This window comes from Mytilus californianus, unplaced genomic scaffold (genome assembly GCF_021869535.1).
Source record: "Mytilus californianus isolate M0D057914Y unplaced genomic scaffold, xbMytCali1.0.p SCAF_8, whole genome shotgun sequence".
Lineage (NCBI taxonomy): Eukaryota > Metazoa > Mollusca > Bivalvia > Mytilida > Mytilidae > Mytilus > Mytilus californianus.
Genome location: NW_026262734.1, coordinates 88,134,074 through 88,278,252, shown reverse-complemented (window position 1 = coordinate 88,278,252; position 144,179 = coordinate 88,134,074). Strand labels below are relative to the sequence as shown.

Here is a 144,179-nt window from a genome sequence, read left to right as displayed (position 1 = left end):
GGGGGGGGGGGGGGCATTGCGAAATGACATACGACAAAGTTTCTCACTGATGTAGGACACACTCACGTTTAGGAAAATGAAAAGTTACAGGGTTAAACTTAATTTAAGTTTATTCAAATCTCAACCATCCCCCTTTTACCTTACAACATGAGAGAGGGGAAAAGTGGCACCTAAGATTTAATCCCGCCGACTCAATGTACGTACGGATTTAACCCAGTACCATAGAGGGCTTAACTCCCAACAGATGTAGATTGTATTAACTAAATCTGCGGGTTAGAATACAAATCTTGCTTTGCAAACTTAAATGTAAAAATTAGTTGATGAAAAAGGTATGATCTTACGGAAATATTTCATAGTTTTGCAAAATTTGTGTTTGTTATCAGGATAAAACCATGATAAAGACACATTTTATGATTGGGTCGTTGTTTAAAATTTTTTGGAACTATTTGATTTTAATCCGTGCAGATCGTAACTTCAAAAAATACGAAAAATGGCAAAAACCTTGCAAACGTATATAATACGTATATAAACAATCCAGACTTTTGTCAATACCTTCTCTGAGGAAATTTTGCAAATTGTGTACTATATGAGGGTTTCAAACCCTTTACATCGTATGTTAATCTCTGAAAGAAGTAGCTTGTTTTGTTTCGTTTTATGTCTGGAAAACATTTTTTGTTGTCTTTTGCTTATGATTTTTGTATTGTTGTGTTTTGCTATTGCTTTTAGAAAAAGGGGGGTGCCATGAAATATACTTTTTAATGATATACATCAGCTATAAAATGAGATAATATTTTCAATGTTTAGTAAATAGGTATCAACTTTTTGACACATTGAACATAGAATATGAATAAAAGAAGATGACGTATAGAACTCAGAATTCGGACCCGGTGACAAAAGAACATACATACAAGAAAGTAGTACGTTTTGAAAACAAAATAGTTCCTACGGATAGGTGTAAATATAAAACTATGTAGAATATATTTTAGTTATTAAGGTATCAAATGAAAGGCGAAGGACTGGTGATCCTTGTAGAACACACATTGATTGACAATTCTGAATAATACAATAATGTATGAATGAATTCTAAAATTGAGTGCATATTTTGCCTGTTTCTCAGATATGAAGTACCTGGTTTGGTGTATCCAAAAATTCGGTAACCAGTACGGTCTGATGTTTAAATAACGGTATATTGATCCCGCCCCCATACAATTTTTGGAAGTAAAATAAAATGACCTTGATAGGAATGAGGGCCAAGAAAGGAAATGTGCCTGTCCCACGTAAGGATCCTGTAATTCAGTGGTTGTCGTTTCTTGCTGTATATCATATTTGTTTTTCGTTCATTGTTTTGTACATCAATCAGGCCGTTAGTTTTCTTGTTTGAATTGGTTTGCATACGTCATTTCGAGACCTCTTATAGCTAACTATGCGGTATGGGGTTTGCTCATTGTTGAAGCTTGTACGGCGACCTATAGTTGTTAACTTGTATGTCAGTTAGTCTCTGGTGGAGAGTTGTCCCATTGGCAATCAGACCACATCTTATTATTATATACATATGTCTCTTAATCACGAAAAAACTTCCGCCAATGTTTCATAAAATTCTTTGACGGTATGACAAGGTTATGTATGTTAACCATTGCATTGCATTGCACACAGATATGAGGGTCTGGATGGGGTTTACAGAATAGAGAATAATGGGCGATACGTGCAGAATAAATGGCTAAAAATTAAAGAATAGAGTAAAATAGACAAAAAATTAAAGAATAAAGAATGAAGGGGTGTTGAACTAAAAATGAATAGAGAATATTGGGCTAAATTTATAAAGAATAGAGAAAAATAGCTGCATGAAAATATTAAAAAAAAAAAAAAAAAAACAGAATTAAAAGACCCCCATCTAGACCCTCAGACATGTCCTCATATACTATTTAAGGCGTTGCTTTTAGGCATCTTCTCTGAAGTACAGTAACTGATATTAGAGTGTATGACAGCATATCATTCAAAAGTAAACAAAACACCATGCAACCGCCATTACAAAACAGCAACAAGACGAACTACCATAATCAATTGGTAAACTAAGCCAAAAACGATGAAATAAATTATACTGTTGAGACAATTCTAAATAACAATTAATGTATGGCTTTGTAATCTGTAGTTTATATTTTCGTCACATGTGCCTTAGCTTTGTGATTGGATTAACTGGCATAATGGCTTTAATATGCGTGAAATATTTGCCACTAGACGTTAAGTAGAAAACATTCAAATCCAAATATTCAACACACTATATTTGATACAAAACAAAACTGGCAGTGCTATCAGATTTATATGATAATATATATTTTTTTTCAGCAATCTGGGCACACGGAAAATCAAGTGATGCACGGATAAAAAGAGATGTTCGGTATACGTCAATGAGACAGCAACCCAACTATAGAAACAACCGAAAGACATATATAGGAAGACGTGTAGTTTTCGACAAAAGACAAGTGTCCTAACATTATGTCTGATAAGTGCTATCAGATTTACATATATTTATTTTGTCAGCCAGCAGTGTACACGGAAAATTAAGTAATGCAGGAATAAAAGGAGATGTGAGGTAAACGTCAATGAGACAGCAACCAAACAAACAGAAATAACCACAAGCCACCAAGAGGGAGACGTGTAAAATCTTCAATAAAATACTGGTGTTCTAATATTATGTTTTATAAGTTCTATCATATGTATATTCATTTTTTTTCAGCCAGTAGTGTACAAGGAAAAATAAGTGTGAAATAGAAGGAGAATCAGATGTGGATTATACGTTAATGGAACAGCAGCCCGACGACAAAAAAAATAAACATCTTGCTGCACACATACAGTCTTCGACAAATAGACAGTTGACTCCATTTACACAATATGTCTAGCTCTTAATTGTCTCGATTCCATGAAATATATGTATCAATTCAACAGAAACAATCAAAGATCTGCTATTAACACGCAATTTTCTAAAAAAAATTAAGGGGGGGGGGGGGGGGGGCATTGCGAAATGACATACGACAAAGTTTCTCACTGATGTAGGACACACTCACGTTTAGGAAAATGAAAAGTTACAGGGTTAAACTTAATTTAAGTTTATTCAAATCTCAACCATCCCCCTTTTACCTTACAACATGAGAGAGGGGAAAAGTGGCACCTAAGATTTAATCCCGCCGACTCAATGTACGTACGGATTTAACCCAGTACCATAGAGGGCTTAACTCCCAACAGATGTAGATTGTATTAACTAAATCTGCGGGTTAGAATACAAATCTTGCTTTGCAAACTTAAATGTAAAAATTAGTTGATGAAAAAGGTATGATCTTACGGAAATATTTCATAGTTTTGCAAAATTTGTGTTTGTTATCAGGATAAAACCATGATAAAGACACATTTTATGATTGGGTCGTTGTTTAAAATTTTTTGGAACTATTTGATTTTAATCCGTGCAGATCGTAACTTCAAAAAATACGAAAAATGGCAAAAACCTTGCAAACGTATATAATACGTATATAAACAATCCAGACTTTTGTCAATACCTTCTCTGAGGAAATTTTGCAAATTGTGTACTATATGAGGGTTTCAAACCCTTTACATCGTATGTTAATCTCTGAAAGAAGTAGCTTGTTTTGTTTCGTTTTATGTCTGGAAAACATTTTTTGTTGTCTTTTGCTTATGATTTTTGTATTGTTGTGTTTTGCTATTGCTTTTAGAAAAAGGGGGTGCCATGAAATATACTTTTTAATGATATACATCAGCTATAAAATGAGATAATATTTTCAATGTTTAGTAAATAGGTATCAACTTTTTGACACATTGAACATAGAATATGAATAAAAGAAGATGACGTATAGAACTCAGAATTCGGACCCGGTGACAAAAGAACATACAAGAAAGTAGTACGTTTTGAAAACAAAATAGTTCCTACGGATAGGTGTAAATATAAAACTATGTAGAATATATTTTAGTTATTAAGGTATCAAATGAAAGGCGAAGGACTGGTGATCCTTGTAGAACACACATTGATTGACAATTCTGAATAATACAATAATGTATGAATGAATTCTAAAATTGAGTGCATATTTTGCCTGTTTCTCAGATATGAAGTACCTGGTTTGGTGTATCCAAAAATTCGGTAACCAGTACGGTCTGATGTTTAAATAACGGTATATTGATCCCGCCCCCATACAATTTTTGGAAGTAAAATAAAATGACCTTGATAGGAATGAGGGCCAAGAAAGGAAATGTGCCTGTCCCACGTAAGGATCCTGTAATTCAGTGGTTGTCGTTTCTTGCTGTATATCATATTTGTTTTTCGTTCATTGTTTTGTACATCAATCAGGCCGTTAGTTTTCTTGTTTGAATTGGTTTGCATACGTCATTTCGAGACCTCTTATAGCTAACTATGCGGTATGGGGTTTGCTCATTGTTGAAGCTTGTACGGCGACCTATAGTTGTTAACTTGTATGTCAGTTAGTCTCTGGTGGAGAGTTGTCCCATTGGCAATCAGACCACATCTTATTATTATATACATATGTCTCTTAATCACGAAAAAACTTCCGCCAATGTTTCATAAAATTCTTTGACGGTATGACAAGGTTATGTATGTTAACCATTGCATTGCATTGCACACAGATATGAGGGTCTGGATGGGGTTTACAGAATAGAGAATAATGGGCGATACGTGCAGAATAAATGGCTAAAAATTAAAGAATAGAGTAAAATAGACAAAAAATTAAAGAATAAAGAATGAAGGGGTGTTGAACTAAAAATGAATAGAGAATATTGGGCTAAATTTATAAAGAATAGAGAAAAATAGCTGCATGAAAATATTAAAAAAAAAAAAAAAAAAACAGAATTAAAAGACCCCCATCTAGACCCTCAGACATGTCCTCATATACTATTTAACGCGTTGCTTTTAGGCATCTTCTCTGAAGTACAGTAACTGATATTAGAGTGTATGACAGCATATCATTCAAAAGTAAACAAAACACCATGCAACCGCCATTACAAAACAGCAACAAGACGAACTACCATAATCAATTGGTAAACTAAGCCAAAAACGATGAAATAAATTATACTGTTGAGACAATTCTAAATAACAATTAATGTATGGCTTTGTAATCTGTAGTTTATATTTTCGTCACATGTGCCTTAGCTTTGTGATTGGATTAACTGGCATAATGGCTTTAATATGCGTGAAATATTTGCCACTAGACGTTAAGTAGAAAACATTCAAATCCAAATATTCAACACACTATATTTGATACAAAACAAAACTGGCAGTGCTATCAGATTTATATGATAATATATATTTTTTTTCAGCAATCTGGGCACACGGAAAATCAAGTGATGCACGGATAGAAAGAGATGTTCGGTATACGTCAATGAGACAGCAACCCAACTATAGAAACAACCGAAAGACATATATAGGAAGACGTGTAGTTTTCGACAAAAGACAAGTGTCCTAACATTATGTCTGATAAGTGCTATCAGATTTATATATATTTATTTTGTCAGCCAGCAGTGTACACGGAAAATTAAGTAATGCAGGAATAAAAGGAGATGTGAGGTAAACGTCAATGAGACAGCAACCAAACAAACAGAAATAACCACAAGCCACCTAGAGGGAGACGTGTAAAATCTTCAATAAAATACTGGTGTTCTTATATTATGTTTTATAAGTTCTATCATATGTATATTCATTTTTTTTCAGCCAGAAGTGTACACGGAAAAATAAGTGTGAAATAGAAGGAGAATCAGATGTGGATTATACGTCAATGGAACAGCAGCACGACGACAAAAAAAAATAAACATCTTGCTGCACACATACAGTCTTCGACAAATAGACAGTTGACCTCATTTACACAATATGTCTAGCTCTTAATTGTCTCGATTCCATGAAATATATGTATCAATTCAACAGAAACAATCAAAGATCTGCTATTAACACGCAATTTTCTAAAAAAAAAATAAGGGGGGGGGGGGGGGCATTGCGAAATGAAATACGACAAAGTTTCTCACTGATGTAGGACACACTCACGTTTAGGAAAATGAAAAGTTACAGGGTTAAACTTAATTTTAGTTTATTCAAATCTCAACCATCCCCCTTTTACCTTACAACATGAGAGAGGGGAAAAGTGGCACCTAAGATTTAATCCCGCCGACTCAATGTACGTACGGATTTAACCCAGTACCATAGAGGGCTTAACTCCCAACAGATGTAGATTGTATTAACTAAATCTGCGGGTTAGAATACAAATCTTGCTTTGCAAACTTAAATGTAAAAATTAGTTGATGAAAAAGGTATGATCTTACGGAAATATTTCATAGTTTTGCAAAATTTGTGTTTGTTATCAGGATAAAACCATGATAAAGACACATTTTATGATTGGGTCGTTGTTTAAAATTTTTTGGAACTATTTGATTTTAATCCGTGCAGATCGTAACTTCAAAAAATACGAAAAATGGCAAAAACCTTGCAAACGTATATAATACGTATATAAACAATCCAGACTTTTGTCAATACCTTCTCTGAGGAAATTTTGCAAATTGTGTACTATATGAGGGTTTCAAACCCTTTACATCGTATGTTAATCTCTGAAAGAAGTAGCTTGTTTTGTTTCGTTTTATGTCTGGAAAACATTTTTTGTTGTCTTTTGCTTATGATTTTTGTATTGTTGTGTTTTGCTATTGCTTTTAGAAAAAGGGGGTGCCATGAAATATACTTTTTAATGATATACATCAGCTATAAAATGAGATAATATTTTCAATGTTTAGTAAATAGGTATCAACTTTTTGACACATTGAACATAGAATATGAATAAAAGAAGATGACGTATAGAACTCAGAATTCGGACCCGGTGACAAAAGAACATACAAGAAAGTAGTACGTTTTGAAAACAAAATAGTTCCTACGGATAGGTGTAAATATAAAACTATGTAGAATATATTTTAGTTATTAAGGTATCAAATGAAAGGCGAAGGACTGGTGATCCTTGTAGAACACACATTGATTGACAATTCTGAATAATACAATAATGTATGAATGAATTCTAAAATTGAGTGCATATTTTGCCTGTTTCTCAGATATGAAGTACCTGGTTTGGTGTATCCAAAAATTCGGTAACCAGTACGGTCTGATGTTTAAATAACGGTATATTGATCCCGCCCCCATACAATTTTTGGAAGTAAAATAAAATGACCTTGATAGGAATGAGGGCCAAGAAAGGAAATGTGCCTGTCCCACGTAAGGATCCTGTAATTCAGTGGTTGTCGTTTCTTGCTGTATATCATATTTGTTTTTCGTTCATTGTTTTGTACATCAATCAGGCCGTTAGTTTTCTTGTTTGAATTGGTTTGCATACGTCATTTCGAGACCTCTTATAGCTAACTATGCGGTATGGGGTTTGCTCATTGTTGAAGCTTGTACGGCGACCTATAGTTGTTAACTTGTATGTCAGTTAGTCTCTGGTGGAGAGTTGTCCCATTGGCAATCAGACCACATCTTATTATTATATACATATGTCTCTTAATCACGAAAAAACTTCCGCCAATGTTTCATAAAATTCTTTGACGGTATGACAAGGTTATGTATGTTAACCATTGCATTGCATTGCACACAGATATGAGGGTCTGGATGGGGTTTACAGAATAGAGAATAATGGGCGATACGTGCAGAATAAATGGCTAAAAATTAAAGAATAGAGTAAAATAGACAAAAAATTAAAGAATAAAGAATGAAGGGGTGTTGAACTAAAAATGAATAGAGAATATTGGGCTAAATTTATAAAGAATAGAGAAAAATAGCTGCATGAAAATATTAAAAAAAAAAAAAAAAAAACAGAATTAAAAGACCCCCATCTAGACCCTCAGACATGTCCTCATATACTATTTAACGCGTTGCTTTTAGGCATCTTCTCTGAAGTACAGTAACTGATATTAGAGTGTATGACAGCATATCATTCAAAAGTAAACAAAACACCATGCAACCGCCATTACAAAACAGCAACAAGACGAACTACCATAATCAATTGGTAAACTAAGCCAAAAACGATGAAATAAATTATACTGTTGAGACAATTCTAAATAACAATTAATGTATGGCTTTGTAATCTGTAGTTTATATTTTCGTCACATGTGCCTTAGCTTTGTGATTGGATTAACTGGCATAATGGCTTTAATATGCGTGAAATATTTGCCACTAGACGTTAAGTAGAAAACATTCAAATCCAAATATTCAACACACTATATTTGATACAAAACAAAACTGGCAGTGCTATCAGATTTATATGATAATATATATTTTTTTTCAGCAATCTGGGCACACGGAAAATCAAGTGATGCACGGATAGAAAGAGATGTTCGGTATACGTCAATGAGACAGCAACCCAACTATAGAAACAACCGAAAGACATATATAGGAAGACGTGTAGTTTTCGACAAAAGACAAGTGTCCTAACATTATGTCTGATAAGTGCTATCAGATTTATATATATTTATTTTGTCAGCCAGCAGTGTACACGGAAAATTAAGTAATGCAGGAATAAAAGGAGATGTGAGGTAAACGTCAATGAGACAGCAACCAAACAAACAGAAATAACCACAAGCCACCTAGAGGGAGACGTGTAAAATCTTCAATAAAATACTGGTGTTCTTATATTATGTTTTATAAGTTCTATCATATGTATATTCATTTTTTTTCAGCCAGAAGTGTACACGGAAAAATAAGTGTGAAATAGAAGGAGAATCAGATGTGGATTATACGTCAATGGAACAGCAGCACGACGACAAAAAAAAATAAACATCTTGCTGCACACATACAGTCTTCGACAAATAGACAGTTGACCTCATTTACACAATATGTCTAGCTCTTAATTGTCTCGATTCCATGAAATATATGTATCAATTCAACAGAAACAATCAAAGATCTGCTATTAACACGCAATTTTCTAAAAAAAAAATAAGGGGGGGGGGGGGGGGCATTGCGAAATGAAATACGACAAAGTTTCTCACTGATGTAGGACACACTCACGTTTAGGAAAATGAAAAGTTACAGGGTTAAACTTAATTTTAGTTTATTCAAATCTCAACCATCCCCCTTTTACCTTACAACATGAGAGAGGGGAAAAGTGGCACCTAAGATTTAATCCCGCCGACTCAATGTACGTACGGATTTTACCCAGTACCATAGAGGGCTTAACTCCCAACAGAAGTAGATTGTATTAACTAAATCTGCGGGTTAGAATACAAATCTTGCTTTGCAAACTTAAATGTAAAAATTATTTGATGAAAAAGGTATGATATTACGGAAATATTTCATAGTTTTGCAAAATTTGTGTTTGTTATCAGGATAAAACCATGATAAAGACACATTTTATGATTGGGTCGTTGTTTAAAATTTTTTGGAACTATTTGATTTTAATCCGTGCAGATCGTAACTTCAAAAAATACGAAAAATGGCAAAAACCTTGCAAACGTATATAATACGTATATAAACAATCCAGACTTTTGTCAATACCTTCTCTGAGGAAATTTTGCAAATTGTGTACTATATAAGGGTTTCAAACCCTTTACATCGTAAGTTAACCTCTGAAAGAAGTAGCTTGTTTTGTTTTGTTTTATGTCTGGAAAACATTTTTTGTTGTCTTTTGCTTATGATTTTTGTATTGTTGTGTTTTGCTATTGCTTTTAGAAAAAGGGGGGTGCCATGAAATATACTTTTTAATGATATACATCAGCTATAAAATGAGATAATATTTTCAATGTTTAGTAAATAGGTATCAACTTTTTGACACATTGAACATAGAATATGAATAAAAGAAGATGACGTATAGAACTCAGAATTCGGACCCGGTGACAAAAGAACATACAAGAAAGTAGTACGTTTTGAAAACAAAATAGTTCCTACGGATAGGTGTAAATATAAAACTATGTAGAATATATTTTAGTTATTAAGGTATCAAATGAAAGGCGAAGGACTGGTGATCCTTGTAGAACACACATTGATTGACAATTCTGAATAATACAATAATGTATGAATGAATTCTAAAATTGAGTGCATATTTTGCCTGTTTCTCAGATATGAAGTACCTGGTTTGGTGTATCCAAAAATTCGGTAACCAGTACGGTCTGATGTTTAAATAACGGTATATTGATCCCGCCACCATACAATTTTTGGAAGTAAAATAAAATGACCTTGATAGGAATGAGGGCCCAGAAAGGAAATGTGCCTGTCCCACGTAAGGATCCTGTAATTCAGTGGTTGTCGTTTCTTGCTGTATATCATATTTGTTTTTCGTTCATTGTTTTGTACATCAATCAGGCCGTTAGTTTTCTTGTTTGAATTGGTTTGCATACGTCATTTCGAGACCTCTTATAGCTAACTATGCGGTATGGGGTTTGCTCATTGTTGAAGCTTGTTCGGCGACCTATAGTTGTTAACTTCTATGTCAGTTAGTCTCTGGTGGAGAGTTGTCCCATTGGCAATCAGACCACATCTTATTATTATATACATATGTCTCTTAATCACGAAAAAACTTCCGCCAATGTTTCATAAAATTCTTTGACGGTATGACAAGGTTATGTATGTTAACCATTGCATTGCATTGCACACAGATATGAGGGTCTGGATGGGGTTTACTGAATAGAGAATAATGGGCGATACGTGCAGAATAAATGGCTAAAAATTAAAGAATAGAGTAAAATAGACAAAAAATTAAAGAATAAAGAATGAAGGGGTGTTGAACTAAACATGAAAAGAGAATATTGGGCTAAATTTATAAAGAATAGAGAAAAATAGCTGCATGAAAATATTAAAAAAAAAAGAAAAAAAAACAGAATTAAAAGACCCCCATCTAGACCCTCAGACATGTCCTCATATACTATTTAAGGCGTTGCTGTTAGGCATCTTCTCTGAAGTACAGTAACTGATATTAGAGTGTATGACAGCATATCATTCAAAAGTAAACAAAACACCATGCAACCGCAATTACAAAACAGCAACAAGACGAACTACCATAATCAATTGGTAAACTAAGCCAAAAACGATGAAATAAATTATACTGTTGAGACAATTTCTAAATAACAATTAATGTATGGCTTTGTAATCTGTAGTTTATATTTTCGTCACATGTGCCTTAGCTTTGTGATTGGATTAACTGGCAAAATGGCTTTAATATGCGTGAAATATTTGCCACTAGACGTTAAGTAGAAAACATTCAAATCCAAATATTCAACACACTATATTTGATACAAAACAAAACTGGCAGTGCTATCAGATTTATATGATAATATATATTTTTTTTCAGCAATCTGGGCACACGGAAAATCAAGTGATGCACGGATAAAAAGAGATGTTCGATATACGTCAATGAGACAGCACCCCAACTATAGAAACAACCGAAAGACATATATAGGAAGACTTGTAGATTTCAACAAAAGACATGCAAGTGTCCTAACATTATGTCTGATAAGTGCTATCAGATTTATATATATTTATTTTGTCAGCCAGCAGTGTACACGGAAAATTAAGTAATGCAGGAATAAAAGGAGATGTGAGGTAAACGTCAATGAGACAGCAACCAAACAAACAGAAATAACCACAAGCCACCTAGAGGGAGACGTGTAAAATCTTCAATAAAATACTGGTGTTCTTATATTATGTTTTATAAGTTCTATCATATGTATATTCATTTTTTTTCAGCCAGAAGTGTACACGGAAAAATAAGTGTGAAATAGAAGGAGAATCAGATGTGGATTATACGTCAATGGAACAGCAGCACGACGACAAAAAAAAATAAACATCTTGCTGCACACATACAGTCTTCGACAAATAGACAGTTGACCTCATTTACACAATATGTCTAGCTCTTAATTGTCTCGATTCCATGAAATATATGTATCAATTCAACAGAAACAATCAAAGATCTGCTATTAACACGCAATTTTCTAAAAAAAAAATAAGGGGGGGGGGGGGGGCATTGCGAAATGAAATACGACAAAGTTTCTCACTGATGTAGGACACACTCACGTTTAGGAAAATGAAAAGTTACAGGGTTAAACTTAATTTTAGTTTATTCAAATCTCAACCATCCCCCTTTTACCTTACAACATGAGAGAGGGGAAAAGTGGCACCTAAGATTTAATCCCGCCGACTCAATGTACGTACGGATTTTACCCAGTACCATAGAGGGCTTAACTCCCAACAGAAGTAGATTGTATTAACTAAATCTGCGGGTTAGAATACAAATCTTGCTTTGCAAACTTAAATGTAAAAATTATTTGATGAAAAAGGTATGATATTACGGAAATATTTCATAGTTTTGCAAAATTTGTGTTTGTTATCAGGATAAAACCATGATAAAGACACATTTTATGATTGGGTCGTTGTTTAAAATTTTTTGGAACTATTTGATTTTAATCCGTGCAGATCGTAACTTCAAAAAATACGAAAAATGGCAAAAACCTTGCAAACGTATATAATACGTATATAAACAATCCAGACTTTTGTCAATACCTTCTCTGAGGAAATTTTGCAAATTGTGTACTATATAAGGGTTTCAAACCCTTTACATCGTAAGTTAACCTCTGAAAGAAGTAGCTTGTTTTGTTTCGTTTTATGTCTGGAAAACATTTTTTGTTGTCTTTTGCTTATGATTTTTGTATTGTTGTGTTTTGCTATTGCTTTTAGAAAAAGGGGGTGCCATGAAATATACTTTTTAATGATATACATCAGCTATAAAATGAGATAATATTTTCAATGTTTAGTAAATAGGTATCAACTTTTTGACACATTGAACATAGAATATGAATAAAAGAAGATGACGTATAGAACTCAGAATTCGGACCCGGTGACAAAAGAACATACAAGAAAGTAGTACGTTTTGAAAACAAAATAGTTCCTACGGATAGGTGTAAATATAAAACTATGTAGAATATATTTTAGTTATTAAGGTATCAAATGAAAGGCGAAGGACTGGTGATCCTTGTAGAACACACATTGATTGACAATTCTGAATAATACAATAATGTATGAATGAATTCTAAAATTGAGTGCATATTTTGCCTGTTTCTCAGATATGAAGTACCTGGTTTGGTGTATCCAAAAATTCGGTAACCAGTACGGTCTGATGTTTAAATAACGGTATATTGATCCCGCCACCATACAATTTTTGGAAGTAAAATAAAATGACCTTGATAGGAATGAGGGCCCAGAAAGGAAATGTGCCTGTCCCACGTAAGGATCCTGTAATTCAGTGGTTGTCGTTTCTTGCTGTATATCATATTTGTTTTTCGTTCATTGTTTTGTACATCAATCAGGCCGTTAGTTTTCTTGTTTGAATTGGTTTGCATACGTCATTTCGAGACCTCTTATAGCTAACTATGCGGTATGGGGTTTGCTCATTGTTGAAGCTTGTTCGGCGACCTATAGTTGTTAACTTCTATGTCAGTTAGTCTCTGGTGGAGAGTTGTCCCATTGGCAATCAGACCACATCTTATTATTATATACATATGTCTCTTAATCACGAAAAAACTTCCGCCAATGTTTCATAAAATTCTTTGACGGTATGACAAGGTTATGTATGTTAACCATTGCATTGCATTGCACACAGATATGAGGGTCTGGATGGGGTTTACTGAATAGAGAATAATGGGCGATACGTGCAGAATAAATGGCTAAAAATTAAAGAATAGAGTAAAATAGACAAAAAATTAAAGAATAAAGAATGAAGGGGTGTTGAACTAAACATGAAAAGAGAATATTGGGCTAAATTTATAAAGAATAGAGAAAAATAGCTGCATGAAAATATTAAAAAAAAAAGAAAAAAAAACAGAATTAAAAGACCCCCATCTAGACCCTCAGACATGTCCTCATATACTATTTAAGGCGTTGCTGTTAGGCATCTTCTCTGAAGTACAGTAACTGATATTAGAGTGTATGACAGCATATCATTCAAAAGTAAACAAAACACCATGCAACCGCAATTACAAAACAGCAACAAGACGAACTACCATAATCAATTGGTAAACTAAGCCAAAAACGATGAAATAAATTATACTGTTGAGACAATTTCTAAATAACAATTAATGTATGGCTTTGTAATCTGTAGTTTATATTTTCGTCACATGTGCCTTAGCTTTGTGATTGGATTAACTGGCAAAATGGCTTTAATATGCGTGAAATATTTGCCACTAGACGTTAAGTAGAAAACATTCAAATCCAAATATTCAACACACTATATTTGATACAAAACAAAACTGGCAGTGCTATCAGATTTATATGATAATATATATTTTTTTTCAGCAATCTGGGCACACGGAAAATCAAGTGATGCACGGATAAAAAGAGATGTTCGATATACGTCAATGAGACAGCACCCCAACTATAGAAACAACCGAAAGACATATATAGGAAGACTTGTAGATTTCAACAAAAGACATGCAAGTGTCCTAACATTATGTCTGATAAGTGCTATCAGATTTATATATATTTATTTTGTCAGCCAGCAGTGTACACGGAAAATTAAGTAATGCAGGAATAAAAGGAGATGTGAGGTAAACGTCAATGAGACAGCAACCAAACAAACAGAAATAACCACAAGCCACCTAGAGGGAGACGTGTAAAATCTTCAATAAAATACTGGTGTTCTAATATTATGTTTTATAAGTTCTATCATATGTATATTCATTTTTTTTCAGCCAGTAGTGTACACGGAAAAATAAGTGTGAAATAGAAGGAGAATCAGATGTGGATTATACGTCAATGGAACAGCAGCCCGACGACAAAAAAAAATAAACATCTTGCTGCATACATACAGTCTTCGACAAATAGACAGTTGACCTCATTTACACAATATGTCTAGCTCTTAATTGTCTCGATTCCATGAAATATATGTATCAATTCAACAGAAACAATCAAAGATCTGCTATTAACACGCAATTTTCTAAAAAAAATAAGGGGGGGGGGGGGGGGCATTGCGAAATGACATACGACAAAGTTTCTCACTGATGTAGGACACACTCACGTTTAGGAAAATGAAAAGTTACAGGGTTAAACTTAATTTTAGTTTATTCAAATCTCAACCATCCCCCTTTTACCTTACAACATGAGAGAAGGGAAAAGTGGCACCTAAGATTTAATCCCGCCGACTCAATGTACGTACGGATTTTACCCAGTACCATAGAGGGCTTAACTCCCAACAGAAGTAGATTGTATTAACTAAATCTGCGGGTTAGAATACAAATCTTGCTTTGCAAACTTAAATGTAAAAATTATTTGATGAAAAAGGTATGATATTACGGAAATATTTCATAGTTTTGCAAAATTTGTGTTTGTTATCAGGATAAAATCATGATAAAGACACATTTTATGATTGGGTCGTTGTTTAAAATTTTTTGGAACTATTTGATTTTAATCCGTGCAGATCGTAACTTCAAAAAATACGAAAAATGGCAAAAACCTTGCAAACGTATATAATACGTATATAAACAATCCAGACTTTTGTCAATACCTTCTCTGAGGAAATTTTGCAAATTGTGTACTATATAAGGGTTTCAAACCCTTTACATCGTATGTTAACCTCTGAAAGAAGTAGCTTGTTTTGTTTCGTTTTATGTCTGGAAAACATTTTTTGTTGTCTTTTGCTTATGATTTTTGTATTGTTGTGTTTTGCTATTGCTTTTAGAAAAAGGGGGTGCCATGAAATATACTTTTTAATGATATACATCAGCTATAAAATGAGATAATATTTTCAATGTTTAGTAAATAGGTATCAACTTTTTGACACATTGAACATAGAATATGAATAAAAGAAGATGACGTATAGAACTCAGAATTCGGACCCGGTGACAAAAGAACATAGAAGAAAGTAGTACGTTTTGAAAACAAAATAGTTCCTACGGATAGGTGTAAATATAAAACTATGTAGAATATATTTTAGTTATTAAGGTATCAAATGAAAGGCGAAGGACTGGTGATCCTTGTAGAACACACATTGATTGACAATTCTGAATAATACAATAATGTATGAATGAATTCTAAAATTGAGTGCATATTTTGCCTGTTTCTCAGATATGAAGTACCTGGTTTGGTGTATCCAAAAATTCGGTAACCAGCACGGTCTGATGTTTAAATAACGGTATATTGATCCCGCCCCCATACAATTTTTGGAAGTAAAATAAAATGACCTTGATAGGAATGAGGGCCAAGAAAGGAAATGTGCCTGTCCCACGTAAGGATCCTGTAATTCAGTGGTTGTCGTTTCTTGCTGTATATCATATTTGTTTTTCGTTCATTGTTTTGTACATCAATCAGGCCGTTAGTTTTCTTGTTTGAATTGGTTTGCATACGTCATTTCGAGACCTCTTATAGCTAACTATGCGGTATGGGGTTTGCTCATTGTTGAAGCTTGTTCGGCGACCTATAGTTGTTAACTTCTATGTCAGTTAGTCTCTGGTGGAGAGTTGTCCCATTGGCAATCAGACCACATCTTATTATTATATACATATGTCTCTTAATCACGAAAAAACTTCCGCCAATGTTTCATAAAATTCTTTGACGGTATGACAAGGTTATGTATGTTAACCATTGCATTGCATTGCACACAGATATGAGGGTCTGGATGGGGTTTACTGAATAGAGAATAATGGGCGATACGTGCAGAATAAATGGCTAAAAATTAAAGAATAGAGTAAAATAGACAAAAAATTAAAGAATAAAGAATGAAGGGGTGTTGAACTAAACATGAAAAGAGAATATTGGGCTAAATTTATAAAGAATAGAGAAAAATAGCTGCATGAAAATATTAAAAAAAAAAGAAAAAAAAACAGAATTAAAAGACCCCCATCTAGACCCTCAGACATGTCCTCATATACTATTTAAGGCGTTGCTGTTAGGCATCTTCTCTGAAGTACAGTAACTGATATTAGAGTGTATGACAGCATATCATTCAAAAGTAAACAAAACACCATGCAACCGCAATTACAAAACAGCAACAAGACGAACTACCATAATCAATTGGTAAACTAAGCCAAAAACGATGAAATAAATTATACTGTTGAGACAATTTCTAAATAACAATTAATGTATGGCTTTGTAATCTGTAGTTTATATTTTCGTCACATGTGCCTTAGCTTTGTGATTGGATTAACTGGCAAAATGGCTTTAATATGCGTGAAATATTTGCCACTAGACGTTAAGTAGAAAACATTCAAATCCAAATATTCAACACACTATATTTGATACAAAACAAAACTGGCAGTGCTATCAGATTTATATGATAATATATATTTTTTTTCAGCAATCTGGGCACACGGAAAATCAAGTGATGCACGGATAAAAAGAGATGTTCGATATACGTCAATGAGACAGCACCCCAACTATAGAAACAACCGAAAGACATATATAGGAAGACTTGTAGATTTCAACAAAAGACATGCAAGTGTCCTAACATTATGTCTGATAAGTGCTATCAGATTTATATATATTTATTTTGTCAGCCAGCAGTGTACACGGAAAATTAAGTAATGCAGGAATAAAAGGAGATGTGAGGTAAACGTCAATGAGACAGCAACCAAACAAACAGAAATAACCACAAGCCACCTAGAGGGAGACGTGTAAAATCTTCAATAAAATACTGGTGTTCTAATATTATGTTTTATAAGTTCTATCATATGTATATTCATTTTTTTTCAGCCAGTAGTGTACACGGAAAAATAAGTGTGAAATAGAAGGAGAATCAGATGTGGATTATACGTCAATGGAACAGCAGCCCGACGACAAAAAAAAATAAACATCTTGCTGCATACATACAGTCTTCGACAAATAGACAGTTGACCTTATTTACACAATATGTCTAGCTCTTAATTGTCTCGATTCCATGAAATATATGTATCAATTCAACAGAAACAATCAAAGATCTGCTATTAACACGCAATTTTCTAAAAAAAATAAGGGGGGGGGGGGCATTGCGAAATGACATACGACAAAGTTTCTCACTGATGTAGGACACACTCACGTTTAGGAAAATGAAAAGTTACAGGGTTAAACTTAATTTAAGTTTATTCAAATCTCAACCATCCCCCTTTTACCTTACAACATGAGAGAAGGGAAAAGTGGCACCTAAGATTTAATCCCGCCGACTCAATGTACGTACGGATTTTACCCAGTACCATAGAGGGCTTAACTCCCAACAGAAGTAGATTGTATTAACTAAATCTGCGGGTTAGAATACAAATCTTGCTTTGCAAACTTAAATGTAAAAATTATTTGATGAAAAAGGTATGATATTACGGAAATATTTCATAGTTTTGCAAAATTTGTGTTTGTTATCAGGATAAAATCATGATAAAGACACATTTTATGATTGGGTCGTTGTTTAAAATTTTTTGGAACTATTTGATTTTAATCCGTGCAGATCGTAACTTCAAAAAATACGAAAAATGGCAAAAACCTTGCAAACGTATATAATACGTATATAAACAATCCAGACTTTTGTCAATACCTTCTCTGAGGAAATTTTGCAAATTGTGTACTATATAAGGGTTTCAAACCCTTTACATCGTATGTTAACCTCTGAAAGAAGTAGCTTGTTTTGTTTCGTTTTATGTCTGGAAAACATTTTTTGTTGTCTTTTGCTTATGATTTTTGTATTGTTGTGTTTTGCTATTGCTTTTAGAAAAAGGGGGGTGCCATGAAATATACTTTTTAATGATATACATCAGCTATAAAATGAGATAATATTTTCAATGTTTAGTAAATAGGTATCAACTTTTTGACACATTGAACATAGAATATGAATAAAAGAAGATGACGTATAGAACTCAGAATTCGGACCCGGTGACAAAAGAACATAGAAGAAAGTAGTACGTTTTGAAAACAAAATAGTTCCTACGGATAGGTGTAAATATAAAACTATGTAGAATATATTTTAGTTATTAAGGTATCAAATGAAAGGCGAAGGACTGGTGATCCTTGTAGAACACACATTGATTGACAATTCTGAATAATACAATAATGTATGAATGAATTCTAAAATTGAGTGCATATTTTGCCTGTTTCTCAGATATGAAGTACCTGGTTTGGTGTATCCAAAAATTCGGTAACCAGCACGGTCTGATGTTTAAATAACGGTATATTGATCCCGCCCCCATACAATTTTTGGAAGTAAAATAAAATGACCTTGATAGGAATGAGGGCCAAGAAAGGAAATGTGCCTGTCCCACGTAAGGATCCTGTAATTCAGTGGTTGTCGTTTCTTGCTGTATATCATATTTGTTTTTCGTTCATTGTTTTGTACATCAATCAGGCCGTTAGTTTTCTTGTTTGAATTGGTTTGCATACGTCATTTCGAGACCTCTTATAGCTAACTATGCGGTATGGGGTTTGCTCATTGTTGAAGCTTGTTCGGCGACCTATAGTTGTTAACTTCTATGTCAGTTAGTCTCTGGTGGAGAGTTGTCCCATTGGCAATCAGACCACATCTTATTATTATATACATATGTCTCTTAATCACGAAAAAACTTCCGCCAATGTTTCATAAAATTCTTTGACGGTATGACAAGGTTATGTATGTTAACCATTGCATTGCATTGCACACAGATATGAGGGTCTGGATGGGGTTTACTGAATAGAGAATAATGGGCGATACGTGCAGAATAAATGGCTAAAAATTAAAGAATAGAGTAAAATAGACAAAAAATTAAAGAATAAAGAATGAAGGGGTGTTGAACTAAACATGAAAAGAGAATATTGGGCTAAATTTATAAAGAATAGAGAAAAATAGCTGCATGAAAATATTAAAAAAAAAAGAAAAAAAAACAGAATTAAAAGACCCCCATCTAGACCCTCAGACATGTCCTCATATACTATTTAAGGCGTTGCTGTTAGGCATCTTCTCTGAAGTACAGTAACTGATATTAGAGTGTATGACAGCATATCATTCAAAAGTAAACAAAACACCATGCAACCGCAATTACAAAACAGCAACAAGACGAACTACCATAATCAATTGGTAAACTAAGCCAAAAACGATGAAATAAATTATACTGTTGAGACAATTTCTAAATAACAATTAATGTATGGCTTTGTAATCTGTAGTTTATATTTTCGTCACATGTGCCTTAGCTTTGTGATTGGATTAACTGGCAAAATGGCTTTAATATGCGTGAAATATTTGCCACTAGACGTTAAGTAGAAAACATTCAAATCCAAATATTCAACACACTATATTTGATACAAAACAAAACTGGCAGTGCTATCAGATTTATATGATAATATATATTTTTTTTCAGCAATCTGGGCACACGGAAAATCAAGTGATGCACGGATAAAAAGAGATGTTCGATATACGTCAATGAGACAGCACCCCAACTATAGAAACAACCGAAAGACATATATAGGAAGACTTGTAGATTTCAACAAAAGACATGCAAGTGTCCTAACATTATGTCTGATAAGTGCTATCAGATTTATATATATTTATTTTGTCAGCCAGCAGTGTACACGGAAAATTAAGTAATGCAGGAATAAAAGGAGATGTGAGGTAAACGTCAATGAGACAGCAACCAAACAAACAGAAATAACCACAAGCCACCTAGAGGGAGACGTGTAAAATCTTCAATAAAATACTGGTGTTCTAATATTATGTTTTATAAGTTCTATCATATGTATATTCATTTTTTTTCAGCCAGTAGTGTACACGGAAAAATAAGTGTGAAATAGAAGGAGAATCAGATGTGGATTATACGTCAATGGAACAGCAGCCCGACGACAAAAAAAAATAAACATCTTGCTGCATACATACAGTCTTCGACAAATAGACAGTTGACCTCATTTACACAATATGTCTAGCTCTTAATTGTCTCGATTCCATGAAATATATGTATCAATTCAACAGAAACAATCAAAGATCTGCTATTAACACGCAATTTTCTAAAAAAAATAAGGGGGGGGGGGGGGGGGGCATTGCGAAATGACATACGACAAAGTTTCTCACTGATGTAGGACACACTCACGTTTAGGAAAATGAAAAGTTACAGGGTTAAACTTAATTTTAGTTTATTCAAATCTCAACCATCCCCCTTTTACCTTACAACATGAGAGAAGGGAAAAGTGGCACCTAAGATTTAATCCCGCCGACTCAATGTACGTACGGATTTTACCCAGTACCATAGAGGGCTTAACTCCCAACAGAAGTAGATTGTATTAACTAAATCTGCGGGTTAGAATACAAATCTTGCTTTGCAAACTTAAATGTAAAAATTATTTGATGAAAAAGGTATGATATTACGGAAATATTTCATAGTTTTGCAAAATTTGTGTTTGTTATCAGGATAAAATCATGATAAAGACACATTTTATGATTGGGTCGTTGTTTAAAATTTTTTGGAACTATTTGATTTTAATCCGTGCAGATCGTAACTTCAAAAAATACGAAAAATGGCAAAAACCTTGCAAACGTATATAGTACGTATATAAACAATCCAGACTTTTGTCAATACCTTCTCTGAGGAAATTTTGCAAATTGTGTACTATATAAGGGTTTCAAACCCTTTACATCGTATGTTAACCTCTGAAAGAAGTAGCTTGTTTTGTTTCGTTTTATGTCTGGAAAACATTTTTTGTTGTCTTTTGCTTATGATTTTTGTATTGTTGTGTTTTGCTATTGCTTTTAGAAAAAGGGGGGTGCCATGAAATATACTTTTTAATGATATACATCAGCTATAAAATGAGATAATATTTTCAATGTTTAGTAAATAGGTATCAACTTTTTGACACATTGAACATAGAATATGAATAAAAGAAGATGACGTATAGAACTCAGAATTCGGACCCGGTGACAAAAGAACATACAAGAAAGTAGTACGTTTTGAAAACAAAATAGTTCCTACGGATAGGTGTAAATATAAAACTATGTAGAATATATTTTAGTTATTAAGGTATCAAATGAAAGGCGAAGGACTGGTGATCCTTGTAGAACACACATTGATTGACAATTCTGAATAATACAATAATGTATGAATGAATTCTAAAATTGAGTGCATATTTTGCCTGTTTCTCAGATATGAAGTACCTGGTTTGGTGTATCCAAAAATTCGGTAACCAGCACGGTCTGATGTTTAAATAACGGTATATTGATCCCGCCCCCATACAATTTTTGGAAGTAAAATAAAATGACCTTGATAGGAATGAGGGCCAAGAAAGGAAATGTGCCTGTCCCACGTAAGGATCCTGTAATTCAGTGGTTGTCGTTTCTTGCTGTATATCATATTTGTTTTTCGTTCATTGTTTTGTACATCAATCAGGCCGTTAGTTTTCTTGTTTGAATTGGTTTGCATACGTCATTTCGAGACCTCTTATAGCTAACTATGCGGTATGGGGTATGCTCATTGTTGAAGCTTGTTCGACGACCTATAGTTGTTAACTTCTATGTCAGTTAGTCTCTGGTGGAGAGTTGTCCCATTGGCAATCAGACCACATCTTATTATTATATACATATGTCTCTTAATCACGAAAAAACTTCCGCCAATGTTTCATAAAATTCTTTGACGGTATGACAAGGTTATGTATGTTAACCATTGCATTGCATTGCACACAGATATGAGGGTCTGGATGGGGTTTACAGAATAGAGAATAATGGGCGATACGTGCAGAATAAATGGCTAAAAATTAAAGAATAGAGTAAAATAGACAAAAAATTAAAGAATAAAGAATGAAGGGGTGTTGAACTAAAAATGAATAGAGAATATTGGGCTAAATTTATAAAGAATAGAGAAAAATAGCTGCATGAAAATATTAAAAAAAAAAAAAAAAAAAAAACAGAATTAAAAGACCCCCATCTAGACCCTCAGACATGTCCTCATATACTATTTAAGGCGTTGCTGTTAGGCATCTTCTCTGAAGTACAGTAACTGATATTAGAGTGTATGACAGCATATCATTCAAAAGTAAACAAAACACCATGCAACCGCCATTACAAAACAGCAACAAGACGAACTACAATAATCAATTGGTAAACTAAGCCAAAAACGATGAAATAAATTATACTGTTGAGACAATTCTAAATAACAATTAATGTATGGCTTTGTAATCTGTAGTTTATATTTTCGTCACATGTGCCTTAGCTTTGTGATTGGATTAACTGGCATAATGGCTTTAATATGCGTGAAATATTTGCCACTAGACGTTAAGTAGAAAACATTCAAATCCAAATATTCAACACACTATATTTGATACAAAACAAAACTGGCAGTGCTATCAGATTTATATGATAATATATATTTTTTTTCAGCAATCTGGGCACACGGAAAATCAAGTGATGCACGGATAAAAAGAGATGTTCGGTATACGTCCATGAGACAGCAACCCAACTATAGAAACAACCGAAAGACATATATAGGAAGACGTGTAGTTTTCGACAAAAGACAAGTGTCCTAACATTATGTCTGATAAGTGCTATCAGATTTATATATATTTATTTTGTCAGCCAGCAGTGTACACGGAAAATTAAGTAATGCAGGAATAAAAGGAGATGTGAGGTAAACGTCAATGAGACAGCAACCAAACAAACAGAAATAACCACAAGCCACCTAGAGGGAGACGTGTAAAATCTTCAATAAAATACTGGTGTTCTAATATTATGTTTTATAAGTTCTATCATATGTATATTCATTTTTTTTCAGCCAGTAGTGTACACGGAAAAATAAGTGTGAAATAGAAGGAGAATCAGATGTGGATTATACGTCAATGGAACAGCAGCCCGACGACAAAAAAAAATAAACATCTTGCTGCATACATACAGTCTTCGACAAATAGACAGTTGACCTCATTTACACAATATGTCTAGCTCTTAATTGTCTCGATTCCATGAAATATATGTATCAATTCAACAGAAACAATCAAAGATCTGCTATTAACACGCAATTTTCTAAAAAAAATAAGGGGGGGGGGGGGGGCATTGCGAAATGACATACGACAAAGTTTCTCACTGATGTAGGACACACTCACGTTTAGGAAAATGAAAAGTTACAGGGTTAAACTTAATTTTAGTTTATTCAAATCTCAACCATCCCCCTTTTACCTTACAACATGAGAGAGGGGAAAAGTGGCACCTAAGATTTAATCCCGCCGACTCAATGTACGTACGGATTTTACCCAGTACCATAGAGGGCTTAACTCCCAACAGAAGTAGATTGTATTAACTAAATCTGCGGGTTAGAATACAAATCTTGCTTTGCAAACTTAAATGTAAAAATTATTTGATGAAAAAGGTATGATATTACGGAAATATTTCATAGTTTTGCAAAATTTGTGTTTGTTATCAGGATAAAACCATGATAAAGACACATTTAATGATTGGGTCGTTGTTTAAAATTTTTTGGAACTATTTGATTTTAATCCGTGCAGATCGTAACTTCAAAAAATACGAAAAATGGCAAAAACCTTGCAAACGTATATAATACGTATATAAACAATCCAGACTTTTGTCAATACCTTCTCTGAGAAGAAATTTTGCAAATTGTGTACAATATAAGGGTTTCAAACCCTTTACATCGTATGTTAACCTCTGAAAGAAGTAACTAATTAACTTTCGTTTTTATGTCTGGAAAACATTTTTTGTTTTGTCTTTTGCTTATACTTTTTGTATTGTTGTGTTTTTCTATTGCTTTTAGAAAAAGGGGGGTGCCATGAAATATACTTTTTAATGATAAACATCAGCTATAAAATGAGATGATATTTTCAATGTTTAGTAAATAAGTATCAGCTTTTTGACACATAAAACATAGAATATGAATAAAAGAAGGTGATGTATAGAACTCAGAATTCGGACCCGGTGACAAAAGAGCATACAAGAAAGTAGTACGTTTTGAAAACAAAATAGTTCTTACGGATAGGTGTAAATATAAAACTATGTAGAATATATTTTAGTTATTAAGGTATCAAATGAAAGGCGAAGGACTGGTGATCCTTGTAGAACACACATTTACTGACAATTCTGAATAGTACAAAAATGTATGAATGAATTCTAAAATTGAGTGCATATGTTGCCTGTTTCTCAGATATGAAGTACCTGGTTTGGTGTATCCAAAAATTCGGTAACCAGTACGGTCTGATGTTTAAATAACGGTATATTGATCCCGCCCCCATACAATTTTTGGAAGTAAAATAAAATGACCTGGATAGGAATGAGGGCCAAGAAAAGGTGGTGTGCCTGTCCCACGTAAGGATCCTGTAATTCAGTGGTTTTCGTTTCTTGCTGTATATCATATTTGTTTTTCGTTCATTGTTTTGTACATAAATCAGGCCGTTAGTTTTCTTGTTTGAATTGGTTTGCATACGTCATTTCGAGACCTCTTATAGCTAACTATGCGGTATGGGGTTTGCTCATTGATGAAGCTTGTACGGCGACGTATAGTTGTTAATTTCTATGTCACTTAATCTCTGGTGGAGAGTTGTCCCATTGGCAATCAGACCACATCTTCTTATTATTATATATATGTCAATTAATCACGAAAAAACTTCCGCCAATGTTTCATAAAATTCTTTGTCGGTATGACAAGGTTATGTATGTTAACCATTGCATTGCATTGCACACCGAGATGGGGTTTACATAATAGAGAATAATGGGCGAAACGTGCAGAATAAATAAAAACATAATCCACTTATATGTATCAGACAACAATGCATGGTTGCCAACAATGTTCAAAATAAGCGTCCTAATGAATAACATATTATTCAGAACTAAACATTATTAATTAAGTGTGCGAAACGATTATTTAGTATTAAGGTGAAAAACTATTTTAGATAACAGTGGTACGTGGTGTATGAAGGTGCTTCTCAATTTGATGAATAATGCTCATTTCCCGTCTATAGTTAAGGCCTTTATACATTTACATATCCATAATTTTTGCTAAACTTTATTTTTAGCACCATGTAACAAATGCAGAAGGAGATGCCCAGGCGGACAGAGAATCCGAGATTGCACACCTGAAGACGGTTCAAATGTGGTTTGTGACTGCGTACCAGGTAAGCGTATATTTATGGGGTTCATTCACACGTAATCACAAGCCTTAACTAGAACAGTGACACCGAATTGAAACAAGCAAACAAGTAATGTAATTTATGTCCGATGCAAATTCGAATTTGAAAAGGGAGCACGAGAAACTGCTACCAAATCCAAGGAAGGCAGCAGGCGCGCATATATTCCACTCCACATCTATGGTAATGGTCTCCATCCGTCCGTTTGACTGAAACACATCAATTCTCAAAGACAGTTTGACATAACCCGTTCATACTATGGAGGATCATATGTCGTCATATTCTCTTAATCGTCATATATCGTCCGTTTTGTTTGACAATTACATGGGAGCAATAGGACTTTAACGAAATTCCTCTTAGTCTATCTTACAAAAAAGGTTCCAATGCTATGTAGGATTATTTGCTGTTTTATGTAATTGATCATATTGTACCGTCATTTTGATTCGACCATTTTTACAGGAGTTTTGGGACTTTGACTATCTTTTGGAGTAATGTGACAATAACATCTGTGAACGTAATTCCTCTGCAAGCATTTTACAGAAAGCTTTCTTGAATACTCGATGCTTAGGTTTGCCATCGTGTGTAGTTTCTATAAAGTACCACTATTTTAATTCGACCATTTGTACGGGAGTTATGTAACTATGACCATTTATTAAAGTATCGTAACAACAACCCTTTGTGAAAGCAACTGCTATCTTTGACTTTCTAACAGAAATCTCTTATGCTTGGTAAAGTATACAGTATAATTTATATTGAAGTGAATTTGAGCATTATATTCAGCTGCCATTGTACCATAAAAGACGTATTTTATTCAAAATAAATATATATAGCTTTATTTAGGTGTTTCAGATATGATGCTTTGTTGGTTGATGCTTTCTTAAAAGGTTTGATGTTTCATGTTTTTCCAATTCTGAATCAGAATTCCAGTTCAAAATGTTGTGCAATTTCAGGATTTACTTGATTGGCCCCGATTATTGCCATATTAAATAAAACATGTTCTTATTACAGATTATGTAGACAGAAGTATTACAAACACAATAACAAGGCCCAGGAAGATCCAGATCAATACCTTTCTCTAATTATAGATGGAATGGATCAAGCTAAGACAAATTTGCCAAGATTCCATAACATTACAAAGGTAATTTTAATTGCTTTATGAAAGAAGAAACTATGGTATGAAACAGCTAACTACCAGACACCAAATGATATAGTAGCAACTTTAAAGTAACAGTACAGTCTTCAACAATGAGCAAACCCATTACTCATAGAAAGCTACTATAGCCTTGCATCACCAAATGACTTTTATTATGTAGACAATTCATGTGATCATACCAATTTCTATACAAATAATAAATAATAGTAGTTATTGGTGGAATTTGAATATGCTGTGATCTTTTTCAACTACATGCCAAATATTATGGATTTCAACTACAGGCTTACTCAATGCACAAAGATGTGATAGTTTGAATCCAGTACATTCTTGATTAGGTAGAGGTAGTTTACCACAATATTGTCAAATGATCTTGTAACTAAGTTCACATGTTTATAATGATATGAACTTTAAATAAAAAATTTAATAAGGTAAATGAAAGTGCAAGTGGTGCATGGTGTCTTGTGGTCTCATATTTTTAATTTGATTATTTTTCTTAAATTCTTTAATTCAATTTAGTAATTTTATTTTAGGCAGATTGCAAGCTATCTAAGATGCATCACCATCTTACGGGAGTATTATGCCATTCTGGTGTTCTTCATCCCTATGCCTTCACCTGGACAGACCAATTTGCACCTGATTCAGATGTGACTATAAACTGCTTCATGAGAGTGCTGGATGACATATCAAAGGTAGGTGTCAATGATAATTCACTTATATTGAGATATGACCAAGGGTTGTGACCTTTGAAGTCCATTAATTGATTTTTAGCTCACCTTACCCTAAGGTCAAGTGAAATATTCTCACCACTTTCTGTCTGTGTTTAAACGTTTACAAAATTTTCTCTGAAACTATAAAGCCAAAATGGAACCAAACTTGGCAACAATTATCACTATGGTACTTACGTTTAAAATTCTCAGTTTGAAATTTTTGTAAAATTAACTTTTTGTTCCAAATTTCATTGTCTACTGAACCTGGAAAGGATTGTGTGTCAGGGCATAGTATGTTGTTTTGTTGACATATATTTTGGTTTTGTCTGCGGCTGCTCCAAAAGTAGCATAAAGTGTCATATAGGTATTACTATCAGACATTGGCATAAACTCTTTTGTTAAAACCTATATATTTCAGAATGTTTAAGGCCTAGAGGCTGTTAACTTTGTATACAGTTACTAATATGAAGTTTCGTAACAGTTCTTATGAATTTTTACTGCTTGAAAAAAATTTAGATTCTTTCATGCTAATTTATATGTGATATTTATTTGGTGTATGGAATGGAATGGTTGTTAAGTGAACATATTGGTCTGGTAGATTTCATCTGACCTTATTTTAGTATACTTCATAAAATGAACTCTCAAAACAAGTATGTTATAGCAAAAAAACAGTTCTGAAAAATTATTTTTTTACTAATAAAACTTTATTTTGTTTTTTTCAGAAAAGAAATCGCTCTCTGCCACCCACATTGTATGTGCAAGCTGATAACTGTGCTAAAGACAATAAGAATAACTATGTCCTCATGTTTCTGTGCCAACTTGTGAAAGCAAAGATATTTAAAAAGGTAGTTCTACAATAATTTATCAAAATCATTATTCAATTCTTCAAATCCTTTTTTAGCTCACCTGGCCCAGGAGGCCAAGTGAGCTTTTCTCATCACTTGGCGTCCGTCGTCCGTCATTGTCGTCGTCCGTCGTTGTTAGCTTTTACAAAAATCTTTTCCTCTGAAACCACTGGGCCAAATTTTACCAAACTTGGCCACAATCATCATTAGGGTATTAAGTTTAAAAAATGTGTCCAATGACCCAGCCAACCGACCAAGATGTCCGCCATGGCTAAAAATAGAACATAGGGGTAAAGTGTAGATTTTGGCCTATATCTCTGGAACCAAAGCATTTAGAGTACATCTGACATAGGGTAAACTGATTATCAGGTCAAGATCTATCTGCCCTGAAATTTGCAGACAAATCTGACAACCTGTTGTTGGGTTGCTGCCCCTGAATTGGTAATTATAAGGAAATTTTGCGTTTTTTGGTTATTATCTTGAATATTATTATAGATAGAGATAAACTGTAAACAGCAATAATGTTCTGCAAAGTAAGATCTACAAATAAGTCATCTTGACCAAAATTGTCAGTGGACCCCTTTAGGAGTTATTGCACTTTATAGTCAATTTTTATCAATTTTTCGTAAATTTTTGTAATCTTTTACAAAAATCTTCTTCTCTGAAACTACTGAGACAAATTTAACCATACTTGGCCATAATCATTATTAGGGTATCTTGTTTAAAAAATTTGTCCGAAGACCCCGCCTTCCAACCATCATGGCGGACATGGTTAAAAATAGAACATATGAGTAAAATGCAGTTTTTTGTTTATATCTCTGAAACTAAAGCATTTAGAGCAAATCTGACAGGTGACAAAAATGTTCATCAGATTTAGATTTATCTGCCCTGAAATTTTCAGACGAATCCGACAACCCGTTGTTGGGTTGCTGCCCCTGAGTTAGTAATTTTACAGAAATTTTGCAGTTTTTTGTTATTATCTTAGATATCATTATAATATCTAATATCTAATATTATTAATTATGATTTTAACCTTATTTTACATGATTTCCAAAGCATCAGTAAATACAGGTGAGCGACACAGGCTCTTGAGAGCCTCTAGTTTTTAAGGCTATGAGATTCTTAAAATGGAAAATTCAATGAAAATGTTGAATAAAAGCTAGTCATTCCAAAAAAAAAAGGGAATTTTGTGACAACCCTCACTGGTCCATGGCTGATAATACTAATAATTCACTAGTAAAACAAGACAGTTACAAGTCAAATACCTAAAAAACTTAAAAATATAATAATTGTATCATTCTCCATTAAAAGCAATTAGCTAACTAATATGGTATTGATCTGTGTAACATTAAATTATTGATTATAACCCATTTTCATTCAAAGCAGAAAGGTATAAAGTGGTATGGGAGTCAAATTAAAAATGATAGAATTTGTTCACTTTGCCAAAACGTAGTATATATTGTGATATGTTCCAAAATATGATAAAATGTCATAGGTCACCGAGCATTTTCTCAAGCTACAGGTTGTGACAAAGTAACACATTTTGTATGGATTATACAGGAAAAAACATCATTATGTGATTAGAAGCTAAACTTAAGGATAGAATTGTAAAATAGAATACAAGAAGATAGCTTTTAGAATATCAAAAGAAAAGAAAGGCCACTGTACATTTTTTCCAGCTAATTTTTCTAACTACTTGCCTTTCGGGCAAGTGACCATGAAAAATACTTGTCCAAAAATGAATTATACCTGCTTTATATGAAATTTTTAAACGCTATATATTTGTTGACCATGTCGTGCAGCTGATCATGTCAACCCTGTAAATATATGTTTATCTGACTAAGTGGTCTGTTGGTATCCTGCTGTATTGGATCTGTATTAAATTCATCATGATTATGCAGCAATGCTACACAATTTTAATCTCCCCTGATTATTAAAGTTACGATTAAAAACAACAAACATGGAAATCAAAATATAAATAACTTTGAACTGTTTTATAATACAATGTGTAAATTCGTTTTTTTCTTTGTACAATAGGTTAAATTGAGCTTTCTTATGGTTGGACACACGCATGAGGATATTGACCAAATGTTCAGCAGAATCAGCTCCAAATTAAATAGAACAAATGCACAAACTTTGCCAAAGTTGCACCAGGCAATACAAGAAAGCTTCCAGCCTAAACCAACTGTAGAGCACCTGCACAGCCTTTGGCATTTTAAAGGACAGTACCAAGGTTTACTAAAACTCACTGGGATTAAGTGTCCACATGTTTTTAAATTCAAACTTGGACCAGATGATCAAGTCCATGCGTCCATCAAAGATTGGCCTCTCAGTGAAGAGGAATACAGGACTATTGTTGTGCCTCATATTCCAGGTAAGAAATTGTTTTTACTATTTAGCATATAAAAAGAAGCAATTGGGTTTTAAGGTAGTTAATAAAAACTAATCAAAGATATGGGAGGTTTTACCTATTACAAATTATCAAAGTCCTTAACTACACTTACACTTTTTTATTTTTGAAAGAAGACAGCTTTATTTATGGTAATAACGGATTCAACATATCATATACAAGACACTTTTGATAAATTATACAAATCATAATAAAATTCAAGATTTTTAAAGGCAGATAATTCTCAAAATATAAAAAAAGAAGATGTGGTATGACTGCAAATGAGACAACTCTCCACAAGAGACCAAATGACACAAAAATTAACAACTATAGGTCTCCGTAAAGCATTCAAGAATGAGCAAAGCGGCATATACAGCTATAAAAGGCCCTGAAATGACAAATGTAAAACAATTCAAACACGAAAACAAATATGTAACACATCAACATGATCAACAAACAACAACCACTGAATTACAGGCTCCTGACTTAGACAAGCACATACATACAGAATGTCGCAAGGTTAAACATTTTACCAGAATCCCAACCCTCCTCTAACCTGGGACAGTGGTGTAACAGTACAACATAAGAACGAACTATAAAAATCAGTTGAAAAAAGCTTAACTCATCAGATGGATACAAATAGAAATACATATAACAAACACACAGAGTGGAAGTGGCAAGGTACTCTTATATCCCAACAACAAAAAGGTGATAAGTACAGATCTGAGAGAAGTGAATGATCATGATGGTGTCCATTATTTAACTGACCTGGCTTGAAAGTCCATGAGAGCTTTGACCAACACTCATCATTGTTGTCCATCAGTGTTAACTTAAAAAAAAAAAAAATTCTTTATAATTACATTACCAATTAATGCTAAACTTTATTTGAATGATTCTTAGGGTATATTTAAAGTTTTTGTTTTGCCAAAAAAATGACCTCCATGGCTAAAATTAAACCTAAGGGGCAATATGCAGATTATAGCTTATATTTTCAAATCTAAAGCATATATGATACAATTTGACATAGGGTAAAAGTATTCTCTACATCAATTAGAAATTTACATATATTAAAATTTTTATTGGAAAAACTAAATCCATGAAACAATATAAACTTAATTTTATTTCAGATTTTCCAAATATTCTTGACGTTATAGAGCCAAGGAGAGAAAAAGTTCTCCCTATATTGAGATCACTGCAGCAGGACATTCCAAAATATCAATCAGCTGGCCGTCTTGCTGAAGATGATGCTCTTTGGTGGACAAGATATCTAGAAAGAATTGAATTGAATGAAAGAAGAGTACCTTTAATTCCTCTGCCTAGTGTTCTACCTAAATTCCGTGAAGATGTCAGAGCAAGGCCATCAATCATAGACAGGTCCCTGAGGGATGCTATAAATCAGCAAATTTTGAAATTACAGCATGTGTCAGTATTAACACTGAGTCGTCAAAGAATATCTTTGTAGACATTGAATATATGCTTTCTCATGACATTTTAACACTGAATGTTAAAGTCTATTTCAACAAATTAGGCCAAGATGAAATATATGTGTGTTTCCTATTACATGTTACATGCCCAAAATGACATTTAGTAGGTAGTAAGGAAAAAACATTTTATTTATAAGAATTATTTTCTTAGTCTAGAATATAATGGTAAATAACCAAATGGCAATTTATGTCATCTACATCTATTAAATAAAGGACTCAATATTAATCCTATTCGAACAAGTAATCATGAATGCATTTAAATATATAAAATACAACATCTGTATGCATTTTTATTCTGGTCAGTTCAAAACTTTTTGCGGTATTAAGTGGAGCTAAATTTCATTAACTTGGGGGAGGGGGAGTAGTCTGTGTATGCAGTTGTAAAAGCATTGGCACATCTCATTTCCATGGAGACTATTTGGCCCTACCCCTCAGACATGGTCTATTGAATTTGAAACTTTTGTTTAGTTTACATGTATTAGTTGGTGATTAGGTCAGTTCAAGGAGAACCATTAGTGGCAGGCCAATGTTAACTATTTTTTGCAGTTGTAAAAGCATTGGCACATCTCATTTCCATGGAGACTATTTGGCACTACCCCTTCAGTCATGGTCTATTGACTTTTAAATTTTTGCATAGTTTAAATGTAATAGTTTGTGATTAGATCGGTTAAAGATGAACTGCTAATGTTGAATCAATGATATTTGGTATGTAAATTTATTGGCATTTGCAAGTATTGTTTCTATGGAGATTATATAGCTCCACCCCCTCATCATTCTTACTTGACTGAACTTTTACTTAATTTACAAGTTAATGTTTGTGTTTAGATTTGTTTAAAGGGAACAAAGTATGATAAGTCAATGGTATTTGATATGCAGTTGTATTGGCATATCTCATTTCCATGGAGATGGGGTAGCCAATTACCTTCAGTCATGGTTCATCGACTTTGAATATATGCATAACTTACATGTTAAAGTATTGCTATTTTAATTTCAATATTTTCATTTTTAAAATTACAAAAAGGTGAGAAATATCTCTGTGATAACAGTTTATTTAAATCTACACTCAGTTTTTCTGGATGAAATTGTGTCAATGAAAAATATGTACTAATATAATAAGAGCATGACATTTTCAGAGATTGTCTTTAATACCATTATTGATGCTTATTTAATTTAATTAGAAGTTATATTTATTAAGTGTATATATTAATGTGACTGTTATGTCTAGGTATTGTTCATACTTTATATGATTTCAATTTTGATGCGTACAATATGTTTTGTAGACATCTAAAACTGTGAAGGCCAGATTTAAGAACCAACGATGAAACATTTAACAGAGCATTTAAAATGCTGAAGCAGCTTAGATTTGGGCAAAAGAGATTTTTGGTGGAATATTGAAATATCTGCTTTTACATTGGTTTAATTGTTAAAAAGAAATTTGACTGCATTTCGATTTTAACGATACAAGATTTATAGTAGAAGAGGTGCATTTTGTAATCTTGTAAGTTCATTTAAACATCCTCTAGCAGGTAGTTGTGACCAAATTTTATTGTAATGATTGATGTTGTTAATCATGAAGTTGTGTCAGACCAATTTGATATTCTGTAGACATGTTCATTTTAATTCTTTTCCAAAATTATCTGTCAACCCGATTGCATGACTTATTAGATCAGGACAGCGAGACCCATGGACAATTTCCTTTTTTCTGTTAGAACAAATTATTCAAAACACTAATAATAATATAGCTTCTATTAAATGTTAACTTTGCATGTAAACATATTATTTAATAATAATTGAGGATGAATTGCTGTATGCATTTTATTGTTGTGTACATACATGATATATATATTATATATATATGTGTATTTAATTATTAATAGTGTTATTCTAATATATGTATAAATATTTATTGAATTGTTTAAGTTTTAATCCGGATATTTTATATGGTTTTGCCATTTTCATGCAATCCGCCACTTTAATCGGTACTTATTAACAGTTAATAGTTACTTTTTAATTGTGGTTAATAATGTTTTTCTTTTGTTATCTTGATGCTGTGACTTATTTATTTTCGTTGGTTCCAATTTTAGTGAAAATAGGAAAAAAAGACAGTTCATGGGATATGGAATTTCTAAATTACTGTTTCAAAAAGTGTATGATGCATATTTTGTTAAGAGAAATTATACATGTTATATAACAAATTGAAAGTAAGAATCAAAATCTCAGCTTTGTTGTCATACCTTTGACGTAGGCTACTAGTTATTTGCATGTTTGTATGTTCTGCATTTACTATGTTCATTTTAAATTAATAGAACTGTTCAACAAGAATCCACAGTACATTGATTCAGTTTTTTGTTTATATTGGTTTGTTTTTTACTGTATATTCATGTTGAAAGTCTTAATTGATTATTATTTAATACAACAAGATATATATGTAGTAATATGGTTGTAAAATTGAGTCACAGGATCAACCAAAATTCAAAAACTCTAGTAGCTACAGAGGTTGCTCTTATGTTAACTTTTTATTTATATACAGTCATGAATAAATATTTCTAGCTGAATGTGTGCATTTTTATTCACAAGTTACATGCCAATATTGAAACCAATGTCCGTAAAAAAATGAGCTTAAAATATACTTCAATGCAATATATGATATATATGAATTTTCTTGGAGGTTTTTAAAACAAAGAATCTTTTTTTTCCTCAGAGGAAATTTAAAGAAAAACAGTGATTTTTAATTTCTTCAGTGTAAATTAACATATACATCATTTCCTTTGAGGAAATTAGGTGGCCCCAAATTTCCTCAGTGAAAATTTTCAATAATGAAATTTCCTTAAGGGAAATTTGTAATCTTGCAATTTCCTCAAGGGAAATTTGGAATCATTAAATTTCCTTGAGGGAAAATGTTTATTAAAAATTTCCTCAAAGGAAAATGAAGTTCATAGAATTTCCTCACAGGAAATATAATTTCCTCTAAGGAAAAAGAATTTCCTCTAAGGAAAAATTTATGCAGCAAATTCCCTAAGGGAAATCTTTTTCCTCTGAGGAAAAACAAATTTCCCTTGAGGAAAAATCTCTGACAGTTGTTCACCTCCTGTTTGAGGAGTACCTGAATCGCACACAAGCTTAACTACACATGCGTAAAAAAAACATCTGGGTGACAGTCGTGTTAAAACAACCATAAATGGTATATAGTATATTCAAACCGTCTTTTCGTTGCAAAATTATACGTTTGAATGTCTATGTCTTTGAATTTAATATATTTTAAGCACCATGTAAGCAATGCAGATTAGGATGCCCAGCTGGACAGAGAATACGGGATTGTATACCTAAGACGACCTAAATACTGTGGTTTGTGACTGCGTACCAGGTAAGCGTATACTCATTGGGTTCATTCACACTCGGTCATATACCTAAAACTTTTGACTTTATCAAAAACCTGTATACTATATACTGTATGTACTGTCAACGACAACAACTTTTGTTGTTGACGTCATTGTAAATACCTCATAGTCAAAATTTTACTACTAAAACATCTTTTCTATTGGCGTCTTCGTTAGTTTTATTTGTATATTTGTTTGAATTTTGAAATCAGTTATGGTGTATGTCTGTGATGTTTGTTAACACAGTTTTGGCTGCTGGATCCCAATTATTGTCACATCAACCTTTCATGTATGTTTAGGTTGCTCGCCCAATTGTGTCAATATAACGGACCTATAAACAACTGTCATAAGTTGGAGGTTTAGCTAGTTATAAAACCATGCTTTATCCACCATTTTCAGGAAAATGGCAGTTGTTTTTCACTTGTTCCGTTGATTGATAGCATATGATTTTGTCTTTTTTTATGAACTTCTTCTTTTTGAATTTGCCTTGAAGTTCAGTATTTTTGTTATTCTTTTTTCAAGCATTAACACCGGATTGAAAAAAAAAACCATACTAGTAACGTTATATTTGTCCCCATGTGCGTTCGATTGTGGAGAATGAGCATGAGAAATGGCTACCACATCCCAGAAAGTCAGCAGGTGCGTAAATTACCCTCTGCTTGACTTGTCGTAGTGTATATGGAAATGGTCTCCATCTATCCATCCGTAGATTAAACTACATCAATTATTATACATAGTTTGACATAAAGCTTTCATACTAAGTAGAATTAATTGTCGGCATATTTTTTTAATCGTCCGTTTTAATATACAATTTTGACGGGAATTATGGGAGTTTGACTAATTCGTAGACAATTGAGTTTGAACCGACCGCCAAACGATCCAATATTTTGTTTGAAAAGTTCCTGAATCGTATCAAAGCTTAACTACACATCCTTAAAACTGAATAATTGACTTTTTTCTCCATATTTTTCGAACAATTTCATACAAGATGATTTTAAATATGCATTTTGTAAGAAATGAGTGACCAGGATATATATAAATTGATCATTGTGAAAAGTCAATTTTTGTGGACGTTGCATTCGACGTTTATGGAAATTTTAATTGCTTTCACTGGATACTTCATCTATTGATATATAATGTGACCGTTTGATGTACTTTTACCTTAATTTAGCTATGTTGAAAGAGGTGCTTTTAGAGGTATGCTAAAATTTAGAAATGTTTAGTCTCTAAGAAAACCTAAAAGACTGCCGTCGTATTTTGAGTAAGATAGACCCAACTTTGTCATTTCTGGGCCTTTTATATCTGACTATGCGGTATGGGCTTTACTCATTGTTGAAGGCCATAAGGTGACCTATAGTTGTTAATTTCTGTGTCATTTGGTCTCTTGTGGAGAGTTGTCTCATTAGCAATCATACCACATCTTCTTATTTTTATACAACTAGGGTACAAGGTGCAATTCGGTTACTGTTTCGTTCGTAATGTTATAATTCCTAAGTTGTTTTCAAAGTTTCGATTTATTTTCTATTTCAGTTGAAGGCAAAAGAAACAATTTGTTCGAACGAGTTAAGGTTTAAAATCTATGTTATATATTTTGTTGAATTATACCAATTCACACTAGATTCATGTATAATGCAGATTTCACCAAATCAATTTGGTTAAAGAAGATAGGGGATGAATATTCAAAGAACAATGTCTTAATGAGGCATTTTGTTAAAGCGGGTAGGGGAATTTGATCTGCAAATTATGGTTTTATAAAAAAGTTGATACTTTTCCCCCCAATTTGTTCCAAAAGTATACCCTTTGTAAAGGTCAGTATTGAATTGACTTGTGTTGTAATCGGTTTACGATATCGTCCGCAACTCAAGAGAGTTTAACAGAAAGAAAAAATACACAAAAGTTGCCATGAAAATCATTGCCAAAAACGAGAACCTACGAAAAGCGAAAAACCCCAGACTAAATAACACTCAATACAACTAAATACTAAGCAACAACAAGGAAACCAAAAACTGAGAGTACATTGGAAGGGTTAGCAGATACTACGAGCTTGTGACACTCGTCGTGTTCAAGGCGACAAAACGAATCTCTCAAGTTACTAAAAGCAGACAAAGCAGACAACAAACGACCGATATGTAAAAAAGGAAAAAGAACGAATGCATGCAACGAAGCACTTAAACACGTTCAAAGACAACTGGTTCCATTTTTTTAAATCTAATTGTTTAATTTTCAACATGCAGGCTTTTGCTAGCAATTTAAATACGCATAGACATATTAGTTTAGAAATATTCTGTTATTATAAAACAAAATGACATTTTTTCAAACACCCCTGGTCGTAAAGGCCAAGAAAAGCAGCGCTGTCAACAAAACTGCAAGTAACTTGATGTAATGACTTATATTTTACAAATAAATATCTCAAATGTAGTGACATTTTAATTTCAAATATATTACATCATAAATATATTTGTTAAAATATCTTTCACCACCTGGGTGACAGTTATGGTAAAACAACTATAAATGGTTTAAATCAAGATTTAAACTGAAACTGACTTTGTAAATCAATATATTATCAGCACCATGTAAACAATGCAGAAAAGCATGCCCAGCCGGACAGAAACTACCCGATTGTCCACGAACAGAGTGCGTATGCATACCTGTACGTGTTAAAACCCTTTTTTGCTAATTAATTTCCAGTTATTGGTTTTCTTGGATGCATGCATATCAGGAGAAACTTATTCTGTCTACGCGCATAGTCTCGCTCCTTTTCGATTTCATGCAATGCCCTCAGATTCTGTTTGTTACTTTATTTGTCTGTTCCTAATCGATTTATGAGATTTGAACATTGGTAAACCACTGTCGCCCCTTTTTTGTCTTTATCATGATTTCCTTGGTTTTGGTTACTTCTGACATAGAATCTTATGATCTGAGGGTTACTTATTGTAATAAAATTTAAGTCAATCATTTGAAAGCTTTACGGACATTATGATTCAGTTGACCGTTATTATGGAATATAAGTGTCGCAGCTGATCACGTATATTTTCTTCTTGTCGTAGCTACCGTCCTGTATCTTCTATCAATTGTGCCTGGACCGAATTTAACTATCACTGAATTTCAACTGGTCATAAGAACCAGATTCGTAGCTCCGGAGTTCATCCCAGTTGTTGCCGGTTTTTGTTTTTTCATCATAACATACTTGATAATCAAACGCATTGCAGGAGAAAGTCAGAAAGAGTAGTCGATCGCTGTTTCACTGGCGGGACCTGTATTTTTCATATTCCTTACAACAAATAAAATTCAATAAAACAGATATTGCAGAATTTATAAAGGTTACATTTACAACGGACAATAAATGTGATATGTGATGAGTTTACCACCTGTCGTAGAACACTTTGTATGCTGCATGTGAGCACACCCGTTAGTTTTATATGTCGCTTTAGTTAGATAGAAGAAGATGTGGTATGAGTGCCCATGAGACAACTCTCCATCCAAGTCAAAATTTATAAAAGTAAACCATTATAGGTCACGGGCCTTGGCTCACACCGAACAGCAAGCTATAAAGGGCCCCAAAAATTACTAGTCTAAAACCACTCAAACGGGACAAACCAACGATCTAATCTATATAAAAAACAAGAAACGAGAAACACTTATGAACCACACCAACAAACGACAACTACTGAACATCAGATGTATATACAATATGCAGGTGATGTTGGTATATTGCTGCTAAGGTGAGGGGGATTTAATATTTCAAAGTTTAGATATGTTTATACGGATAAGAACTGTATGACACAGCAGCAATATCGAAATTAAAAAAATAAGACGTATAAAGGTCACCATAAGATATTCATTGATATAAAAATCTCTATTATCTTACTTAAGAAATTGGAAGTCCGCGTGAATTTCAAGCATTCTTATTTCGGAATTTTTTTTAAATGACTTTTTTTATATTCACAGGCAATATTTAAGATGACTCATTTGATCATAAATGTGTGAGCACTTTCATTTTGGCCATACTGAAATAAATTTACGTCAAGGGAACTTTGCAATCTTGAATGTACTGCTTATCTAAACATTGTGGAATAGTATCTGTGGTCGGAAGTAAGTTCTGAAAATTGCAGACGAGATAAAAAGCTTTTTGTTCGTTTACAGGCATAGATGTGGTACTGTTTGGACGGTCCTATTACATTACTTTCCAGTAATATATCAAATAGCAGAAATCGAATACTTTAAGAATTTTTGAGATACAAAATAAAGTCTGGATATGAAACATGTGTCATGATGTTTTTTTTAAATTTAAATAAAATATTCCAATATTCCAACTATCTATACTACATCTGTAAACATTTGATTTGTTTAAGTGTACTTTTCCAAATACGAATTGAATGCTTATTTTTCTTTCCTATATAAAAAAATAAGGCTTCTGTTATAATAAATGTTAATCAGATAATTCAAATTTAATCGGTATGCTGGATTTTCTCATTGACAACATATTTGTTGGATAAGAGATATTTTCTAGCAAGTAGTCGACAATCCTATTGAAGCCAATTGTGCGCCTCTCCTGTCCGACCTTTTCTTATTGTCATATGTGTTAGAATTCCTTCTAACACTTTCCATTCTATTATAAGTTCCCATTCTCCTTAATAAGAGGTTTGAAAAAAAAACACAAACTGTGGAATTATCCGATTCCCTGCGTACCATATTTTGTGGATTTAGGAAAAAAAAATTTTCGTGCATATTTTATTTCTTGGTTTTACAAATGTGTGCAATCAAGCCAGGATAAAATTTAAACATTTTATTTGGTGGTTCACCTGTACACACGAATCCCACGAACATTGGTATCTAACAAAAAAAATATCATTCCACAGTATACAGCTTCCTCCACCTCATCATATACCTCGAATATGACTACAGCGGTCATTTCAGTACCAGCACAAACGAAATAATTTCAATTTTAACTTATACATTTTATTTGCACCTAAGCAGCAATATTCCAGTTTTATCTGCATATAGAGTATACCGTTCTCAACCTACAGGGTATTCAAGAGCTTGCAGCTGCAACACAAACTTGTCAAAATGTCATCGGCGTATGAGCAAAACATTAATGAGCTAGGATTTTGAAACAAAATGTTTCGTCCTCTTTTTCTTAAAATGTAATTGGAAAGTACCAAGACCTAATAGATATTCAGATATATTTCATATATAATATAGAAAGGGTTTGAGTTATAGATTCTAGGACGTAGTGTATTAATTTATTATACAGTTTTCCCTCGATGTGTCACTACCTTTTATGTTATTTTAGTCGTATGACTCTTGACGTGGCTCAGTATTCGTGTGTCCATCTTTTGGCGTTCTAGATACGGGTAGGTCCAAAGATATGATTCTGACGCACTAGTTGTTTGGTGTTTTGTTTTCATTTCGTATGTTTATATTTTACCTAATTTGTACTTTATCCTGAAAGTGTATATTTCATTATATTTTACTATATATATGTACTGTCCACTAGAAACACTTTTTTGCTAGTGTCTTTTAATATTAATTTGAATGTTTGTTTTAAGTCAGTTGTGTTCTTTGTCTGTGAAGTATTTTTAAACGGGTTAGCTGCTGGACCCCAATTATTGTCACGTAAGCCATTTATGTTTATGAGCGGTTGTGTAGGCTTGTTCATACAAGTTTTCTTAATATAACGGAATTAAATATGTATATGACAGTTGTTTTTATTTCGTCTTGTTGGTTGAAATAGTCTATCATCTGATTTTGTCAGGTTTTATTGATCTCCCTTTTTAAATTTAACTTGGATTTCGGTATTTTTTGTTAATACTTTTATACTTTTTCATATATGCAAATATATCGATTGTGTCCTATTCCCTACAACTATCTTGACATTTGTATTGAGAACTGATTTCACTCCAAAGATATTAATTTGATATTTTGTATTTTGATATTTTTATGAGGTTTAGCATAACAAGATTAAGATCCGAAATTTGTTCCGGTTTGATGATTTTGTGCAAAGTTACTGTTCTTGGACTAAGATAATTCACGCAATTAATCAGTTTTCAACATTTATTCGTCATACCTAAAGAACTCGCAAGTCGAAAAAAAACTGACAACGTCATGGCTATACAAGAAAAAAACAAACAGACAAACAAAACAGTACACAAAACACAACATAGAAAAATAAAGACCGAGCAAAAAGAACCCTACCAAAAACTGAAGGTGATCTTAGGTGCTTCAGAGGGTAAACAGATCCTGCTCCACATGTGACACCTGTCGTGTTACTCCTATAAAATAAGTTGATAAGTTATATTGAGTGAACAGACATCACGCAATAGCGGATTGGTTAATTGACCCTTATCTAACCCTAATACATCACCAAATTCTAGACCATCATCTTGTTAAATTTGTTTTCCTGATATTTGACTGAATGTGAAATTTTGAAATTGAAACAAGTTTTTCATGACAAAGGACAAGAAAGACTTTTACCGGTGTAAACAACACAAACATTTAAAAACTAGAAAGCACAAAGGATAACACTTATAACTAAAGCAAGAACAACACGAACCACTCCGAAACACAACTAGGGGGATCTTATAGGTGCTCCGGAAGGACAACCAAATCCTGATTCACGTGTGACACCCGTCGTGTTGCTCATATAAGTACAAACCCTGTGATATTGATTCGATATTTGTAATATAGTTTAACCATGACAAGTTATAGATCAAGTTCGAATTTTCTTCCAGTCAGAAGATTTTCTGTCGATCTGTCTATTAAAGTTGTTATCCTTTAGTGAAACTTTATTCACAAGAAAAAATTTTGTATAGTTTGGTACATGTATAAACAAATTTTCAGCTCCATTTCAATCTATTCTGAATATATATTGATATGATTCATTTAACAACAGCATTGTCATACTGATGAAGGATATATGTTATCCCAAATATTTATAATTCCTAGATTTATTGTTTCCTTTGTATATTGGTGTTGTTTTGTACACTTTTTAGATGTATATTTACGATGTAGGTATCATATTGTCCCTATTCTCGTCTGTCCATCCATATGTCCATGTATATGTTTATAAACTTTATAAAAAGCAACACTCCTACATGGCTTAGTTTGTTTTGGTGAAACGTCACAATTGTTAAACGCATCTTATAATGGAGATGTAATGAATAGATTTCATTTAAGATAAATAAGTTAAAAAGTCAGCAATTCAAACTAATATACTAAGATATTTAAGCTATTCAGAAGTCGGATTTAAGCTAGAATTTTTATACCAAGAATGGACATAACATTTTAGAAATTTTATTCGTATTACATGTACAAAGCATGTTTCTTGGTTTACCTTCATTTGGGTACACTCGAACCACAAAATATGAAAGTAAAGGATTTATAAGTGCTTGAATACATAGGAGGCTTTATGATTAAAAGAATAAAAAAATTCAACCCGACTTCAACTTTGCCTGAGGGAGTTTGAACCTTAGACTTTTCATTATTAAAGTACAAATGTATACCGACAGAAAATTAAAAAAAAAACTTAATATAATGAGTAAAATGTAGCTGCATAAAAGAGGCAGAAGATACCAAGGGAACATTACAAACAAATAGGTCGAGAAGAAGCAATGTCATGGCAATAAACGAGACACTACAAAGAAAACAAAAGAATGAGAAACACGAACCAAATAGACAGGTCGTCTTATGTGTACAATTGAACTCTTTTAACTTTCTCTTTTCATAAATTGATTTTTTGTTTATATGTTTACACAATTTTTTTTATGGTTGATCTTATATAATTGAAAAGTCTTTTATTCATATCAAAGTTTATATGAAATCAAATACTAAATGATAGGTATAAAAACAATTTTTTTCCGGTTTATTTAAATCGAAAGTTTTGACCCCCAAATTCCAAACAAAAGCATGATGCCCCCGTGTATTATGTCCATTAAATGTTTTCACAGTTTTAAGAATAGTATCTAGTATTGACTACAATCAATGTTTAACGAAGAATTACTAAAACAGCTGTCTGTTTGCAGGTAATTTGGGCAACTGTATGAATTTTTATTATTTGCTATTAAATTAGCATTCAGCGGAATTGTAGTAAATTAATGACGTTAAAACTTTCTTAGCACTATTCAAAGAGTTTTATTTAATTTTGTACGATAAATCGTTGAATCATAACGTAATATTTTGGCATTTACTCGTTTTTGTTAAGGAACTGTTTATTCAAACACGTCATACAGATTCCAAAGTGCGTTTGATACTTATAAAATTTTTTACATAATTTCATGCACTATTTTATTATTCAAATGATAGAATATGCAATTATGCTGACATCTTGAAAAACAAAATAAAAAATTGTCCCTCCTTGACCTTTAATTTTGATTTAACGGAAACACACCGTACGAATTTTTAACAATCATGACAATCGGGCAAAACAGAAAGAACAAATAATAGGCTATTGCATGATATAGTATATAGCCGTGAATGCATAAAAAAATTTATTTTATGGTTAACGTCACTCCACTATTGTATACAAACCTTACGAAAGTAAAGCTTTATTTAGAAAAATTACGCCATCGTCTCCTGTTGCCATATCAAAATTCCTACTTTCACTTTTGGAATATTTTCCACACGCGGTACGAGCATGATACGGACTTCAGAGTACAGATAATGTAATCACTTAAACTCGTTATTAAAAATTTCGAAAGCCAAAAAAGCTTAAACAAGAAAGGATATGAAAACCAAAATGAGCTTTAAACATAATTGTACCAACCAATTTGAAACAATATAGTTACAGTTTTTTTAATACAATTATATATTTATATACTTAAAACTGTCGATCGTTAAAGATGCTAGTACAAAAGTACTATCTACTGGGCGGATGCACTGAGACGTATTGTGTTTCGATTTAAAAACAAAAAGTGGACACTTATAAAGGATAGTTCTTAACAATAAAATAGAAAATAATACAAACCATTATCAGTAAAGTATTGGGATAAAATTGATCTTGTTGTGACATCTGTTACCCACAAATAAAAGGTAAACATAGATGTAACAATATATGTATGATAACGAATATCATATATTGATTATAGTAAATTTATTAGAGCCATTCTTTGGCCTCGGATAATCCTTCCAAAACTATTGTAGCTATTCTAATGAATAGAGATATATTCAGTTGAGGAAGGTCAACGATTTTCCGTATAAGAAGTAGCAAAATATCATTTTGGATTCAACCATTGCTCATATCTTAATACCAATGATAAGATCACAAATTGAGGTAATTTAGGCAAAGTGTATGAAATGCAAATTCATGAAATACGTACAAATCGAAACTACAAATACTATTATCTGACAGACTAATGTCTTGTGAACACCCACATGTTGTTATTGAATTGGTTTAACATACTGACTGTAATTCAAATTCAAGGGAGCATCATCGTTATCATATCTTTCCTTCTTCATCAATTCCATTATTTCAATTAGCGTCCCTATGGAGTGCAACTAGCAACCAAAGGAATTTCAATAGAAAGTGTATATTAGTACAATCATGAAGTCAACCTATATTTGACCCTCGGAACAAAGGGAACAAGCACACACATGACAGTATGTTTTTAAGAAAATCAATCACAAATCTTGTGATATATTGTAAACTCTCGAATACATAAAGTTTTAATTTTTATTCAGATGAATGAAACTAAATTTTTCCTTAATTTCTCATTTAAACAGTAGGACTCGATTTCAAATATTTGTCTTGACAGATGCAGAGCAACTAACCCTTATACCACACATACACAAAAGGAATTCAAATTAAGGCGACAGTAATGAACCGATGTTCAAATCTCGTAAATCGATTAGAAATTGACAAATCAAGGCCACACAAAACTGAGGAAATCCCATAAACTCAAAAGGGAACGAGACCGGGTGCGTCGACAGAGTAAACATCTCGTGCTCTTGGATCTTAAACTAGCTAGAGATCACGACCGAAACGGAAGTTAACATCAATATCGTACAAGTTTTGATTCGTTTTAACAACTGGAAGACTCAATATCGGAGGAAATTGATTCCAGAACTTAAACACATGCGACGATTATTGCTTTCTTAATGAATTCTCAGCCCAGCAACAGTGACATCGATGTGTAAACAAAATCAAAATCAAACATTACAGGTGAGCAACTAAAGTATACAGTCATGTCAAAGACTAACAAACATCCTAGAAATATAAGTCGATAATAAAAAAAAAAATACCCATAATTTTGTGTGACAATTGTTCTAATGTTTGAGAATAAGTGAATCTTATTGTTCAAGAAAATGCAGTCCACCTGTATTATTCTTGCTTTTCATACGTATAATTCTGTACAGTTTTGATATATATCGTGATGCGCCCCCTGATTGTCAAAATATTTTTTTTTGGTATTAAACAGTGAGAACGTCAGGTAATTTATGACAGTATTTGATGGATTTAATTTGTAGATATTACTCCTGAAGCCATGATCTTCCATGCAAAATTGTAGTGTCTTCGATAATTAACGGAGAATTGCGTTCAAATCGGTGCTGGGAGCCGTATTGAATTGCAGCAAGGGTGAGAGCTTTTGCATGTTTGAACAATTTTGGAAGTCTCACTGTGACTTTGAGATAAACTACAGTAACACAAACGGCCTTTGCTTTTAATGATTTCGTGTACGCGTATTGATTTTGTGTACTTAATGATACACGCTATATTTTTATCGGTAGTTATATTAAGTATCTGCTAGCTCTTCTGGAACACCTAAGATCTCCCCCGGTTTTTAGTTGTATTAGGTTCGTGTAGTTCAGTCTTTTGTTTTCGATGTTGTGTTATATATACTCGTGTTTGTCTTTTGTTTGTTTTTCGTTTTGTTTTTACTATGGCATTGTGAAAGAAAAACAAAGGATATGGTGTATCCATCCATGACACAAAATCAGTAAAAGCACAGCAGAGTTCGTTTTCGACGATGGGTTTGAATAAGTCCTTTTTTCAAACAAATGCATGTCCGATCACATACTACGCTATTGACTTATCTCTGAGGAATCTAGCTAACCGTGTTTATATATCCCAAACACAGTGCTTAGATTTAGTATTGCAGGATGAAATACAACTGTACAAGAACATATGTAAACATACAGTTTTGAATATCTGTTAGGGAATTTCCAATGTCTATCCAAATGTAAGTGAAATTGAAATTATAAATTTCCGCAGGAGAAAGGTGCGTGGTATAAACACTTAATAAGTTTTAAGGTTGTATGCTTTCTTCGATTTTTTTTATATCCAAATGAGAAAAAAGGTATATGATAAAACGTAAGAATATGAACATTTATTTGATATAACCTATTTTCCGAATGATGTCGTTAAACATCAGCAATCACATATTTTTCTAAACAAAAGTTTGTTTACATATTGAAGACTAGACTACAGTTTTACTGAATTTCAAAAAATAATTAGTAGCAATGTAAAAAATTAAGGTATATTAACTTCATACCGCCATCTTGGATTGTAAAATAGCAGCAGTTACAACCGGTCTAGTTCTTTGCTTAAATGTGCAAATTTTGAGACAGATTGGCTAGTATGTGTTTACTGTCAACTTGGCCACTTAAGGGGAGATAACTTAATTTTTTTTTTTAAAGAATGATAAAAAAATATTCAATTTGTACTTGTAGCAAGAAAACATGGTCGGTGAGACCGTTTTTTCCTTTTATTTTCTTTAAGCATATTTAAAATAAAATATCTTTTCATATTTAATTCCAAAATTCTATCTCATTGATTTCTTTTTGTTAACAAAAACGTGTTTTTTAATGAACAATCCTTGCAAATTTTGCCAATTTGTCACCACTTGTAGCTTGAAAAATAGCACAGTGACCCATACTGTTTTATGTTTTTGAAAAAAGTATGGAACAATCTACATTTAGCCAAGTTTAAGAAAATTCTATCTGAGGAAATATATACGAATGATCCATCTTAAGTAAAATATGTTTTCTTAATTTATTGTTTATATAAAATCCTGCATTATTGTATTATTGTAATAGCAGTATCGTCGTTGTATATAGGAATTCTATGTTATTCAATATACTAAAACCACTCTTTTTCATTTCCCGTGTGATTTTTACTTTTTTGTTTATATATCTACATAGAAAAAATTCTATTACTATGTAAGTAAAGCAACAGTTTATGAAAATGTATTCAAAGTGGGCTGTTATTGTTTTTCATCTAATGTGTCTAATAGTGTGTCTGGTTACTCAACGTCATTTGAGCAACCCCAAAGGACAGTTTGTCGCAGTTATTTTGGTGAGTGGATTATTAGATGTTGATGTGGTTCGTGTTTCTATATTTTATGATTTATCAAATGGTCTGTACAATTTTTCAGTGAATTGATTTTAGCAAAATATTTTCGTTCGATTTTAGAGGATATTCATCCTTGCCAGGGTCTTTATTCGTTGACCTGAGTGTTCGTGTCTTTCATCTCTTTACAGATACAACAACTTATATATTGGCCATCTGGTACAGTCAAACACGTTTAAAGACAATGTGACTCAGTAATTTTCGAGATTATTTTCTTTGTTATTAATATCTCATCTAATTTATATTTTGTTCCTACTATCTTCAAGTGACAACTGACTTTGATATTACATTACAAGCGTGGCATTTATAGCTTTGTCGTTATTTATATATGGTATTTAATTATTATTCCGTATAAAAAGCACAACACGACAGTTTATATCCAGATTTAGAAAAGTCAGCATGTCGTATTTACTGTATTTTTCAAGTGGGCTATTCTTTTTTTCATTTCATGTGTTAAGTAATGTATCTGGTTGCTCGATGTCATTCGAGCATCCTCAACGGAAATTTTGTCGAAGTTATTTTGGTAAGTTTGTACCAAAGTATACATGTAAGAGACAAATAAATTTCCCAAATTTAAATACAAAGAATCGCTCGAATTATTCTATATAACAGTAAATCTTGTTCATCCTTAGATTTTTCCGTAGACATATATATATATATATATATATATATATAATTCCATCTTCATGCCTTATATATCATGTACTGTATTACGAAGCTAGATTGAAACTGACGAGGAAAGGTAACACCCGGCCACCGAAAGCTTTATTTTTGTGAAGCCTAGGTGGTCGTGTGATCTAGCGCGTCGGATACAGTGCAGGCGATTTGGTGTCACGATATCTCAGTAGCATGAGTTCGAATCCCGGCGAGGGAAGAACAAAAAATTTGCGAAAGCAAATTTACAGATCTAACATTCTTGGGCTGATGTTTAGACGAGTTGTATATACAGAATATACAGAGCCATGCATCACCATCACTGCTGGTGATCCGATGGATAAATCTGTTATAGAGTTGTCACTTGTTCAGACGTACTTATAAATATAATTATTTCTGTGACTTTATCTTGCATCAATTTGTAGGATCCTTTACAATAGATATTTCAGCTGATCTGTAACAATTCCATCTTCACGCCTTATATATCATGTACTGTATTACGACGCTAGATTAAAACTGACGAGAAAAGATAACACCCGGCCACCGAAAGCGTTTTATATGTGAAGCCTAGGTGGTCGTGTGGTCTAGCGCGACGGATACAGGGCAGGCGATTTGGTGTCACGATATCTCAGGAGCATGAGTTCAAATCCCGGCGAGGGAAGAACAAAATATTTGCGAAAGCAAATTTACAGAACTAACATTGTTGGGCTGATGTTTAGACGAGTTGTATATATATATATATATATATGTTATCGAGTTTTCAAGAACAGAATTATTCATATGACTATTTTGGTAAGGTTATAAAGAGTTGATCAATTTTCGTTCATAGAAAAAATATACTTAAAATTAAATTGCCTTAGATTTAATTTGATTGTCTCAAGCACATTACTATTACGCGATTAAACTTTATGATGACGCAATCGAAAAAAAAATGAATCGAGAGAAATGAATAAGATATGTGTATGAAAATGATGCAATAATGAAGCGTTTAGAGTAAGAAATATATTCAACGTTCAAAATAAGTATTAATTTTAAAAATCCGTTTGTCGATGTTTTAAAAGTTAAATTTATGTTGAAAGAACTGGAAAACTAACATTTTCTGTAAAATGAATTATGTCAAAATTCGCAGTTGTTATACTAACTCTTCTATAGTTTCAAAAAGTAAATATGTACCACCGGGGAAAGAAAATGCAATGGTATGTAAATACCTTCGTTTTTACAATTAAACTAATGTCAAAACACAGACCAATAAAATAGTAAGTTCGAAAAACCTGTACACATGACATATGATATTTTCATATTATACATAAAGTTAAACATTTTATAAGATAAGTAGTAGTGTATTCTAAGAAAAGATGGCAATATCAATCATAACACAGGTAGTTATTGACTAATTACTGAGAACCTAAGCGAAAATTAGTGTATTGTAACAAACTTTGTTATCTTTCTGAAATGAAGAATTTATCCTTATTGTTATAACTAATTTATTCGTCTTTCAATTAAAAATCTCACGATAACTCGACAACTCAATTAATATTCAAAAAAGCACAAAATCAATCGATGTATTTTTTTCTTTCATTTCGGATATATCATTTTACAATCTTATCTAGTATAAATGTTGTTAGTAGACATCTTTGGGAAACCATCAATGGCAAGATAACGTCTCCAAAGTGTTAACTGAAAAATAAGAATATGTCGATTTCTTTACCTCTTCCATCGGGCTTTAAACACATTCTAAAGAGTGACATCCGTTTGACTGTGCTGAATAAATAAAAACGCAGCCACGTGCGGCCATAATAACGACCTAAAATTCAATGTCTCGTGAAGTGACAGTTTCATGCTTTCAGGACGTTACAAATCATGCAACCACTTTTAATGTGTACTCATTTGGCCTGTTTATTTTAGAATATACCTTTGAACTGATCAGCATGTTCCATTTGGAATTCTTCAAAGTGTTCATTGCATTGACAATTTTACCCATTACTTTAGTAAAACTTGTTAAACTATTCGTTCTCAAACGTAAAATTGTGTGTATATATATATATATATATTTATTTTTTTCAGTAATACGTGGGACGGTTAAAAGTGTCATTAAAATAAAAGGACCACCTGAAGATGAGGGAGCTGATAATCTTGCTGTGTATAAATATAGTATACTTATCACCAGCAAAATGAAGGTAAAATAGCAAAATATATGTGTTGACTTATTACAATATTTGGCCATAATTCGCCGTTTCAGGATCTGATGGACTTTCATTGTTCATACATCAAATGAAAAATAACGTCACGTCATTGGTTGGATTAAAGGTTTATAATCACTTAATTTTTGAGGTACGCTTTTTGAAATAGTACTCTGAATGCATCAGACTCTATTCCTTGTTCATCTGTCGATTCTTTATTTTTGTTTTCTATATCGTTCAAGAATTTTTGTGAAATACATTTGAATAAGATCAGTAATCAATTACCAATTCAGAAATATAGATATATAATTTAAAAACACCAATGAATTGAAATAACGAGTTAGTATTTACCACTTTTACCTTATGAAATTACAAAACATACAAACAATGATACACACATAATACAAAAGAATATGTTCGGCCACTGTCAATTACAATACACCTGTATATGCACGTTGATTGTTGACTTTGCATCTGTCCAAAAGGTACATGTATAAGTTATCAATAATTGTCAAACTATTTATACATGTTATAGGAGAAGTTTCGATAAAGCCTTGTTATGGTCCCTATTTTCTAGCTTAAACTTCATATTTATCAACCAATATTACAATAAAACATAGCTAAAACAATGGCTAAATCAGTGAAAAAAATGATTTTACAAAAATACCAAATTTCAAGGTTAATTATAAAAGGGTAGTCCATAAAACTTGACAAATGTTAGACCAGATCAACAAACTGTCAAATTACTGTCAACTGTTATATTGTTGACAAGTGCCATAATCAATGACTTGGTACGGGAATTTTACGACGAAAATGGTTGGTTAAACATAGTTTTATATTTAACTTAACTTCCCATTTGTATAACAGTTGTTTGTAGTTACGTTATATTGGCAATAATAGGGATCCACCTGCTAAAACTGTGTAAACATACATCAGAGACATAACACACTACTGAATAAAAAAAAAATCATCAAACATTCGCTGAAGTCCGCCTCCGGATGCGGGATTTTCTTGTCTCTTTGACGTTCCCTTTCTCAATTCTACACAAATCTAACAAAGGCGCCTGCAAAAACGTGTGTATTTGTGATATAAGATTCATTAACTAAAACGTTATATGTCTACTCATTAGGGTTAAAAATCACAAATTTTTATTTTTCTCGAAAAATCATTTAAAAACAGATCAATTTACATTTGTTTTTAAGACATGAAACTTAGAGTACATGCGCGAACAAAAGTACCTTTTTACATGAGGTTTGTTATAATTTGCATATCTGCCATGAATAGGAACAATTTGCATAAAATTATCTGATTTGATTAAATACAATTTGAATACCTTACTTGAATATTTAGCTCGCCGAAGCATGTGCTACATGTTTCCTAGGCCTTTATTTGGTTGAAATTAAGACGATTTTGTACATTTTCACCATAACTCTATTTTTGGGTCTACATGTAGTTTGTTAGTGAATATCAAAGTTTTATAAGAAAAGTTGAACAAACATAGTTCGTTTTCACTTTTTGCATGTCTTAACATAAACTTTAAACATTTTTTTTAAATCTTGAAACAATTTAATATTCGAGGCCAATTACCTAACTTACTTCTTTTTAATGTCTACTTTTTTTTCACATCTTAGTCAGATTGAAAACGACTTCACAAATTGAGTAAACACTTGTCTAATTTTGAAAAAATGTAGAACGCCCTCTTTTTGTCATTTGTGCCATTGTGTATTTTGATTACGGTCTCATAGACGAATACCCTTCATCTCTTTTACAACTCAACTTTATATAATTATAAGGTATCAACTTTCAAGAGTATTTTGTATCGCAGGGACCTTTCAAGATGAGGGCAGGCAGAGAGGTAATAGTTGAGACATCAGGGAATAGCGCCCTCTGTTCCCTCGGCCTCACTATTGGAGAAGAATATGTCTTATCAGGTATTTGGATAGATATAGATATTATAACAAAATTAGAATTATACAAGGATTAAACATGTCACTTCTTAAGTTTAAAAAGGTTGAAAATATGTCTATGAAGAAACAAAATCATAACTCGAAAATAGATAAACAATATTCCCCTCTCACTTTCCTTTTCCACTATTGACAACTGGTGTGGTGTGCATTGATGGAAAAACATAGGTCAATAGTTGCTTTCTATTCTGTCACAATGTAGGAAAAGAACAAATGTTAACATTGTTTCGTAAAGCTTTTATATCAGATTACTTTTTTGAATTATTAATATATTCTTGTTGAATTAATTTAAGCAAATTGTCTATTGTATTTTCTAAAGAAAAGAATAAAAGGCTTTTTGACGGACGTGTATGTCCGATACGAGAAAACATGAAAGAATCAAATAAACGATGTTACAAAAATACATTGCTTCTCATTTCAACGCGTCATCAATATCAACGAAGTTATCGTTATTTCTTAATTCAGTACCATATGTTTAAAAAACACGTGATGTCATCTTAATTCTTGTTTCTAGTAGGCATACACTAATGTTCAATTAACAAATCAATTCAATTTCATATCCATGCTTTTAACGAGTATATTGAGGCAACTTACGAACCAAAGGCAGCTTAAGTCTGTGTTTAAAATTTCAGATCAACAAAAATCAAGTCGTTATTTTGTGTTCAATGACATTTCCTGACATATAACTATGAGAGAGAAACATTTCTAGTAACATCCTACCCGTTAGATTGTCAAATCACAGTCCAGAACATATCAGTATCATATAAATAAAGGGATATGTAATACGATTCTTAATGCTACAACGATCTATAAGGGACTAACTGACATGGATGTGTACACATGTAAAATAAACCTTACGCCTTCAAAAATGAGCAAAATCTATTGCAGGTAGAAAGCTATAAAGGTCCCATCATGACAAAATGTGACGAAAAAAAACCAACCCAAAAATCGGTCTGATCTGATTTATGTGAAAGCAATTAACAAAAACAAAATAAGACAGACAGTTACCAAAGGCAACTACTAAATAACCGCCTCCTTGCAAAGGAACAGACACCCTAAGAATGCAATTGGGTAAAAACTGGTGATGGCAAGCATCCAACCCGTCCCCGTAACTTGGAACAGTTGTGTTACGGCACAAAATAAACACAAACTACAAACTGTATATTTAGCAGTTTCAAAAGTGATAAGTATATGCATGTACATGTATCTATGTGTATGTGTTTTTCTTTTTTTTTTTCTTTTTGCATAATTGTTATGTATTACGTTGACCGCTTGATACGTTTATTGTCAAACTGCTCGTATATATCCACAATTTATTTGTATGTGTTTAACATGTTTAATGTTGCATCCTGTCTCGGCGATCGCGTGTTCTTGCCTCGTTTGCAGGAAACCATGTGTAATATTCATCACTGAGTCACAATAAATGCCTAAAATGGCGTTTCCTGCCTCTCTAATATGGATGAAGCTATATAGAGTACAGAAAAAGGTTGATCAATTCTGATATACATAATGTATAAGTAGGGTGATAAGCTTTCTTCCGGACTGTAACCTTGTAAGAGAAGACACCACTTAGCATTTCAGCTTATAGTAATTGATATATTCATATGTCATTAACAACATAATTAAGAGACTATACATTATTATAGTATAGTTAGTTGAGAGCTACCATCAGTAAATCTATCAAATTTTTTAATTAGGAGTGAAAACTATATCTGGAAGATTTCGAAGCCTTTCATCAGATATTGTTTATAATGTCAAGGACCTTGCGACAATGCCATTGATTCGGGACTACTTATTAGGGACTGGTAGAAATACATATAAAAGAAACTGTAATCGTGGATGCACGGTGAGTAAAAGATTCAAATTCAATTCTCTAATTCATAGTGTCACTCTTGGCTAGTTTATTAACTGATTTTGATTGACAAAATGATGGAGTAAGATTGCTTTTTCCACCAATACAAAAACTGGTCGTCGCGATACACCCGATGGTGTTGAAAGTGGCGTTAAACACCAATACTATATCAATTGATATCACCTACGGATTTTTGGGTGTTCTAGTTTTTCAGGCTTAAGGTTTCTATGTTGTGTTTTGTAGACTCTTATTTGTCTTTTCGTCGTTATTCATTTTTTGCCATGCAGTTAATTAGTTTGAATTACCTTTGGTATATTTCCCCTCACCTTTACTCTGGGGATTGTTAGTATTTATGGATGATTTTTATTTGGAATAATAATTGCTATTGCAATTTTCTCTTTTTTTAATGGACAGATAAGTCATCAATCAGAAATTCCAAAATGTTCCTCTTGCATATGAATAATGTTTTTTACATAATGGCGAAATATGGGCAAACAAAATAATAATAAATAATAGAAAAAAATTGGCTTCTGAGTATAAAGAATAAATAAGAATGCAACCATATATACCGAAATTGGCCAAATAAAATGAATATAAATATAAATGAAGACCATATCCCTGGTTCTTATATAAAAAAATAAATGAATGCTAGCCTTAGGTATATCGAGTAACACCTTTAAACTGAAACTTGGTATGTCTTATATATTTTCAGGATATTAGCGCCAAATCTAGTTACTGCAAGACGCCAGATATGAATGGTCGATTATCGATCGTTGCTATACAATGCTTCTCAAACAATGCAATATGTAGAAGAAGACATCGTCGATGCAATTGGTACAATGCAGACAGCTGTAAACTTAGTGCCCCGGCAGTTCCTTAAACAATTCAACATTAATTGAATACACTTCAAATTAAAACAAGACCTATACTTTTAGAATAATTCTGCTTATTGGAAAACAACTTATATCACGAGTAAACGTTTTTCAATTGATTCAATCTGGTATAGTTTGATCTCGGTACGGCTTAATATGATTATTAATGTAATAGTGACACTCGTCACTCAAGAATCTAACAAGAATTTCAAAATGAAATTATCTTGAACAATTTTTCGGTCGCCATCATATATTGTTTAATCAATATAAAATTGCAAAATCATAATAGAGATATTCAAACTCTACTATATTTTTCGGATGTACATTTATGCCATTATGGCATTAAATGTATTATCCGTTTGTGAACGTTGAAATCGTATATTAGGTGATGCATACATTATTGTGAAAGTACCTTTGGTTGATTGATACACAGTCATGCAAATCAGAATTAAATCATTGCTGTATTTTGCTTCACTTGCAAGTAGTAAATAAATGCCATAACTAGTATTAAATATTTATTTTCTGAATGAACTTGGCACTTATACATGTTACAGTAGCTTCTCCATTGCATTAATTTATGTTTAAGAATAATTGAACATATTTTATGGTGGCCATACACTCCATAAAGTAGTCAAGTATCTAAACATTCTTGGCTTCGAATTTTTCGGGTTTAAGCATTCCTGAAAAGCACATCGGACAAATGAATATAATGGTGTAATTTGAATTTAATTCTTAATTATACATATGCAAGTAATTAAAGAGAAACAGTGGGAAATATTACAAAAAATTGATTTATATTGAGAAGGCTATTTTCGTACTATAAAGGAGGGGATGCTAGTGGGAAGTCTTCTCCTTCCTACTTTCACTAGCCTCATATCTAAATACCCTAGGCCCTGATCACTTATGGTTCATGCGTTACATTTATTTATCATATATCTAGTACCTGATGCTCAGTCTTTAGTTTTCTATGTTGTTTTTGAATGTTCCTTTGGTATCTTTCGCCTCTCTTTTGTTACTGCGATTTTGAATATTTGAGAAAACTCCAGACATGAATCGCATACCTTATATCACACCTCCCGTATCGCATACCCTGTATCGCACCCCTTTTGGAACATCTCCATACTGTTTCCGGAACTCCTCAGTTGTTATCCGCTTGAAATTTTAGCAAACGACAATGTCGAACATGTTAAACCTCGTGCAACCGGAAGGACACATGTGTCCAGATATTTATTGTATGCAATCACATGTTGATTACCGCATCTCTTTCAAATAAACGACCAAAGATTGTATAGTGTAATTTTTTTCTTCAACAGGTCTGCAATGTAACGTAATCAGGGAATGACTTCATATATCATATAACGTCAAAGTTTAGCGCTATAAAACCAGGTTCAATCCACCATTTTCTACATTTGAAAATGCCTGTACCAAGTCAGGAATATGACAGTTGTTGTCCATTCGTTTGATGTGTTTTGTCATTTGATTTTGCCATGTGATTAGGGACTTTCTGATGGAATTTTCCTCGGAGTTCAGTATTTTTGTGATTTTACTTTTGACATATGACGTCCTGTTGCCGTATTTCCTGTCATGTGATGTGAAATGTAGCCACATTAAAGTAGCGTCAGAAAGCTGGTTAAGCTGCAGTCCGTCGACAGTGGAAATGGGAGAAATACAGAAATTCACTTCAACCATTCCCGAAATTTGTTGACATCGGAATTCGTTTTCCTGACTGTGTTTGCATGATTTAAATCAATGAACAAAAACACTGATCATCTCAGAGTGAGAAAACAGTTGTTTTCTTCCATTTTCGCTGTCCTTGGACTAGGGCTTAACATGGACGAATCATAGACACTTCGACATCGAGACAAATCGGCGTCCGTGAAAGATATTTCGGCACTGAAAAAAGACAGTTCGGTATCAAGACAAATTGGCACTTCATAAATCTACGTTTTATATTTCACTGTTCAGCTTTCAGACCTTATTTTCAACAATTAATTATGTCCTCACAGTGGCCTGATACTGATGTAGGTTTTCTCAGTTTAATACCGGTACATTTTTTTATATTTGGACATTTTGTGTTTTTTTTTAAAGTCATTCAAAGCAACTTTCTTGTGATATAAAATCATTTATGGCCTTTATGGAGTACATTATGAATTCATAATCAATGTTAATTTTAATTGTTATTTGAAGAAGTAGGTGTTGATAGGGGATCCCTTTGTCAGATAAGTTTCACCATGCAAGCAAAAATTTGTATATTAATGTATACTGGTGAATTTTATCTACAGTGATATTCATGGATCTTTATGTAAATAACAAAATACATGTAACACAAGTTTTTCAATATATTTTAACCAACAATGCAATTCAAATAATAAAAAAAAAAAACAGTAAACAGACACCAACAGCACTAGATGAACCTAAATAACTTATTAGAAGCACTCATAAATTTGATGAATTGTATTACTTGTTTACATTCAATTTGGCGTTTTGGTGGTGGACCATACACACTGGCACATTCGTTGTAGGTGTAAGAATGTTTTAAGCAGAGATGGTGCTGTTTCATTAATGGTCCCAGTATGCAACATGAATAGTCGGCCTTGGTCTGCCTACTGCGTGATGTCGAATCCATATTGAGTGCTATGTCAATCCTCAACCAAAATAATTTTCGGAAGGAGACTTCAATATGGAAAACTAAAGTCCTCTGTTTAAACATATGACAAAGAGATTAATACATGAACACATTCGTATCACATGCTCGACCCATAACTGATTTTGGTTTCTCGGGTTGATACAGCATGTGATAAGGAATTTAACATGTGTTATTCTCTATATATCATTTATGTCAAAAACAAAAGGTTAAATAACTCTCATATGGAGTCTCAATTTAGCTTCGATAAAAATAGAAAAGATCATTCTAGGATATAACGAGAAATTAGGAAATAAATTTGTCACTTTCGTTGACGGTTGCAAAGAAGGTGTGCACACAAAATAAACAGTTTAAGGAGATATAGCTCTGAGCGGGGTCAAATTTAAAAACGCATGAACTGTACGACAACATATACCAAAACGTCTAAGCGACATAATGATAAACAAAAATTAACACAAGAAACAAATTTTGCGAAACAAAAATATAATCAGAACAAAATTTAAAGGTCTATTCTGAAAATTTGAAAATACCTAACTAATGTTCAAATTGTTAAGGAAATAGACTCTATTGAAGCTTTTGCGGTTACCAAAAATGCCATCATATGCAAAAACATGAAAAAGGGATAATTTTTCTACTCTAGGTTTAGATATCACATTAGGACGATTTTCGTCAATATTAGGTATAAAATAATTTGCCATAATTAAGAGAGGGTATATAAAAAGTTGGAAAAGGAATATACAAGCTCAATACAACACACATATTATTGTTTCGAAGTTAAGCTGCTTTACCTTTTTTAGTCATGTAGAAATGTCAAAAAGCATTTGCTCTTAAAACGTTATCATATACGTTACCTGCATTTTGAAGCATATGTTGATTTGCATGATATCCGAGATTCTTCGACTCATGGTTTAAGATTGTGTCCTTTTGTAGCCTCTCCCTTGTTACTCAAAGGAGAATAACCGATGTGTTCAAAATTCAGTGAGTTTATGAAATCACAATAGAACTTAAAAACTCAGATGCATTGTATTTACATTCATATACACACATATATGTATAATCAAATGTGTGTGTTTTGTAGCAGTCATCTTGTCCCTATGCCCTGTTATCTTTTTTGCTTTTATTCATAAGTTCAGATATATTTCTATAAACTTTATAAAAAGGAAAACTCATCTTACATCGCTTGGTATATTTTGTTGAAACTTCACAAAAATTAACTGCATCTGAAGACGTTAATACATAGATTATATTTAAGATACATAAGTTGATAGTCAGCAATTCAAACTAATATACTAACATAACACAGTTATTCAGAAGTCTGGTTATAACTAGAAGTTTTGCAAATTCCTAGAATTTTTATACCAAGTTAAAGAAAAATAACACTTAGGCAATTTGGTTCGGCCTTCATCTACGTTCAACAAGAACGCTTGTACCATAAAATATGAAATACAAAGATGTATAGTACATGCTTGGATACGGGGAGAGCTTTATGACAAAAATTATAAAAGATCCACCGACGTCATCTTTGACTGAGGTAGGTGGGACCTAAATATTTTCATAATTTAAAAATATACCTATTGAAAATTTAAGAAAACTTAAAATATATAATTAAATGTATATATACTACGATGCAAACTAAGGAATGAGAAACACAAACCATACCATAATCTAGGGGGTGATCTCAGATGCTCCAGAAGGGTAAGCAGATCCTGTTCCACTAATAGAACCATGTTGCTAATGGAAAGTAGACATTTAATAAGTGGCATTCGTTCATGTCACAATCGAGGACAAGAGGACGGCATATTATGCATGTAATGGTTACGACTACATGACAATAATTTGTTGCTTGAAAATTACGTACAGGTTAGTTACCATAACTTTGATAGGTTTTTCTGTCGTTGACGATATATGATAAAATGAACAACAATAAACAATGTGCGATGAAGTTGACGCAACTGAGTAAACAGGTTTTCTAACTTGTACAATTGAATTCTTTCAAGTTCCACTTTCATAAATTGATTTGTTATTTATTTGTTTACACATTTGTTATTTCTTTTTTTTGGGGGGGAATGATTTCTATAATTAAAAATACCTTTAATCATATCAATGTTTATACAGAATAAAAATAAGATAATAGGAAAACAGTTTTTCTTCCTGGCTTGCAATTACAATGCATATTGAAATATCAAAGTCTTACATGTATTATAGCTAAAATATCTAAATTTAATGCAAATTCTAGAAATTTTAAACCAAATTAATACAAATAACACTTTAGCAATTTGGTTCGTACTACATGTACAAAGCGCGTTCCTTGATCTGAACCATGAAATATGAGGCAAGTGATGTATAAGTGCTTAAATACGTAGGGAGCTTGATGATTAAAAGAATAAAAATACAACACGATGTCAACTTTGCCTGAGGGAGGTGGGACCTTAGTCTTTTTCATAATTAAAATATACCTACAAAACATTTAAGAAAAAACTTATTATATGGAATGAAAGTAAATAAAACTGTATGAAAGAGGCGGAAGATATCAAGGGGACAACACACAAATGTCGAGAAGAAACTACGTCATGGCAAAAAAGAAATCGCTGCAAGGGAAACTAAAGAATGTGAAAAACGAGCTACACCATAAACAGAGGGTGATCTAAGGTGCTCCGGAAGGGTAAGCATATACAGCTCCTTTAGTGGCACCTTTCATGTTGCTAATTGTAAGTAGACATTTTATGAATGTCATTCGGCATGTTCAGTGATGTCCCAATTGAGGACAAGAAGACGCAATATTATGGTAAACACCGCATGTCAATAGTCCGTTGTTTGAAAATTAGTAACAGTTTAGTTCTTATAACTTTAATATACATTTATATAGTTAACAATGCATGATGAAGTTGAGGCATCCAAGAGTACAGGTTTTCCAATTTGTATTATCGAATTCTTTTCATAAATTATTTTTTGTTAGTTTTTATACATTTTTTTTGGCTGATTTTATATAATGAAAAAGTCCTGAATCATATGAATGTTTATATGAAATTGCAAATCAAATAATCAGAAACCGTTTTTCTGTCCGGCTTGTTGCTACTATGTCTATGTAAATTGACCCCTAAATTCCCACCAAAAGCATGATGCCCACGTGTATTATTTTCTTTAAATGTTCCCATATTTCTAAGAATTTTGAATATTGACTACAAACAATGTTTTTACGTAGAACTACTAAAAAGCTTTCTATTTGCAGGTAATTCGGGCAACTATATGAGTTGTAATCATTTGCTATTAAATTAGCATTAAGCTGAATTGTAGTAACTTAATGACGTCAAAAACTTTCATATCACTAAACGACGGGTTCTATTTAATTTTATACGGTAAATAATTTAATCAAGAAATGTTTAGATGTTCACTTATTTTTATCAAAGTACTGTTTATTCAAATACGTCATAAATAATTTAAAGTGCGTTTGATACTTTTAAAACATTTTATTTATTTTTATGCATTATCTTATTAATCAAATGACATAATATGCATAAATGCTGACATCTAGAAAAAAAAAGAAATTGACCTTTATTGAACTTTGATTATTGAAGGAAATGCAACGTATGAATTTATCTCAGCCGGGAAAAACAGAAAGTAGAAAGATAAAAAATAAAATTGTATGGTTAATGTCACTCCACTATTATATAAGTACCTCACGAAATTAAAGCTTTATTTAAAAAATACGCCAACGCCTCTGCCACCACACACTATTCCTATTTTCACTTTTGCAACATTTGTCACATGCGATATCGCATGTTACCAAATGCAGAGTGTAGATCATGAAACCACTTAAGGTCGTTATCAAAAATTCCGATTGCCCAAAAAATGTAACAAGAAAGAATATCAAAACCAAAATGAGCCGTTAGATTGGGGGTCCTAAATAGTTTAACCCAATATAGTTACAGCCTTTGTTTCATACAATTACATTTATAAACTTAAAACTGTCGATCATTAAAAATGCCAGTACAAAGATATTAGATACTGGGTGGATGCACAGAGACGTATTTCGTTTCGATTAAAAAAACAATGTGAGGACACTTATAAAGGATAGTTCTTAACAATAGATAGACAATATTGATATCAATTATCATTAAAGAATTGGGATAAAATTGATCTTGCTATCTGTTACCCACAATCAAAAGCTAAACATTGACTTAACGATATATGATAAAGAATATCATATATTGATTATAGTCAATTTATTAAAGCCATTCTTTGGCCCCGCATATTAAAAAAAAAACTACATTCCTTCAAAACTTTTTTAGTTGTTGTAATTATGAATAGAGATATACAATGTATTCTGGACATTTCAGTTGAGGAAGGAGTAGCAAGATATCCTTTTGGATTCAACATTTTTCAGTTTATTTTCGACTTTGGTATCTTTCGCCTCTCTTTTGCTCATATCTTAAAACCAATGATAATATCACAAATTGGTCGTCCATATGGAGTGCAACTATCAACCAACGGAATTTCAACAGAAAGTGTATCTTAGTACAATCATAAAGTCAACCTATATTTGACCCTCGGAATAATTGGAACAATAAAACAACTGACATATATCAAGTGATGTATTGTAAACTCTCGAATATATAAGGTTTTGATTTTAATTCAGATAATCTAGAACAATTTTTTTCCATAATATCTCATTGAAACAGTGGGACTCGATTTCAGATATTTGACTACAGCATTGACAGATGTAGAGCAACAAACCCTTATACCATACACGTACGCACGCACACACACAAAATGAATTCAAATTAAGGCGACGCTAATATACCGATGTTCAAATCTCGTTAGAAAATCGACAAATCAAGGCCACACAAAAACTGAGGGAATCCCATGAACCCAAAAGATAGTTAGAGGAGGGGATAAGGCATCTGCGCAATGCTAGGGTGTGTTGTCGTAGAAGTGTGAAGTGAAAAATACAGGTTCCAGCTCCGCTCGGGAAGGAAGTAAATAATCAGATCTACTCTAACACTGTTTAGTTGATTTTCTAGGCACATTATATATATATATATATAATTAAGTGCGTATGGTTTACGACGATGTAGGGATCATCTTGCCCCTATGCCCTTCTGCCTTTCTTCTGTCCATCCATTAGACCTGTTATATGTCAATAAACTTTATAAAAAAACCATTCTCCTCCAACATCGATTGGTACATATTGGTGAAACTTCACAATTATTAACTGCATCTTATCAAGAAGATGTTAATGCATATTAAACTTTTTTAAGTTAAATAGTCAAAAGTTGAAACTAATATACTTAAACATTTAAGCTATTCAGAAATCTGATTATAACTAGAATGTATATGATTTCCTAGAATTTTTTAACCAAATTAATGAAAATAACACTTTAGCAACATGTCCTTAGCGCTTTCCTTGATTTATCTTCAATAGGAACGCTCCAACTATAAAATCTGAACACAAATGATGTATAAGTGCTTCAATACGTGTGGAGTTTTAAAGAGTATATATTTCTACCGACTTCTGAGGGAGGTGGGAACTTAGTCCTGTTGGTCTTTTCATGATTTAAAAGTATCAGAAATTTACGATAAACTTAAGATATATAACATGTATAATAAAAGTAAACATAACTGCACAAAAGAGGCAAAAAATAACAGATACCAAGAGGACATTCAAAACAAATAAGTCGAGAAAAAACATCGTCATGTCAAATGACGAAACACTACAACGGAAACTAAAGAATGAGCAACACGAACGATAAACTGGGGTGATCTCAGGTGCGCCGGGATCCGGAAAGGTAAGCCGAACCTGCTACACTAGTGGCACCTATCATGTTTCTAGTGTTGTAAGTAGATATTTGATAAGTGTCATTCGTTAATGTCACAATCGATGAAACGAGGACGTGATATTATGATTACAATGCCATGTCAATACGCTATTGCTGGAAAATTACGTACAGTTTAGTTATGATAACTTTAGCATTCTACTCTATCATTAATGAATTTATACATTATTAATAAAATGAATAATACTCGATAAAATTGAAGCAACCAAGTAGACAGCTTTTCTAACTTGTACAAAAGTCTTTTAATCATATCAATGTATATATGAAATTACAAATTACAAAATGTAGATAATAGGAAAACAACTTTTCTTTCCGGCCTGCATTTACAATGCATATTGAAATATGAAAGTTTCGACACCTATATTCCCTCAAAAGCATTGATTCTCGCGTATGTTATTTCCTTTAAAAGTTTTCACATTTTTTTAGAATTTTGTTTCTTCAATCTAGTATTGACTTCAAACAATGTTTTAACGTAGAACTACTTATTACTTGCAGGTACTTCGGTTAAATGTATGAGTTGTTATAATTTGCTTTTAAATAAGCATTACGCGGAATTTTGATCAAGGTACTATTTATTCACACACGTTATGAATATTTCAAATGCGTTTTCCGCATTTGCATGCATTATTATATTATGAAAATGACAGAATATGCATTAAGCATGTTAATGCTGTTATCTTGAAAAAGAATAAGAAATTGTCCTTCCTTGAACTTTGATCTTGATAGGCAGAAATGAACCAATCATGTCCAAGGTGTACCCAGTTGTCGATATCGTCGATATCGGCAATGTCAACACGATATCGAATCGATATCGACGTTTGCTTTAAACATCCATATCACGCCAAGACATACCCAGATGTCGATATCTTCGATATCGACAATGTCAACACGATATCGATTCTATATCGATTTTTACTTAAGACATCCATGACAAACCAAGACATATCAGATTTCGACATGTCGAAGGTAGGGTAACAGTCGTTTTTATAAACACTGATATGTCGGATGTTACAATGGACATTGCAAAGGAGTTTACAGAAAACCTAACTAGTTTGGAGTAAAACTTGAGGAGTAAAGGGACGCTAAGGAGAATAAGGAAAATATTTTGTGCCCTTCAAAGAAACAGAAAACAGTTTACATTGATAGTTTAGAGGGGTAGAGATCTAAAAACAAACATTATTATTTGTACATTGAATTTGTATTTATATCTTAATCATTATATATGTTCAAAAAATATGAATACTTGACACGAAATAAAACTATTTGATTAAAAAACAGAAAATGTAAATCTGTTACTAAATAGATTATTTAATCCATTATGAAAAAAAAATTTCAGAAAAGAAATGTTATTGAAAAAAATAAAGGACAATTCTTTTAATAATAATAGGCCTAAATATCAATAATATCTTAATGAGTATACTGTTGGTTTTCGTAGTCAACTTCTTAAGCGGAATGTGTTATTACCTTTAAGCCATGCTATCACAATGAATAAGCACTAGTTGTTTCAGCTTTATAGTTTGATATTGAAAGATCAAATTCGAGGTGGTAGAATTTTTGTCTTTAACGTACATATAAGTAAGCGAGTTAAGAGCAACTGTAATTCTACATATGTATTTATTGGCAAGACGCTTGCAAAAAATGGATACAAATGAAACAAGTTAAGAGATAGGAAACACGTTTTAGATAAATAAAAAGAACAAATTTAAAAGGAAGTTTCAAATGCTGATTTTGCGAGATGAACTAGGCAAAATTTACACTTGCATAAAATGTTTGCAAAGTAAGCATATTAAGAGGAAACATATGAACAAAGCGAAACAAAAATTCTTATTTTGAATCAATATTGTTGAAATGGACACTTGTTTGAAATGCATACAAATTTCTGAATCAAAACAACACATTACAACGGAAAATGTAAATGTCGATGTCGAATCGATATCGTCGATATCGACGATATCGACTCTACTTTAAGATGAATACAGCATAAAATCTATTCTAAGTAAAGAATGGATGCTACACATTACAAGGAAAATTCAAATGTTGATATCAAATCGATATCGTCGATATCGACAACATCGACAACATAATCAAAGGAATAATTCGACATTTGTTTGAAATGTATTTAAAGAACAGAATTAATGCTTCACATAAAGAGGGGAATTTTAAATGTCGATATCGTCGATATCGACATTAGTTTAAGATGTATACAACGTAGAATATTCAAAGCAACAAATGACGAGGGAAATTGGAATGTCGATATCGCGTCTATATCGTCGATATCGTTAATATCGACACCTATAGATGAGCCAGGAAAACTAACTGTTATTCATGAAGTAGATAAATGGGGATTTATAGTAGTTACCTGAACATCGATATCGATATGATATCGTCGATATCGTAGATATCCACACAAACAGATTGAACCAGGGCAACTGATGAAGTAGATGAATGTGGTATATAGTGATTAAGTTAATATCGATATCGATTTGATATCGTCGATATCGTAACTACATCGTGTCTTGGACATACCTCAAATGAACCGTACGAATGTTTCAAAACTAGAAAAAACAGAAAGTATAAGTAATAATCTTCCGTATTATATATATAAAAAAGCCGTGTGTTAGGTGGATGCATAAAAAATGAAATTTTATGGTTGATGTCACTTCACTATTGTATACGTAGAGTACAAAATTAAAGCTGTATATTAAAAAATTACGCCACCGACGCTGTCGCCGAATCACCATTCCCACTTTTCACTTTTACAATATGTGTCACATGCGGGATACTCATGATGCCGATTTCAAAGTGCAGAATATATAATCACTTATTATTAGTTAGTTGCCGAAAACCATTAACAAGAAAGAATATCAAATTAAACCAAATGATTCTAAAACATGACCGTACCACGCAATTTAACCCAATATAATTAATAAAATAATTATTAATACAATAATAAGTTTAAACATAAAACTGCCGATCCTAAAAATATGCCAGTACAAACATACTAGCTAATGGGCGGATGCACTGAGTCGTATTTCCCTGTGATTTGTAAAGCATGTAGAAACTTATAAAGTACAGTTCTTAACAAAAAATAGAGAATAATAAAAATAATTATTGTTAAAATACTGGGTTTAAATTGATCTTGCTGTAACATCTGTTATCCAGAAACAAAAGATAAACATTGATTTAACCCTATGTTGAGGACATAATAATATCTTGTGATTATTTACAATTTCTAACAGCCTGCATATTGAAATAAAATAAGAAAAATCAAAAAGTCTTTCAAAACGTTTTTAGTTATTCTAATAAAGGAATAGGGATGTTATCTGAACAGTTAAGGAAAGAAATGTATGTAATGTCACAAAGGTTATTTTTTATTATAGTGTTTGGTGGAAATTTTCAATGTACAGATCGATAGTTTTATTTAAACGAGAGGGTGTTTTCAGCTGCAACCTCATCGAAAGGCCAAGAGACGTCCTCGAATTTGAAAGATCATTGATTGACTGTTTATCGCTATTTTGCCTATGACGTTTTTGATGTTTATTTAGTTTCTAGCTATAATTTTCTATCTCAAGCGAGTAACATGATATGAAAAATTATCACAAAAAGGAGTAAAGGAAAAATACACAAAATATTAATCATTGTTAATAAAGAGGACATTTTCGTATAATAAGACAATCCTTTTGGTTTCATCACTTGCTCAAATAATAATACAAATCACAAAATCACAAATTGAGGCAATTTAGGCGAAGTGTAAAGTTTTGCATGAAATACAGGATTTTCAATCCCGAATGCAACTTCATAAATCAATTCAAAACTCTACATACTAGAATCTGACAAACAAACCGTGTGATCATCTAAAGGGTGTTACTTAATAGATTAAAAATACCTTTTTAAATCTGATTCAAGGGGTCAATAACGAAGTCTTATCATGCCTTCTTGTTCAGTAATTCCAACATTATAATTGTTGAACATATCGTCAAAAGGAATTTCCATTGAAAGTATATCTTATTAAAATTATAAGTTCAAACTATATTTGATTCTCTAAACACTGGAAACAAACACAAACATGGACAGCTATTTTCATAAATCTTGGCATTGATGTTAAAACTCCGAACACATTTTCAACTAGACATTTGACATCAAATTGTTCCTTAACTACTCACCTTCTATATATTTGCATTTCTTAACAGTGGGACTCGATTTCAAATATTTTAGGACAATATCAACAGATGAAGTGCAACAAATCCTTAAACCACACACACAAAATGAATCCAAATTAAGGCGACAGTAGTTTACCGATGTTCAAATCTCGTTAATCGATTAAAAAGTTACATATCAGAGGACACTCAAACTGGAGGATTCCCATTAACTCCAAAGGGAACGAGACCAAGTTCGTCGATAGGTTAAACATCTCATGCTTGAGAACTAAAACACATGCGACTACTATTGGATTCAGAATGAATTCTCAGCCCACAAACAGAAGCATCGACGTGTAAACAAAAACAAAAACAAAACTTACAGGAGAGCAAAAGTATACAGTCATGTCAAAGACTAACACAAATCCTAGAAATATAAGTCGAAAATAATAAAAAAAATACCCACAATTGTGTGTGTGACAATTGTTCTAATGTTTGCGAGTAATTGAATCTTATTTTTGCAAGAAAAATGCAGTCCACCCGTATTACTCTTTCTAGTCATACGTACATTTTTGTACAGGTTTCTAATATGTATCGCTATGCACCCTTGATTGTCAAAATGTTAATTTGTTTGGTATTTAACAGTGAGGATGTGAGGCAATTTATGACAGTATTTGTTGGATCTAAATTGTTGATATTACTTTGATCGTCAATGTAAAATTGTAGTGTCTTCGATAATTAATGCTATCATTTTATCGCTAGTAATGTTAAATATATGTTTACTCTTCTAGAGCACCCGGATCATCCCCGGTTTTTGGTTATGTAAGGTTCGTGTTGTTCAGTCATTGTTTTTCTATGTTGTTTGTCTTTTGTTCGTTTTCCGTTTTTTTCAAAGGCATTGTGAGCTCGTTTTCGACTTACGAGTTTGAATAACGCTGTAGTATTTTACCTCAATTTTTACTGCAGATGAATTTTCTATAATCAGAATGTTTACAATATTTGTATATGAATAAAAATACAATTAGAATGCAGTTAGTCTGCAATATTAAACATATGCGATCTGACCTTATGTGATATCATATCCTTTATAATCAGCACTTGAGTTCTTATCGCCGAGATACTGCCTCGGTGGTCTCGTGGTAGCGTGTTCGCCTCGAGTGCGGGAGGTCGTAGGTTCGAACCCCGGCCGGTTCAAACCAAAGAATTTAAAATTGGTTTTTGTATCTTCTCCTCTAAGCACGCGGCATTAAGGAGTAAGAGAAAAGACTGGTCGGCTCGGAGTCAGAATAATGTGTCCGGGTAAGGTGGCATGTCTTCCTGTGGACTGTTACCTTGTGAACTAGCACATTAAAAATCCGGCTAAGCGTGTCGGTCTAGTAAAAAGCAAGGTTACTATTCATGTTACATTATCATGTTCTTGTCCTGAATATGCATATTAATTTGCCGCTGGACGTTAAGCAGCCATCCATCATCATCATCATCATCTTATCGCCGAGAAATCAAGATAAACATATCGATTTTTGCTATATCTGAATCTTAGTGCTAAGTGTTGGTATTGCAGGAAAACTACAAGTGCACAAGAACAGACAAGAACAACGACATCGCTTTGAATAACTGTTTGCGACTTTCCAATGTCAATCCTATGAAGGTGAAATTCGCAAAAGAAATTTTCGGAGAAGGGTATTCATACGGAAACGAAATATTTTTTTCGCGTATGAGAATGGATATCTCAATCTCGTGACAACAATATGTTTCGAATAACTCTAATTTGCTGTTGTTTCTCAACGAATGTAAAATAAGCGCGAAATACGGACACGTTTATTTCTGGGAAGCGCGATATAACTTATCTAAATAGATAAAGGAAACAAGTGTAAAGTCACTTTTTGTCAGCTGATTAATTTCAATTTATCTTATTCGTCTGATTTTAGTGGATATATTTATTACTTTTGGTGTCTTTATTCGCTTATGTAAAAATTAATTTGTGAGTGTTGGCGTCATTCCTTACCGTAGAGATACAACAAATTATAGTTGGCAATCTGGTAAAAAATCAATGAGCATCGGCCTTTTTCCGAGATTTTTTCCCTTACTTTTTATATTCAATTTAATTTTTTCTTTTTTTCTACCTTCAGGTTACAGCTGATTTTGAAATAACATTACAATTTTTGCATAAGTAACTTTGTCGTTATATATCAGTAGTGTACAATCGGGTTGCACAGAAGTCACAAAAAGCCAAAAATCACACAGAAGAATGTAACAAAAACCACAAAAAGAAACAACATATAACGATTTAACAACAAACCACAAAGACCGATGTAATAGTAAATCACAAACAGGAACTACATAGAATGATGTCACGACAATCAGCAAATAGGGACCACCTGGAATGATGTAATAACAATAACACTTAATCAAAATCAAAACCAAATACAAGTATCACATATTCTACATGATAAACGTTATATGTATGTAAGTGTCAAATCTATGTGAAGCCTTAAATCTGTGTGCTTGTTATCCACTCCATGTCCTATGCCAAACTGCGTCATATCATTTACTTTGAGGAATAAGCTAACCATGTTAATCTATCCAAGCTTTAGCTTTAGTATTGCTGAATAAGAGACAGTTGTTCCTTAGCAATATAAAAACAAACATCGTTTTGAATATCTGTTAGCCAATTTGCAATATCTATCCCAATGTTAGTGAAACTGGAAAGATGAATTTCCAGAGGAGAATGGTGCATGATATAAATCTGAATACGTTTTGTGATAGCATGGTTTCTTCATGTATTAAAATATGAAAGAGTTTGAACATTTATTTGATACTACTTATTTACAAAAGAGTGACATTAGGCATCAACAATCAGTTAATTTCAAACAAAAGTGTGTTTACCTATTGAAGACTAGACAATAGTTTATGTGAAGTTTAAAGAATAAACAAAATGTTTCGTTGATAAAATATATATTCTATACAATGGATTTACAACCACAGCTTAAGGATTTGTATTACGTCTAGTACCTCTGATTATGTCGATATCCCAATAGCATGAGTTCGAATCCTGGCGAGGGAAGAACAAAAATTTGCTTCCGTAAATTTGCAGATTTAACATTATTGTGCTGATATTTAGAGTAATTGTGTATGTATATATATATATATATATATATATATATATATATATATATATAAATGACTGAATAATAGCCAACGATAAATCTTACGGGGCGATGAATCATATAATTATGATACAGTACACTACAAAATATAATATATAACAAGTCTAAAAGGGTACAACATCACCAAAAAATAATAATAAAATGAACAAATGTTAAATATTTCGGATAACAGATATCCTTCATCAGTATGATCACGATGTAAAATGAATCATATCAATCTAGTCTGATTGTAAAACTATAAGAATCTTGAAACTTATACAATAAAACAGTCAAAACTGAACATCATAGAGACGCTTGTACAATTCTAAAATTTTTAAACATGACGTAGGTTATGTAGCTATTTACAACAAAGACTGCAAAGATATGCTTCAAATGAAAATAGTAATGTGCGATATGAACTGGTACAGCTCTAAAATTTCAAAGGTGACGACAGTTAAGATGTAACAACAACGATTGCGTGGAAATACATTCCCAATAAACAGCACTGACCGATCCAAGCTAGTATAATATTTCAAATTTGTCAACGGTAGAGTAATTAAAACAGAGGCTGCGTATTTAAACATCCCAAATAGATAGCAGTTTGATAATGATTAAAAAAATAATAATAAATTTTGACTAAGGTTAAATAATTGAACATGACTGCGTACTTATACATCCCTCCCAAATGAATAGAACCCTGTAATTTAAACTGGTATTATTAAAAAATTCCTTAAAACTGTAAGAGTCCAGTACGGAAGCCTGAGTTACTGGAAACAAGTGATGGTAGGAAAATGAGTGATAGAAGTGAAAATGAGTGACTTATTCTCTGTTTTTTCATTGGTGCCCTCTGGGGAAACTGTCCTTAGCTTTCTAATCCAAAACCTTTCCCGAGCGAGTCTGTCGGCCCTTGACCAACCCTCGTTGTGGTCTATGATTGTGATGGTTAGGTTTTTGAGATCAGCTTTGGAGTGCCCATTGATCTCAAATGACGACTTATGAGGTCGGGCTTGCAGGTGTAGTCACTTCGATGGCCATTCATGCGTTTGTTGAATGGCTGTTCTGTCTCGCCAACGTTAACATTTGTTCATTTTATTATTATTTTTTGGTGATGCTGTACCCTTTTAGACTTGTTATATATATAAATATATATATTAATTGAATTTAATAAATGCCGATTTCCTTTGTATTGTGATCATTCTGCTCTTTGGTCGGGTTGTTGTCTCTTTGACACATTCCCCGTTTCCATTTTCAATTCTATACATGTAGATATAATTATATTAGTAGCAATATAAAAGTTTAAGTAAATTAGTTTTCTTCATTTATTATTTATATAAAGTCATGTTTAATTGTAATAACGGTATTGCCATTGTAAATATGTATTAAATGAAAATTAATATACTAAAAACAATCTTTTTGTTTTATTGACCTTGCGTATTTTGTTTGTTGATATATCTACATGTAAGGCAATCCATTATTAGAAATATAAAGCAACAGCATCAGATAGTTAAATTTATATTTAACATTTATTATACAATATTTTAACCATTTGTTGTTGTTGTGACAGTTGTTTTGTATGTAAAGTTTTTGAAAAACCATTAGATACGAAGTTTTTTGTTAATGATGTGGTTCATGTCACACAATTTTTTAATATGTACATCCTTCCAGTAAGATCCTGTTGGTTACTTTTCATACCTAATTCCAGACGGTATATGTTTATGAGGATTCTTGTTACATCATTCAATGTAGTCTTTTTTGTAGTTTGTTACAGTATTTGATGTGTTTTGTGGTTTCTGAACAAATCCATTTGGCCTTCCTATATCATATATATATATATATATATATGGTATTCAATTATTTCAACACTACGAATTATTTCATCCACAGTAAGAAAACTCAAAATGTCGTATTTAAAGTTTTTGTCAAGTGGACTGTTATTTTTTTCATTTTATGTTTTCAATAGTGTGTTTGGTTGCTCACCGTCTTTCGAGCATCCTCAAAGGAAATTTTGTAAAAGTTATTTTGGTAAGTGGACTATTAGATGTTTATGTAGTTCGTGTGTCTATATCTTTTGGTTCATCAAATGTTCTAAAGATTTTTTAAACATGTTAAATGAAGCTGAAAATATACATAATGTATTGATAAAGGGGAACGATGTAAACAAAAAAAATTCAATGAATAAATTATAGTAAATCATTTTCGTTTAATTTAAGACTATATTCATCATTGTCACTGTTTTGATTCGTTGATGGAACAATTAAAATCTAGTGTTCCTGTCTTTCATCTCTTTAAAGATAAAACAACCTATATTTTGGCCATATGGTACTTCTAATTATGTTTAAACACAATGTACTTTTTACCGAGATAATTTTCTTTGTTATTAATATTTTATCTAAATCATTTTTTTTATTGCTATTTTCAAGTGACAGCTGACGTTGAAATTACAATACAGGCTTGGCATTTATTGCTTTGTCGTTATTTATCTATAATATTCAATTTTTATTCTGTATGCATAGCACAATGCACTGCAGTGACCATCCACAGTTAGAAAAGTCAGCATGTCACATTTACTGTTTTGGTCAAGTGGTCTCCTCCTTTTATTCATTTCATGTGTTAAATAGCGTGTCTGGTTGCTCACCCTCTTTAGGGCATCCTCAAAAGAAATATTATCGCAGTTTTTTTTATAAGTTTGCACAGTATGCATATTAAAGACACAATCAATTTGCCTAAATTGGAATATAATGAGGAGCCTCAAATGATTCTATTTTAGAGTAAATCTTGTAGCTTCTTAAACATGTTTTACTATGTATACATTTTTTTTTTTCTAATTTTCATGTTTTTTTCACATTTTCTGATCGGTGTGAGAAAAATATTTCTCATCTCTAGAGATAACTGTGTTCATGGCAAATGATTGGTCGAATTTTAATTATGACGTCAAATTTCTAAGCAGTTAAATTTTAATTATTTAAAAAGCTCGGCAAGCCTAGCGCTTTAAATATTTAATTTAACTGTCTCGAGTGGAGAAATATCGTAACACACTTGATGTATAGGTGGAATCTATATATTTATTTATTCAACAGCAATATTATAAATCCAACAATTTTGTTAAGTATATACAAATTATAGTAATTGTCGTTAAAAGCACAGATCAACTTTAAAATGAAATTGCCTTAGAATTAATATGATTGTTTAACGCATTATATTCGAACGAGTTAAACATAATGATTACGTAATTAATAAATGATTAACCGAGAGAAAGAAATAATATATGAAAATGCTGCATAATATGTAACACTATGCAGTGCTTCAAAGAACTTTGAAGTATTAAGTATAATTTTTGATAATAATGGACAGTTATTTTTATCATAACCAGTAAAGGTAAATCGTGGAATATATTATTGTTGTAATTATACAGTGTGACTAAGTAATTACATATAAGTTAATATCATTGACAAGTGGTCATCGTGTTGTGGTCAGTCCATTGAGTACATAGTTTTGTATTTAATTAAAAATTAAGTATTTGTTTAAAACTGTTTGTCTGTGTTTCAAAATTGCAATTTATGCTTAAATGAATAGATAAACCTAAATTGTCTGCTAAAGGAAATTCAATAAAGAACATGCATTATGGATGGATGGAGAGTTGTCTCATTGACACTCATACCACATCTTCTTATTTATATTCATATGTAAATATATCCTGTTTTGCAATTAACTGAATATCAATAACAGGCCAAGAAAATATTAAGTTCGAAATACTTGCACACTAACCATATAATATTTCAATATCTTCCTAAAAATATAATAACATTTTATAACATAAGCACTAGCATATAAAGAAAAGTTGACGAACATTTGTACGACAACATTTATTATAACACTAGTAATTAATAAATAATTATTGAGAACCTCATGGAAGATTAATTTGTTTTCACTAAATGTGTTATCCCTCTTGAAATTAAGAAATTATTTCAAAATTTCGCAGGTAGTTTAATACTGTTCTACGGTAAATTGGCTATTTATTCATATAAAAATCATTAGAATTTGAAATTTTTTTGAATTTTTCTCAAGAATCTTACCCAGAACTAATTTTGGTCATCCCTTATATCATCCATGTGTTATTTTTATTATTTTCATACTTGAATGTGTTAATAAAACTTGAAAGAATCACGGCGAATGCGAATGTTATGAAGGAAAAAAAGAGGGGACTCTAAGGTTAACCGCCATATACTTTGTAAGAGCTTTCGTAATCTCATGTTCATTTCCATATGTGACGACTGTAAATAAAATTTACTTAATATGTACTCTCTTAACTTCAGTTATCATAGGGTTTTTACGACTTTAAGATGACGAACGGCAATAAAGTCTTTCTTAAACAAAATGTTTCTCCTGATAAGAAAATAACACATTTAACCACCCCTAGTGAATGGAAGTATGAAGCCCATTCTATCAAATTCTGCATGTTTCATGAGAAATATTAATCTGCTCACACCTGATAAAGTCTTTGACAATTTTTTTTTCAAAAACATTTTTCAATAGTTCACTGAAATTAGTATGGATCAGAAAACTGTCACATGTATATATGGATCTTTCTAGAAACAATATCTGCTTTAAGCTAGAATTTTTCTATGTTCATTTGTTAAACATGCATCATTCATTCATTGCAGTCTCTTCAGTATAAAACATATGAAATCAATGAATTTGAAAACAAGTACATTGGTCCAGGATTAAAACCAGCAAAAAATTTAATGCTAGGTAAATAAGTACATATTTTCTATTGTTATAGAAAAAATTTAAAATAAGAGATTTCCTAAAAGAGGTGAAACTATTTGTTTATTTAATAAAGCGCATGTGAAAGCATTTACTTATTGAGTTCATTATGAGTAATTATTAATTATTAAATACATAATGTCTATTTCAAAAGTTTCATAAAAACAAAGGCCGTAAATTGACCTATAATTGTTTACTTTCTACACATTGTGACCTGGATGGATAGTTGTCTCATTGGCACTCATACCACATCCTCTTATCTATATATGATAATTTTTCATTCATTTCAAAATAGTTTTCTCATACTTAATATCAAAAGCATTGTTCATGTCACAAATATCATCCTGTTGATTTTCATATGTTATTGTTCTTCTAGAAAATTCTTTATCCCTTAGTTTTTCTTTTAATTCACAGGTAACATGCCAAGAATAATCTTATAAATATATACCAGTAAGCACATGCAGTTACCAGCCTGCCAAATCATGATGTTTGAATTATATTTCTCACTCATTTCACTTTGTATGTATAGATCCAAAATTATCTCAATAACTGGCATCTGATGAGTAATGATGTGAACATTTCCTTTTATGTGTTGATCTTACAAGAAAGAAATGCACAGTCCTATCCTCTGATTTAATATTTTCATTTCTTTGTCTTCAATGTTCCAGAGTCAAATTGAACATGTAATTCTTCCTTTTTTTTTTGTCATACTGAAAGTCGATTCATTCCAATGCAAAGTTCACATGTGACATGGCATGGATTATTTCATATTCAGCACTGTTATAGTTTTGTTATATGACCTCGCACTTTTATCTTTAAAACATTCCTTTCACTTTCTTTTCATGCATAGATCTAAAATCATCTCAATATATGGTTATAAAAGGTCTGACAATTTCCTTGTGTGTGTGTTGATCTTCAAATGAAACAAGTGCTTATTCTTTTTCTCTGATTACTTTTTCCAATTTCACCATTGCTTCCAAGTCGTCTTAATACTGAAAAAAATAATGTAAAACATTTAGTGGCAATTTAAAAGTTATTGGTATTCATGTTATGATACAAATAGAAAACTTCAGTTTAAATTTTGTAATCCTAAATCATTATGGTATTAAAGTTATCTTGAGAAAAGTTCTGCATTGATTTAAAATGAACTTTTAATTTGTGAGGTTTCTGTAATACTACAATAAAAGTTTAACTACAGCTTACTTTAACTGATATTTACCCATCACAATGATCTACCAATTTGTTATTAATTATGACGTTATCAATATTGACTGAATGTAACTCAATACATCTGACACATGAGGGTCTGGATGGTGTTTACAGAAAATGTGCAGAATAAATGCCTAGAAAATTAAAGAATAAAAAAGGACGAATAAGAAAAGAGAATAATTGGGTGTTAAAATATAAAGAATAGGGGAATAATGGGCAAAATAGATAAAGAATAGAAAAACTGTATAAATAAAAAGAATAAAGAAATGAAGAACCCCCATCAAGACTCATACATTATAATATTAATGCTTACATTGTGTAGGCCTCTTGTTTGATATTATAGAAACTACATGTCTTTACCTAAGGCATTGAAATGCCTTTTATGTTGTGCATGGTGTAAATTACTTGCAACAGAAGTTACCATAATTACTGAATGGTTTCAAACTAAATTTTATACACCCCAGATTGTAAATAAACAAAAATATGTAAATTATTTCAAGTTTTGCATCGACTTCAGATACAAATTTTTATAGTTAATCAATATAACAAATAAACATTAATCTAATGACTATAAACATAAACAATGATAAAAGTAGAAAAAAATGAATAAAGAAAAAAAATTAAATGTACACAAAAAGGGATGATTTAAAATGATAGAATGATGCGGGCATGGTGCTCTGACTTTTAACAAATTCCACTCCTTACACTGCATTGTTGATCATGGGCCATATTTAATATTCTTGGACCCGCATTTGTGCATGGCAGGTCAGTCTGCAAAATGTCGACATAAAGTTACTTAGTCAATGGTCAATGAAGATAGAATTGTTTATAAGCGAGTAAAATAGTGTTGACTTGCATAAATTATTCATAGGAAGTTTGTCTATACAGACTGCCCTAGTCATGTTGACAGCAAAAAGTGTAACAAGCCCCCTTTTTAGGTAAACAATGCAGCTTTATCTACATTCATACTCAATCGAGACTCAATCATCAATTAAATGAATATTGTTGAACCTCGGCAGTTGAAGGCTAAAATAATTCAAAAACAAACATACCTCAAAATATAAGCACCGTCCTGCTATATGATCGTGTTTTTGATGGACGGTTGACACTGACTTCTATCATAACAAGGTGCCCGATCAGCTGTTGGTGACAAGCTCACACTTGACGTCAAAGAAACGTTCTAGCCAATCACGTGTCGCATAGTTTAGCAAATGACGTCAGATTTAGATTTCGATGCAATCATCGAAAATCAGTGCCTATTTTTTTAAAAGTGCATTAACCTGCCTGCGTTATCATTATTATCATTCATTGCAATAGTAATGGTCATATTATAATAATTGTTTCAAGTGGTACAGGAAAGCAACTTTATTTTGTGAAATTAAACATTGTTGAAGATGGTCATGAATTGCATTAAAAATTCATGTATTTGTGTTTTACTTCTTCCCAGATAATGCGCATATATGGTTTATATTGACATGAACTAAAAAGTCGAATTAAAAACTATTTCATATGACGTGTCGACATGTACCTTTATTCTTATAAGAACAACAGCTACTAGTTTTAGGGTGTAGGACGGCATGATTGCATAAAAGCAGGTTATGAAAGTACAACAATCTTCATTAAGTAACAGCGAGTATTCTTTGATGCTGGAATGTGATTACGTGGTTAAATAAATGTATGGAACTATTGAAACGTTAACAAATGTTGGAAAAAAAAAATATCAAGAGCAAACAAATAAAACAGATACCTCCTGAAGGAAGAGTGTCATGTTTCTGTACATTAAACACATCATGCAACCACTCTTCAACTTGTCCGTATTTGGCCTGTTTCATATCTTCTCCTTTCCATCCTACACTCCATTGCCATTGGCAGTTTAAATTCCAACCCTTCATTACGTCAACTTTTTTGTCTAGAAAGGTCTATTTGATTGGTTGATATTTTTTTTTCTCTTCCCGAAAATGCATAAAGTTCATAACACAAACAACAATCTATCAATCGAGATAACATTGATGATAATCCTTGAGGATTATTGAAAAAAATATAATAAAATACTTACCTTATTGGATCAATTTAATCCGCTCGGACATACTTTTGTTTCGTATTGTCTTAAATAAGATATAAAATAGACTCATCCGATACTAAAAGCCCCGATACCGTTTCTGCATAGGACGTCTATTTGGCCATGTGGGTGCTATAAATACACACCTCCGTCCAAATGAGTACAGAGATAAATAAACACAACCCACTAGTGATACGAACTTTAAACCAATTGTACGAATGAAGATCAGTCTGAGGAGTATTTTCAGAATAAATAGTATGCTTATTTATTTTAGAATATACCTTGGAAAAAAAAAAAATAACAAACATACCGAACTCCAAGTAAAATCAAAAACGCAAAGTTTTTTTTATCAAAAGGCAAAATAAAAACCTCAAACAGACGAATGGAAAACAACTGTCACATTCCTAACTTGGTACAGGCATTTCCTAATGTAGAAAACGGTGGATTAAACCTAGTTTAATATCTAGCTAAACGTCTCACTTGTATGATTGTCATACAGAACTCCATTATATTGACAACAATGTGTGAGCAAACTGATCAGAATATTCCATTAGCAAGTATTCATAGTATTTGTCAATTTTACCTATTACTTAAGTAAACATAATATAAAATAGCGTGGTCTTGGGCTGTTTTCTGCCTTTTGGTCGTGTTGTTGTCTCTTTGACACATTCCCCGTTTCCATTTTCTCTTATATTTAACTATCCTTTTTTAATCATGAAATTGTGTGTAAACACACAGAAAAGTAATTTATCTTCATGTAGATAATGTATTTATTTTTTTTCAGTTATACGTGGGACGGTAAAAAGTGTCATTAAAATAGATGGACCACCTGAAGATGTTAATGATAATCTTGCTGTGTATAAATATAGTGTACTTATCAATAGGAAAATCAAGGTAAACTAGCAAGGAATATGTGATGACTTGTCCCATTATTTGTGTACAGTTTGCCGTTTCAGAATCAGATGGACTATGTTTATTTTCATTATTCGTACCCAAAATGAAAAATAACGTCGCGTCATTGGTTGAATATCAATGGTTTAAACGTTTCTAACCAATCAAAATGTTTCGGTGTACGCCATTGTACTATTGTGCTAGGGTCAATGTTTTACTCATGTCTTTCATTGTTGCTTATGTATTTTTCCTATAGAGTGTCTATATGCAATTTTGTTTTTCTTTGTTGAAATAGTTATATGCTTTTATGGTGATTCAGATTATAACACTATGTTGACGGCTGTACCCTAATTTTTTACATTTTTACCTATTATCTCTGTTTGTTTTGCTCACACATTGTTGTCTATATTATGGAATTGTATGCGACTGTCATACAAGTGAGAGGTTTAGCTAGTTATCAAACCAGGTTTAATCCAACATTTTCTACATAAGGAAATGCCTGTACTAAGTCAGGAATATGACAGTTGTCTTCGGTTCGTCTGATGTTCTGAGCTTTTAATTTTGCCATTTTATAAAGGACTTTCTGTTTTGAATTTTCCTTGGAGTTCAGTATTTTTGTTATTTTACTCTTTTCGTCAAGGTCCTATTATGGCCCATATTTATAGATAAAACTGGAAAATACTATTCAATGACCAATATCACAATGAACCATAGCAAAAAAAAAACAATGACTAAAAAGGCAAAACAAAATGTACTGACAAAAATAACAAGGTTATTAAAAAAGGGGAGTCCGCATAACTAAAAAACAAACAAATGACTATTCCAACAAACGAACAAAAACAACTGTAATATACTTGACTTGGTACAGGCATTTTTCGAAAAAAAAATGGTGGTTTAAAACTGGTATAATAGCTTGCTTATCCTCCCATTTGTATGACAATTGTTTATGGTAATGTTATATTTACGAAATTGGAAAATGAAGCGAAACAGACATAATTGGTTAGTGGGACAATAGAGATTCAGCAGTCATAATGTGTAAACATACATAACAGACATACGGCACAACTGGCTAAGCAATTCAAACAAACATACAATTAAACCTAGCAAAGACGCCAAACACATTTTTTTGTGTAGTTTATTCTACATAGAGTATGTCAAATGAATAGGAGAAAACCACCACCGAAAACAGTTTTTATAGTTGATAGTACATACAATATTGTAAAACATAATAAGTATTTTTGTTGAAAATGTATGTACGTAGGACTTGAAACACAGAGACCATGCACCGACAAAAAAGAAATTTTAACATTATGTTCGTTATAACAATTTGCATATCGGACTTGAATATACAAATAAGGAGATGTGGTATGACTGCCAATGAGAAAATTATCCTCCAGAGTTAAAATAAAGTGTATGCAAGCAATAATAAGCCACCGTAAGGCTGTCAACACTGAGAAAAACCTATAACGTATAGTCGATATAAAAAGGCCTTTCCAGGAAAAATGTTAAACACTATATACGAGAAAACTAACGGCCTTATTGCATGTATTTATAACAAAACAATTTATAAAAAAAATACATATTTGACAGACAAGAACCAACAATAACTACTGAACCACAGGCTTTTGACTAGGGACAGGCACATACAGAATTTGGTTAGGTTGAACATGTTGAACAATTGTGAATATTAAGTTTGTCGAAGCCTGCGCTCTATGTTTCGTTTGCCTACATTTGATTGAAATCAAAACGATTTTGTCATTTTCACCAAAATCTCTATTTTGTGGCCTAGTTGACTTATGAATGTCAACACTTTATAAGAAAAATGGAACAAAAATAGTTCTGTTTTTTTTTCACTTTTTTGTGTATTTTGATTAACTTGACGCATTTTCATCTCGAAACGATTAATGTTTGGGGCCAAATATTGGTATAACTTAACTAAACTTTTAAAATGCTCACGAGTTATTCACATCTTGTTTAAATTTAAACATGCTCAGACTTCACATATCGAATAGACACTTTTCTATTGCTGAGGAATGTAGAACGCCATTTATATATCTTTGTGTAATTTGTGTCATAGTGAATTTTGGTTGCGGTCTTATTGACGTATATCTTTCATCTTTTTATTTATAAATAGTTACATATAGTTATAAGGTATTATCATTCAAGAGTATTTGACATTACAGGGACCTGACCAGATAAAGACAGGCAAAGAGGTTACAGTTGAGACATCAGGGAATGGCGGACTCTGTTTCATTAGCCTGACTATTGGAGAAGAATATGTCTTATCAGGTACATCTAGTTTGGAGAGACATCACTAACATTGCATACTTAGAAACCCAGAAGTACTGCAATATCACCCTTTTAAAGTTCAAAATCGAAGACAAAATGCATATAGGGAAATAAAAAACATAAGTCAACAAAATGCCTATCCCCCAAAAAAGAAAAAAAAAAACAGACGAAAACAAAACACTGTTCGGGGAACAGGAAGACAAACAAATTGGTCGATAAATGAAACCAAAGACTGTAACCGATAAAAGAATCAAAAAGCATTGGAAAAAAATACCTTTCTTACAACTAAAGCAGAAAAAAAAAAATAACAGGGCGGACAGTTAGCAACGGCAACCACTGAATAACAGCCTCCATACACGGAACAACCACATTTAGAAGGTAATGAGGTTCAAGAAGCAGGTAAGCGTCAAACCCATCCCTTTAACCTGGGACACTGATGTTATAGCACCAAATATACATAAAACTGCTCGGATGACCCAATAATTTTGTTTGTATGTGTTTAATGTTGCATCCCATCTCGTCGATCTCGTGTAAGTGTTCTTGCCTTATGTGCAGAAGACCATGGTTTATACTCATCACTGAGTTACACCAAATGCTTAAATAAGACATTCCATGGTCTCTTCTATGGATCTAGCTTTGTAGAGTACATTACCAACCATGTTCAGTTCTGAGTCTGCATAATGTGTTCTAAGTAGGTTGATATGTCTTCCTCCGGACTGTTACCTTTGAAGCAAACACACTACTCAGTATTTCAATTGATTGCAATTGGTATCCTGTAAATTCAGAATTCATTGCATGCATTTATTTTTGCGATTTTTGAACAATGGATAGAAATGCGTGATTTCTTATTGTGATGGCAGGAAAATCCGAATACAGATTTATGTATTAAATATTAGAATGCGAGTTCTTATTGTTGAAATACTCACCTAGTCGCATTTTTAAATATCTAGCAAATTTACAGTATGCAGATCTCATTTACAACTTTTAATTAATAGAATTTATCAAATTTACAAACGTTTGTTAAGTAGCTATTACTCAATGAATCTAACTATGTTTTTTTTTCAAATTAGGACCGAAAACTGGAGCTGGTGGATTTCGAAGCCTTTCGTCAGATATTGTTTACAAGGTCAAAGACCTTTCGACAATGCCATTGATTCGAGATTATTTGTTAGGGACTGGTAAAAACACATACAAAACTAACTGTGATCGTGGATGTACGGTAAGTATAAGATTTAAGATTAATATTCCAATTTAAAGTACCGTTCGTGGCAATTTTACTACCCCGATCTTAATTATATATGGTTGCCAGTTTACCTGCAGACAGTTAGTGGTTCTCTCCAAGAACTCAAGTTTTTTCTTGATACACCCAATGGTACAGAAAGTGGCGTTACATACCACATTCAAAGACGTTAATATTGCCATTCCAAAGCCCCTGAGATCAACCTCGGATTTTGATGTGGTTTGTGTTACTCAGGCTTTAAGCGTCCATGTTGTTTTTAGTAGACTGTTGTGACTTTTATTGGAATGGTACTGTCAGTTTGTTTTCGACTTAAAAGTTTGAATTTCCTTTGGTATGTTCCTCTTAGATTATGCACTGGGGCTTATTTGTATTCAGTGATGATTTTTTTTCTCGCTTGATATTAGCATGTTTATTTTTTTTTTAATTGGCGGACCATTACTAAATCGGAAATACATAGCGCTCCCTTTACTTTTCAGTGAATGAATGGTGTTTACAAAATAGAAAAAATATGGACAAACAAATAAAGAGTAAAGAATAGAACATAATTGACAGCTACAGTATGAAAAGAGCACAATTTGCGAACATATACCGAAATTAACTAACAAATACAGAATATATATACGAAATCCTCCAACCTTTTTAAGAGCATTTTACAATATGATTCAATTCGCTACTTTTAGTTATATTGAGGAACACCCTTTAACTTTAACTTGATATGTTTTGTTTGTTTTCAGGATATCAGCGCAAAATCTAGTTACTGCAAGACGCCAGATCTGAATGGTCCATTATCGTTCGCTGCTATAAAATGCTTTTCGAACAATGCAATCTGTAAAAAGGGAAAACGTAACTGCAGTTGGTACAATGCAGACAGTTGTAAACTTAGTGCCCCAGTTCCTTAAACAATTAAATGATAATTGAATTAACGTTTTCAAACTCGCGTTATCTAATGATTGTTTAAAGACTTTGCAAGCAAATCAATTAAATGCTTTTGTTTTGTAGACAACTATACTATAAATAGTTACATTATAAAGTATAATTTTATTTCACTTCAAATTAGACTTAAATTTAAGTTTAACATAATTTTGTTTAATGGAAAACAAATTACATTTCGAGTAAACGTTTTTCAATTGATTTGATTAGCTGGAGCCAGATCTTAATATGGTTATTACTGTAACAGTGACACTCGTCACACAAGAACTATTCAAACAAGGTTTTGAGAGAGAAAACAAATTAGCGACACACTTTTCAATTGTCATTATAAATTTGTCAATCAATATAAAATGTCAGTCTCACAACATGGCACATGTGGAAATTAAAACTGTGCCATATATTTTCGGGAATATTCCTTTATGTAAATCTGACATTAAATGTATATTATGTTTGTGAATGTTCTGTTTTTAAAAATTTCTACTACATGCGACTTTGAAATTGTTATTGTCAAACAACCTTTGTTTGAAACATGGTTATACAAATCTGAATGAATCATTGCTAAATTTCGCTACACGTGCAAGAAGTAAATAAATGCCATGCCAACTATTTATTTCGTTTGGATTTGGAACTTTGAGATGCTCTTCCTGACATCAATTTATTTGTAATAATAATTCAATATTTTTCATGATGGCTATACAGCCCTACATGAATCAAATATGTAAACATTCTTGACCTCTAAATTTTCAGGTTTGGGCGTTCCTGATAAGTTTTATCCATGAAAGCAACTCGGACAAACCAATAATATAGTGTTATTTGCATTTAAATCAAAATACTACATATGCGATATTTCAAAACAGTGGGGAAATGGAAACAAAGGTAAAGATATAGATGGCTAAATGACAGAGCAAATGAAAAAAAAAACGTTAAGGACATGGAAATAAAAAATTACGTTTGTCAGACATATTCGAATTCATTGTTTATCTATATTGACCAAGCGTTATACAATCAATGACTTTAAACGTATGCTATCGATTTCTACGCGTGCGCAGCGGTATAATCTACAGCTTCATAAAACTCTGGAAGCCATTATATCTAACGTTTTGCAACACAAAAAGACCTCAATTCGACAGTTTTATCTTTTTTGAAAAAATTAACCAAAGAAATTTTAAGGTATGTTTTTTTTAGAATGACACATATCTTACTTTAAAGACTTAAAATTTTTCTGGTTTCCTACTGTATCTTATCCTTTGAAATCTGATTATCTACAAACAGTAGTTGCATCAATGTAGGATACCGATTGCAGTGCAGAAACTACGTGTTTCTTAAATATTATTATCAAGTACACATGAAGTATGTATACCTCAAAAGTTTAAGTCATATATTTAGTTTTTTTTTAAATAAAGAAAGGACAGCTTTAACAACAGAAGAAAGAGAAAATGAGAATTTAGCAAATATACTAAACATGTTGAAAAAGCGTCGGTTGATCTTAAAATAAATGTTACTACAGAATAAAAAGCTGGAGACATTTTGCAACACAAATTCCAGCAGACGAACATATGTACATGATGTAGTTGTATTACTATTTAATTCGTACCAATTCAGATGATAAATCAAGGGATCTTTGGGCACACTTAGTTTGTATGAGGCCTTCCAAAAAAAGGTAGTTACAAATTTTTGTTGTTAATGCGCGCGCAATTCCTAACCTAACGTGGAAGAGAACTGTAACAGTATAACATAAGAACAAAATATACAAATCAGCTGGAAAAGGACTTTTGAACAGCGGTATACTACTGTTAACTTTATTTATCCTACAGATCGACAATAAAGCACAAAAAAATAGATAACAGATAAACTATAGACACAACTTATCGATCCTAGAAATTTAACCGTTATGAAAGCCAGTTCAAATATAACTACAACAAACAAATAGATTATGTCCCCGTGACTAAAATTAAAAACAAATCAATACCAGCAATACAAATTGCATGTATATATGTAGAGACACCATGTAGAACAGAATTATATCTTCTCACATCGATGTTTAACATTTATAGCTGTATTTTATTCATAACTGAAAAGAAAACAACGACAATTGTTATATATATATTAGTAAGTTAGAAAAATTCAAGACTAGAAATACATTAGCATGACTGATCAAATAGCATTGAGAAGTAGTTGAGTATGGTTTAAACCTTTGTATGAGTTAGGTTGAGACAATGAAAATATGTTGCAAACAGGTCGAGTTCAGGTGAAACATAGGTCGAGTAAGGCAGAGAATGGGTCAAGTTGAGGTAACGGTAGATGACCAATGTTCGGATCTGATTATTCAATTGAGAAGACAAATGAAGGTAACAAACACAAACTTGGAATCGCATTAAGAAAAAGGAACGAGACTGATTGCGTCCAAAGGGTAAACAAAGGCAACCGTAGTATACCGCTGTTTAATAGTTATAAATCGATAACGCAAAAACAAATCCGGGTCACAAACCACAACCGAGGGAAACACATCAACTATAAGAGGAAAACAATGGAACAACAGAAACACTGAATTGCAATAAAAACAAACGCCAACATACGTAGAAACTGACTATTAGATAACAACTGCCATATTCCTGACTTGGTACAAGACATTTTAAGAAAAAATGGTGGATTGAACCTGGTTTTATGGCTAGCCAAACCTTCCGCTTATACGGCAATGTTAAAAATACCGCTAAAATGACACCATAACTTGACAGCAATACAGTACAAATAAACGCAAGAACACTCAGGACAGAGAAATACATAAATAAATAATATAATACTACATAACAACATGTGAATCACATAATAACAACGGACACCTCCCATGCATTTACGATAGTACAGCAGGACACCACAAACGAATTATAAACGGTGATTCTCACGAATGTATCAACGCCACAAAAAGTTACATATTTTTTGGGACGTTTATATTATCATAGGTAAATTTCTAAAAATAGAATTGTTTTATTGTAGACACGTACAGGAATATAAATTTGGGATTGATTTTGTAATGGTGTTATTTTATGTTTTTTCTACCCATGACCAGAATATTATAATGGAATTGTGTTTGTAATAGTGTTATTATTTGTATTTTCTAACCATGTCGGTTTTTCTTCTAAATCAAAACTGTGTATACACAAAAAATCCTGTGCAAATAGTTGCTGTAAACTAAAAATCATATAAATAAAATAGCTGATTAGTTATCTTAACTTATACATACATATAGAAAATAAAAATAAAATAAGATACAAGGTAAGATCATGTAAGACCAAACCGTAAACACACTTGAAAACAAACAACATAAAACAAAAACACTGTAGACGAACTACGAGTAACTCGGCTATACTGACAAATAAGACATATGTGAAATGTACCGAAAATACAGAATTGAAACCACAACAACATAACACATTATCCAACCAGACTTACAAAAGAAACATCATAACTAAATACATGAACGTAGGATGTATAAATACCGAGACATGTCGTATAGCAATGCGAATTCACACTCGGTAAAACAGTCATATCCGGGAATAGGTCAAGTTCGGTACTTAGCAGACCAGACGACGTAGATGGTAAACCACAATTTAAGACGTGGTAAAAATGTCTAAGACACAGACACATCGTATAGATCAACCAATGATGGTGTCCCCAAAATTTAGGGAGTGTCATTTATAATCTGTCCTCCTCATAACTCTGTTGGACCAGTTTCTGCCTAAGGAGCACACTCCTGTATATGAAGTCCGTATAGTGTGAACATACACGAGCATAACGTATTACCTGAGATATGTAAACACTATACGATGGGGCAGAGGTTATGTTACTGCTGAGAAATGGGAAATTGATCATTCGGAAGTTAAAATCATCCCGTTTGTCATAGATTTTAGTGTGATGTCGTCCATCTGTGTCAATATTGAGGAAAAGATCAAGGTATGAAGCAGTCCTTCTAGTATCAGTAGAATCCTTAAGCTTTCCTGATTTATAAGCGTCTACTACTATCCATACTCAGTCAAAATGACTTTTTCAGCCTTATCGAGTCCAGATGACGGGGTTTCCAGTACAAAATCATGCAGTCGAGTACGGTAAAGATTGGGGTCAGGTTATAAAACATTATGATTTATAGTAAATATCTTACTAATCCAACATAGTCGGACAAACATGCTGCCATTTAAGACAGCGACTGATTTGTACACTTCAATAATACATCTTTATATCTGTGATAAAAATGTAATAACATGTAGCCCTATACTATTTCATAACATAGTTTGTTTCTAATACTGAGCGGAGGCCTTACAGATATATCCTGCTCTTAAGATGTGTACTCCGGTATATTTACAGTTGTGGTGTTTTATTTAATGGGAAAACCTATCTCATGCTTTTTAATGCATTTTCCCACGTACGCGTGTGTGTTTACGGAAATTGTCATGCAGTTCACCCAGAATATTTGTCCTATTTATACTAATTTCCTTTCTAGATATTTTGTACCTTGGTTTGTCCGGGATTTGTTTAACTTTGTTTGTGTATAATTTCTGTATTTTACTTGTTTGTTTTAATTAGACGTACGGCCTTATTCTGTATGTGCCTGTCCTAAGTCATTAGTCTGTAATCAAATGGTTGTCGTTCGTTGCTGTATATCATATTTGTTTTTTTTAGTTTATTGTGTCGCCTGTCTTCTAATGTTGGTGAATGTCACTGTTGCCAGCCAGAATGTTTTAAAACATAATTTTTGAATAGAAATACAAGTAGCATATCATTAGGTTGCAAGATTCAACAGCACGACCTTATATTTCCGGTATGACCATACATGTATATATATTCTGCATAAGCAAAACAGAAGTCTTTACAATATTGATATTGCTATATCCCGATTATGGTGATAAGTTTAGAGATTGCAAGAAACATACAAGTGTACAAGAAATAAGAAACCAAACATTGTTTTTTACATCTGTTAGAGACATTAACATGTTAATCTTATGAAAGTGATATTCGCAATAGGAATTTCCGGAGGAGAATGGTAATGATACTAACACTGAATTATATGTTTGTGTTCGTATAAGAATCTATCAACAGATGAAAACATATATTCCGAAAAACTTAAAATAAGGGCAAAATACGGAAACGTTTATTTGTGAATATATCAGTCAAGATTCCACTTCGGCAAAATTTTTCCACATAACGCCACCTTTCTTTTATAATTTTGAAAATGGGAGCCATTATAGGGAAGACAAGTGTGAATGTAGCTCTTGAAAATTAATTAATTTAGCATATAGCATCAAAACGATCCTAACATGACAGTTGTTTTTTTAAAAAGACAAATGTATCTTCTAGTTATAAGGCATCATTTTATTTACTCGGAGGCTTTTTGTCAAATCTAAACTATTGTCTGATTGGTTGTCAGAAGGAACTGTCCGAATGTTCTAAAACACTAACAACAATTCTTGTAAGAAGATTTCCTGAAGAGCAGACTTAAAATAGTTAACATAGGAAGCAAGACAACTCGCCCCTAATGCCAAATCACCCTAGACGAACTTGCCCCACTTTCCACCAACTCAGCCCACTTTCTATCTACTCGCCCCACTTTTGTTTACAAACATATTGCACTTTTTAAAAGGAGTTGATTATAGCTGAATTTAGACCTGCAAACTCGCCCTACTAACGAAAAGATGTCATGGATTCATTAACATACATGTACATATAATCCTACTAATAGCAATGTAAGACAGGTTTTAAGATAAATTGTAATAGTGATATTGTATGGAATGTTTTTTGAAAACAATGGAATATGAAATTTTTATCACTGTTATTAGATTTCAAAATGTTTTTCGTTTGTTTGTTATGTTCACATATAACAATATTTTGTTATATATGTAAAGCAGCAGTATTGTTCCCTTAAATTCATTTTTAACAATAAAAGATCATTTCTTTTTTTGTTGTTGTAACAATGAAACACGAAGTTATTAAATCTTGTTTGTTAGGAGTTTTGTTTCATAATTCAAGCTGATACATGTTTAAGAGGATGTTGTTACCTCATTCAATGTAGTTCCTTTTTGTTGTTTTTCTACAGTATTTACTGTGGTTTGTTGTTTATGAACAAATCCATCCACACTACTTATATCTTTGGTATTCAATTATTTCAACATACATAAATATTTCATCCACAGAAAGACAATTCAAAATTTAGTATTTACATTTTGTCAAGTGGGCTGTTATTTTTTTTTCATTTTATGAGTTGAATAGTGTGTTTGGTTGCTCACCGTCTTTCGAGCATCATCAAAGGACATTTTGCCGCAGTTATTTAGGTAAGTGGATTATAGGATGTGTAGGTGGTTTGTGCGTCTATATTTTATAGATATCAAAACGTCTGTAGATTTTAATTGAATTTGCAAACATACATAATGTATTAATAAAGAGGAAAGCTTTATATTTTCAGTGAATACATTCCAGTAAATATTTTTCGTTCGATATACATGTATATACATTTAGTGTCTATTCATTGATGGAACAATTAATTGGGTGTAACTTATTTGTTTGGCCATCTGTTACATACAAACACGTTTAAGGACATTGTACATTCAGCAATTTTTCAATATTTTGGTTGATATTCATATTTTATCTAATTTATATTTTATTATTGGTATCTTTGAATGACAGCTGACGTTGAAATTACATCACAAGCGGGGCATTTATTGCTTAGTTGTTATTTATCTTTGGTATTCAATTATGTAACCGAGTATAAATAGCTCAATGCACTTCATTTTCCATCTACAGTTATAAAATCCAGCATGTCGTTTTTACTGTATTTGTCAAGTGGGCTGTTTTTTTGTTCATTTTATATGTTGAGTGATGTGTCTGGTTGTTCACCGTCCTTCGCGCATCCTCAAGACATATTCTGTCGCAGTTATTTTGGTAAGTGTATATATAAAAGACACACTTAATTGGCATGGATTTTAATATAAAGAAGCGCCTCAAATTGTTTTATTAACAGTAATCTTGTAGTGTTTAAAAAGTTTTTGATAAAGTATATATTTAAAAAAAAAGATTCCATCAATTTTTGATGAAAGCATAGATCAGCCTTAACATAAACCTACCTATATAAATACGTAACAATCAAAAGAGTAAAATCATAATGATGACGCAATTGATTAAATGAGTAACCGGGAGAGAGAAATGGTATATGTATATGAAAATGATGGAATAGTAAAGCCTTTAGAGAAAGGAATATATTCACATTCAAATTAATATTAATTCAAAACTATTTGTTTTTTGTTTCATAAATGTAATTTATGTATGGGAGAACCTAAATTTTCTGTTTAAATGTGTCAAAATTTGGCTACTCGTATTTTCTTATTAACCGGCATTCCGCGTTGTTATTTTTTCTGTTGTGTAGTTTCAATAAGTAAAAAGGTCCCACTTGGGGGAATGTATTATAATGCACGCGTTTGTTTTTTCTACATTGGCTAGAAGTATAGGGGGAGGTTTGAGATATCAAAAAAAAACATGTTTAACCCCGCCGCATTTTTGCGCCTGTCCCAATTCAGGAGCCTCTGGTCTTTGTTAGTCTTGTATCATTTTTAATTTTAGTTTCCTGTGTATAATTTGGAGTTTAGTATGACGTCAATTATCACTGAATTAGTATACATATTTGTTTAGGGGCCAGCTGAAGGACGCCTTCGGGTGCGGGGGTTTCTCGTTGCATTGAAGACCCATTGGTGGCCTTCGGCTGTTGTCTGCTCTATGGTTGGGTTGTTGTCTCTTTGACACATTCCCCATTTCCATTCTCAATTTTATTACATACTATCTGGTTTGCAATAATATGGGTTACCCCCCCCCCCCACTCCCCCCCCCAAAAAAAAACCAGGCCCATAATATATTAAGTTCGCAAACACATGTCCACCAAACATAAGATATTTTCAAAATGATAACATTTTATACGCTGACGTTTTTTACGACAAAAAATATATTTACATTCAATAGTACAGTCAATATCATGTTTTTTTCTGAATTTTTCAGAGTGTTATTTGTATGTTTATGTTACAGTCGCTGCTGGTAAAACGGCATTGTCATTGGAAATAAATTCATCTTCAAAAGACTCATCAGTGATGCTCGATTCAAAAAAATAATAAATGGCCAAATAAAGAACGAAGTTGAAGAGCATTGATGACCACAAGTTCCTAAATGTTCTGCCAAATACAGCCAAGGTAATCTATAGGTAGAAAGTCCTCAGTATTTCGGAAAATTCAAAGTTTTGTAAACAGTAGTTAATTTATAATTATGACGATATCAATGATAATTCATGTCAACAAATAAGTGCTGACTAGTGGGCTGGTGATACTCTGGGAGAAGAAACCCTTCACAGCAGTGGCATCGACCCAGTGATAGTAAATTAACTCATCATAGATACCAGAATTAACATTTTGTACGCCAGACGCGCGTTTCGTCTACGAAAGACTCATCAGTGACGCTTGAATCAAAAAGGTTAAAATGGCCAAATAAAGAACGAAGTTGAAGAGAATTGAGGACCCTCAGAAAAATTCAGAAAAAAATGCCTAATACAGCTAAGGTACTCCATTCTTTGGGTAGAAAATCCTCAGTTTTCTTTTTATTATAGAACAGAGAGGCAAAAGATACCAAAAACGGATATTCAAGTTCATAAGTCGATAAGAAACGGGCAATGTTATGGGTTAAAAAAGAAAAAACGACCGAAAAACATTCAGAATACAAAACACAGAATAAAAAACTTAAGACTGCGCTACACGAAGCCCACAAAAAACCTGGGTTGATCTCAGGTGATCCAGAAGGGTAAACAGATCATCTTCAAACGTTGCACCTGTCGTGTTGCTCATGTAAATACCAAACTGGTGTTAAGTCTAATTCGGTCGGTCACCAACTCGTGGTAACGATAAACAGAGTATAGGACAGTATAACTGCATGTTAGCAGGTTAAAAAAGTGCGCCAATCTTGATAAAGTAAAGGCGCGCATTCTTTAATGCCATACTGCATTGAAACGTGGTTACGGGAATGACTACATAATCAATGAAACGCTAACAAATGAGCGATATAAAAAAACATCGAGAACAATCAAATAAAACAAATCAAAAGAAAACTTGAGAAATCAACACATGATTAATAAGTTAAAATTACTTTTTATTCAATTGTTAATTCTTAATTCTATTTGTCGTTCCAATTTTATATATAGACCATAGACAACTGTTACATTTGTACATTTCCTGTCTAACTTTTGTAAATCATCCAATTAGTCATTCAAATAAAAATGCGAGAAAAAATCTCCAAAGCAAACAAATCAAACCAAACGACAAGCAATACATTTACACAAATATATTACAGGTCTTTATTCAATTGAGTATTCTACTTTTTCTCGTTTCAATATCATAGCAAAATTATATGATAAAAAGATAATAAATGACTTTGATATTCGTGTATTTCCCTTACTGACTATTCTTGTTTGTGCAATTGGTCATTCAATCAAGAATTTCTCGACAGCTCATTAAATATTTAAAAAAAAAAAACAACAACAAAAAAAAAAAAAAAAAAACACCAACGCAACAATTGTTTTTTTTTTTTTTTAATTTCGGGTATATAACAATACAGTCGGTCTATCTTAGACCTGTAAAGATGATAATGGGGTTTTCTAAACTAGTATACATGTAGCTCGAAGACATCTTTGGGAAACCTTCAGTGTCAAAATAACGTATTCAAAGCGTCGACTTAATATAAAAATAAGATGTGGTATGATTGCCAATGAGACAACTCTCCAAAACAGACCAAATGACACAGAAATTAAAAACTATAATTCACTGTACGGTCTTCAACAAAGTGCAAAGCCCATACCGATATAAAAGGCCCAAGAATGACAAATGTAAAACTATTCAAACGAGAAAACTAGCAACCTAATTTAACAAACGACAACCACTGAAATACAGGCTCCTGACTTTTGACAGGAACAATCAGAGTATACAAATGTGGTAGTTCCTGTACTTCTCATTTCTTGTTTTAAAACCCATTTTAAAGAGAGTCCGTTTGACTGTGCGGCCAGCATGTATATGGGAACCATAAATCCATCACTTTGTGAAGTAGGAATGTCATGCTTTCGTCACGTTAAAAAAATACTGCAACCAATCTTTGAGGTGTCCATAATTTTCCAATTGCAGCGCAACATTTGTTCTTTTCCATCTTGCACTCATTTACCATTTACACTTGAAATTTCAACACTTTACTACGCCAGCATATTTTTGTAGAACCGGTCTATTTGATTGGTTGATAATTTGTCCTGAATATGCATAACGTACTAAACACAATACCATCAACAAACGACAATCAATCGATCGAGATAACATTGATAGCATACTCTAAGGATTATGACAAAGTCGTGAAATACTTACCTATTTGAGTCAATGTAATCACCTATGACATGTTTTTTTTTTTCGTATTGCCTCAAACAAATATAAATGTTTGGGAATACACTAGGCCCCTACACCTTTTCTGCATCAGAGGCCTCTATTTTGCTCTGCGGAAGGTATAAATACACACTTTCGTCCAATTGACTACACAAATACAAAAATTCAAACCACCAGAAATATGTACTTAGAACTAATGAAGGTCAGCCTGAAGAAAGTGTAAAAAATATGTATATTATACTATTTATTGAAGACTATCAATTGGAACTGATCAGACTGTTTTTATTATGAATTCTTTAAAAGTTATACATGTTATATAGCATTAAGCAATTAGACGTTTAACGTATAAACATAAAAAAAATATCAAATAGCGTTAAACTATCCTTTTTCAATCGGAAAGTTGTTTGTGTGTGTGTGTGTGTGTGTGTGTGTGTGTGTGTGTGTGTGTGTGTGTGTGTGTGTGTGTGCATATCTCTATATCAATACTGATTACCTTTTTTCAGTAATACGTGGGACGGTGATCAGTGTCATTAAAATAGATGGACCACCTGAAGATGAGGGAGCAGATAATTTCGCTGTGTATAAATATACTATACTTATCATTAGGAAATTGAAGGTAAAATAGCAAAGCGTTTGTAAAAATAAGAAAACTGATATGATTGCCAATAAGACAACACCCCACCAGATGTAATATTTGTTTATTGCGTTATTGCATTGTTCGTACTCCAAATGAAAATAACGTGACGTCATCGGTTGAATATGAATTGTTTAGGACGTTTCCAACCAATCAAAACGTTTTGGTGTTCGTTTATGGAAATATTTTTCTGGAAGCATTTACTCCTGTAAAATTTCAAATTCATCTGTCGAACCTTTTTTAGAAATTCTAAAGAATCAATAGAATTGTTGAAGACTTTTTGTGTAATAATTTGGATTATGATCTGTATTCAATAAATTATATCTTAATAACTCCAAAGAATTTTTACCTTAAGAAAAAGAGTTAATGAAAAAAAAAAAGAAAAATATTACAACAGAAAATGTTCTGTCACTGTAAATTGCGATACACATGTGCAATAGTTGTCAAGGTCATAAAAGGGATAGGTTCGATAAGGTCCTATTATGGCCCCTATTTCTTGTCAAAATTCCAAATTAGGATTTCACACCATTATCACAATGAATCATAGATAAACCAATGACTAAAAAGGAAAATAAAGTATTAACAAAAATACCTTACTCAAAGGTTAAATGAAAAAGGGGAAGTCCTCAAACTAAAACAATATCAAGTGTTAAACCTAATCCACCAACAAATGAACAACAACTTTCATATTCCTGATTTATAACAAACCTATGTAACATTGTCCGTTGATGAATTCTAAAATCATAAGAAAATAAGGTTTTATTCCCTCAGGCAAAGTTGACCTAAGATGAATTTGGCTACGTTTTTAGGTACTTTTTATTCATATTGCTTTCTAACTGTTTCGATTCTTGTAGCTCGTCGGCTTTGATATATTCTGTTTTGAGCGTTCCTCATGAACATGATGAAGATTAATCCAGAAAAGACCGTCGGACGCTTCCAGTTAATAACGTGTTGTTTTGATTTTTTTGTGACTTTGTCCAGGCATTTTTCGGAAATTGGTGGGTTATAACTGGTTATATAGCTAGCGTAACCTCCCACTTGTATCGACAAAATTCGTTGAGTAACCTGAACAAACATTTATGGTTAATGGGAGAATAATAGGGATCAACCAGCTAAGATGTGTAAACATATATCATAGACATATACACAACATTACTGACTAAAAAATTCAAACAATCATACGAATAAATTTTACAAAGACGCCATTACATTTTTTGTTGTTGTTAATTTTTCATAAAGCAAATAAATCTGACAAAAAAGCCGATAGAAAACTTTGTATAGTTGGTAATACATACAGTATGCATGGTACAATGTATAGTCAAAATATGTTTTTGTTAAAATCTTACGTTTAGCGTTATATGTACGTAGGATTGGAAACAAAGCGCGCATGCGTCTTCACATTTTTATCTTGAAACAAATAATATTCAGGGCCAAATATGGCAATTACTGAAGTAACATTTTTAATTGTGTGCGTTTTTTTCACATTCCATCTCACATATAATCTTAATGTATTATCATTCAAGAGTATTTTATATTAAAGGGACCCGCCCAGATAAAGACAGGCAACGAGGTTATAGTTGAGACATCAGGGAATGGCGCCCTTTGTTCACTCAGCCTGACTGTTGGAGAAGAATATGTCTTATCAGGTATTTTGGAGAGACATATATATTATAACAGAGGTCGATTTCTCAGACTACAATTAATCCCTTTATTTAGGTCCAAAAAAGGAGACAAGATGCCTATAGGACAATAATAAAAGTCGAAAAAAAATAAACAATAGGTCCACCCCGCTCCTATCCACAAAACAATATGAAAGTAAAAAAAGGAATAAAAAGATGTGTTCCGGAAAAAGGAAAAACAAGACTATAAACGGCAAAAACCGACGAGAGCGTTTGAAAAAAAAACTCCAATACTTACAACTAAAAATTCAAGTACCCTGTTACTCATTTCTACGGATAAATACGAGTGATCTTGGAAGGAAGTAATTTCCCCTCTTGTCACAATGTGAGGTGTTCACTGAAGGTCAAATATGGGTTAATATGGGTTAATAGTCGCTTTTGGTTCTGTCACAATCTATGAAAAGAGCACGGAATGAATATGCTATACAAATTGAAAATAACTTGAACCTGTATAAAATATTGAAGTCGTGTTTCTGTACTTTGTATAACGTCATTTCAGAATTAAGACTCTAAGACTAGTTCAACGTCGTATCAACTTTAAAATCAAACACTTTATGTTGAAAAAGTAAAATAACAAAAATACCGAACTCCAAGGAAAATTCAAAACGGAAAGTTCCTTATCAAATGGCAAAATTAAAAGCTCAAACACATCAAACGAATGGAAAACAACTGTCATATTCCTGACAAGCAGTCTGGACATTTTGACTTTGTTGTACTTTCATAAGAAAAGAATAAAGCTTGTTGACCAGAATATTTAACATCTTATTTTAATGCATTATTTATATCAATGAAGTTATTGTGATTTATTAAATTCGGAATCATATGTTTAAAGATGACGAGATGTCATCTACTTTCGTGCTTTAAAGCAGACATACAGTAATGTTTACTTACACAATCAATTCAATTTGACATACTTACTTTTAACAAGTATATTGAGGCAACTAACGAATAAAAGATAGGTTGAGTTGGGTATTTACAGTTTCATACCATCAAAACAGGAGTCATTATTGTGTTCTCAATGACACTTCTGTACATAAAGCTATGGAACAGAAACATTCAATAAAATAACATCTTACCATTCATATTGCCAAATATCAGTACAGCATAACATAGGGATATAATATACGATTCTCATTGATACAAATATTGATCAAGGACCAACTGACACATTTAAATCACCTTATGGCTTTTAACAATGAGCAAAACCCATTGTGGGTAGAAAGGTATACACAAGTCCCGCTATGACAAACTGTGACCAAAAAAAAAAACTTCAATGAACGGCCTGATATGATCTACGCAAAAACAATTATTAATGAACAAATATAACAGATATTTGACCAACGGCAACCACTGAATAACCTCATCCTGGCATGGGATAAGCACATTAGGAATGTTTTCAAACACATCACATAGCGTTTAAGCTAAGTGAAATAGGCATATCCATTTCCTATTAACAACTTGTAATTGAAAGACTATGCATTATTCTATACCGCCGTTTGTTAAGTAGCAATTAACCAATGAATCCATCAAATCTTTTAATTAGGAGCTCAAACAGCAGCTGGTGAACTTCGAAGCTTTTCTTATGATATTGTTTATAAGGTCAAAGACCTTGGGAAAATGCCATTGATTCGGGATTACTTGTTAGGGACTGGTAGAACTACATATAAAAGAAACTGTAACCGTGGATGCACGGTAAGTATAACATTTAAATTTGATTCTCCAACTCAAAGTGCCGCTCTCGGTAAGTTTACTTGTTCGATTTTAATTGCATAAGATTTTCAGTTTTCCTTCAGAAGGTTGGTTGTTATTATTGAGCACTCCAACTTCTTCCACAAATAAAAACTAGCCTCTATTATACAGCCAATGGTGCTTAATGTGGCGTTCCACAGCTATAGTATAACAATCAATCTATTCAATGTGTCTGTCATATATATTGCTCATGTATTTACTATATCACAAACGTGTAGCATATAAAGCGCACTTGATTCCCCCCTCCCCCCTGATATTTTAGGGGCTTGTGTTGCTCAGACTCAAGGATTCTGTGTTGTATTTTGTAGACTCGTGTTGTCTTTTCGTCGTTATTCTTTTTTTAACAAAATAATTAGCAGTTTGTCTTCGAATTAATAGTTTGAATTTCTGTTTTTATATTCCGTCTCGTGTTTGCAGTGGGGCTAGTTTGTATTAATGATTTTTTTCTTACTAAATATCTTTTAACTTTTGTTATATCGAGTAAGACGATTTAACTTAAACTTGGTATGTTTTGTATATTTTCAGGATATCAGCGTAACATCTAGTTACTGCAAGACGCCGGATTGGACTGATCCAAATTTTTTCTTTGCTATACATTGCTTCTCGTACAACGCACTCTGTCATATGAGAAATAGTGAATGCAGTTGGTACAATGCGGACAGCTGTCAACTAAGTGTCATGACAGTTCGAATTCCTTAAAACAATAAACAATAGTTGAATAAACGTTATGAAACTGACGTTGTCTAATATGTTTTTAAACACGTAGCAAGCAAATCAGTTGCATGTTTTTTTTGTAAACAACCAAACTATGAATATACAATCAGAAACCAATTTTGCAGAGAAGAATTGAAGGTCTTTCCCCAATAGAGTTTTCAATAATTGATAGGAAAACTATTGTGAAAAATAGTAATTCTAAGATACTTTTGGTCTCAGAAGATATATTTTCATACACTGATCTCGAAACTACATTGTATATACAGTCAGTCGTAATTTTGAATGAACAAATTACACCTTCCGATTTACTCAAAGTCATATCCGGTATCAAATGGTAGGATTAATTACACTAATTCTGAAAATATAGAGATTCTATGTACTTTCACAAGAAATAAGGGAGATAATCAGCTACTACCGGTTTACAGAAGGTCATACATGTATCAGAGTGCTTAATTTACAGTGATTCCAAAAAAATACATGGTTTCTCCGTACTTTTCTTTCAAATCACGGAGATACTTAGGTACTTCCGGTTTACAAAAGGTCACACACAGTATTATATAAAGGTTACTTTGTGCTGCTTCTAAAATATTTGGTTTCTTCATACTATTTCCTGGAAAAAGAGTAAATATGTCTACTTCCATTTTGCACAAGATCATTTCCAGTTGCTGTTTCGCAAAGTCATATGTCAACCAACCATTTACAATGACCCTTCTGGCTTTATCATGTAGCAGAATGAGATAATGATCAATTAACTTAAAACTTAACCATTTGAGGGGCACTAACTATAAGAAGTCAGCAGATAGCTTTGGACCGAATATTCCATGTCTTCCTCTCAACAACCCAATTATATCTTTTGAATGTCGCTTTTAAAATTTTTTTAAAGGAGATGCATATACAAGCAAAGGGCAAAAATTAGAAAATGACCTCGATCTTTAACCTTGAAATTTATTTCCTTTTGGTTAACCAAGGACCTTATTTCTAAAAACCATAGGTCTCTTTCACTTACGGCTCATGACTTATGTCATTGAAATGAGTTATTTCGAAAAAAAAAATGTCGATTTCTTTTTTCATTGCGACGAAGATGTGCACGCGAGATACCTTACAGTGCTCGGTTAGATAACTCTTCGGTTTAGTATTGTGTCAAAGTTATAAACTGTCCAATAACATATACCAAATATCTAAGCGATATGTTATGAAACAAAAAGTACACACAAGAAACAGGAAGAAGAAAATATAACAATTCGAACAAAATCAAAAGGTTTTCCACGGAAAGGTGGAAATACCTTATTATGTTATAAAGACTATTTTTACTTCACCTCAAATTAATATTAAACCTATACTTTAAAAACATTTCTGCTAAATTGAAAACAACTTACATTACATCAAGTCCTATACGATGTCATTGAAATGTTCGGACCAAATACATCATTAGTTCATCCCAATAACCCAAACATTGTGCACTAGTTCATTTGTATCTATATTTTATAGTTTCAGAGAATTTACACTCACAAGCAAAGGTCAAAATATAAAACACGACCTCGACATTTGACCTTGACTTCAATTTTTAAGTTATTGACAAACTGTTTTATACATTTTGTAACAGAATTTTGTCGATATTATTTGTGCTACGGAAGAGATCAAGCAAAACCAGTGATAGGGCAGATGATAAATTTTGACAAAAGTAGGGATTAAGCTAAACAGCTTGAGTTTCAATAGCACAATAAATGCTCGATATCATATACCAAATATATTGCAAAACAAAAATACTACGCAAGAAAAAGTGTGGCGGAGGAAGAAAAATATTAATAGTTATGATAATTAAAAAGAAAACAATTGTCCAGAGAATCATTGAAGGTCTTTTCGTCATAGAATTTCTAAATTATTTATAAAATGTTACTACTAGTTAACTCAAAGTTACTACTGGTGTCAAACCAAAGGTTACTCCATACTGATTCCTAAAATACATAGGTTTTATATACTTTGCATGAAATAAGGTAGATAATTTGCTATTTTCGGTTAAGAAAATATCACATCTGATTTCATATATGACGAAATTCACACTAATTCCAAAAATATATAGTTTCCTTTTTATTTTCTATGAAATAAAGGAAATGATTTTATTTGTTTTCTTCAAATTTAAAGAAGGTCACTACTGGTGTCAAATGATTGGTTTATGAATGCCGATCTGAAACAGGTTTCTAAGTATTTTTTCCATGAAAGAGGTGCAAAAGTGGCTACGTTTTGTTTACTCAAGGTCACTTCCGTTTGACATTTTCAGGTCATATGCTACCAAACATTCTGCATAAGATCACTTTGCTTTATCATGTACCAGATTTAAGTGATAATAGGAAAAGCAGTATAAAAATCAGTAAAAGTCAATATTTTGATGAATCCAAAAATCGGTAGCTTTATTTGTGCCTTCCACAATTTTTTTCGGAATCGTTTGTCTCGGGACTATGCGTAATATATTAACAAGGAACACCACACGATTTCCCGCAAATTTTATGAATCTGATAAAATAAAAAAATATTAAAGAAAAGTAAATTCCATATTATTTTAAAATGAATATAGTTTTTATTCAAAATACGTTTTTATGGCAAACAAAATGAGTTCCCTTGAGTTTTCATCTGTTCAGTCAGGCAGAGTTTTGTATCTGATAAGGAATCTGATAAACGAAGATGAAATGTAAGGCGACTTTGTCGTTTTAAGGTATACAATACTGTATCATGGTTTGAATAATACGTTAATTTGAAAAATGTTTCCTTAACAACTTTTTGCTTTGTTTTATCTTTTTCAACAGAAATTAGAAAAAATGTTCATATATCATTTTTGGTGCACTTTTAATGAGTTGTTTATTGTTCAGCCCTTGTCAGCCAATTAAATAGAGATTTCAAATGTTACGGAATGTGTTTAAGTGATAGTGATTTTTCGTATTGTTAATGCCGTAATTTGCTAATGTTAAAATACTTGATGGCATATATAAGCCGTATATTTAACTGTTGTTTAATTAAAAAAAAAACAATGGGTATTTGAACAATGATGTATTTCACTTCGGTCCACTATCACAGGTAACGACGGATTCATAGTTATCAATTAACCTTTAATCAAAAATAATTCAAAGGCAATAATATCATTGGATTTTTCAGACCGAATGTATCATGTCTACAACACAAAAAGGCAAACATACTTTTATATTTAACCTATCAAGATATTATATATCATTTGCATTCTGTGTGATACATTAATATATCATTTATTTCAAATACAGAAGGGTAAACAATTATCATATGGATTCTTCACATCACTTCGGTCAAAATTGAACAGAGCCTATTGGGAATATAACCACTAATATCGTAAAATCAATTCGTCGATTTCGTCCACGGTTACTGATACGGTACACCTCTGATTGAATATATAATTTTTAAAGTAATTTAAAACATATTTTTCTTTGTTTTTTATTGTTTATAGACATTTACATATATTTCTGTTTTTGGCAATGAAAATAAAGATTTTTGTCCAAATTGTTTTTTTCTTTTTTTTTATTTATTCTTTTATATAATAGTTATGTAATAATGTAACAACGGTATTGATTGAAATATTTTTTGAAAAACAATAAAATATAATGGGAAACAAAGGATATGAGGTACCCATCCATGACACATAATCAGTACATGCACAGCAAAAAGCAACAGAACAGCGCGTTTATTGCTATTCTTCATCTCAAAGTTACAGTGAGCAGAGGCCTTCAACACAGAGCAAGAAAAAAAACCTCTTACCTCACTACAATAACATTCTTTTCGCTGTCATACGGATTCGAATTAATTGTCAATAGAAAAATCAGAAGATGTGTTATGATTGCCAATGAGACAACTATCAACCAAAGATCAAATGAAGTGGATGTAAGGCAACCGTACGGCCTTCAACACTTAGAACAAAACCATACCGTATAGTCTGATATAAAAGGCCCTGACAAGACAAATATGAAACACTGTAATTGGGAAAACTAACGGCCTCATATATAACAAAACCATTTACGAAAAACAAATATGACAGACATGAAATCAACGACAACCACTGAAGTACAGGCTCTGACTTGGAACAGACATAGACAGTTTGTATAATTGATTTATAATTTGAAATAAACACATGTCTTCATTTTGCTTGTATTGCTAAAACATGTACATGATATACAAATGTTATTAACACGATAATTAAACAACAGTTTTTTAACATAAAAATGTGAAATAATTTTTGTTGCATTTTATATAAAGGTTGTAGGAAACATTGAAACTTGACGTTTTTATTGGTCTGTGTTAAATTTTTCGTTCATATCCCACATTATTTTTGCATTTACATCCTTCCAGGTGTTTTTGTTTGTTAAAATTTTTGATACATAATACCAGGTGTTTATTCTTTATGAGAATTGTTGTTACATAATTAATTGTAGATCCTGTTTGTAGTTTAATAACACTATGTCATGTTGTTCGTGACTTCTCAACAACCCAAATATTACACTACTTATATCTATGGTACTTATTTTTTTTAACACATATACATATTTCATCAACAGTTAGACAATTCATCATGTCGTATGCACAGTTTTTGTCAAGTGGGCTGTTGATTTTTTCATGTTATGTGTTGAGTATAGTGTTTGGTTGCTTTCCGTCGCAAGAGCATCCACAAGGAAAATTTTGTCGCAGTTATTTTGGTAAGCGGATTATTACATTTTTATATATTTGCAAACATACATCATGGATTGATAAAGAGGAAGGCGGTAGAGTAACTTTTTTTCCGTTATTTAATTGCTGTCAATGTTTTTCTTTCCATCCATTGTATCTAAGACCGTACCAGTAACTGATTTATGTCAAAAGTTAAGCGAAACTTAGCGTCACTCATGTTCATCACTATAAAACATTAAACATGTTTGGCCATCTGTTAAATTAAAACACTTTTAAAACATTGTTCATCGTACTTTTTTCGTTGTAATTAAAATTCCATTTAATCAATAATTTATTATTGCTATCGTCAAGTGACATCTGACTCTTAAATGACATTACAAGTATGGCAGTTATTGCTTTGTCATTATTTATCTAGTTGGTATTCAATTATTCAAATTTATATAAATATGTCATCACATAGTTTACATCCACCATGTCCACAGTTAAACAAGTTAGAAATGAGTATTTACTGTATTCATTAAGTTGGCTGTTACATTTTCATATTATGTGTTGAGTATTGTGTCTAGTTGCTCTCCGTCCTGCGAGCATTCCCAAAGGAAATTTTTCGGCAATTTTTTTGGTACTAGTATGTTGGTACTAAAATGTACTTATGAAAGCAGTTAAAATGGCATCAACTGGAATACAAATAAGCAACTCACAATATTCTATTTTATAATAAATCATGTAGCTTCTAAAACAATTCCGATGACGTATTAATTGCATTGATTTTTCAACAAAAGTATTATCAACACAACAATTTCGTAAATCATATGAAAAATCTAACATTTTCGTTTTAAGCAAAAGTCAACCCCTTAACATACATTTGAATTAATTTTGATTTGATGTTCCTAAACACATTACAATCAAATAAGTAAAACATACGGATGCAATTAATAAATGATTTACCGAGGGAAATATATGTGTGAGAAAAGGATGTAATAAAACAAACTTTAGAGTAAAGAATCAAATCTTTAAATCTATTTATCTGTGTTTTAGAATTGTTAGTTGGGTAAAAATTTTGCCACTCGTTTTGTCAAGTAACTGACATTCCCTGTTGTTATACTTTTTGTTGTTTTAATTTGTAATAAGCTATCAATGAAAAAAATGCATTGTTGTGTAAATGCATTCTGTTTTGCAATTAAATGAAATACCAAAAACAGGTAAAAAAATGTATTTTCTAAGTAGAATTCGGATTAAGTCCGAAAAACCTGTACACTTAACATATGATATTTTCAAATTTCTACAAAATATTATAATATTTTATAAGATAAGTGTATTCTAAAAATAGTTGACTAAAATGTTTACAGCAATATTTGTCACAACACTATACAATTACTGTTTTTGTTCAGGTAAATATAGGGGTTTTATTGACATTTAAAAATCTGATATTCACTGAGGCCAACGCCTTTTAGCGCGTTGAATATCCTTTTCCTCAGGTGATTATGCTGTTTTATTCAAAATCCAAAACATATAGAAAACCTATTTTGATAATACCAATATGGAATAGAGGTAATTATTGAGAACCTCAGGGAAGGTTAGTTTGTTGTTACTAACATTGACTAACTGTGTTTTCCAACTATAAACAAAGATTCCTTATTATTATTATTTTAATTATTATAATAATTATAATACCAATATTATTATTACTACAATTATCATTATTATTACTATTATTATTACTATTATTATAATCATTATTATTATTATTATTTTTATTATTATTATTATTATTATTAGTTCCCGTATTTACTTCTAAAAGTAGGGTCAGCTTGTTTTCCGGAATTTTCTCGGAGTGTAATTTGTATGTTTATGTTACAATCACTGCGGTCTAAAAGGCACTTTCATCGGACAATTATAATTAATCATTGTATTTCAAGTCGTAATTTCATTAGTTATTTAATTATTATTGTTCTAAACTATTGTTCCTTGGCTTTTTTTTTTATATAAAACCTTAGCCAGCTAATAAAAATAAGAAGATGTTGTATGATTGCTAATTAGAAAACTCGCGACCAGAGACCAAATGACGTAAAAGTTATTAACTATACTTCACCGTACGGCCTCTCCAAAAATGAACCAAACCGATACAGCATAGCAGGCTATAACAGGTCCCTAAATGAATAATGTAAAACAATTCAAACGAGAAAACTAACGGCCTGAATTATGTAAAAACAATAAACGAAAAGCCAATAGTATAAACAGCAACAAACGACAAGGACTGAATTAAAGGCTCCTGACTTGGAACAGGCTTATACAGGATGATGCGGAGTTAGCTATGTTTGTTCTAGCTCAACCCTCCCCTAACATTTGACAGAACGTAAACAGCTCAGCATAATAACAAAAAGTATTAAAATCAGTTGAAAAGGGCTCAATTTATCATGTGGATACAAAGCACACAGTCAACTAACGAAAAAACTAGGTAAAGCCAAATTTCAAAACAAAATGTTTGTTTACATGAAAGAATTTGATCACGGTTTTAAGTTATATGTTGTTACAAAATCATTTACTTAATAATTTACCATGAATACATAGAATACGTTCATGGAAATCCAAAGCGACACTACAGACACGGGCATGGCGAACGAGTTTAAAGAAGAACATTTAAGAATAGGGAACGAAACATTGTTCCTTTGGTTGTAATTGTTTTGTGTAGGATGGAGTAATGAAATATATATTTTTGTCTAGAAAAGGACAGTTATTGCTATTTATATTTGATTAATCTAAAGTAAGTTCCTTTGGGTAAATTTCAGCATTAAGATCACGGTTAGTGTTGTTGAATATATCAATTAAATGAAATATAGACGGGTCTTAACTCAGTTTGTCAGTAAACTGTTATTCATAATAATACAGGAACAAAATGTTGTTAAGAAGGCACAGTTGATGTCATAGGAATATTTATAACCTATCGATACACTTTATTGCTGAAACGTACACAGCTGTTGTCAAGGGGGACATTTACAGCTGTAATCGTCTCATCACACTTCAAGGAAGTTTATCTAGCATATTTACAAATTTTAGTTTATTGTAGACACACTGTTAGTATGCTTCTTTATTGAAGTAATATAGTATTACATGATAGGTTGAATGTATAATTATGAAATATATAACTCCCAACATCACAAATATCACGTGCTTGTTTTTTGGCATTCTAATAAAACTGTTTTCATAGTCATCCTATAAATTTGGTTTTATATATAAAAAGAAGATGTGGTATGATTGACAATGAGACAACTCTCCACAATAGACCAAATGACACAGAAATTAACAACTTTAGGTCACCGAAAGGCCTTCAACAATGAAAAGCCCATACCGTATAGTCAGCTATAAAAGGCCACGAAATGACAAATGTGAAACAATTCAAACGTGCAAACTATCGGCCTAATTTATGTACAAAATAATGAACGAAAAACTAAAATGAAACACAGCAACAAACGACAACCACTTCATTACAGGTTCCTGACTTGGGAGTTTATTTTATTTATTACTAGTCAATGATTGACTGTTGTTTTTCTATTGCAATATTACTGGTCATAGTATAGTCATTGTTTCAAGTGTTACAGGATAACAACTTTGTTTTGTAAAATTGAACATCGTTGATGATGGTCATGGATTGTATTGAAATGTATGTATTTTGGTTGTTTTATGTCTTCATGGTTAATGTGCATATATGATATATATTGACCTGAACTGCAATGCCGATTTAAAAACTATTTCATATGAATTTCGTAGATTTCGTGGTTACCAGTAAACCACGAATTTAAATATTCAACGAATTACACATTTTATAAGGTTGTAAGCAGACACTTTGACAAATCCACGAAATCAAATATCCACGAAAATGCAAGTTTTTCTCAATCCACGAAAATCGATACCCACGAAAATAAATGAATCCACAGTATGCTTGTTTATGCAATTAAACGTTCAATTATGAATTTCTCGACAGCTCACTAAATAATAATAAACAAAACACACACACATTTGCCAGAGACAGTTGATTTTTTAACCCTTTATTATGTCGACATATTTATTTAGAAACGGTTTATAGATATAGGAAGATGTGGTATGAGTGCCAATGAGACAACTCTCTATCCAAGTTACAATTTATAAAAGTTAACCATTATAGATCAAGGTACGTCTAGAATTAGTTAATCATTTGTCCTCACTCCCTGAATATGCATAAAACAAAAGACACTCAATCAATCGAAATAACATTGCCTAGGGATTTGAAAAAAAAGGTTACATAAAACTTACCTTGCTATCACCTCTAACGCGTTTCTATTTCGTATTGCCTTACATTAAAAATAAGTGTTGGGAATAAACCATGCTCTACTGATACAAAAGTCCTTACACCTTTCCTGCAAAAGGCATCTATTTGGCTCTGCGAGAGGTATAAGTACACAACTTTGTCCAATTGAGCATACAAATATACAAACACATCCTACTAGAGATACGTACTTAGCATCAATTGTACCAATGAAGATAAATCTGAATATTTTAGAATATACTTTGGAAACTATCAGAATGTTCCATTAGGAATAGTGTTCACAGCCTTTGGCAATTTCTCCTGTTACTAAAGTAAAACTTAAATGATTGTGTTTGTACATATTTTCATGTAAATACTATGTTTATTTTGTTCAGTGATACATGGGACAGCGAAAAGTGTCATAAAGATAAATGGACCACCTGGAGACGTTAATGATAATGATGCTGTGTATAAATATAGTATACTTGTTATTAGCAAATTGAAGGTAAAATACCAAAGTATATGTGTTGACTAATTACAATATTTGCGTACAATTCGCGGTGTCATAATTGGATGGATTATGTGTATTTTTCATTATTCGTACCCAAAAATGAAATTAACGTCATGTCATTGGTTGGTTATCAATTATTTAGAACGTTTTGATGAATGCTTTTTGAAATATTATGCGGCGTGCTTTATATTCCCTAAAGGCGAATTATTCCTAATAAATATGTCGATTCTTTATTGTATTTTTCTTAAGAATTTTTTGTAAAATAATTTGGATTATGTAATCCATTATCAATTAACAAAAAAATAAAATACACCAATGAATTGGAATAACAATTCAGTCTTTCACACTTTTACCTCAAGAAATAGAATGCATGGAAAAATATTCAAAACAAAACTAAACAAAACAATATTACAGAAGATTATGTTCTGTCAGTTTGATTTCTTTACACATGTATTAAACGTTTGGTTTTTAACTTTGCATTTATCCCAAAGATACATGTTAAAGTAACCAATAATTGCCAAGCTCATCAAAGGAGTAGGTTTGATAAGGCCCTATTACTGACCTTATTTCTAGCCAAAATTTCAGATTAAGATTTAGGAATATAACATTGCATCATAGCTAAATAATGACTAAATAGGGGGAAACTACTAACAAAAATACCGAACTAAATAAATGGTATTTCAAAGAGGGGACGTTCATAAAAATTAACAAAAGCAAATTTTAGACTATACCAAAAAACAGATCGAAAGGTTCCTAACTTGGTATACGCATTTTCCGATAAAAGTGGTGAGTTAAACCTGGTTCTATGGCTAGGTAAACCTCCCTATTGTTTGACAGTTGTTTATAGTTCCGTTATATTGACACAATTTGGTAAACAACCCAAACAGACATAATCGGTTAATATGACAATAATAGAAGTCCAGCAGCAAAAACTGTGTAAACATACATCACAGACAAACAACACAACTGACTTAAAAATTCAAGCAAACATACAAATAAATCTGACAAACTGCCTACACAATTGTTCTATAGCGGAAAAATGTAGTCAAAAATAATATGTCTTTTTGTCAAAATTTGCATATAAGCATAAATTACAAAATTTTCAATTTTTATATCAAAAACAGGTCAAATTTTAAGACAAGACACATAGAGCTCATGCATCGACAAAAAGATCTTTAATATCATGTTTTGTATAATAATTTGCATATCTGACTTATATTTTTGTTCGTCGAGCCTTCGCTGTATGTTTCCTAGGTCTACATTTCGGCTTGTGAAAGTCATTGCTACATAAGAAAGGTTAAACGAAAATAGTTCTATTTCACTTTCTTGCATGTCTTTCCATCAACTTAAAAACATTTCTTTTTCTTGAAACAATGGTCTATGCGCTATTTCTATGTTCTTATCCATTACCATCATGCCATTGGTTTGATATCAATTGTTTTGAACGTTTTGGTGAATGCTTTTGGTAATATTGCTCTCTATGCTTTAGGTTATATAAAGACGAAAGTTTCCTACTTCATCTGTCGATCAGTATTTGTATTTTTACTAATAATTGTTATCATTTTTGAAAACTGTTTGTGAAATAGTTTAGATTATGATCTTCAATCAATTAACGATTTTTAAAAATGTAATACAATTACATTAAATATGGTACTTACTGAACTTACTCGTTTCAAATGTGTGCGATTTATTCACATCTTGTTTTGATTCAACATGATTCAGACTTCAGATTGTGAATAGACACGTGTTGAAGAAAAGAGAACGTCCTATATATTTTGTTTTAGTTTGTATCATTGTGTATTTTGGTTACGGTCTCATTAACGTTTACTTTTAAATTATTATATACATTAATACATATGATAATAAGGTATTATCATTCGAGAGTATTTAATATCACAGGGACCCGACCAGATAAAGAAAGGCAAAGAGGTTATAGTTGAAACATCAGGGAATGGCGCCCTCTGTTCCATAAGCTTGACTATTGGAGATGAATATGTCTTATCAGGTAATCTGACATGTCTGCGATAATACAAAAAAGAAAAATGCCAGAAGGACTACACTGTCTATCCTTTTACGTTAAAAAAGGGAGACTAGATGCTTAAAGCACAAATAAAAAAAAATAAATAGAAAAAAAAAGAAGTCAAAAATGTATAACTAAAACGCAGATCCTCAAAACAAAAAATAAAAAAAGATAAAACCAAAATGAAAACACGCTTTCTTGGAAAAAGGAAAGACAACTCTCATTGATAAATAAACTTTAAAAACAGTCTGGGAAGTTTGATTTTATTTCGTAAAATCTTTGAATATGATTACTTTTTTCAATAGTGATATTCTTGCAAACAAAATTTAGGCATATTATCTTATCATATTTTCAAAAGAAAAGAAAAAAAGGCGTTAATTAACATCTTACTTTAATGCGTTGTCAATATCAATGAAGCTATCTTCACTTATTGGACTCGGTATCTTACGTTTGAAGATCATTTAATGTCATCTTCTTTCTTATTTCAAAGTAGGCATACGATGATGTTTTCCTATCAAATCAAGTCAATTTGAAATGCTTTGTTTTAAACGTATATATTAAGATAAAAAAGGAGTCGTTATTGTGTGCACAATGACACAGCTTTTTATATAACTTCAAGAAACAAACATTACTAGCATGACATCATACCCTTCATATTGTCAAATGAAAGTCCGGAGAATATCAGTATTATATACAAATAAGGTTATGTAGTGCGATTCCCAGTGATACAACGAGCTATCAGGGACCAACTGACATGGATGTAAACACATATATAAATCACCTTACGGCCTTAAAAAATTAGCAAACCAATCGCGGGTAGTAAGCTACAAAGGTCCCGCTATGATATATTGTGACAAAAAATGGAGCTTGATCTAATTTATGCAAATAACAATTAAAAAAAAAATAGGGCAGACAGTAACCAAGGGCAACCAATGAGAAACATCCAACTGGCATAGGACAGGTACAATAAGAATTTATTGGGGTTATTATTTTCATACTGCTCGTATGACTCTGTAATTTTATTTGTATGTGTTTAATGTTGCTTCCCGTCTCGGTAATCACGTATAAATATTCTGGCCTCGTGTGAAGAAGATCATAGGTTATATTAAGTCATACTTAATGCCTAAAATGGTATATCCAGTTTGTCTTCCATGGAACTAACTGCTTTCTAGAGTACAACAAATGATTGATCAGTTCTGAGTATGTATAGTTTATATAGCAGGGTGATATGGGTTCCTCCGGACTATTATTATTACCTTGTAAGTCAAGACATCACTCAGCATTTCAACTTAGTACACTGTTCATATTCATATCCCATTAACAACTTTTGATAAAGAGACTATGCACTATTAAATGAACGGCTGTTCGTTAAGTAGCCATCAACCAATAATTCTATCACATCTTTTTATTAGGATTTAAAACTGCAAATGGTGGATTTCGAAGCCTTGCTTCAAATATTGTTTATAGGGTCAAAGACCTTGGGACAACGCCATCGATTCGGGATTACTTGTTAGGGACTGGAATAAACACATATAAAAGAAACTGTGATCGTGGATGCAAGGTAAGTAAAATATTCAAATTTAATTCTCCGTTTCAATGTGCCTATCGTAGCAAGTTTTCTACTCCGATCTTAATTGATAAGGATTATCAGCTTTCCTGCAGAAGGCTAGTGGTTCTCTCTGGATACTCTAGCTTCCATATTTATGAACAAAAACTGACCTTTATGATACTCCCAACGGTGCTGAAAGTGATGTTTCACAAACACAAGAGGGACGAAAGATACCAGAGGGACAGTCAAACTCATAGATCGAAAACGAACACAACGCCATGGCCAAAAATAAAAATAAAAACAGACAAATGATAGTACAGATGACACAACATATAAAACTAAAGACTAAGCAACACGAACCCCACCAAAAACTGCCCACATGTGGCACTCCTCGTGTTGCTTATGTTATTACAAATCCGGTAAATAGTTTAATTCGGTAGGTCACATTCGTGAAAAGGGAAGGGTATTGTAGTTACGACATAAGGAACATATCCGATATCATCTGTGAAACGGTTATTCCATAACGGTCAACCAACTCGTGATGGCGTCCGTAAAATTTACGAAGGGATGATTTCAACTTCACCATTTGGAACTCTTGGTTTAAAAGCTTCCTTTTGAGCATCAATCCTCTATCAAGGAAATCATGATAGGAAATACAAGCCCGGGAATATCGTATCAATTGGGAGATATACTCCGTATGCAGGCGCTGCTGGAATGTTGCTACATAGAAATGGAAAGTCCACAATTGGGAAGCTGAAATCATCTCTTTTGTCGTAAAGTTTTGTTTTCAACCGACCGTCTTTGTCAATTTCTATATGTAAGTCAAAGTATGAGGTAGACTTAACTGTTGTATCCTTTATCACAAGTTCGATAGGATAGATGCGTTCAACATAGTCACCAAGTTTTGAATTATTTAGTGAGAGAACATCATCTGTCATTTAACAAATGGTTTGTACATATTAGAGACATAGTAGGCTGCTTAATTATAAGGAGTAGAGAGATATTTGCCAAAATCTATGCAAATATGGACTAAATAATATTCAAAAGAAGACGCCATCTGTTTCCTGACCCTTTCACTTGTAACACCATTTTGATCTGAAACAACTAAAATGTGTTATGTTTCTTTTTGTAGGATATCAGCACAAAATCTATCCACTGCAAAATACCAGATCCGACTGCTTTACAATGCTACACGAATAATGCAATATGTAGAGAGAGATATGGTAAATGCAAGTGGTACAATGCGGACAGTTGTAAACTCAGTGCCCCTGCAGTTCCCTAAACAATTCAACAAAAATTAATAAACGTAATCAAACTCACGTTATCATATGATTAAAAAATAAAACGTAGCAAGTAAATTAGTTGAATACTTTTGTAAATAATTACTATAAATAAGAAGATGTGGTATGAGTGCCAATGAGACAACTCTCCATCCAAGTCATAATGTATAAAAAGTAGTTAAAAATCATAGGTTAAATCACGGCCTTCATCACGGAGCCTTGACTCACACCGAACTATAAAGGGCCGCAAAATGACTAGTGTAAAATAATTCAAACAGGAAAACGAACAGTCTAATCTATATAGAAAACGAGAAACATCTATGAACAACACCAACAAACGACAACCATTGAAAAACAGACTCCTGACTTAGGACAGATGCATAAAAATGCAGCCGGTTTAAAATGTTTTAACAGGCGCCAACCTTCACCCTAACCTGAGACAAAAGTGTAATAATTTTACTTCACTTCAAATAATTATTCGACCAATACTGCTAAAATAGTTTCGGCGTTGGGACATAACTGACATGAGGAGTTCACATTTCTCAATTGGTCCGATATGCTAGAGTCTGATTTTACTATGGTTTTTGTTGTGACGCTCGTCACTCAAGAACAAGTTTTCAAGAAAGAACGACTGATATCATCATATATATATTTTTTTCGGTCGCCTTTTAATATTGGTTAATCAATATAAAATATCAGTCTCACAACAGGCACATTCAAACCAAAGTATTTGGATGTACATTCATGCCACTCTGACATTGAATGTACTATATGTTTGTGAATGTTGAAATCATATGTCGTGTGATGCAAACATTATTGTCAAAGTACCTTTGTTTGATACATGGTTATACAAATCAGAAAACATAAGTGCTTTATTTTGCAATTCTTGCAAAAAGTTTATAAATCCAATGCCTAGTATCAAATGTTCTTTTTCTTAAGGACTTGGAATTCGAGTAGCTTCTTTATTGTATCATTTTATTTCTAAAAATAAATGAACATATTTTAATGATGGCTAAACATCTCCTAAAGTAGTCAAGTATTTAAACATTCTTGACTTCAAAATTTTCGGATTTGCGCGTTCCTGATAGGTTTAATCCAGGTATGAAACTCGAACAAATCAAGAATTTAGTGTTATTTGAATTTGAATACTATGATAATACATATGCAATAAATTAAAGAGAAACAGTAGGAAATGTGAACAAATATATATATATCAAGATGTTCCTTTCGTTTTATCATGGGAACGAGATAATGTTAATTTTTTTTCATTTCGTTTAAGGCTATTTGGTGTTTGTTTGTTTTGGTCATGTTACGATATCGGACCACATAAAGGAAATGTTAAAGAATTGGAATTAGAAAAATACGTATATCAGACGTATTAATATTCATTGTTTATCAATATTGACCAAGCGTTATACAATTACTGAATTTAAGTATATGATGTAGATTTCTACGCGCGCGCAGTGGTATAATCACCAGCTTCTGATAATTATGAAAGCCATTATACCATTAAGTTTTGCAACATAAAAAGACTTTTGAACGACATTTTCATCTTTCTTCAGTAAACTTTACCAAAGGAGTTGTAACGCAAATTTTAGTGGAACGACATACTTTAATTAAAAAATTTAACGTTTACAAAGAGCATATTATGCACAACATAGAAGCCTTAAGCACTGGTGGTCTTTCTGTCATATTTTACCTACAGAAGTCTGAATGTCTTCTAACATCAACGTAGGATACCAATTGCAGTTCAGAAATCACGTGTTTCTCAAATATCATTTATCAGGTGTGTACATGTAAACCTCAAAGTTTAGGTCATTTATCTAGTTGGTATAACTTTAGAATGGGCAGCTTTAACAACTGGAAATAATAAAAATTAGAATGAATCAAATACATTAAACATGCAAAAAAGCATTAGTTTGAATCATAAGCAGTTGATCTTCATATAAATTAATACTTAGCAAATACAATCGTTCTAACCTCGAGCTAGATTTGAAGTGCCGAATAAAAAGCTGGAGACATTCTGCAATATAAATTACAACAGACGAACATGTTAAGTAGTAAAACTATCAAGCCGTACATTTTAAGTTGCACCAACCAAGGAATCAATGGGGCACAATAAGTCAGTTTGAGTATTTAAAAAAGGTAAAAACAAAAAATAGACCTGCATATGAGCTCTTAATCCCCAACCTAACGTAGAACAGTACCAATACCGTATAACATGAGAACAAGCTATAAATAATAGCTTGAAAAATTTTGATTCGACAAAGCAAAAAAATCTAATAAAAAGCAAGAAACAAAGTATTGGTGGAGGATTACTCACTGTTATGAAAGCTTGTTGAAAGCAAAGTAAAACAAAACAATAAATTATGACTCCCTGACGGATATCCTCAACATATCAATACAATTAATATCAAATGCATGCTTTTATGAAGAAATACATGTAAAATAGAATAATTACTTCTCTTGAAGAATTCCTCCTCACATTGATAATTAACATAATCATAGCCGTATTTTGTTTAAACTGAAAAGAAAGCAAAGATAAGTGTTATATAGTTGATATTATAGTAAGTTAAACATTTAAGAATGTTAGACTAGAAATACAATAGCGTGACTTGTCGAGTAGGATTACGATGCGGTTGAGTATAGTTTAGATTTTGTGCGAGTATGGTTTCAGAAAATGAAATATGCGTTTTGTTTTGTTTTACGTCGTTTTGCAAATATCATATGCAAGTTCAAGCCGAGAACAAATTAACAATGATACAATGGCATGACTAAGTATGGTTAGAATTGACCAAGATGACGGATTGGGAAAATTAGACCGCAACAGGAAAATCAGTTATCACTATCACCATCAATAAATATTTAGAACATGAGTTGATAGATAATACGTCGTTTTTCGAATATGTATACATCATTATTTTTTTCGTGTGTAGCATGTTCGATAAGTATCGATTATATTTTGTCACAAAACCCAACGAAAACACACTGCTTTCCATTTGATTTCGGGCCCGGGAGTTGTTTTTGAATATGCTGAACTTTCAATTCTTAGTACAATATACACAAACAAAAAAGTTCTACACCTACATGTAGACGATGTACAACTTTTAAATTTGTAAAATTAAAGCTATTATCAAAAATGTAATTTTGATGTGTGTGCTTCAAAGGAGGGCTAGACAATGAAATATATGTCCATATATTGCTTTTAAAAGAGAGGCGAAGGATACCAAAGGGATATTCAACCTCAAGTCGAAAATAAACTGACAACCTAATGGCTAAACAAGAAACAGACAAATACACAAACAACAGTACACAAAGCACAACATAGAAAAAAACACATACGGAGCAACACGATCCCCACCAAAACCTGGGGTGTGATATCAGGTGCTCCGGAAGGTGAAGCTGCTGCACACGTGGCACTCGTCGCATTGTTCTTGTTAGTACAAACCCGGGATAAGTCTAATTCGGTAGGTCACATTCGGGGAAAGGGGACGGAATTGTAGTTACGACAATTGACACTTATTCGTTGTCATCTGTGAAACGGATTTTTATAACAGTCAACCAACTCGTGATGGCGTTCGTAAAATTTACGAAGGGATGATTTCAACTTAACCACTTGGAAATCTTGGTTTAATAGCTTCCCTGTGAGCATCAACCCTCTATCAAGGAAATCATGATATGAAATACAAGCCCTGGACTATCGTATAATTAGGAGGTATATACTCCGTATGCAGGCGCTGCTGGAATGTTGCTAAATAGAAATGGAAAGTTCACAATTTGGAAGCTGAAATCATCTCTTTTGTCGGCAAGTTTTGTTTTCAACCGACCATCATTGTCAATTTCTAGATGCAAGTCAAGATATAGGACCGACTTCACTGTATCTGTTGTATCCTTTATCTCAAATTCGATGGGATAAATACGTTGAACATAGCCACTAAATTTTGAACTATTCATCTATATAGTGGAGTGTGAAAATAAAGGATACTGCTAACGTTTTTTTCTTTCTTCCTAAGAAGTTCCTGTATGAATTCAGCCTTTTATGAATAAAGGTATAAGTCGGCAATAAGAGGAGCAAAACAAAAATAATTTAAAATAATTGACCTGATTTTGGTTAACAAATAAGGCCCTTCCAACTTTGACCAAGGCAATGTTTTTAAATTGTTTATAATTTTGGGTTTCAAAACTTTTGACCACGAGCGTAAACGTACCCGATGACGGTTTTATTTCCATGATATAAGTGCTTTGCGGAGTTAAATCATATGTTTTGTTCGTGCTACCAGTCGATCAGTTTTGCTGTTAATGAGTTATCTTTCACCAAGGCTATCAGCCACCTATTATCAGGTGCTTTGTTGAAGCAACGCAACAGACTACAATATATAATATTAAAAAAACGTGTTACATTAAGTTAATCCTAAATGATGAATGCAAACGTGTAACAACAGTACCAACAAATCATTATTATGGTTTTTTGTTTCTTTTCTATAAATACAGAGTAAATGAAAGACAAATCGTTGCTGTATATCATATTTGTTTTTCGTTCATTGGTTTGTAGTTTAATCAAGCACTTAGTTTTCTTGTTCTTTTTCATTCGTCAGTTCGGTGCTTTTATAGCTTACTATGATATATCGGGTTTGCTGCTCATTGCTCAAGGCCGTACGATGACCTATATTTTCACTTCTATGTCATTGGGTCACTGGTGGAGAGTTATCCCATTGGCTATCATACCACAACTTCTTATTTTTATGATTTATTTATCAGCTGTTATTGGTTTGGAAGCAGCTTTCAGTAACTCTTAGATCGTTAATTTGTGTTTTTTTTTCCTTACTTTGTCTTCTTTTTTTTTGTAAATAATGTACATCTGATGAGTCATGCCTTTTACAACTGCTTTGTACAATGTCTTATTTTGTTCTTATACATGTTATAGTGTGCACCATTGTCTCAGGTAATTAGAGAGTTGAGCGCTTACACACACACACGTGTGACACAACTACAAACAGAGAAAAACATTAATAAAAGGACAAAATGAATGAACAGCCATAAGATATTCATGATTAATTGTTGTCAGTTTTAAATAATTTCGTTTAAAAAATAAATACAGGAGGTAATGGTGCAATCTGCGTTTGTTTACCCTGCTATATAATTCTTCTTACACTTACAGGAATGTGCTATCATTATAACAATACACTAACACTAAATAAATCTTGTTATCTAACTACTGTTTCAACTGCGCTTTTAATTTTTGATGACATTTTGTTAAATATAAGCGTGGTTTACGAAATTCTTAAAGAAATGATATAGAATTGTTTAGGGTTCATTTGGAGTTTTCATTATGATCGTACATTATGAAAAAATTCTTTGCTTGAACATGAATTTGAATTATAATTTTGATCATTCTGTGGTGAAAAAAAAATTGTTCTCTAAGTAAAATATTCATATCTGCTAATCTCTAGTTTTCCATGATAAAAAAAACAAAACAAAACAAAAAAACAAGTTTTGAAAAAAAAACCATAGCTTATCTCGTGCAGGTTTATCGTTCAGTAAAAATGTTAATCTTATGAAAAATGTGGATGATGAAGTAAAATGAAATTTCCGGAACTCAGAAAAAAGTATGTTTTTCATTGTCGTATCTTTAAAAATTCAATAAAGAAGTTTGCCTTTTTACTGGTAAAAGAATAATGAATAAAATGAAAATAAAAATTCTATTAATTCTAAAATATTTCATAAACTGCAATTTAAATTGGCAAAAAGATAGATTTATTGGCTTAAATGAAATTCAAATTTGTTTAAGTAATTACAGGCTTATGACAAAATCTAAATTATACTTTTATTTTATTAAAAACGATAGTTTTAAAGCAAGTTGTGAGAGTAGACAAAATATAACCAGTATAAAATATAGACAAAGGAGATGGAACATGAATGCCAAAATATACCTATCAACAACTATATAATGTACTATATAAACTAAATCACGTGATGTAAGGAGGTACAAAAACAATACTGTATAGTAAACCATAAGGGGCCCAAATATGACAACATTTAAAACAATTCACGCGAAAAATACCTACCAACGTTCACGATATTATTTATATACCGCCATACAAATGTATACAAATAGACTGATACCTCAAATTACTGAATGATGATATTACCTTGATATTTACCAACAACATGTGTATAAATTCTACATTACACTATAGAATAATTAATGGTGCTGGATGATTGATTCACCTGTGGCATTTAAATTTGTCCTTACTATTTGTATTGCACAATCTACTGACACTCAGGAGAAAAAGTCACACATAATTTGTATCGGAATACTTTATCTATTTGTTTGTTTTTGTAAGTATATTATTATCATTATATATAACAATACCTTTCTTTTAATCGCGTTTCATTGATAGCTAACTTCATTACTCTTTTGAAAAAAAAATAATATAGAGGGTAAGTAATCTTTTCGTAGTATTGGGGTTTTAATTCAATTTGCTAACATGTAGTTTTTCATTGTGTATGCATATGTGAGTAGATTTAATTTGTTTCGTATGGAGTGTTGTTTTCTATTTGTGTATGATGTCAGTGAAGCCTTGGTTTAATAATGAAGTTTTGCCGTTTTGTCTCAATTGGCCTTACCTTATTATAATTACAGTTGAATGTACTCTACTGGCTTGAAATATTGCATTGTATGCCTATCTGAGTAAGTTGTCTTTTCTTATTTCTATTAATTAGATATAGGAAGATGTGGTATGAGTGCCAATGAGACAACTCTCCATCCAAGTAACAATTTATAAAAGTTAACCATTATAGGTCAAGGTACGGCCTTCAATACGGAGCATTGGCTCACACCGAACAGCAAGCGTTAAAGGGCCCCAAAAATTACTAGTGTAAAACCATTCAAACGGGACAACCAGCGGTCTTATTCGCTTATTTTTTAAACTGCTCGTATCAACCGGTAATTTTATTTGTATGTTTTCAATTTTTCATCCCGTCTCGTCGAACTTGTGTTATTGTTCAGAATAGTATGGGATATATGCATCGCTGAGTCACACCATAAACACCAAATGTATTTGCTTCCTTTCTATCATGTATCCGGGTCAATGATGGTATAGGCTAGGATTGATAGGTTCCGAGTCTGAATTAGCATTTCGGTTTAGCATTATGTCCTGCATACTTATCTAATAAATATCTTTCGTTATAATTAAATTGCTATTATCGCAGTGAATCAGAGTGAAAACCTTCGCTTTATAAAATATATGTTCTTTTTTGAAAATGTACTCATCAACGTTCTTTTTGTGGTGTCGCAAGTAATATAAGCATCCATTTCATCTGTTCACCATATCCAATGAAAACGGCAACTTTTCATTTGTTTTATGGCCCGATAACAAATAGCATATGTTTCAACAAAAAATAAATTATATTATCATGTTTTTCGTAAAGCACATAACATACCCGACTTCAATATTTAGTTTATTGAGTACTGTAGTTTCTGTTTCTTGAAGGTTCGTTGAAATCTAGAGGATTTTGTCAAATTTACTAAAATCTCTATGTATTACCTTTCATGGAGTATAAATGTCATACTTTCATGTTTGACTATCTTGGTTTTAAAATTGTCGTTTATTAAAAACGATAATTTTAAAGCAGGTTGTGACAGTAGACAAAATATAACCAATATGAAATATAGAAAAGGAGTTGGAACATGAATGCCAAAATATACCCAATATATCAACAACTATATAATGTACTATATAAACTAAATCACGTGATGTAAGGAGGTACAAAAACAATACTGTATAGTAAACCATAAGGGCCCCCAATATGACAAAATTTAAAACAATTCATGCTAAAATACCTACAAACGTTCACGATATTATTTATATACCTCCATACAAATGTATACAAATAGACTGATACCTCAAATTACTGAATGATGATATTACCTTGATATATACCAACAACATGTGTATAAATTCTACATTACACTATAGAATAATCAATGGTGCTGGATGATTGATTCACCTGTGTCATTTAAATTTGTCCTTACTATTTGTATTGCACAATCTACTGACACTCAGGAGAAAAAGTCACACATAATTTGTATCGGAATACTTTATCTATTTGTTTGTTTTTGTAAGTATATTATTATCATTATATATAACAATACCTTTCTTTTAATCGCGTTTCATTGATAGCTAACTTCATTACTCTTTTGAGAAAAAAATAATATAGAGGGTACGTAATCTTTTCGTAGTATTGGGGTTTTAATTCAATCTGCTAACATGTAGTTTTTCATTGTGTATGCATATGTGAGTAGATTTAATTCGTTTTGTATGGAGTGTTGTTTTCCTATTTGTGTATGATGTTAGTGAAGCCTTGGTATGATGATGAAATTTTGCCATTTTGTCTCAATTGGCCTAACCTTATTATAATTACAGTTAAATGTACTCTACTGGCTTGAAATATTGCATTGTATGCCTATCTGAGTAAGTTGTCTTTTCTTATTTCTATTAATTAGATATAGGAAGATGTGGTATGAGTGCCAGTTAGACAACTCTCCATCCAAGTAATAATTTATAAAAGTAAACCATTATAGGTCAAGGTACGGCCTTCAACACGGAGCATTGGCTCACACCGAACAGCAAGCGTTAAAGGGCCCCAAAAATTACTAGTGTAAAACCATTCAAACGGGACAACCAGCGGTCTTATTCGCTTATTTTCAAACTGCTCGTATCAACCGGTAATTTTATTTGTATGTTTTCAATTTTTCATCCCGTCTCGTCGAACTTGTGTTATTGTTCAGAATAGTATGGGATATATTCATCGCTGAGTCACACCATAAACATCAAATGTATTTGTTTCCTTTCTATCATGAATCCGGGTCAATGATGGTATAGGCTAGGATTGATATAGGTTCCGAGTCTGAATTAACATTTCGGCTTAGCATTATGTCCTGCATACTTACATGTATCTAATAAATATCTTTCGTTATAATTAAATTGCTATCATCGCAGTGAATCTTAGTGAAAACCTTCGCTTTTTAAATTATATGTTCTGAGTACAACGTTATTTTGTGGTGTCGCAAGAAATATAAGCATCCATTTCATCTGTTAACCAAATCCAATGAAAACGGCAACTTTTCATTTGTTTTATGGCCCGATAACGAATAGCATATGTTTCAACAAAAAATAAATTATATTATCATGTTTTTCATACCCGACTTCAATATTTAGTTTATTGAGTACTGTAGTTTCTGTTTCTTGAAGGTTCGTTGAAATCTAGAGGATTTTGTCAAATTTACTAAAATCTCTATGTATTATCTCTGTGGGGTATAACTGTCATACTTTCATGTTTGACTATCTTACATGTTTATTCAACTTACCATTAACGACCTGATTTGTTTGTGTATTTTTTTATTTCCATCGTGTATAATATTACCAGCAGTTATTATAGTTGTTTACTAGCTTAAACAAGGAAATTACAGTCGACACATAATTTTGAAAGGAGGTCAGTTTAAAAATAAGTGGTGGTACGATTGCCAATGAGACATCTATCCAACAGAAACCAAAAAAGAAGATTCGAGCAGCTTTAGGTAACCATTAATACTGATTCAACTGAGCTTACAGTTTTCAGGGAAAAATTGGGGAAGAATTCTTTAAGAAATGTACACGAATTTGGGGGCATTTAGAGTTTTTTCATTACGGCGTTACACTCTGAATACATTCTTTACTTATACATAATTTCAACAAACACACGACACTATTAAGTTAAAAAAAGCAACATTGGTCTACCAAATCTCGTAAATGGATTACGAAGACATATCAAAGTTACACAAACAAACTGAGTGAACCGTATTAACTTCAATAGTAAATTACTCATATTTTTTTTTTCTCAAAATTTGAAATATACTTCGAATTTTCTGAGCTTATATATTAAAATTTGGGAATATTAAATGAATTGAGCTAATACTATAGAATCAGATTTGGTATATGAAAAGGTTCACCAAAAATATCGGTACACTCGACAAATCAACTTCAAAGTGTATACGGTAGAGGTTTGTGGCACATTGAATCACAATGCTGATATTCAAAGTTCTAATTTGAGCCCTAATAACAATATCTTAACTTCAAATAATGTTCAATGTACAGAACATAATGTACATTATATCACATAAAGCTTAATATCTCGATTATATAGTACAAATACAATGGGAAGGGGTTAAACAACGAACCCATAACAATAGGATCGTCGGAATTGTCCTCTATTTATCGCCATACAAATATACAGTTGAAGATCAATAGACTGATTTCAAAGTATTGAATTACACGCTTGGTGATACTATATTAGTATAGAATCTACACTTATAAAATAGAATAATGAATGGCGTTGGATGATCGATCTACCTGTGGCATTTAAATTTTCCATTACTATTTGTATTGCACAACCTGCTGACATCCAGGTAAAGAAAACATACATAATTTGTGGCGAAATACGTATTTGTTTGTTTGTTTTGTAAGTATGTTAACATCAATATAAACAACTTTTTTTTTCTATTACTCGAGTTTAATTGGTAGCTTATATTTACTTAATCATGATTGTAATTAAAGAGGGTTAACAACAAAACGAATCCTAAATACTGCATGGATCTCGACTACCTTGTTTTTCAGTGTATATGCATATATGAGTAGGTTTAAATTTGTCTTGTATGGAGTGCCGTTTTCCTATTTGTGTATGATGTATGTGAAGCCTTGGTTGAACAATAAAATTTTCGATGATTGGTGTTGTCCTTACCTTATTATAGTAGCATGCTGAATTTGCTCTACTGACTTGCAATATTGCAGCACTAGTGTATGCCTTTGTGGAAAAGTATATTGTCCTTATTTAGCTGATATCGAGGGGATATGCTAATAAATCAATTACTCCATCAGATAAAATAATGGATATAAAGATTGTTGTTTGCTATGTTGTTGCTTAGTTAAAATTGGTGAATGCTCAAAAGGGGTATTATTCACTTCCAACCACATTTCACTCGATGTATTTGTAAGGCGATTTTTGCACTCTCTGTAGTTAAGGCGCAATAAGGGGTTCTTATCTTGTCTGGAAAGAAAAGTTCATCTTCCCCTAAAAAAACTATTCTTTTTTAAAAAGGCAGTCTAATCTTCCACCTTCGTTCTAGTTCGACACATTTTGAAAAATATCTACACGTTTGATATATTGATAAGTTTGTCCTCGTCCTGAATTTGCACGAAATATCATCCACTTGACGTAGCAAACAACAAACAATGCACGTTCGACAATATATCACTGTATTTTTGTCTCATTAACAATCATACCATATCTCCTTATTTCATATTACTTAAAACACCTTTTTTTTCTAGTTGCAGTTTCTATATTGTTGTCATTGTTTCTATGTGTTATCTTTTTTCTTATTTTTTGAACTAATCAATTCAAAATCAAAGTTTTGTTATGCTGTCTCGTCAAAAATTCACGATTGCAAAAATGATATGGTTGGTCGTCATGGAATATCTGTTATACAGATGACCAAAGATATGCAACATTTTGCCGAATTTAGAATCAAACCACCCTTTAGTCGTTAATAAGCCTACCAAATGAGCCTGATCATCAGATTGTTATCTATCATGAGCAACACTACAGTGCAACTAATAAAGCATAAACTGCTCACCATTCTGCGGCAACTAAGTTCATAACAGATTTTTGTAAAGTTTATGTTGTTCGATTTTTAGTTTTATTGACTTATTCATACGTATTTTTTTTTTTAAATAATTAGTTCCATTGGTTACTTAATAGTGTCAAAATCATTCGGTCATCAAAACCGATGACGTGAATTAGAAAGTATTTGCAAAAGAAAACAAACACATTGTATATTTTAGCATGTGAAACCTACTGCGGGGGCATAAAATTCGAGGCAAATGAAGACTGTTCACTTTTCTATCATCAATGAGTTCGTATATGACAGTATAATTCGTATACTAGTAGCAGTTTTGTTTGCGGCGAGAACACATGCAAGACAATGTTGCATCAAGAATTCACTGCGACGGTATTCAGCGCAAAATAGGGAAATGGGATCTCCAGCATTGAAACAATTTTTTTCTATTTCTAGCTAAAAATTAGCACATGTCGCCCATTTTTCTGTTGTAATCGACTAGGTACTACTTCGGGAATGTTATATCGAAGTTTTTGTATATGCATTTATATTGCAAGAAAAGTGTCTTCGGCTTTTTATTTCCAATAATTCTATAATTTGATAATTTGTTTTAACGCATTCAGTCTTCATCTTATGACTTTTATTAAAGGCCCATTAATCAAGGAATACTTTGCAAAAGAAACGGGTGAAAATATCTCTTTCCGTTTCAAAAAAGTGTTATTTTTATTTCGGAAAAGTATTGAAAAATTAAATTTTCCGTTTTTACACGAAACATGCAAATTTCAAACTGAAATTTATCAAAAAGTAAGTCATGAAGGTATATTTTCTTATTGTAAAAGTTATAAACTTTGAGTGATAAAATATAAAAGTTATTAAGATTATAACACAATGTTGACTGATGTACCCCTATTTTTGACATTTTTACCTATTATGTATGTTTGTTTTGGTCACACATGGTTGTCAATATAATGGAATTTTATTCGACTGTCATACAAGTGAGTGGTGTAGCTAGCTATAAAACCAGGTTTAATCCACCATTTTCTACATAAGAAAATGCCTGTACCAAGTCAGGAATATGACAGTTGTTATCCATTCGTTTGATGTGTTTGCGCTTTTGGTTTTGCCATTTGCTTAGGGACTTTCCGTTTAGAATTTTCCCTGAAGTTCGGTATTTTTGTTATTTTACTTTTTGCACAAAGTAATTTTAAGTGTTATGTTTTCTCTCTTCTGAGTTCAGATAATGGCATCCTTTGACACAAGTGAAACAGAAACAGAACAACCGACTGATATTAAAGGTAATTATCTCAGTGTATGTTTTTTTACTGTCGTATTAAAAGGGGCATAAGCTACGATTCAGCCAAAGATTTAAAATACGATTCTTATTGTGTCAATTATTAATAAAGGCGGAATTTTGAAATAATATGTCGTCATAAGCAGTCAATTGTGTCCAAATTTGTCAAAATAAGCTCAAAACCATTGCTGATGTATCATTGACTTGCAAGTCAATAATTTAACCTCATTGAATCCGTATTCATGTGACCTTCAATTTAAATCCTTAGCTGGAGATGGGTTACGCATAACTAGGCGTGTTTATCTATGCAAAGGAAAAAATGTCAACATTAAAAGTGAAACAAGGGTGAACCATTTGGTTGACTGATTCGATTCACAAAACATCTTTCGTATACAAGTAAAAATTATGATTTACCTATTTTTTAAGACTTAGACAAATCCATTAGAAGGTGTTCTCTATCTTTTAAATTTATATTAATATTTTATCGGGTTATAGGACCGTCGGCAGTCTTCGGATGCCAACTCGGTGGGTAATTAGATGGCGTCTAGACTAATATACATGCATTGTTAATTGTTCATTTTAGACTCTTTGTAATTTGGATATACGTTTATTATGTTCTAAATCAATATGAGAATTGGAGTCAAATCGGTAAACATTATGTTGACAGGTAATGCCCCTTTAAATGTTATACACAATAATAACGTTATAATTTTCAACTTTTCTTTTAACTGTTAATTCGTTAATTGATGTTTGAATTTTTCACATTGATACTGCTTTTAGAACTTGTAAATGGTATGGTTTTCAATGAGATATTTATCCATAAAAAAAATCAATAAATAAAAAAAACCCAAAGAACCAAGATGAAAATAACAGCAGGTCACCGATACGGCATTCAATGATAAGTAAAACCGTATAGCAGTTCATAACTGGCCTCCGAGTTGCCTAAAAATTGAGAATTAAAAATTGACAAAGTATAACTAACGGTCTGATTTAAGCAAATAGCAGTAAGAGAAATACAATTGTAGCCGACGACAACTTACGTCAACCACTTGACTACAGTCTCCCGTCTTAGGATATGAACGTAAACAATGTGCAATGTTAATGTGTATATAACTTCAATGTTTGAGGTAATTAACGCAAATATAAGCACAAAACGTAGAGCTACACAAGCCGGTTAATCGTTATATACCATGTATAAGTACCATACACAAAAAATACCGACTATTTTGTAGGGTGCAAGGCACGCATTCTCTGAATCAACCTACATTTAGCACGCTCTTGTCTTAATTTCGATCATTGAAATCCAAAGACCAATATAAAATTAAAACTTGAACATAACAAATGTAATGCACAAGACATTTAACTAACTTTCAATAAGAACTTGGAGAAAAATTTGAACAATTCTATCCCGGGTTGCGTGCAACATACAGCAAATTAGATCAATGAACTGAATTGGAATACAAGGCGTAATGCATAGACAAAGTATAAGGTATATTAAGGCGACAGTAGTTTACCGATGTCCAAATCTTGTATATCGTTTATGAACAGAGAAATTAAGGTATCAAATGAAAACTGAAGGAATAGCATGAACTTTATAAGTAGCGAGAACGGGAGCCACGAAAGGGTAACAGTCGCCTGCTATGCATGCATAACTTGTCATGCGAATCTACACTCAGCCAACATGTCACAAACGAGAAAAGGACACAACCGGTAAAGATACAGATCAGACGACTATACTGGTATATAAGGATCTAATACTGCAAAAACATGTCGTTAGTAAGTTGAGACAAATCGTATCGGTCAACCAATTCGTGATGGGGACCATATGCTAGGAGCTAATATTTGGCCCCTGAAATTGCAAAAATCGTAAACGTATTCAAACCCTTTAAAATTATGTTAGTTTTATTGATAAATGAACCATTTGCTATAATCTGGAAACTTCAGTGCAGAGTGGTTAGTTCTTATCTCAATATGACGTCATAGATATGTCTTATTTGAATTAAAAGGTCCTATTCACGCTATAGCTCAAAATTAACATGAGTCAAGGCCTGAAACGAAAATATATTTTATACACATTAGCATCCTTTTTTTAAATAAATTTTGTAGCGACATATTTTTTTAGTAACGTCTTTCCTCCTACCCTAATATTCATGACAATACCCCAAATGAGGCTGTTTTTGACAGTTATTGCAATTTTAAACTTATTGCAAGAAGTCTTGAAACCCTAATGCGAATCGTTAAGACAAAATTCGAATATATATATATACTGATGTCCGACAGACCAATGTTTTATATACATCTGAACGATGTTATTTGGTTCATTTACATTTCTTTTTGATTTTTATAATTCAAGGTGCCAAAAAGTGGCCTCATCAAACGTTTATTTTTTATGTAGAGGAATATACGTACTATATAGAAGTAAAACTATATATTATCTGAATAATTCTTTAAACATGCCGAACGATAGCATTTGGACAATTTTTGCAGTTTTTTATATGTATAAGTATTTTTGAAGATTTCATTTTTCAAAAATTATGTGAAAATCTAATGTTTGAAGGAACATCTGCATAATATTTGATGATCTATAATACTTTTTTATATATTGCATTAAGGAGGTCTAAAATGGCCTGATCACATCTTCTTTATCTTTCTTTTTTTTTAGAAATTACTACAGAAACAGAGGAAACATTCACACAAGCTCAGATTCCTATAAATAATTTTCCTTCTTCTGTTACTTTGCGCCGACAAATAAACTTTGAATACGAGGAAGACGAATACTTTGAAATCATAGACAGTGCCTTCGTAGGCAATAACGTAGTGTTTCCTGATTACAACAGTTCCAGGTTAATTATCAGCACGGTAGACAGTAATGATATCCGTCATATGGACATGGATTACTACCCAAGATATATAACAGCAGTAAATTATAACTCCTTGGCAGTAGCCTGTACAAGACACTTTGTCATACAGATTATAGATATATCAAAAGACACCGTTGTACGGACAATTCCAACCAGCAGTGAATGTGTTGGAATATCATACAGCGAAGATAAATTATATGTTGATGCTAGTGATATAGAAGTAATGGATCTATATGGTCATGTATTGCGCACCTTTCCAAGTCCTGGTGTTGATCTCGGCTATTTAACAGTAGACGGAGACAGGTTTTTCTTTTGTGACGCATTCACGTTATTTTGTTGTGATCTAAACGGTAATGTTAAATGGGAAGGCTATAAGGATATTTACGGCATGGCAACAGATTCGAAGGGAAATGTTTATTTGGCTAATGTTGATAGTGATAGAATTGTGGTTATTTCCCCTGATGGTAGTCATCATAAGGATATTCTGACTGACTTTGATTCTCTTGAATCACCAATATCACTTGACTTTGACAAAAAGAAAAACCTAATGGTTGTTCGTACCACTGGGAATACTAGTGCATACAATTTGATGTTACATATTATGGTTGATTTGATGGTGTACATTCATCGAAATGGATATAAAATGTCGCATTTATTTCAAACAGTTCAAACAGTTATTTCTTAGTCATGTTGTTTTTTTTTTTGGGGGGGGGGGGGGGAGGGGATGATGTAATGAATACTTGGTAATATGCAGCTTGTCAATGTGTGTCTATTGGTAACATGCATAGGTTTTTAATAATATCGTTCAAGAAAGATTTACCCGAGACACTTCGAACTGTAGTTTTAGCATACTTTAACTTCTAAAGATTAACCAGGTTAGGCCGTTAGTTTTCTTAATTGAATTGTTTCATATTTTTCATGTCGGAGCCTTTTGTAGCCGACTATACGGTATGGGTTTTTTTCTTTGTTGAAGGCCGTACGGTTGCCTATAAGTGCTTACATCAACTTCATTTGAACTTTGGAGGATAGTTGTCTCATTGGCAATCATACCTCATCTCCTTATTTTTATATTCATATAATGTTTAACTGAAAGCTTTTATCAACGTGTATGAATGAAAAGGAATGAAGGTAATTTATTTCAATGAGACAGCAAACCAAGAACACAATTACGCATAAACAAATCGTAATTAGTATGCTATTTGTGTTTTAGAGACATTTAATTAGGTGATGCCAATCCAATTTTGTAGTTGCTAACGTCTTGAGGAGAAAAATAAGAAGATGTGGAATGATTGCCAATGAGACAACTATCCAAGGTCACCGTACGGTGGCTTTCAACAATGACAAAAACCCATACCGTATAGTAAGCTATAAAAGGCCCCGACATGGAAAATGTGAAAAATGAGAAACGATTCAAACGAGAAACTAACGGCCCATATTAAACAATAAAATATACGAAAAACATATATGTTGACAAACAGGTTCCTACGACAACCACTGAATACAAGATTCTTACTTGGGACAGGCACATACAGAATGTGGCGGGGTAAATCATGTTTGCAAGCGTTCAACCCCCCGTATAACCCGGGACAGTGGTGTTACAGAACAAAGTTAGAACACACTATACAAATCAGTTGCACATGCCTTACTTCAGTAAATGGTTTCGAAGCACAAAAAAGCCAACTAAAATAAAAAACAATAGACACAAATCACCGATATATGGGTACTTGGTGTTACTGACATCAAGTTACAACTCATAAATAAACCATGTTTTCCCAGAGTAAAGTATCAATCAATACACATCCAATCGATTTAGTGTAAGGATGTTATGAACAATCTGAGAAACGCAAGATCTGGTGCAATGCCAAAAAATAGGTAAACAGTATCGACAGGATGTAGGATCATCAGTTACTGTACATATATAGCAATATATATATAGTTATTATTTAATTTATCAAAAACAACATCAATATTAATACTGATAAAAACGATATTTAAAGATTGCATTGCGGTGTTAAATTGATAACCTTTAAGAATACGTTAATTCAAAGGATCAATGACTTAAATCCTAAAAATGGGTTTTTGAGATGAAAATGAATAATGATATACTAGCTTTGCTATTGTTATGTTTAGATAGTAGTTTGTGGATTTCATGTTGACTAAAATATACCAAGACGATCAAGACATATTTACATACTGCATCCCAATCCCTTTTATTCATTAATTTCAGTAATGTACGTAGCGAAACACTTACGCCGACTTCACATGTCGGTACTATAATGCTGCAAATCAATTAATATTTGCTTTGAACCTTCATACTAATTACCGACTAGCACATTAATGAAATTGTCATTTTGAAAGTGAAATAATACAAATTGAGGTTATATTACATTACATACAAATTATGTCTTTTTCAACTTCCGGCTGGGAAATTTGGTCCTGCAATCTGAATGCTGGCACCTTATTCATCTTACCTCCCATTATATGTGTATTTATATATTTTTTCTGCTCAAAAAGAGAAAAAAAGTAATTAAAAGCACATCCCGAAGAAATTAAGAAATACTTTATTTCAGTAGTGAAATATTTCATTCAGAGCAAATTTACAAGAGATGATACTGCAGTCTGCGTTGATTTACCCTGATATATAATTCTTCCCTCACTTACACGAAAGTGTTTTCATCATGTCCATTTGCAAGCACTTAATAAATCATGTTTTAACTACTGTTTCAACTGCGCTTTCAATTTTCATGGACATTTTGTAGAATATTAGCCTTTTCGCGAAATGTGCATAAATTTTTTGGATGCATTTGTAGTCTTACATTGAGGTGGAACATTATGAATAAATTCTTTACTTGAACATAAATTTATTTTGAAATGTTGATCATTCTCTAGCGAAAAACACTACTTTAAGTTACATATTCATATTGTTTTCTGTTAATCTCTAGTATACGTTTTGCAAATTTATCATAAACAAAATACAAACAATTTATCAAAAACATATCGGTATTTTAATTTATTGACAAATAAACTTCACACAGTACTTATTTAAGCTTAACCGTTTGTGAATTTACAAAAAATCAAATGAACGGCACTAATCGTAAAATCATTGTCATAAAAATTGATCCATCGATACTACAATATCGATATAAATCAATTGGCTTAAACTGATATTCGTAAATGCAGTTACAAACATAACAAGATGGCAGACTGAAAATAAGGTAAAATGACTTTCTTGAAATTTTAAAAGAATAAGAAGGCATTTTTTATTTTTTTATTTTTGATATTTATCAGCGTTTATTTAAGACTTGACAAAACGTAACATAACTCTTGCAGAGCTATCGGTTAGCAAAAAAAATCAACCTTATCAAACATATGGATGATAATGTAAAAAAATGATTTCTGAAAATGAGCAGGTTGTGACAATAGACAAAATATAACTGGTATATAAAAATAGAAGATGGGATATGATTGCCAAAGAAATTCCTATCAACCGCTATATATTATACTATATAAACCAAATGCGGTAGATGTAAGGAGTTTCAACACCAATGCTGTATAGTAAACCACAAACGGTCCCAATATGACAACATGGAAAACAATTCACACGAGAAATACCTGCAAATGTTCAAGATATTATTTATATACCTACATACAAATGCATAACGATTGACTGATATTCCATCAAATTATTGAATTATGATATCATCTTGATGTTTACCAACAACGTGTATATAAATTCTACATTACACTATAGAATAATCAATGGTGCTGGATGATTGATTCACCTGTGACATTTAAATGTGTCCTTACTATTTGTATTGCACAATCTACTGACACTCAGGTAAATAAACCACACATAATTTGTATCGGAGTACTTTATTTATTTGTTTGTTTTTGTAAGTATATTGTTATCATTATATATAACAGTATCTTTCTTTTACTCGCGTTTCACTGATAACTAACTTCATTACGCTTTTGAGAAAAAAATAATTTAGAGGATTAGTAATCTTTTCGTAGTATTGGGGTTTAATTCAATTTGCTAACATGTAATGTTTCATTGTGTATGCATATGTGAGTAGATTTAATTCGTTTTGTATGGAGTGCTGTTTTCCTATTTGTGTATGATGTTAGTGCTTTAGTTTAATAATACAATTTTGCCATTTTGTCTCAATGGTCCTTACCATATTATAATTACAGTTAAATATACTCTCCTGGCTTGAAATATTGCATTGTATGCCTATCTGAGTAAGTTGTGTATTCTTATTTCGCCTGTTGTTCTATTAAGTCCACATAAAGGGGACACACTAAAAAATATTTTTCTTTTTTTCTCATTTTGTGAAAAAAATGTATAAACGCTCTTCAGGTTTTGTATTTGATGTGGCCTTCCAATTGTTTTGATTTGATTTGATCATCAATGGCGAGTCTTATGAAGACATTTTATTTATATTAACAACATTAATTAGTATTGTGTTACCTCTTTCAAAAGTAGTGAACAAAAAAGAGCTTTTTCTGAAGTAGAATCATAATTTAATGCCTTTGTGATGGTCAATATTTTCAAGTAATTTTAAACGCAAAAAATATTGGAGGACCTACTGTATATATGGTCACATAAGGTACACATGTAAGACATCTTTATATACATGTGGTCAATAAGACAGAATAAACTGTTATTAACTATTGATAATATTTTGCCTCATGTATATCTACTACATTATCGTATGTTAAAAGTTATAATCTTGTAGTGTAAACAGCATAAAGTAAAAATCTACTGATATTATGTTTTTCCCTTAAAATTTCAGGTAATGGCATCTTTTGAAACAAGTGCAGCAGAAACAGGACAACCGACTGATATTAAAGGTGATTATTTCATTTTATCTTTCCCTTACTGTCGTATTTAAATATTATACACAATAAAAACGTAGTTATTTTCATACAAAATGTTTACAACAGTTCATTCATTGATGTTAGTACTTTCCGGTTGCGATTGCTTTCAGAATTTTTCATTTGCCTGTATATCGAACATGAGGGTTTGTATGATTTCGAAAGAGAAATACATACGAAATAAGATTAAAACAAACAAAGAAGCATGATGAAAAAACAGAAAGTCACCCGTAAGTCATAAAATGACAAGTTTATCCTTTACAGTGTGGAAATTTATAATTTGTCCCCGAATTATCAAACATTTGAATAATATAAAATTGACATAGGACAACCGACAGTCTGATTTACGTAAAAAGCATGAAAATAAGTACACTTATATCCAACAACAACTTCAACAGACACTCGACTACAGTCTCCCGTCTAGGGATATGAACGTAAAGAATGTATAATGGTTATATTTGTATAATCCTCTAGTAGAAGTATTACACGCATACAATCGCAAACAACTAGAGCTACACAACACCGTTTATCGTTACCATAGATGTATAATGCATAAGTAACAACCAAAATCAACTTTTGTGTGGAGCTTATGGCGCGCAGTCTCTAGAACAACCTTCATCAAGTACGCTTTAGACTTAATCTTGGGCATTGACATCAACAGAACCTATTAATAAAATCCCAAATTAAACCTATCTAAAGTAAAATATAAGACATTATACGATCTTTCATAAAGAATTTGAGTGCAAAAGTGGCAAAATTATATCCCGGCTTTCTTGCAAAATGAATCAAATTAGATCAATCGATTGAATAGGAACACAAAGCTTAATACACAGACAAATAGACGTATGATAGGAGCTTTTGTATAGCCCTTGAAACTGCAACGTGTGCAAATAGAAAACTTATTCATGCCTTTCAAAACCATGTTAGTTTTATTGATAAAAGAACAAGATGCTAAATTCTGTAAAGTTAACTGCAGAAAGGTCCCTTTTTATTTCACTATGACGTCATGAAAAGTGCGTATTTGAGCTAAAAGGGCATATTCGTGCATACTTGTTGGAGAAAATAAATACGAGTCAACTCCTTACACAAAAAGATGTTTTACACAGTCACATTAACATCACATTTTAATACATCTTGTAAGAGAAGTACTTTTTTTTGCTAAAGCCTTTGCTCATAGCTACATATTATTGGGGCCTCGGTGGACGAGTGGTCTAAGTAGTTACTGCTGTAATCACTCGCCAGTCGACACTGATGTTGTGAGTTCGAACCCCGGTCGTGCGGGTGCACTCGACTCCAATCTTAATTGACTAGGATTGTCAGTTTTCCTATCGAAGGTCGGTAGTTTTCTCATGGCACTCCGGCTTCCTCCACCAATAAAAACTGGCCGCCTAGAAATAGCCCAAAAACTGGGCTTAAAAGTGGCGTTAAAACACAGAAAAATCAGAAAATCAAATCATACTTACATATTGGGTAAAGCCTTTGCTCATACCTACATTTTTGGTAAAGCCTTTGCTCATACCTACATTTTGGGTAAAGCCTTTGCTCATAACTTCATTTTGGGTAAAACTTTTTTAAAGATTTTTTTTATTTTTGAACTCAATGCAAAACGTTTGAAGCCCTTATACCAATAAATTAGACAAAATTCAAAAATGAAAATACTAATTTCCAACAGACCAATGTATCATCAACACCTCCAGGTGCGGGATTTTCTCGCTGTGTTGAAGACTCATTGGTGGCCTTGGGCTGTTTTCTGCTCTTTGATCGGGTTGTTGTCTCCTTGGCACATTCCCCAGTTTATTTTTCAATTCTCTCTGAAAAAACTTTTTGATTTTCAAATTCAAGGTGGCCACGTCATACCGTCTCCTTTCATGTAGATGAATATACGTAAGGAAGAAATATTTCTTTTTATCTGTCATTGAATATCTTTTTCAACATCTCGAAATATGGACATTTTGACAATTTTGGCAGATTTTCATCAAATGTATTAAGTCATTGTGAATATTTTAATTTAGAACATCTGAATAATATTTCTTGATCTGTACTACTTTTTGATATATTGTGTGTCAAAATTTGCCTGATCACATCTTCTTTTTCTTTGAGTTTTTAGAAACTACTGCTGGAAAAGTGGAAACCTACACTCAAGCTCAGATTCCCATAAATATCTTTCCTTCTTCTGTTACTTTGCGCCGACAAATAAACTTTGAATGCCACGATAACGAGTACTTTGAAATTATAGACTGTGCATTCGTAGGCTTTAATGTAGTGTTTCCTGATTACATCAATGACAGGTTAATTATCAGCATGGTAGAACATAATGATATCCGTTATATGGACATGGATTACCGACCAAGATATATAACAGGAGTAAACAATGACACCGTGGCAGTAGGATGTACAAGATACCAAGTCATACAGATTATAGATATATCAAACGACACCGTTGTACGGACAATTCCAACCAGCGGTGAATGTTATGGAATATCATGCAGCGAAGATAAATTATATGTTGATGCTAGTGATATATTAGTAATGGATCTGCATGGTCATGTGTTGCGCACCTTTCCAAATCCTGGTGTTGATCTTGGCTATTTAACAGTAGATGGAGACAGGTTTTTCTTTTGTGACGGATTCACGTTGTTTTGTTGTGATTTAAACGGTAATATTGAATGGGAATTTGACAAGGAAGGCTATAAAGATATTTACGGCATGGCAACAGATTCGAAGGGAAATGTTTATTTGGCTAATGCTGATAGTGATAGAATTGTGGTCATTTCCCCTGATGGCAGACATCATAAGGATATACTGACAAGTTTTGATTCACTTGAATCACCAATATCACTTGACTTTGACAAAAAAGAAAACAGAATGGTAGTTCGTACCACTGCTAATGAGAGCGCTTTTATATTTGATGTTAAATTTAAGAGCTGATCAAATATTTAAAATTTCACAGATATTTCAATTGTTTATTGATACGTCATTTTTAGTTCCTTTCTCTTTTTCAGCAATAATTCATTTTGTTGTATTATATGCAGCTTTTCAATGTGTATCGTTTGCTACCAGCTCACACAAGATGACAGAATGGTGATAGGATTTTGAAAATATTAACAAACAAGATTAACCTGATCAACATTGAACATGTTGAACAATATTGTTTTAGAACATTTAACCATTGATAATTAAACTATGTTTTCTATGAATTTTAACTGATGGATTTAAGCAAACCTTATGAATGCAAAAAGACATATTTCAACGAGGCCGCTAATCAACAAAACAAGAAACGCGGGAACAAATCTTTAATTATATGTTATTTCTTTTTCCAAAAAAATATTTGTTTCTGGTGAGACATAGTTGCCTGATTCATATTATAATGCTATGTTTTTTATTAGATCTGTTTGAGAACAGATTTAAAAAGATACTACATTTGCCCTTGTTATATATTGAAGTTTGAATAGTAATATATGATTTTGACGAAAATAAAATAAAAAAGAACGACGAAGACATGCTTAGTTATGCATGCCATTTTGTTTTACTTTGTTGACATAGTTGTTTGGTTTATATAGTGATTAAGATTATAACACAATGTTCACTGCTGTACCCCAATTTTGACATTTTCACCTATTATGTTTGTTTGTTTTGTTCACATATTGTTGTCAATAATATGAAATTTTATGCGACTGTCATACAAATGGGAGGTTTAGCTAGCTTTAACGACAGGTTTAATCCACCATTTCTACACAAGGAAATGCCCGTACCAAGTCAGGAATATGACATTTGTTTTCCATTCGTTTGAAGTGTATGAGCTTTTGATTTTGTCATTTGTTAAGGGACTTTCCGTTTTGAGTTTTCCTTGGAGTTCGGTATTTTTGTTAGTTTACTTTTTACAATCTATTATATAAAGGTGAACGTTAACTGACTAAACATGTCAGAATTATGATGCTGCAAAACAAATCATCAATGAAGCTATCATTGCGTATTGGAATAGGTATCATATGTTTAACGATCACTTTTTAAAAATAAGGCATATACTTATGTTTACCTACTATATAAAATCAATTTTACATGCATCTTTTTTTTAAACGAGTATATTGAGACAAATCAACTATCCCAGGTGGGTTAAGTTTGATATTTTGAATTTCAAATAAAAAAAAAGTATTTGCTACTGTGTGCTCAATGACGCATCTTTACACATAACTTAACAATACATAAACTTTTCTAGTATAGCATTATATCATTCAAAAGGTCAAATGACAGTATGGAAAATTTCAGAACTTAAATATATATAAATACATGTATATACTTTATACAATTTTTTTGAGAGCTCTACTTAACACATTTACATGGAATGCATAGAAGGAAAAGGTGCCAATAATAACTCGTTTGAGCAGTTAATAAAAAATAAGGATAAGTAGTTCAATTCCAAATGACACAATAGTCCACCAGAGACCCCATGACGTAGATGGAAACACATACTAGTCTCCTTACGGTGTTCAACATGTAGGAAAACCTATACTTGGTAGTATGCTACAACGGTCCCGGAATGACAAAATGTGAAACATTTTCAAAGTAAAAAAAGCTAACAGCTTGATCTGATTTATACTCAAAACATTTTACGAAAAAACATATATGACAGACAGTAACCAACGGCAACCACCGAATTATTGTCTAATGACAAGGGAGAGACACAAAACAAAAATCTTATATGGTTCAACACGTTGGTTTTCGATCATTGCCTACCATTAACCTTGGACAGTGGTCTAACATTACTTGATAAACACAAACTTTTAAAATAAAGAAAGCTCAAATCTCGTAAATCGATTAAGGAGACAAAGTAACACACACGAACCGTATGAACTTCAAAAGTAAAATAATCATATTTTCCCAAAATCTGAAATATACTTATATATTTAGATTTGGGCAAATTAAACGAATTGAGCTAATAAAATATTATAGAAATCTGATTTGGTATATGACAAAGGTTCACCAAAAATATCGATACACTCGACAAATCAACCTCAAATGGTATATGATACAGAAATGAACATATATTATTTGACATAAAACTTAATCTCTTGATAATATAGTACAAATACAATGGGAAGGGGTTAAACAACGGACCCATAACACTAGGATCGTCGGGATTGTCCTCTCTGTATTTCCATACCGATAAACATTTGTAGGTCAATAGACTGATTTCAAAGTATTAAATTACACGCTGGTGATATTATATTAGTATAGACTCTACACTTATACAATAGAATAATGAATAACGTTGGGTGATCGATCTACCTGTGGTGTAAATTTGACCTTACTATTTGTATTGCACAACCTACTGATACCAAAGTAAAGAAAACAAACATAATTTGTGGTGGAATACATATTTTTTGTTTATTTTGTAAGGATGTTGTTATCCTTATACTTAACAATTATTTTACTTTTACTCGCGTTTTATTGTCAGCTTGTAATTATTTAATCACGCTTATAAATAAAGAAGATTAATTACAACAAAACTGATCCTAAATACTAAATGGATCTCGACTACCTTGTTGTTGCTGATGCGGCGTAAAGCAATCACCAATCAATCATCACTATGGTTATCTTTGACGTATGGGTTTAAGATTTATATTAATTGTTTTGCTTTGATTAGTGATTTCGTTGTATTACGTGTTTAATTTGCCAACTTGCAGTTTTGCCGTGTGTATGCTTATATGAGTAAAATTTGTTTTGTATGTAGTGCTGTTTTCCTATGTATGTATGATGTATGCGAGGTATTGGTTTAAACATAAAACTTGGTTATTTTGCCGTTATTGGTGTTGTCCTGACCTTATTATAGTGTCATGGTAAATATGCTATACTGACTTATTATATTTCAAATCCATAATGGAGATGTCAAAATTATGGATTGAGCCGCCAAATTAGCTTTATGAAATAATTTGATGTTTGAATTATAAAATATAATCGAAAACCGCACCTCCTTCAAAACACCATCAAATTTGAATCGTACAAGTAAAAGAATAGCTTTTATTTTTAATCTGATAACGTCATAATGTGTAATAACGTTAATACACCAGAATTGTTGATGACATTTCGCGAAATTCGACGGTTGCAAATATCCGTCATACTGGATCCGACAGTAAATTATATTGACGACCGTCAACTAACCTATAAACGGCTACGTCTCTTCAACCCAAGTACTGTTATTCCTTAGTTTGTAATGTACTGACCATTGTTGAAAGAAGCTTTTGGAGAATTAAATACAGTGATTTATTTTTTTAAATCTAAACAAAGATTTACAAACACACTGTTCTGTTTATTGTTGTAATTATCAATTACATGTATGTCCATCAATTGTAACTGATTTCGTTCTGTTTAAGAGCCCAGTAATTTGGAAAATAAAAATATCCTATTCTATTGTACAAAAGAGTAAAAAAAAAATTCCGAACTCAAAGGAAAATTCAAAGCGGAAAGTTCCTTCTCAAAATGGCAAAATCATAAGATAAAACACACCACACAAATGGAAAACAATGCTCATGTTCCTGGCTTAGTATAGGCATTTCCTTATGTGAACAATGATGGATTAAACCTGGTTTTATAGCTAGCTAAACCTCTCACTTGTATAACAAACATCAGAGCACCAGATCCAACGATGTACCTAATGCATTATTATCACTGTCAGTTTGACCCCTAGGGAATTTCAATCTTTGTTTCAGTGCAATACTAGTAACATATTTCATAACATTTACTATACAAATTGTTTAAAAACTCAATGCAAGTACATAAGTACTAGTTTCTTGAATGAGAAAGCGCCGTTAAGGGTTGCTGTTGAAACAACATGTTAGATGTTTGTATATTTATAAAGGTCAGTCAAATATAGATAGAACAAAGATTAAAATACACACATATATATATATATACCATAATTACTCTACATATCAGCACAACAATGGTAAATCTGCAATTTGCGGAAGCAAATTTTTGTTCTTCCCTTGGCGGGATTATATATATATATATAGAAATCTATAAAAATGACCAACCAGCAAATTTAATATGTACCGGAATAGACGATACAGCGCAGATAAGGAAAAAATATATAAGTCTAAAGATTTGCACAACGGTAAACAAATACTGCATACTCAAACATCTACTTACCGTTGTGCAAATCTTTGGACTTATATATTAGACTATACTCGTATTCATAACGGGTGGTTAAGGGAAAATCAGAATATACCAGTTAAGTCTTTTGCTTCATTAAGCCAAGGATCATCTAATTACCGGACAATAATTATAATAATAAATAAGCAAGCCATATGATTATATTTGCACAACGGTAAGCAAATACTGAATACTCAAACATTTACTTGCCACTCCACTGGGTCCGTATACACTATATATTGCAATTTAACTTGCAAAACCCAGAATGTTGTATACTTTCGTCAGTGTCGATGTGGCATGCAGTATGTTGGCGAGACAGAACAGCCATTCAACAAACGCATGAATGGTCATCGAAGTGACTACACCTGCAAGCCCGACCTCCTCGTAAGTCGTCATTTGAAACCACCTGGGCACGCCCAAGCTGATCTCAAAAACCTTATCATCACTATCATAGACCACAACGAGGGTTGGTCAAGGGCCGACAGACTTGCTCGTGAAAGTTTTTGGATAATAAAGTTAAGGACAGTTTCCCCAGATGGCATTAATGAAAAAAACATTGAATGAGTCCCTACCATCACTTGCTTCAGTACAGGACTCTTACAGTTTTAAGGAATTTATTCCTCCTCCCAAACATCAATATTGAACAAATTTACCAGCGTATTGATTCGTGATAATTTGTATAACGATCAAGATTATTATATCAGTTTGACTACCACATGTCAAGATAAGAATCATTTGACATCTTACTGATGAAGGATATTAGTTATCCGAAATATTTAACATTTGTCGTGATTTTACTTTTTTTTTTGGTGATGTACTCTTTTAGACTTGCTTCCTCAGGAAAAGATTAACTAATCTATATTTAGCTAAAACCTTTTGGAATTTCGAGTCCGCAATGCTTTTTAACTTCGTACTTTATTTGATCTTTTACCTGTATATGTTTTGATTCGAGCATCACTTGTGGGTTATTTGTAGACGAAACGCACGTCTGGTGTACAAAATTGTAATATATGATGAGTTTATTTGAACATGATCAGATACGGATCAATGGGGAGCAGGTGAACCGGCCCCTACCTTATGGAGCTACATTTATAAGAAATGCATACACATTTTTCACTTATAAACGTAGGCTTGCCAGGGCCCAATTTTTCCAGATCCTTGATCCGCACCTGTTGATTCTTTTAAGGTAGATTCTCTGTATACCGCCATCTTAGATTGTACAATAGCAGCACATAATTTTGAGACAGATTTAAAATTTATGTGTAAGACTATTAAATTATATAAAGAAAAATAAGTGATTTATTGAAGTATCCAAAATGTTTAAACAAATACCAATTATTTGTGTTTTAGAATCAATTTTTTAAATAAGCCATTTAAGGATAGATAATTCTAATGGTAAAATTTTTATACTGAGATGTTAGTGAAATTTTCATTTTTTACTCATAGCAAGAAAACAAGTTCAATGACACCATTTTTTCTTTTTATTCACTAAAAGCTTATTATAAAACCTATATTCTCATATTTTATTCCAAAATTCTATCTCATAGATTTCTTTTTATATACACAAATGTGTTTTTTCATGAACAATCTATGCAAATTTGTGCAATTTCGCACGACTTGTAGGTTGAAAAGTAGCACTGTCATGACTGTGACCAATACTTTTTATTATATTTTTGAAAAAAGAATAGTAAAATCTTCATTTTGGAAAAGAATAAGAAAATTCTATCTGAGGAAATATATACCGATAATCCACCTTAAATACATCTATCTAATTGTAATTTTAATTTCATTGTTATGACTGATAAGTG

At 32.2% G+C, this 144,179-nt stretch overlaps 3 protein-coding genes and 3 long non-coding RNA genes across 7 annotated transcripts; 4 read left to right on the top strand and 2 right to left on the bottom strand.

Moving 5' to 3' along the window:
- The first annotated feature begins 47,281 nt into the window (after positions 1–47,281).
- On the top strand, positions 47,282–100,238 carry LOC127712890 (uncharacterized). The gene is made up of 6 exons (XM_052219490.1): positions 47,282–47,307; positions 48,230–48,291; positions 95,949–96,061; positions 97,620–97,725; positions 99,302–99,450; positions 100,033–100,238. Exons 1-6 carry the CDS (start codon positions 47,282–47,284, stop codon positions 100,204–100,206), a joined length of 630 nt encoding a protein of 209 aa, XP_052075450.1. The 3' UTR covers positions 100,207–100,238.
- LOC127712200 (uncharacterized) lies at positions 74,668–77,624 on the bottom strand. Of its 2 annotated transcripts, none has more exons than XR_007986988.1 (2): positions 77,595–77,624; positions 74,668–77,383 (listed from the first exon to the last, which is right to left on the bottom strand). It is a non-coding gene; the product is annotated as an uncharacterized LOC127712200 (long non-coding RNA). The 2 variants fall into 2 exon arrangements; XR_007986987.1 differs by lacking the exon at positions 77,595–77,624 and adding an exon at positions 77,541–77,561.
- Positions 100,239–104,754: 4,516 nt separating the features above from the next.
- Positions 104,755–114,737, top strand: LOC127712195 (uncharacterized). The gene is made up of 5 exons (XM_052218494.1): positions 104,755–104,929; positions 109,575–109,684; positions 111,590–111,695; positions 113,123–113,271; positions 114,392–114,737. Exons 1-5 carry the CDS (start codon positions 104,806–104,808, stop codon positions 114,539–114,541), a joined length of 639 nt encoding a protein of 212 aa, XP_052074454.1. The 5' UTR covers positions 104,755–104,805; the 3' UTR covers positions 114,542–114,737.
- Positions 114,738–116,137: 1,400 nt separating this feature from the next.
- LOC127712199 (uncharacterized) lies at positions 116,138–118,907 on the bottom strand. Its single transcript, XR_007986986.1, has 3 exons — positions 118,748–118,907; positions 117,001–117,063; positions 116,138–116,399 (listed from the first exon to the last, which is right to left on the bottom strand). It is a non-coding gene; the product is annotated as an uncharacterized LOC127712199 (long non-coding RNA).
- An 8,528-nt stretch (positions 118,908–127,435) lies between these two features.
- LOC127712197 (uncharacterized) lies at positions 127,436–138,760 on the top strand. Its single transcript, XM_052218496.1, has 3 exons — positions 127,436–127,487; positions 135,141–135,198; positions 137,330–138,760. Exons 2-3 carry the CDS (start codon positions 135,144–135,146, stop codon positions 138,148–138,150), a joined length of 876 nt encoding a protein of 291 aa, XP_052074456.1. The 5' UTR covers positions 127,436–127,487; positions 135,141–135,143; the 3' UTR covers positions 138,151–138,760.
- Positions 128,161–130,999, top strand: LOC127712198 (uncharacterized). Its single transcript, XR_007986985.1, has 2 exons — positions 128,161–129,107; positions 130,146–130,999. It is a non-coding gene; the product is annotated as an uncharacterized LOC127712198 (long non-coding RNA).
- Positions 138,761–144,179: the final 5,419 nt, after the last annotated feature.

Coding starts and splice junctions, on each gene's coding strand:
- LOC127712197 (XM_052218496.1), top strand. CDS start 135,144: ATGGCATCTTTTGAAACAAGTGCAGCAGAAACAGGACAACCGACTGAT. Junction 135,199..137,329: donor ACAACCGACTGATATTAAAG/GTGATTATTTCA, acceptor TTGAGTTTTTAG/AAACTACTGCTGGAAAAGTG.
- LOC127712890 (XM_052219490.1), top strand. CDS start 47,282: ATGAGAAAAAAGGTATATGATAAAAC. Junction 48,292..95,948: donor AGTTTGTCGCAGTTATTTTG/GTGAGTGGATTA, acceptor ACCTTTTTTCAG/TAATACGTGGGACGGTGATC. Junction 96,062..97,619: donor TTATCATTAGGAAATTGAAG/GTAAAATAGCAA, acceptor TTTATATTAAAG/GGACCCGCCCAGATAAAGAC.
- LOC127712195 (XM_052218494.1), top strand. CDS start 104,806: ATGTCGTATGCACAGTTTTTGTCAAGTGGGCTGTTGATTTTTTCATGT. Junction 104,930..109,574: donor ATTTTGTCGCAGTTATTTTG/GTAAGCGGATTA, acceptor TATTTTGTTCAG/TGATACATGGGACAGCGAAA. Junction 113,272..114,391: donor ACTGTGATCGTGGATGCAAG/GTAAGTAAAATA, acceptor TTCTTTTTGTAG/GATATCAGCACAAAATCTAT.